Raw genomic sequence first — 144,179 nt, forward strand, 5'->3', positions numbered from 1 at the left:
GTATACACTTATTTTGATATTGTCTGTCTCCCCCCTTAGAATGGAAGCTCTATGAGGGCAGACATGCCTGTTTCTTTTGTCCCTGCTGAATCCCCAACCCCTAGAAAAATGCTTGGCGTGGAAGATGGTCAATAAATATTTTGTTGAGTAATGAAGGAGACTGCTGTGTGCTTGGCCCCATGGTTAAGTCAATCACAGCTTAATAAATAGGATCCATGAAAGAGCCCAATGTGGGCAGTTTGCCTGCTTTTCCCGGCCACCAAAGTGGAACAATCTCACAGTGATCAATTCAATTAGTTAGAAATTGCCCAAGCCTGATAAGGCAAGCAGACACAGCAATTAACATCTCAACAGCATTTCTTTTTAAAATTCTTTAATTAAAAATACACGTGGATGGTGAAAGCAAAATGTTTTCACTCTACCTAAGCTTGCCCTGTGTCTGTAGTTTAAGAAATGAACCTTGTCCCACTAATAATGGCCTTCATCATTTCGCTTGGAGAAGGAGGTTTCAAGTAAAAGGAAAATCATAATTGTGACTCTTTTTACATTAGATTAACAATAACCTGACTAAAGCAGCCCATGTTTAACTCCCTAGCTGTGCCTTTAGGGGGAATCCCATAACACCTGAAGAAAAACAGCATCAGGTCATGGCAGGAGGAGCCCACACACGTCAGGCCTCATCTGAGTATGATTCCCTTTGCCAAAAGAAAGCTCTGGCCAATGAATTGCTTAGCTGTTACAGTTTATCCTGAATCCAGACAGCGATCTTATATTCCAGAAATTGATTCAATCTTGGTATAAAAGCCATTCTTTTATTTGTTAGGTATTTACTTAGAACCTCATAGGCATGTTGAATATACCAAGTAAAACATTTGGAGACACTACAGGAGAGTGTGTTTGGGGTGGGGTGGGGGGTAACATTTGATACTGGGTGAGAGGGACTCCATGAAGACCTCACAGATAATGTGTCCTTTGGACTAGCCTGAATAAAGTGAGGAGGAAGCCATGCAGATTTAGGAAGGAGAACATTCCAGGGAGAACTCATGCAAAGGCACTGAGGTGGAAATGAGCTGGACTTACCAGGATGTAGAAGACTCTCCTTTTGGCTTCCCTCCTTTCTCCCCTTGGCTAAAATCCACAACCCTCATCCTAGCCCAGAGGCCAGCCTCCCCTACTCTGGTAGATGCAGGGCCTTCCTAGCCCTTAACCTGAATTAGACATCTCAGAGTAACCCCGCCCCCAAATCTTTTGTTGCCAGGGGCTCTAAGACTAGCTCTCCCAGGTAAACAAAAGCCCTTTGTCCACCCACAGACAGGAAGCTGCAGATTCATGGCCTTTCAACACAGCTTTTCCATTGCTGACAAACTCCATAATCAAGTAGAGGCTTTGGCAAAACTCCACCTGTCCCCGAGCAGACCCCCTTCCCCCTCAGCCCCCACACTCCCACAAAGGAGCTTGAAATGTGGAAGGTAGGGAAGAGGTGAGCTGCCTGAGGGACAGGCTGGCAGTGTGCTCACTCTGGGCCATTTCTCACAGGCCTGACACAGGCCATCATCGATGCGTGTGTCACTCCCCACACCACCACCCCCACCCTCCAGCAGTGAGGAGAAGGAGAAGGGAAATCACCTTCCTTCCTTGGAGCCAGGCTGGGGGTACAGATTACAAACACACAGTCCAGACCAGACCCTGCTCCTGAAGGTTCACTCCAACCTGTAGCAGGTCACCCCACCCTGGAGGGAAATCACGATGCATTGTGGGAGAAGAAACCTGGCGGTGGGGTTCAACAGCTTCTCCAGCCTGAGAGTGTTGGTGCTGTGAACAGCGTGCAGGCTGCAGGCTCTGCTGAAAGGGGTCCAAGCTTATGAATGTATTAATGTTTTCTGTGTCTTTCAGCCTCATTTCCAACAGTTCCCCGTTCCAGGCTTATAAGCAAGACTGGCCATTTATTTGAAAGAAATGGCATATGGAGTGAATTTGAAAGATGCTAGAAAGGCAAAGTGGGCTAAAATATCATTGAGTTATCCTTTGCCCACGCACTGCAGTCTTTTTCTACTGTGATGTCACTGTGCTAGGTACCTTCTATATGTTATTCAACTGTCACGTCAATGGCATGAGGTGGATCTTCGTGTTCCCTTGTTGCAGATGAAAGAACTGAGGCTCAGAAAGGTAGAGACAACTGCCCAAGCTCTCACAGCTATAAAAGAGTCAGAGTTGAACCCAGGTATGCATGTTTCTAGAGTCCAAGGAGACTGCTTTACTTGCAACTCCATGCAAAGACGACTGGAAGAGAAATAATTATAAGTGAATTCTTGTGGATGAGTTAAATTTTCTAACTCACCCTCTTGGAAGGAGAAAACAGGGCATGGAGATCCCATTAATTTCCTGGTCGAAGGAGTGGCAACAAGGGGAGGGAGGGTGCAGAAAAGATGCAAACCCAGAAGAGAGTGTTTATGACTTCATGTGTTCATTGGCCCCAGGCTGCCCAAGTTGGCTTTTCTTCCTAGGGATCAGGGGAGAGCCACCTGCATTAGTCAGCACCTCCACATAGACCAGCTTCCCATCCTGCCGGGCCACAGGCTAGCCTGATGCATAAACAAAGTAGCAATCCACCCAAGCAGTGTGATAGGAGGGGAGCCAACAGGCCTGCCCTTGACCATCCCCCACCCTCAAGCCTGAAACTTCCCCTCCATTCACAAATACAAACAGAGGCACAGAGAGTAGCCAAAACTGGCCCAGAAGACATCACCAGTCAGGGCAGAATCAGGATTGGAAAGAACTGAGCAGCTTACCCACAGTTCATTCATTCAGTCATCATTTGGATTCATTAAAACAGCCAAGTCCTTGCCCTCATGGAGCTGATGTTCAAGTGAGGAAGACAGACTCTAAGTGAATAAATACAATTCTGTGTAAGAAGGTGGAGAAGAAGATGAAGGAGTCAGGAAGGGCCTCCCTGGGTGACTGAGCAGAGACCCAAAGGAAGTGAGACAATCAGTGATAGGTTACTGAGAAGGGAACATACTAGGTGTGTGCGACAACAGCAGGGAGGTCAGAATACCGGGATGGGACTGAATGAGGAACAGCAGGGTGGAAGTGACGTTGAGAAGTAACTGGTGCTGGACCATAAAGCCTCACATGCTGGGGCCAGGACTTTGGTTTTCTTTTTTGTAGTGAAGCAAAACTATGGAAGAGCTGGAAAGGAAGGAGCATCGTGATCTCCTCTATGTTTTTAAAAATCGCTCTTGCTACCAGATAGAGAAGAACCCGCAGAGAAGGACAGCGAAAGATGATGGTAGCTTGAGTTAGAGTGGGAGTAACAAGGAGTGTGAGAGGGATTGGAGTCAGGAAGTGTTGAAAGATGGAGGGAAAATGATTTGCTGATACCTTACATATGGGGTGTGTGAGGAACATACGATTCGAGGATGACCACATGGTTCTCATAATGAGCATGTGGTCAAATTGCGGCACCGTTGAGCAAACTGGAGTCTTGTCAATGTCAGAATCTGTGTCAAATTTAGCTTTGTGTCTCTAGCTCCCAAAACTGTGGATCCCACATAGAAGGGGTTCAATAAAATTAAATGGTCAGATGAATGCAGTAATTAATTCATGCAGTTATACACAAACGCAAACATTTAACTACCCTGCTTCCCTGTGGTTTTTCAATTATTTTAGCTTTTTTCAAATGAAATCTTAATTGGAATATCAATATGTAAAACAGACAAATTGCAAAATTTTATTAATGAACATTTATAATGTGAGATCAGTTATGACATTTACTTATGATAAAGTCAATCAATGAGGCCCAATGGTTCTGATAAATGCAGACATTTGAAATGAAATGTTTTCGATGACAATTGCAATTTTCTGCATGCTCTAACTTCCCATTTATTTGAGTTTTGTTTGTTTGCACCTTATGAAGAAGTGGCTATAAATGGGAAAAGTTTTAAACGTGTTGTATGTCAGTTAGTTGTGCCTTGGCTGCATGTAAGAAGAGTTAAAGGTCAGAGCCTTAACCATGAGGATATTTCGTTTTGATTAACAAAAGCCAGGAATATAGAGAAGTGTATCAGTTGGAAATAGTGGCTTAGAGGACTTGAACAAGTACCCCAAAGGTAGGCAATACGGAACTAGGTCAATAATTCAACAGTGTCATAAAGGACTCAAATCTTTCCACCCTTCCTTTCTGCCATCCCTAGGCTATCCTCTCACCCCTAGGATATCACTTTCATGGTCATGAGCCATCAAAAAAACATTAAAAAGTGGAGGTAAGTGTGGCTAGAACAGAAAAAGACCTTCTCTTTGTGGACTTTTCTCTCCCTGTATCAGGGAAACATCTTTGCCAGAAGCTTCCAGCAGGGTTCTCTTATGTCTGATTAACCAGATCTGGCCACATGCCCACTCTTAGACCCTCACTAAGCTACAGGACTTAGTGCCTAATAGCTGAACAAGACCGAGGAATAATTTCTAGAAACGTTTTAATAACCAATCTGGAATCTTGAAAGACAAGTGACAAACATTTCATATGAAGTGAAATAAATAATTGTACATATATAAAGCTGGGCCATCTCCTGCTGTTCTCAGTGACAAAAGGCAATTTTGGTTGGATCTTTTCTGAGGATTTCAGAAAGTGGAAATAAATTAACACAAAAACATACTAAAGACTATATTTTCCTTTTTATTTCCTCAGAGTCCCGTTCACTATGGCCACTGCTCCCCCAGAATCTCTCTTCTCTTTCCCACAAACCCTCTTTAAGAACTTCACCCTCTCCTGACTCCTCCCCTCCCATCTCTCCTCATCCCCACCCCCTGTAGTCATCAGTCCAATCTCTTGATTTTGCCACTTGTGCTATCCCAACTCCCTTCCCGCCCCCGTTAACCCTGATGAGGGTAAAGAGTCAGGCAGACAATGTTGTTTTCCTGAAAGTGAAGAGGGAAAGAGCCATAGCACCCACGCTTAATACTTTTACCTCTGTCACATAATAATGAACTACAGTTCCCATTTCCTCTCAGATACATGAGAGTCAGATCAGAAGTGCCCCAAATTTACAATGGGGACAAAAAAGTTATTTATCCTTCAACGTTATCAATATGCAGCATAAGTTAACTTGCTAATGACTTAGCAACATGACATGAGCAGGCTCTGAGTATCTACTTCAGCATGACCCACATATACTTTAGGGCTGAACTCTTGTGTACAATTGTCTGTGATTAGTTAGATGCAGGCCTGAATTTTTTGTAAAGCCAATAGTACTTGTTTTTAAGTTAAAAAAAATATGCTGAGGAGGTGGGCCCTGTGGCCTAGTGGTTAAGTTCAGTGTGCTCCACTTTGATGGCTGGGGTTCAGTTCCCAGGCATGGACCTACACCACTCAACAGTGGCTGTGCTGTGGTGGTGACCCACATACAAAATAGAGGAAGAATGGCACAGATGTTAGCTCAGGGCAAATCTTCCTCAAGCAAAAAGAGGAAGATTGGCAACAGATATAGCTCAGGACAAATCTTCCTCAGGAAAAGAAAAATTCTCAAAGATGGTAGAAAAGCTTTATCCTGAGGCCTACATTCCCTGTACACACACACACACACACACACACACACACACACATACATACACAGAAAAACCTGACAACAAGATGATAATCTCCAGTGTTAAATTTAAAATGGAAAACATTTAGCATGGGTCTTTTTCTTTAGTCCTAGATTAACTAAAGATACATTACAAAAAGAAGACAAAACAAAAATTTTAAAAACCTCAGTTCTCCCTATGGTAGCATAAACATGAATTGTAAACAAATAATTTTCCACATTACTTTTCCAGAGACCCCTGCAAATAGGAAAATGTACTAACCAAGAAAAGCATCATATTAACATTAGCAAGAAAGTCTCCCAATAAATTCCTGACCCCACCCATGTACAAAGGTTAGAAGGAACCCAGGCCGAATTCCCTGTAGCCATTCCCTCTATGACAAACATCTTAACCCTTCCCATTGAAAGAATTTTAAAAATGCAGCAATTCAGCAAAAAATGACCCTTTGTTTGAAATGGAAAAGACCATACTCAAGCCAGTAGAAGACTCCATTCCCCACCAGGCACAAGCTATTTTGAAAAAGGTGTTTCCTGGGATTGTGGTTGTATACCTTGAGGGCAAGGACTGAGTCTCTTGTCCTCCTCCAACATAGACGGGATAACCTGGTAATAATAATCATGCCAATAAGGAGACATAAGAGTCTCATCTTCTGTTCAATTTTCAGCATCAAAAGTTCAAATTATGGAGCATCACCTCCAACAAAATTGGAAATTGAAAGACTACTTGTGATTTCAAACCAATCAGAATTGAAATTCTCTGCCTTGGAAACTCTTCAGAAATTCTTTACGCACTTTTGACTTGAAATAATGACTTCATTTCAAAATAAAGCAGCTACACATTCTGAAGTTGGCTTGCTGTTAAGGGCTGTGGGTTTTCTCAACCCAAGGCAGGAAAACTAGGCTGGATGTAGTCACTGCACCAAAGGAGGAAACCAACACCATAGCCACTGTCCCACTCCATTCTTCGAAATGGACAATTGATAGGAAAAGTCCTTTGCAATGGCAGCCCCAAATCTCAATCTGCCTGCAACCCTCAAGCCCCTCCTATACAGAAATTCTGGAGCTCTCCTCCTTGGTCCTGCCTTCTCTCAGCCTTCTTAGCTAAGTCATTTGATCTCCCTTATAAGTACAGGCCTTGCTCAAGTCTCTAAAATCCAGTGGTCTTCAGGAATGAGAAATGTATGATTATGGACTTTTTCTCAAAATCTTCAGTTGGTTTTGCTTCTCCTGCTCCCAATATTCTACTCAATTCATCTAGAGTTACCTGACTCATGAGTAGCTGTATCCTAAGACATAGCAATCTCAAGTTCAATATCAATTTTTTTCATACTTTATAAAGGTAAGTGGTTCCCCTCCTTTTAGAATCATACATTCTGATGACTAAAGTTCGTCAATAAATTTTGCCTTTGCTCATACTTTGGTTCTTAATCTAATGCCTTGTTTATTTAATTTTCTCAGTAGGAGTTATTAACACATCAAAGAGCTGCTAAAATGAAATATGGTTTTAATAGATAGCATGCTTTAGGAAGCAAATAAGAGAAAACCTAACTCAAATGATTTGAACAATGAAAAAAATTTATTAAATTCCATAACTGGAAGACTGAGTATAGATTAGGACATTATTTTTACCTCCCTCATTTCTTTGAGGGAGCTAACATTTCTCATTTTTCTTCCTTCTCTCCACTCTGCTTAATTTAGCAAGTCAGCTTGTAGCTCTCCTCATGGTCATAAGATGGCTGCAGCAGTTCCAGGTATCACAGCCTGACACTGCAACATCCAGTAGCAATGGCAGTGGGAAAGAAACTGTTACCTTGCCCCCAATCCACAGTTTCTTTTTATCAGCTAGAAAATCTTTCACAAGGACTCCAAAACTCATCCCCCATCACCTTTCACAGGCTAAAGTTGTGCCACATTCCCATATCTCAACCAATCACTGACAAAAGAGAAATGAGACCACCTAGTTACTTGAAGGTCAATCTTTATTATTTGCCCTGAGCTAAAACTATAGCATACCTTTCCTAAAAAAAGAAGAAGATGGTGACGCATATAAAAAGTGGCAAAAAAGAAAAGGGGGAAAGAGGGAGATTTGGGACAACTAAGTGTGCTAAAAGTGATATTGGGGTCCAAAATGTAAATAAAGAACATTCATCAATTAATACATCCCCAAAGCCACGATTTAATATGGTCAGAGTTACTACTCGGAACCACCTTCATAAGGGCAGAAATGTCAACAGATCCATAAGAAATTCATTTACTATTGTTCATAAACTTATTGAGTAGCATAGATAGTTCTGTATTTTAAGGTACATTACCTGAAAGGCTTCTGCAATCTAAGTGATTATTGTTCACCTGACATAAAATCAAGTCACCATAGAGGACACTAGAAGCAGTTTATCTCCATTGTAGAGAGGTCCATAAATGCATTGGTATTACGTAAAGACGAAAATAAAGAAATAAATACTCGCTACATAATTTCAATACTTATTCTACAGCTATAGTAATTAAAACGGTATGTTATTGGCATGAGAGTAAATAAGGAGATCAATGGGACTGAATAGAAAGTCTTAAAATTGATCTACACATGTATGGCTCATCGATTTTTAGCAAATGATGCAAAGTAATCAAAAGGAGAAAGAAAAGGGTTTTTTTAAGAAATGGAGCTGGAACAACTGGATAACCATAGGGAAAAAAGTGAACCTTGATCCCTACCCCACACTATACATAAAAATTAACTTGACATAGATAATAGATACACACATAAAAGAGAAAACAATAAAACTTCTGAAAGAAAACATAAGAAACTATCTTTATGATCCAGAGATAAGCAAAGATTTCTTAGACAGTACACATATTTCAAGAAAAACTTGTACAAGAATCTTGATAGCAGTTTTATTCATAAACAACTCTGAACTGGAAACAACCCAAATATCCCACAACAGAGAAATTGAAAAATAAATTATGGTATATTAATAAAATAAAAAATTAGCTACAGGTGCAGCCAACAATTTGGATAAATATCAAAAACAATGCTAAGTGAAGAACCCGGACACAAAAATATATACACTGCCTTATTCTATTTGTAAGATGCTCAAGGACAAGCAAAACTAACCTAATGTGATATAATTAAGAACAGTTGGTTTCCTCTGGAGATAGGAGGTAGGCTATTGATGGAAAGCACAAGGAAACTTGAAGTGGTGATGGAAATATTGCATGTCTTGACTGGGGTTTAAAATTACATGAATGTATACATGTATCAAAATGTATTGAATTGTACACTTAATATCTGTGCATTTTTGTTTGTAAATTACACCTCACTAAAAACAATATATAAATGCATGAATACATGAGCACTGAATCGTGAGCACATTTTTCTTTTTCTATATTTTAGGACTTCTGAAATTTTGATGTGTCTTTCAATGATGGCCTAAAGAAAATTTCTAGCCAACTGGCATTGAATTTTTTTGATGACATAGATATTTATTCAGTAAACTTTTTACTGAAGTACAAAAATATGCAGAGATCTTAAGTGTACAGTTGGATAATTTTTTATAAAATGAATATCCCCATATAACTATCGCTGAGATCAAGATATAAAACATCACCAGCATCAGGGGAGCTTCCCACTGCCCCTCATTGCTGTACGGTATCCCGTTGTATGAATGCACCACAATTGATTGAGCCTGTTATTAATGGACATTGGATTGTTACCAATTTCTGGTTATTGTAAATAAAGTTGCTGAGAACATCCTTGTACATTTTTGGTGCACATATGCATTTATTTGTGGGTCACAAGGTAGGCGTATGTTCAGCTTTCCTCAGTACTACCTAACAGTTTTCCAAAATGGTTGTACTGATTTGCATTCCCACCCAGAGTGTATAAGAATTCCAGTAGCTTCACATCCTTGCCAAAACTCAGTATTGTCAGATTTGGTTTTGGTTTTGGTTTAGTTGGTTGTTCACTTTTCATTGTGTGAGGTGGGGAGTGGGGTTGTTTTTTATTTTTGTTTTTTTACATTCTGTTGATGTCTCATTATGGTTTTAACCTGCAGTTAAATTTTAATGTAAATTTGGATACATAATTATTGCTTAAAATGTCTACAAAAAGATTACATGATGAGGTAATTTTATATGCCAAACAGCAAAGAAACAAAGTAGCAGAAAATGTGAAGATGTCACAATTCAATGTTTTCTTATAAAGCAGCAACCTAACAATTAAGTGCCATAAATGACCTGTGAAAGAGTTGATGAAGCTGCCTTTGCCACTGAAACACAGAAGGGAGAAGAAAGATGCTGGGAAAATATTGCTTGTCATCACTCCAGATAATGTGATTAAAAGCAGTAGAATTTGCCGTCTTCATGACAACACTGTGAAACAGATGTCACTATCTCTGTTTTATAGATGAGGAAACTGAGTAATGAACAAAAACCAGAATTCAAACTCAGGTGTGTCCAATTCTAATATCTGTGCTCTTTCCTTAGAAGTCAAGCAGAATATGAAAGAAGCTAAGAAAAAATCATGTCCCATACCCACGTTAATTATCATAATCTGTAACTTTCAAACCCATTATCTCAGCAGAAACACGACGACCACCAGCATTCTGAGTATCCAAGCAAGGCGGGCATAGGTCCCCACTTTACCATGAGAAAACTGAGAGGTTGATTGATCCCCATGATCACAGAGCTGGTTAGAGCAGCATAGCCACGGCCAGGATCAGAATCCCTGCTCCCCAGGACAGGTCATTACGCTTCACTATCCTGGGAGAAATTAGCCAAGCATACGTGTCTTTCTTCATCTGAATCTCCCCTCAAGCCTGACCTACAGACAGAGTATATATGGGTGAGATGCAAGGATGTCTTGGTCTCCTCTGTACCCCTTACTACATACTGCATTCTCTTTTCTCAAACAACTAGCATAAGATGATCCAAAAAAGAACATTCACTCTCAGGATTTGGTGTTTTAATTGGTTACTCCTCCCCTGAATTTATAAAAACGTATTGCTTACCCATCCACCATGCAAAGAAAGAGTCACCAAAGATGTCAAATTCTACCTAATGAGGGATGGAAGAAATATTTCAGAGGTGATAGTCTTCTAGGGGTACATAAACCAGGCTGTTGGTAAAGTCTGGAGATTAAAATGTCTAGCAGCCCAGCAGGAATTACCTTGCACTGAAAGGGCATCTCCACTCAGAGCTGAGATTCTCTTTGAACCACATCACTCATGATAAGGATAAAGACTTCCCAGTCCATTGACTAAGGAAGATAAGTGTGTAAGTGGCCTAATTACACCTGAAGTGGCAAATCACCCTTACAAGAAAGCTAATGCTTTTTTCCAACATATCAACGATCCACCTGTTCCTTTTGTCTTCACAATGATTGGGTTAACAAAGCAGGAAACACCTTTAAAATCAAGTTTGTGTAGATCTTGATTCATTGTAGCTGTCTGGAGTAGAATCTGTTTTCCCAAGCAGGGGGGAAAATGTCTTAGCAATTTGTACAGCTGGCAAAATAGAACGTCTGTTTCAGATGCACGATAAAAAATTGATAGCCAAAGATTTGTTTTCAATGGAGGATGATAATCTCTGCAAATAAATAAAGTCTCCAAGCTGCAAGCAAAACTGGGAAAATGAATAATGACGTTCTAGCTGGAGCTTGTCTGTGTTCAACAGTGGTCCTTGCTGGTGGGAAAGTCCTCCTTGACCAGCAGGGAGTCTTGGGAGGTGGCCAGTGGCAGCGTGAGAGGAGATGTGCCATTTCTAAGGCTAGATGTGCTACATCAGCCCACTGATGTTCAATGGAGTGAGCAAAGGCAATCAAGGCATCAGTCCCAACCTGAGGATAAACAGAGGTGTCTAAGAAAATACTTTTCAAGGTTAAAGTTACTAAAAGACTAATAAATGCTGCAAAACTTAGCAAAAATTATGAAACCAATGAATTTCTTTCAGTATCTCCAAATTTCTTTTTCTTTAAAATAGATTCGGAGGAATTATTCTGTAAAATAAAGAATTCTTCTGTTATATGAATAGCTCTCCTTTCATTTTTATGCTTTATGTGTTTGGATTTTCATATATTGACTTTTACATAAGGTTGCGTTTCAGGAAATGGAGTAAAAAAATCATTATATGGAAGAGAAGGAGTTAACAAAAGTCAGGGAAACTTGCATCAAATGAGTTGGAAGCACACTCTTTGATGATTCCCTTTTCAGTTGGTCAGAGACAATATTTTCTCTGTTGAATGGAGTAGAATAGAAGGTTCCTGTTGGAAAACAGTGACATTTACAGAGTGGCTTCCCAGAGAATGTGGCTCTTCCCTGCACCCTGATGGACATTCCAACCCATCCTCTAAAACGATTAGTGTGTTCTTTCACGATGGGATTCATAAAGCTGAAAGAACCTTAGTGAACTCTATTGTCGTAAGATATGCTCCTCCAAAAAAAAAAAAAAAGGACCATTTTAAAGTAAATATGGAGAAAGCTTCATTTCACTCCCTTATCAGCGAGTCAAATACACACCTGCATAATGGAGACTGTGAGACGTTCTGTAGCAGAGAAAACTTAACATTGCTTCGCATGCTGTTTCCCAAATGTTTAACCATGGAACCCTTTTTTTCTTATAACAACAAACAACTCTTTGAGTGTAACACTCTTTGGAAAATGTTGATGTAGTTAGAAAAATGTTGAAATAGTCCAACTTCCTCATTTCCTTGCTGGGGGGTGGGGGGCAACGACGTGGACCCACACACGAGAAGGGACTTCTTCAAGTTGATCCATCAACAGGACTGGGGACCCGGTCTAACTTCCAGCCAAGGTCTCGCCCCTCTAAGTGATTCTGAGGACTGTATTCCTAAAGGAAGCCTACCTGGCTTATTGTTATTGGTAAATGGTAATGTGGAAGACTATTGGGAATGTTTTCTCCTCTGGGAGGGATGCCTGTCACAAAGCTAATCTGCTGATTTATCTTCTTATATGGTGCATCTCCTCTGGAAAGATATGCTCTGGTCCCATTCCAGTGTCATCACAGTTAGGTCAGAGAAAGGGAAAGAATGGCAGGTATCTGTCTATTCTGGCCCTGTGTCAAAGAGGTGAGTTCTAGGATTGATATCTAACTCAAGAGCCAGTCGGATGTACCATGGTTTGAATGAGAGAATGGGCCCTGCACTGTCCAACTTCCTTGAAGGAAGCCCTAAGCAGCTAATGACTCCATAGTTCCACCTCCACTCACATAGCGCAACATCCTACCTGATCAGGTACTGTTCAAGTCAAGGGTCATGAGAAATCAAAAGGACATAACCCAGCTAAGAGGTTTTTAATTTCAACTGAAATTAAATTGGTGGATTAAATACAGCTAAGTATTTTCTTAGATTTAATTTAAATTGAATGTAAAACCTTTTCAAAATTTGTGCTATCTTAAATCCAAAGTAAAAGGAATTGCCCAGATTTCTAGTATGTGAGAAGAGATGTAGTATGTGATCATATAGACTAACTCCGTCATTCACAAATAAAGAAGTTAAGACTCAGATAAAATGGTCACACAACTAGTTATGAAGGCATGACACAACCTACAGACTTATAGCCCAGAATTTTTTTCTCCATAAACACTGCCCCTGAGAGTCATTTATAGTTAAAAAACACTCCAGCAAAAGGACTCATCATTAGCGATCTTGTATTTATCATCTTGCTGTCCTTTTTTGTTCCTTCTTACTATTTTTATTCCTTGATCCCTGATATGTTCACTTTTTCCTTGGAACTAAGCTTTCAAAGTTTCAGAATTTGTCTGAAAAAAAATGTTTAAACCATAATATTAAAAAATTAGGTTTGGGTTATTTCTGTTAGTGAGGTGTTTTTTGGTTTTTTTTGTTGTTGTTGTTGTTGTTGTTGTTTTTTGCTGAAGAAGATTAGCCCTGAGCTGGCATCTGTGTTAACCTTCCTCCACTGTATATGTGGGTCACTACCACAGCATGGCTGATGAGTGGTGTAGATCTGTGCCTGGGATCGGAACCCATGAACCCAGGCCACTGAAGTGGAGTGTGCTGAACTTAACTACTATGCCATAGGGTTAGCCTCTCTGTTAGTGACTATTTTTAAGAGACTCCCTGAGTTTGAAAACAAAAAATTTTGGAGACTCACAAAAATGGTACAAATGATGTTTAAAAATAGAAATTTTATGTTTGCCAAGAAGTTAAACAAAAAATGGTGTACAAGTGATTTTTCTGCTTACATAAAAGTTATTGCAGAATTCAAGTATTAACAGAGGCTGAGGTTGTTTCCCCTCCTTCACCACAGAAGAGAAGCCTCCTGGTCCAGGCCCAGAAAAGTGCCATTTTCCCTTCTGATCAGCACCTCCATCTCTCCAATCTGCTCTTAGGCCCCAAGCATTCATCATAGCCGTCAGCCAAGAGGAAGTTTAGTCCTGTTCCTCTCACTTACCCCAGTCCCACCCAGGCAGTCTGTCATTGATGGAACCTCTGACTTCCCTGATGGAAGAAGCCTGGTTGTGGTTGATCAGGAAATGAATGGGACAGGAACCTGACTGCAAATTCTGAACAAGTCCAGCACAACTGACATCATGTAGGGTCTCCGTGGAAACACATTAATCTGTCAGTGCTCTCCAAGACAGACTTCTTTTCCTGTTCCCAGAAAGCTGAGCTCATACCTTCTTTCCTATAGAGAACTGAGCACAGAGAGTAATGAGTTTTCGCCAATAGAATTTAGGACTTCCAATACCTTCATGGGCTGGGCAGCTGGGGGCCTGTGTCCTGGTGTGTCTGAGCCTGTCATTGTCGGCGTCTCTCCCTGCACATCCCCAGGCGGGGCCAGGCTGTGAGTCTCCTAGAGCAGACTCAGCCTCAAATATTCACAGGAAATTCTCAGGATAAAAATCGTGTTCTACCAAAATCCACAAGACCCGAAAATATTTTGATCTGCTGAAATCAAAGTAAAAACAATGCATTGCTAGAAATCTTATTCCCAGGTTGAGATGCTAGAGAAGAAACTGAATTCACTTCTTCATCACCCTGTGTCATGAATTAGCAAGGAAAAACCTGCTTTCTGAACCCACTAAGGGAGAGAAGTGTCAAAGCTACATCAATATTTTTGGGGGACTCCTGCAATTTTACATTTGCGATATGATTGCAGATTAAAGGCATTGTGATAACCTGTGAAAACACCTGCAAAAAGATGGCAGTCAGATTTAACGTCCCTCAGTCCTTTATGCGTCACTGTCTTCTCCCTCTTCCTTCAAATCGACTATAAAGAAAGGATGAAATATATTAATTCACACTGGAGAGTAAGTAACTGTTAAGACAATACAGCGACCCTCCCAAAAGTATCTGGGATATTTACTAATTATTGCTAGTCACAGTGGTCTCTTTTGGTAGCACTTTTGGATTTAACTAAACTTTAAACCAAATTTGGAACCAAACAGAGCTGAGATCCAGTCCAGTTTTGTAATTTACTTACCTTGTAGAATTAAGGAAGAAGGATAATTTATATTTTTAGCATTATTATTCAAAAAGAGTATTTGCTTGCCAAAACGTCTGTCGGATTGAAGGACTGTGGAATCATAGACTGATCAATCACAGCCTGGAGGAACGAGGCTATAAAATGAATCTGGAATTATGGCAATGATGTGATTTAAAATAGAGAAAGTCATTTCTAAATTCTTTTAGAATAATTTCAATGCTCAGAGACTGTAATGTTTAGATTCCCAGATAAAGTTTCTTCTGCTGCAGCCATTTAGGTAACATTTTTATTTTTATTTTAGCATAAAATTCTTGGTTGTTTTTAGGTTCCAATGGATTCTCTGTGTATAGGAAGCGTGGCATTGGAATGTCAAGGTCATTCATTACTTCAGTCTCAATGGATTTGCCTATAAATAGGGAAGGGGGACTGCTCCTTAGAAAGACAACTTCCCAGAGGGCCACCTAGTCCCAGACAAACCACAGTAGGGTGAGCGACTCTCTGCCACCTTGACTGTGAGGCTTGAGGGGTCCAGACAGCAAGACCTGCACTATTTGACCTGTGGGCCATTCGATGGAGCCCTGAACGTGGAGGTAAGCTGGTGCTGGGGAGGAGGCCAGCCTTGGAGGCTAGACTGTGGTGGGCTCTGTTTCCTAGGACAGCACTGGGGAGGTGAAAGAGCCTGTGAGCCAGGGGATGACCTAGAAAAGGTAATTTCAGAAAACTGGATTTTGCAAACTTGTTTTCTCATTTCTAATATTTTTCCTGTATGTCTCTGTTTCATTTGTAAACGAATGGTCCATTTTGAAAACTGACTTTTCTCAGTTGTGATCAAAGGAACAGAAAGAATGAGATTGATCTCTGTTCTGACTACAGCTCTAAAGAGATGCTACTTACTTCCTAGAGGGCAAGAAGAGAAGGGAACCAGTGATGAGTGAAATAGCATCCCAAAGGGAAGTTGAAACTCAGAAAGAAGAGAGCTGAGAGAAGACTCCATCTCTGAAATGCCCTTAGCGAGTGTCTTGGCTAAGGATCACTGACAGTGAGTAGAACCCATGTGTATGGGGCCTGGCCCCTGGGGAATGACACTTGGCCTGTACCACTGTCTGGGTGTAAAGTGAAGATATTTTTGTGGGAGGATCTCTGTCAATCTCTCTTAGAGGCCTCATCTATTCTGGGCCAGAGGGGCTTCTCCAACCAGCAAAGGAAGGATTTGTGGAGCCACCCTTGATGTCCCAGGGCTCTCTTGCCTATTAATTGCCTGCATCCTGGAAATGAATTAGCATAATTCGATACTGGATAAGATCTCTGCTTGGCACGAGTCTGATTTGACAATTTCATCCTGTGTGTCAACTCACAGGCCATGGACATCCTTGGGAGCTCTATAATGTGCAAAGTTTGGGATTAATTTTACCTAGATCCTGGGGGTAGAGGCCCAGGCTGGCACCTGGACTATTCTATTTGAGATGCACAGAATTGAGTAGAAACAAGATAAAAGATATGTTTTAGGGAGCTGAATCTAAGAGTTTTCCTCCAATGGAGAATTGTTTCTTCCTAGAATCCCACCATCTTTTCTTTCAAAGGGAGCTAGAAAGGCATTATTACTCTTTCTCAGACACTAAGTCAGTCCACGCCACGACCTGTGTAGTGGGTACTTTCAGTCAGCAGCAATGGGAACACAGGAAGTGTCATCACCAGATACAATTAGTGTTCACGAGTACACTGGAATCGAAGACCTAACATAGGGAAAATAAGAGAAAGTTTGACCATTTGTCCCCAGGGAAATGTCTATGCACACGCAGTCCTAAAATCCCCATCACAGTGGCTGTAACTTTTTAAATTGAGTTTTAAAGTACCTCCCACCCGTAGCAGAAAAAGTCACAAACATGTTCTCTCTCAGTCTTTGCAGCTCATGTTACTGCCTCTCCAGCCTAATAATATTTCTAAATAAAAATCTGAAATTTCTTGTGTTGAATCAAACACTGCTCAAAATGACTTGGCGGGATGAATCTCTCCACCCCACATCTGAGATAATCATCCTTGCCCCACCAGCTCATATTAATTCCAGTCTCACCAGGCTTTTTTTTTTTTTTTCTTTTTTCAAATAATCCAAATCAGATCATGACCACCAGTGACATTTTTAGAGTCAAAGGAGACAATTGGAAGGGAAGGAGTGGCTGGCAAAGAAGTAGAGGTTTTCCTGGGGCAATATGAAAGGAAATAGAGATGGAAAACCGCACAGATTTAAATTCCCAAAGAATCCGAGGGAGGGCTGATGAATATCTTCGGTTGAGAAGCTCTTCCCCAATAAAGTGAAAAATCCATTCTCTTTAACTTGATCCCAATAAGGAGACATCACTGAGGCCATTTTCAGCAGATGGAAATACTCCACCTGCCTCAAGGATGTACTACAGCATAAGTAGCTATTGTTGCTCATGTGTCTTGTTAATGTTTTCTGTACGCTAAAGTCCCATGCAATTACACAGTGTATTTCCTTCTTGGAGCTTAAGGCCCTTTATAAAGAGCTTAATACTTTAGAAAGTGCTTTCCTGTCTTCCTCCACAAAGTTTCAGTGTTGAAGGAGCTGTTATGATCTAAACTGGCCTATTCTTGTTGTCCTCTCCAGACATCTCTTGTGCCACATTCTTTTGGCCTTCGTTCTACTCCAGTCATTGATGGAAACCAGCGTCCTATGAGTGTTCATTGATGGGCCCTGCCTCAGCTGCACTGGAAAGCTCTTGCTTTCTACCAGAGGCTTCTCTGATAGGTGGTGAGGGGTGCACAATGCATGAATAACCTGAAAGTAGAAGGGAGTTAACCCCACATGATTTGACCACTGGGAGATGTGAGCCAATTGATAAATGCTCTCTGGGTGGAGCGGACCTCTGGTTCTCAAATACGGACATGCATAAGAATCACCTAAGGAGTTTGTTAACATTCAGTATCCTGGCCCCCTCCCTACCAGGCATTCTGATTCAGGAGGTCAGAGCGGGGCCCATCAATTTGCAGGTATAACACAGTCAAGGTGATGCCAATGCAGCTAGTTCTAGGGTTACACTTGGAAAACAATTCTGCCACATATTCCATTCAACCCCTTAGAGGCTCGCAGCGTAATCAAAAGCCAGCCACCCACAGAAATCACCAACTCTTAACATGCTTCTGCATTGCCTTCCCCCTTCATTTCACTCTCCCCAGTCCCTCACTCCTGTTTCCAGGGATCACTTCCCAAATATACTACCTAAAATCTACTTTCAGAGGAAACCCAGGCTAAGGAATGGACCTTTAACTTCCACTGGCCTTCAATACTCCTATGGGACCTCATCTGGCTTTGTCCCCTTGGACAATGTAGTTATGAATCTTGCCTTCCTTTTGCAGCAATAAAATGTGATCAGAACTAACAACTTGGTTCAGCTCTTCAAGCCAGTAGGGCTTCTCTGAGATCAGATATTTAATGGGAGTTTGTGTTGTTGTTTTACATATTTAAGTCAAGGGACTTGTTTTTCTAACTTCTTTTTCTGATTCCTCTATATTGTCCATAAGCTTACCAAGGCCTCTCAGAATTTTCCAAAAGATCCCTCACTGCATCGGAATATAACATACAGCTTTGCGGTTTTAACATTGCATGCCGGCTGCCTACCCAGCAGTCATTCCTCTCTTTTGACTAAATAGTACCTGTGCTCATGCAGTGTGCCCAGCCCAGGGCACAAATCACGATTGTTGAATTCAGTCATGGCTACAGTGCAGTAAACCATTGCCTCGTGCTCATTTTCCAGCCTTCCTGTTGCTGGTATGTGTGTAGGATACCTAATTCTGGCCGATCAGAAATAAAAGGAAGTTTGGGAGCACCTCTGAGAAACAATTTTGATCTCCATTGAAAGAAGGAGGAATCATCTAAGAACCTCTTCATGTTGCCTCCCTAGCTGCCCCCACTGTGTCTTGCCTTCGAATGCAGGCATAGTGCCTGAAGCAATGACAGCCGTTTTGTAGCCATGAGGTTATAAACACAAGCAGGAAAAGTCAAACTGCTAAGGATGGCAGATCTGCTGAGTAAGCCAAGGGCTGCCTGGCTCTGGACTTTTTGTTTTATCAGATACTTGATGTTGTTACTGCTTAAGTCACTACTAATCGAGTTCTGTTATTTGTGTTCAGAAGTATTCCAGGCTTATGTGTGACAAAGGATTTGTATCCAGAAAATAAGGAATTCCTACAAACCAATTATAAGGAGACGAACAACCCAATAGAAATAGGCAAAAGATTTTAACAAGCACTTCACAAAAGAAGACATACAAACAGCCAAAAAACCTATAAAAAGGTACTCAATATAATTTTTCATCAGGGAAATGCAAATTAAAATGATACTAAGATACCACTACATATCCACCAGAATGGCTAAAAATTATAATGACTGAAAATGCGAGTGTTGGCAGGGATGTAGAATAAGTGGAACGCTCATACGTTGCCAGTGGGAGTATAAAATGGTGCCACCACTTTGGAGGACCAATGGCAGCTTTTAACAAAGCTGGATACCTGCCTACACTGCAGGACAATTTTAGCCAAGCCACAGCACTTCAACCAAAACCACCCACTGCTTAGCACTGGTCACACTCAGGACTGGACAGGAGAAGCTCTGCCACTCCAGGCAAACCAGATTCTTCTACCCTCAAATCCCACCCATTCATGTGGGGCTGCCTCCTCGTGCTGCGTCTTTTATCCTTCAGCATTTCATGCGTGATATTCCCAAATAAATTCAAAGACAGAGATAGTTCTTATGTGATTTAACTATTTTTGAACCCAAAATTCGTTGTTTAGGCTGACAGGGATGGACATAGTTATGGAAATAGTGAGTAAAAGTATTTTATATCAGAACTTCTCTGGATAATCTAGGACTTGTGATAAGTACTTACATTGCTTTATAACCTCATAACTCCTTACTAAATAAATATGCATTTTATGGATTATAAATACATATCCGCTGATTTGAATTGATTTTACAGTTAAGGCTTCAGAGAATAAATACTAAGATTCATAGATAGCTCGCCCCTGCACAGATACACACACACACACCCTCTATCATTTCTTCCTTTCCATGTCAAAGCAGAAAGCCTAGCAAAAAAGGGCAGAAGTGACTCAATAGAAGGAAAATGTTGATGATGCTGGAGCAAGAGGGTATAATTGAATGAGCAATGTCTTGGAGAAGGAGTGAGGGGATGGAATCCAGTGCACATGTGAAAGGTCTGGACTAAGGCAGTGTGTAGTTAGTCCATTACCAAGGAAAGATGGCTAACTAAATGGGTGAACCATGAGTAGTTTAGTAAATTTGGTGGTAGGAGTATGAAGGGCTTCCCCTTTGCTTGCTTCTATTTTCTAAGTGAAATAAGTAGCAAGGTCATTGGCTGAGAGTAAGATTTGGGGAGGAGATGATAGAGGTTTGAAGAATGGAGAAAAGGTGAGCAAGTGGCACTTGGAAGAGTGGAATGATGAATTAATTAGGGAAATGTAGTAGGACATCTAGGTAGTTTCAGGAACCCACTTGAGGACGATGGTCTTGTATTCAATTAAAACTTTTCAGTGTGATTATTATTTGAGATTAAATATAGTTGTAACACGAAAACACAAAATAACAATGTATTAACCAAGTGTTTTAGTGTTCCATCACTGACATTACAAATTACCACAAATTTAGTGGCTTACAACAATGCAAATTTATTATCTTACAATTAGGTAGGTCAAAAGTCCCAAAATGGGTTTTGAGGGCTAAACTCTAGGTGTTGATGGGCCTGCCTCCCTCTCTGGATGCTCTAATGGAGAATCAATTTCCTTGGCTTTTCCAGCTTCTAAAGACCCTCTGCATCCCTTGTCTCATGAAGCCCTCTTCCTCCATCTTCAAAGCCAGCAACATTGTATCTCTGACCCTGCTTCCATCCTCACAACTTTCTCTCTGCCTGATTATAGCTGGGAAAGGTTCTCAGCTTTTAAAGACCCATGTGATTATATTGGGCTCATCTGGAGAATCCAGGATTATCTTACCATCTCAATGCCCTTAACTAACCACACCTGCAAAGTCCCTTTTGCCAATGTAAGGGAACATATTCATAGATTTGGGGCATTAGGGAATGGACGTCTTTGGGAGCCATTATTCCTCCTACACACAAACATAGAAGTTCGTTTCTCTCTTACGTGGAATTCAGAGACAGGGCCTCTAGACCTACATGACAGCATGATCACTAGGACCCAACGCTACAACCTTAACCTGCCGCCATATTGCCCAAGGCAGCTATTCAGGCTCCAGCACTCACATCCACGTTCCAGCCAACTGGAAGGAAAAAGGTTAAGGAAGTTCACACACATATACCCTTCCTTTAAGACCATTTCCCTAAAACTGCATAAACCACTTCTGCTTACATCTCAATGGGAAGAAGTTTTTCCCATACAGCCATGAATCCAGCTAAAATTCAGATGGGCTACTACTAAGGAAAAAAGAGAGAAATGGTTATAGAAGCAGAAAATTAATTGTTTCTATCACAGCATGATTGTGTGGTTTCATCTAGCCTGATCTCAAGCTTGCCACTGGATAGAATTAGGGTTAAGGTTTGGCCAGACAAGTAATGCAGAAGGAGGAGGATAAAGGGAGTTGACAGTGTACACAAGGGAATGAAGATAATAATAAACCATTGGATTCAAGCCCATAAAGACAATAAATGAGACATGAGAAGGGGATAGGTGGTGAGAAAGTGATAGAATTTTTACACTAGAGGTCTTGGTGGAGTCAAAAAATTGTTGGAATAGGGTGGTAGGAAGAGTGAACTGGAAAGATAATAGGCAGTAGTTGGAGAGGAGAATGCTTGAAAATGGAACACAATTATTAGTAAAATCAAGTCTAGAACATGATCACAGGAATGAGTGGCTGAGGTGGTGGAAGACAAGATCCTTGGAGGAAACAAGGGGCCAGCAGAAAAAGGATAGTCTTGGATATTGAAATCACCCAGAATATTCACAGGAAGAGGGGTGGAGATTAAGACACTGTCAAGGACTGAAATCGTCAAGGAGCAAGGGGTCTGTAGGTGACTACAACATAGTCACAGAGTCAGATGACATGATTTTCTTTGGGTCCAGAGGGTCATGGAGAAACAGGGAATGATTTGGAAGTGGTTCTAAGAAGCAAGGATCACAAGGAAGACATATACTCTCCTTCCAGGCAAAGAATGAGGAGTGTAGGAGATAAAACAGCCACTACTACAGAGAGATGCAAATAAAGAAATGTGCTTTATTTAAAACACATATTTATTTCTTTATAAAAATAAAGAAAAAAGCCCAATTTCAAAGCAAGAAGGTGAAGGGAACAATCTGAGAAGAGGATGAAGATATAAGGGATTTTTTTTTCTCTTTTTTTTTTTTTTTTTTTTTTGAGGAAGATTAGCCCTGAGCTAACATCTGCTGCCAATCCTCCTCTTTTTGCTGAGGAAGCCTGGCCCTGAGCTAACATCCGTGCCCACCTTCCTCTACTTTATATGTGGGACGCCTCCCACAGCATGGCATGCCAAGCGGTGCCATGTCCACACCCGAGATCCGAACCGGCGAACCCCAGGCCGCTGAGATGCGGAAGTGCATACTTAACTGCTGCGCCACCGGGCCAGCTCCTAAGGGATTTTGATTAGAGCTGAGATGGCTATATTATTTATTTTCCAAACTGGAACAGTTTTGAAAGTGAAGGGGGTTACTATCAATGATTATACAAGATGACAGGCATAAACTAGGACTGTCTTAGGCAAACCAAGATGTATGGTCATCCTACTTACGACTGACGCATAGTGACACCTCTGATACGACTGAAGAACACTGGATGCCCCCTTGCACATCCCCTACCACTGGCTTTAGACCTGGAGTTGCTCCCACCATTGCCTCAACTGCAATCATCAGCAATGAGTCAAAGTCTGGGCTAGGGGTGTCTGATTGATTGAGCCTCAGGCACACACCCACTCTAGCTGCGGGGGAGACCAGGGAAGGATCTGGCCTTTTCAACTGCCACCTTCTCTAGTAGAAGGATGATTCTGCTTCCTACCATGACTCATGAGGTAGGGGACTCCTCAAACATAGGAGGGGGTTTCAGACTCTAGGCAGTCAAAAAACAAATAGCAAATGTCCTCTAGAGTCACCGTCTCCTCCTCCTGGTTGAGGCCTTGAAAAGCTGCCAGCATCCTCTGGGTCCTTTTGTTTAATCTTATAAGACATTGTTAGGAGTTCAATCTAGGAATATTTGATTAATGATATAGAGTCAATCAGAGTTCATTTACTACTAATATCGCAGTAATTTCACATCGGAAGAGGTAACTGTGAGCAATAAATTCGCTTTCTAAAATGCCAATTTTACACAAATAAAATCAATTTGAAATTGATTAACTCTTAACCACTGACATTTTCTAATAAAATATGAATGATTTAAATTATTCTTAATCAGTATTATAGAAGGCTTGAAGTTTTCATGGGTTTTCCCATAAAACATTCGACGACTTCATGCCTCACTGTCCCTTTACGCCCAGTGTTGCTAAGGGTCCTCAGAACTCTGGGCGCACCCTCAGGTCAATACTCCCTGATTGGGTGCAGCTGTTCTCTTTGCTGCAAAGATACTATAAGGATATTTTCTTAAACACAGATACTCACTAACTTAAAAGCTACATGTCAAGGTTTATTTGGCACAATATTTGCAATGCAAAATTCCTTTCAAAATAACAAAATAATAATAATAATATATTCATTGTGTTCCAGACTCTATATTACGTGCTTTATATTGGCTATTTTACAATACTTCACAATTTTCAAATTAATTTTAACAATTCTTCAACCTAGTGAAACTTCTAATCCATCGAACCCATTACTATTTCACTCTCTATCACCTCCCCCCTTATCTTTCTTCCCTCTTTACCCAGCCTGAAGTCCAAACTAGAATCATTCCAAAACATCTTTAGCTCCATTGCCCTCTCTCTACTTTGTACACACCTAGAAAACCACAAGCCTTGTCAAACTGAACTATCCACATGCTCTGAACCTTCTTTCCAACAGCCAAACGTTTCTAGAAAAAGAAACACTTATTATTATGTCAAATCACCTTAACTTAATGACACAAATACCAAGTAAGCACTCAGCATTGTCCTGCAATCCTACTAAAGGTCCCTAGTACATTCCCTGGAGGCTTTTTACATCTTTTTCTCTATCTTCAAATCCCCAATGCATGCTCCCCAGTCACCAACCCCACACTCAGCACTCGATATCACCCAGAAGGCATTGAGAGACTAAAAGCAACCAGATAGAAGCAGCTGTATCTTCCCACTGTGTAATCTACCCAGCTATCTAATATCCACCCTAATTCTCTTCCTTCTTCCCTGACACAAGGAAAGAATTGTCCCTCCTCCCATCAAAGGCCAGTTCCTACACTTGTACTCATGATACCATTGCCCCTTGCTACTCACGGACTTTGTCCCTTAAATTGTCCCCTCTCTTCTTCATCATTACTTATTCCCTCTCTCCTGGCTCATTCCCACTGGCATACACATATTCTCTAGTTTAGTCTATTTTTACAAAATAAAAAGCAAATAGACACTCTCCAGGTCCTACTCCTCCAGATCTCCATTCCATTTCTCCACTGAATTTCAAGGCACAATCACTCACTTTATGAAGACCTTCTTCTGGCATTCAAACTAAGATATGATTCCTAAAGGAAAGGGAAATTCCTAACACAATACCCCAAAAATCTTCCCCACCAGCTGGCAAAAGCCAGAACTTCCACTCTGACACCTTTGCATTAAGGCTTTTGTACCTGCTAAGAACGTGGTATAAGATGCTTCTTTAATTTTTCTGTCATTTATCCCTTTGAGTAAATGAAGTATCCAATGATCGCATTCACATGGATGAGGAAGGGCGAATGCATGAGAAACACTGCAATAAAAACAAAGAAAGATTTCACCTTTCCTAATGCTGGAGTCTCTGGGACAAACACTTCCTAACTCTGCTTGATGGTAGATCAGGCTAGGAAGCATATTGGTGATTCACGTGGGCCCATCGAGGGGGAAGAGAGACAAGGAAGTGAGACCAGGGGAAAGAGATGAGCTTCTTCTGTCTCTGATAAAATCCAGGCCAGAAGACAGTAAAGAAGCCTGGGGTCTAACATGTCCTTGGGGTGTGTAGGCAGTCAGTGAGCGGTCAGAAGTAGACACTCGTATGAGCAAAACTAAAGCTATAAGTGTGGTCCAAACAGGCAGCTATCTCAGCAGGGGTGGCAGGTCTGGCTGACTATACATTGGGAAAAGACCTAGAGCAAACAGAAACCTGCTCCCCAATTCTGAGGCTCAGGTCCCCAGTGTCATCCAATCATTACCCCAAACCTGAGTCAATGGATATGGTGCTAATGAATTAGGCTTCCTGTAAAGAGTTAGGGTCCTGTGTGGGCTGACTGAGGGTTATTTACTCAGTCCTACACTCCACAGGAGCTCTATCAGAGTTCCCACCTCAGGGCCATGAGCTCACCTTTCACCAACTCACAGCTGTCTAGGGAAAGATGTCTGAGGACCATTGTGCAAGGACTTGAGTACAGTGTCAGCTCTAGTTAGCAGCATGAGAGAGGGATGGGTCCATTCTCTGGTGTTGACTGACCTCAGTCCAGGGAGTCTCTCCCCCACAGCATATGTTTCTCCCCAGGCCCAAGAGAGAAGATGCAGGTGGCTTGAGAGAAACTTCCCTTTCCATAGGTCAGTACGTTCACTCACCCTATTCATCCCTTCCTTTATCTGCTTATATCCTATTCACTTTTCAGAACTTAGCTTGAGGTCACTTCTCAAGTCTGCAGTTGATGTCTCTGCTTTGAGCTCCTTTGAATTCTGGTACTTACCATGTGGAAACTCCTATTTTACATGGCTGATTTCTATTATATCTCTTTTATCAATGAATATTTGTTGGATAAAGCCATGGCTTATTCAGATCTGCTAAGACCCTATGGAAAAAGTGGCTACACTCAAACCTCAACGTTTTTACACACCTTTAAAAAGTCCTCCAGCCCTGCCTCTTTTGACCTCTCAGAGTCTGTGGATTCCTTCCACTGCAGGGGTGTGGGTAGGCCAATTGCTCAGCATCAGCTGCCAAGAGAGAATCACCGGTCAGGAGAACAACCCCCATTATTGGAGCTGATCTTGCTCTGCCTCTTTCTATGTGAGTAAAGTGTTCCATCCAGTACTTGACAATGTTGTGTTCTCCTTGGTAACTCCAGTACTAAGATGTAGTAGGCAGAAGTATTTGGACTTCTATTCCTGGTGGATTGTGATGGTCTTTGCTAGCTTCCATGTAGTTGGAGTTCTCCCTCGACATTGGGAACCAGTGCACAGTACTCTGCTTGACAATTTCTAATCACATTTTATTGGCTAGAACATGGACACACTTAGATATAAGACAGTATGATAGAAGGTAGACTTTGGGCAGCTACTTTCCAGTGATGAATCTACATTATGGAAGAGGAGCGAGCCATCTACGTCACACGCCCAGGAAAAAAATCAGCAAGCATTTGTAGAGCGTTATTATAATTTGCAGAGCACTACATTTTATTTTCACAAAACACACACACACCACATAAAATGAGATTTGACTCCTCCTAGAGGCATTTGCAATTTAACAAAAACTGAAACCTTAAGCCAAAAATATTTCAGCCAGTGGAATTCCAGCTGTCAGGCATTTACCTGGCAGTGTACATGGTGAGTTGAGGGGCCTCTCTGCTGCTCTGAAACCCCAGTGGAGAGAGCTCTGCCAACACACAGGGTCAGCCCTGTCAGGCACTCCCCAGGTGTTTGAACACACAAAGAGAGACAATTGTGAAGGATGCAAGAAAAAAGTAATGCTAGACCATTATTCTGAGATTTGCATGCCCCCGACTTCTAAAGGTATTAGAACACTTGCTAGAACTTTCTGTAATTCAGCTTCTCATTTTCTGTAATGGAAGAATAACCCAAACCCCAGAAGAAGCATCAGCCTGGGAGTAAGTCACATTGACTCAAAGAATCCCATTGAGAGTTCTTTGTAGTCTTGAATTTCTATGTGTTTCTTGGATCCAAGAAAGTAGATGCTGGCAACTCCCTTCCCTGAGTAAGATATCTTTACTAAACCGCCGTCAGGGGAGGGCATATGCTCTGGGTCTTTTTCCCAGTATGTGGAGAGGTGCTGACGCAAGCCCCTCTTTTTGATCAAAGGAACATGTGGGACTGGAGGATGCCATTAATGAAGATTAAAGAAGCGTCATCGTCCAAAGGCAATCTGGGGTGAGGGTGCTTAATTTAGACGTGCTCCTTTGCTCTTTTGCTTTCTTGTGCCTTCCTCCCTTCTATGCCCACACCCAGTGGTTTTCTTTCATAACCTTATTTTGCATCACACGAAAAAATGAGTATGCTGGGGAGGTAAACTCAATATTCTTGATCGACTCACAAAGGAATGAAAAGTTAACTGAAGACTTTCTATATAGCACGTGGAGGGTAGTACCCAAAGCAAATGGCTAATCAAGGCCAGACCCTGCCTCCATATCCATCCTCATGCATCTCAGAAAGATTTAAGTCAAAGGTGGTGATGCTGTTTTCCATCGTGAACCATTGACCCATTCAAAAATCAATGGAAGGCCACAAACAAATAAAAAAGAAACCTAGTTCTTTATTTTCCTTGGAGAAATATAAAGTATTCAACTCACCTGCTTCCTAAATTATAAATAAGGAGACTGTGGAACAATTCAATAGAAGTATAACAGGAAAAAGAATAAAGAAAGAGACTTGCAAGACTTAGAGAAAAAGGCAGAGTCCTCTCTATTCAACATTTCCCTTCAAAGCTAATCAATTTAATACTTTTCTTGATTTTTTCGATCAACCTTAATCTTTTAGCATAGTGGTTGTTAACCAGAGGATGCACACCAGTGTCACCTAAAAAAGTAACAAAAATATGTATTCCTGTACCTACCACAAGATTTTGATTTATTAGCATTTTGTCATGTGTATTTATTTATTTATTTGAGGAAGATTAGCCCTGAGCTAACATCTGCTGCCAATCCTCCTCTTTTTGCTGAGGAAGATTGGCCCTAAGCTAACATCGGTGCCCATCCTCCTCTGTTTTATATGTGGTACACCTGCCACAGCATGAGTTGGTAAGCAGTGCCTAAGTCCGCACCCAGGATCCAAACCAGCAAACCCCAGGCCACCAAAGCAGAGCATGTGAACCTAATCATTATGCCACTTGGCCAGCCCCTCTCATGTGTGTTTTTTAAAAGCTCTGTAGGTGATTCTCATTCAGCATCCCTGCTCATAACCACACTTTTAGTTTATGTTCTCAACAAGTCAGCCCCATTAGCCAGAAAGTGATAAAGAATTATACTTCTCTACCCCATTAATATCATGTTTAGCCATGTGACTTGATTTGGCCAATGAAATGTGGGCAAAGTGATATGTGCCACTTTGGGTAAAAGAGCCAGCTCACGGTTCATTAGTTTTTCCCCTCTGCCGCCATGATTAGTAGGTCCCAGAGAGATGCCATTCCATCATCCTGGATCCCACAGTGGGAAGAAAGATGCAAATGACCCACAATAAACCTGTAGCATGAACAATAAGTAAGCCTTTGTTTTTGTAAATCACTGAGATTTTGGGATTGTTTGTTTCTGCAGTATAATCTAACCTGTCCTGACTGATACACTACTCCCCAAAATAAATAAATGTTTCTCTTTCACAGGCTGGAAGATTCCTGCCTTTACTTTAAGTAAAGGAGGGACCTAACACTTATTAAGTGACTACTACCTTGTTGATGCCTTATATACAGCGTCTTTTCAGTTTTTTAACAGCCAGATGAGGAAGAAAGTATTATCCTCATTTTACAAATAAGAAAGCTCAGAAAAGTTAAAAAGTTTGCCCAAGGAATTACCAACAAGTGACTGGTCTTGACATTGAACGCACCACCCATATCTAATTCTCAAGTTCATACTCTCCACCACAGAAAGCTATTCAAAAACACCTACTTCCATCATTCTGCCTTTTATTTTTTCTCCTGCTCTACCAGGGTTTCCATTTGCAACATTAGAAACGAAGGCTCATAACAAGAAGGAGAACTAGGAATGAATGTCTCAAGAAGTGAGAAAGAGGATATTAGCTCTGAGTCAGCCTCAGTGGGAAGCACTCACTATGGGGTCCCTGTAACGGGCCTCCTGGCATGGTTTTGAAACAGACAGCCATTGGGAGCATGTCTTACATGCCAACAAAGGTTTAATAATTGAATTAAAATGCAATCATTAATGCAAATTGCATTAAAATGTAATCTAGCTTATTTCAGAGAGAGAAAGGGTGCTGGTAGCTCATTATAAAATATACCCGAAGAGCTTTGATATCTTGCTAAAGGAGTTACATATTTATGTAACTTAAAAATAAATTGTCATGCAAGTGTCATGCTGGGCTCTGAGTCTCCATTGCTCCCAAAATAAACATGGGAGTGAAGCCCAGAGTAAGCCGCAAAGGCCCCCCAGGGGCAAAGCCTTTCTTGTGATCATACCTAAAGCAGGCCAGAGATCCACAGCTGCCCTCCCACTCTGCAGCTCGGTCTGCTTATTCCTGTCACTTATAGGCATGTGTTGTGGACAAGAGAGAGAACACACCTCCCTGAGCATAACATGACACTAAGAGCAAAAGGTCATACGGTTCTCGAGAAAACATAACACACAATACACACACCCACAGCATGTCAAATGTGATGTGCCTACAAATAAATATTTACATTGCCTTCCAGAATAAGAGTTGTAAGAGGAGTTTCTACTATATGACAACACAGAAGGACATGGATTTGTCCGGCGCCCAACACTCCTTCTCATGGCATCAGCACCAGCTCATGGTCTGTACAGTAGGCAGTTTGTCCCTGACTAACTCTTCCTCCTGTTTCTGAACTCTTTCTCCCACTCCCTTAGACACCCACCTTTCATTTCCGGTGTTTATTTCATTTCAGCCCTTTACTCACCTTATCAATCTGACCTTCCAAGGATCTAATCTCATTCATAAACACCATAACAAAAGAATTTGTCACAAAGCCCCTCTATCCAGGAACGGGCACATGAACCATTTCATAAGCATTATCTTCTTGATGCAATTTCAAGCATCTGTCAGCAGGTAAGGAGGGGTTTGAGGAGGAAGGGACCTCCATTCCTCCCAGGTGGGCCTCTGCTTTGCCAATGGAGAAGGCTAGTCCTGAAGCCTCTCTACTCCTTTCATCTCCAGTCACCAAAACCTCCTCCATTTAATAGGGCTCAGATTCCCCAGATGCAAACAGAGCTTTGATTCAGTCTTGGGGAAGCCAAAGGAGCACTGAGGAGTAAAATATCATAGGTAAATTTCCTGAAAAACAAACTCTGAAGGGAAGGAGTGGTGTGTAGACCATCCTTTGTTTTAGGTGAGCCATGCTGGTGTCTTGAGAGGAATTCTCACTCTCTCGGGCTTCCCCACTCTGTTTTCCTGCCTGCATCTTTATTTCTCTTATTAAGCACTATCTGTCTGAAAGCGTTCTCTGAAATCCAGATAGAAAGCACCTCTGTATGAAACAATCCCTGATTCCCCTCATCTCTCTATGATTCCCCCCTTTTTAGGAGCTCCTTCCACACTTCATTCTGGGTTCTGCATTTTGGTATTTAATTACACTGTCTGGTATTGTGCATTAATTGTTTCCCATTAGAATAGCACACTTCCTAGAGTGGACATGTGGAGCTATTTGATCTATACAGCATTCTTTCCCACAACAAACATCTTTTTCCCCATTCTAAAGTAATTCTGCTTGATCTTTATGGTTGGAGTGGTACCAAACACCCACCCTCCACCACCCAAGGTTGGACATAGGACCCAGATTTAGCTAATCAGTGAAATTACCCTCTCCTCAGTGAGTGGTTCTGGAATTAAGAGGACCCTAAGCCAGGATCATTTCTGGAGCCAATGTCCATGAGGGTTCAGTGTAGCCCTGGGACTGCCAGCAGCCGTGATGCTAACACATGCAGAAAGCCAGAGCAACACAAGCAGAGGTGAGATATGGGAAGAGAGAGAGAATATTGCTTGATACCCCTGGATCTAGCTATACCTGGAGCTAAATATTAGCTCCTTGAACTTAACATTTACATGAATTAATCCTTTTTTCTTCTCAGTTGACTTTCCATCACTTGTAACAGTAAGAGTCATAACTAATACACTCTCCCAATCTAGTTATAAATTCAAGTTATTAATCCATGCCTTATACTTTTTTGTATTCTCTTGCGGTGAATGAAGTGGAAATAGCCTGGACACAGATCCCCATATTTAAGGGTATAGGTATATTTGAATAGAAGAGAATAAGCAGAACTAGTGCCTCATTTTCTGAACAGCAATATGAGTGTTCCAGATATTTAGTAAGTGGAGTGGGGAAAGCCCTATAAGGCCAGTTGGGCCTAGGAATAAGTCAAATTCTCTATAACGCAATAATGCTAGGGTTTAATATTTCAAAACATGCTAGGTTAAATCCATGTTAACTCTAGGGCTCTCCATTCTTTCTGTGATAATTAGACTGTGTTATCTTTTAGATCTCTCACTTTGGTCAAATGTGTTTGCCTCCTAAGTGAACAATGAGGAAGTGGGCTGTAGTTATTGGGACCAGAACTCACTCTTCCCAATCTATTACAGCTAAGCCAAGGAGCACTCTATGAGTATCTGGCCAAAGAATGAAGCATTTTAATTTATAAGGAATGAAGGGACCAAGGATCTCACCATTGCCTCTGGGGATGGGATGGGAGGGAGAAGGCCTTTGATGAAGCTGAGGGTAGAAAGATCCAGATTGATGAATTTCAAAGGGGGGGATGCATGAAACAGGGAAGAAACAGAGAGAGAGAACATTCATGAAGTATCCTCCATTCAAAGGTCTAAACATGAACCACCCTTTGGAAGCATGGTATAGATTATTTAGTCCTGCTGGAGACAAGTCTAGTCTCTGACATTCTGACCCTCTAGGTCTCTAATTCTGAGTCCTTTGTATTTGCCCACAGCCTAGAGTATTTGATCTGGTGAAGTCTGAGGAGGTGGGAAAGGACCCTCGCCCAGTTGTCTCGGGTTGTAGAGGAACTTCAGACCTCCTCAAGCCACACAAGGCAGTAAGATCATATTTCCTGGTTGTTAAACCCTCCCTACTGGTGTTGGCAAAGACCACCCCTTAGAGAAAAAAGGAAGGACAGTGCTGGATCCAGGTCACTAATATTCAACACATGAGCACACAGTCAGAGCTGGAGCTTTATTAGTAATGTTTGTCAGAAATTCAGTTCTCTCAAAACAATGTCACTGAGTCATTTGGGATTTTCAATATAGAATATTATGATATATTTACCAGGTGAGAAAGCACGCACACAAACATACAGAGATGATATGTTTTAATAGTCAGAAAACCATTGAAAGAAAGGAGGCCCAATGGTTTGGAAAGAGAGGAGCAAGAAGGAAAACATTGGTTCAAAATATGGCATTTAGAGAAGCTATTTTCCACATCCTTTTTTGAAGAGAAAATGTACTGAAAGACACATTTTAATAACTAGGTAGAAATAACCTCTCTGGAAACAACGAAATTCATTATTTGAAACTAATTCTTGCACCATAATACTAAAAGTGACAACTCAGGAAAACGACAGCTAGCTCAAAAATCATACCCAAACAAAGTTCCAACATGGAAGCTACAGTTCTGGCATGCTCAATTTTTGGTAAATATAATGTAAAACGGATAGCACACTAAACTACAAGTGAAAAGACTTAAGATTTAGTCTTATCTCTGACACTAATTACCTCTATGACCTTGAATAAGTCATTCAATGTCTCCAGAAATCAAATATGATGATCTCCAAGGGCCTTCTAACTCTAACCCTCTATGACTAAGTGGACACTAACTTAGGTTACAGAAAAAACATCTGAAACTCAAGAAAATTTTGAGTTTGACAATACCATGTTAATTGATAAAAGTCCATTGGCATTGATTTTATTGAAATTAAAATAAAAGCTACTATTTAGTAAGCACTTATTATATGCCAAGTCCTTTACATACGTCATCTCCAATCATTAAATTTATAAAGAAATATTATCCCTATTTTATAAATCTGAAAATTGAAGCTCCAAGAATTTAGGTAAATTGCCCAAGATTTACACAATTATTAAATGTTGGAGTCAGGATTCAAACACAGGTCTTACTCAAAATGTTTTGCCTTTTTTCACTGTAGCTAGATCCCAATTCTATTACTAATTATATAAAAATTCAGAGTAGGGGGAAATTTCGAAGATCTGTGATGTGAAATTTCTGAGAAGTACATGAGAGACTGTGACAGAGATGGATAGCTGACCACCAAAACCCTGTGTCCATCTGTAGGGGGATTGTTGTTGGAAGGTAAACACAGCCAAATACCACATTTCCTAGCACAACCCCAATTCTTCCAGGTGGGGCCATGTGTCTGTCTTTCCAACAGATTATGATGGAAGTGATATTTTTCACTTCAAGCCATGGTTTTTGAGAAGTACATGATACTTTCACAAACCCCCTTTCCTCAGAAGCCTAGAGCGCAAAACTCCAAGGCCATCAAGGATGTAAGCCACAACATGGAAGGAGCCTGGGTCCCTGAATCACCGTGTGGAGGAGATCAGCCTGCTGTCCAGGAATGCCTACATGGAGCATTAGTGAGAAAAGAACTTTTACTATGTAACACATTAACATTTTAGGGTTTGTTTGTTACATCATCTAGCATTTCCCTCACTAAGACAGGGTATCAGATGAACTGTGAACTATGCAGTGACCTCCTCATCTCTTTGCCCCTACATTCCTCTTATACAGCGTTTCTTAATCTGTGTATTGGGAAAGATGAGGGAGTTGGGGTGGGAGAATGAGGAATTAGAATTCCATGCATTAAAGGACAGGGAAGAGGGGTATAGAAAGAGCGCGTCAAATTTCCCCAGTCTGTTCGCAAATGTATCTTGTCTTGGTAATTATGGCACACACATACATTTGGTAATAGTGTCTAGGTAATTATAACATGTACCAACACACACATTGAATCTACCTCATAGCACCCCAGCCACACATATCAGTTGAGAACATATGACGATTATCACATTTTTTGGTTCAGTCCTTTACTAATCTTTGAAACTAGTCCTACCCGCATGCAGAGGGTATGCAAGAAGGACCCAACCAGCACCTCAGTGGTTCCACATTAGATTAGCTTGGTTACCGTGTGTGTTTCCTAATTCGTAACAAATTATCACAAACTAGGAGGCTTAAAACAAAATAAATTTATTCTCTTACAGTTCTGGAGGCTAGAAGCCTGAAATCAAAGTGAGTTGGTTCCCTCTGAGGACGATAAGGGAGAATTGTTCCATGCCTCTTTCCGAGCTTCTGGTGGTTGCTGGTGATCCTTGGCATTCCTTAGCTGGTAGGCACATGACTCCAATCTCTGCCTCCATCTTCACATGGCCTTCTTCCCTGAGTATCTGTGTCCAAATTTCCCTTTCTTATAAGGACATCAGTCATATTGGATTTAAGGTTCACCTTAATCAATGGGGACCTTATCTTAACTTGATTACATCTATAAAGACTCTATTTCCAAATAAGGTCACATTCACAGATACCCGGGATTAATCTTCAACATATATTTTTGGGGGACACAATTCAATCCACAGCAGCTACTAAGACAGTTCTCATCGTATAGCCAGGTCCTTATAACTGGCCTACTGTAACCCAATCTCCTAAACTAAGCCATGAACAGATGATCTTGCTGGAAGAAGTTACACCCCCAGGTCTTCCCAGAGGACTCTCAGAGGTTCCCAGTTTGGTCCCAGTTTGGAACACCAGGCCTAAATATCTGGGACTTAAGAAGCTTACTCTTCCCCATTTCTTACCAGCAGGTGACTTTGGTGGCAGTACCTGATTGAGGTGGAATCACCTTCTGCCCATAAACTGTACAGAGAATGTTTGAGAGCAAAACTGGGCTAAAAAAATCTTTCTGGCCCCATTGCACCAGATCCTGCTGAGAACTCTGTACTGCTCTCTGAGATGTATTCAAAACAGAAGAGTCACCCAGATTGGGGAAAGAGGAGGCACTCGAGAAGCTGGGCTGTCATCAGACCCCATTCATTAGTGTGCCAGACCCTTAGGACAATCAGAGCAAGGAATTTTCACACTCTTGTCGCCGGGCGCCTGTCGTGTTTAATCAATCAGCGCGACAAGCTTGTTAGACTCGCCATCACAGCAGGGCCCCGAGCCGCCTGGCAAACCGTTCCTGTAAGGAGCTTCTGAAAAAGAAAAAAGGAGTGAAAGAAAACAAGAGCCAATAAGCTGTGGCGGTATGACTGGAAGCAGACTCCAAGGGACTGAGGGCAGCTTTTCAGAGGGAGGATAAAGGATCTTAGCCAAGCTTCTGCCTTGCGTCTGGCTCTGAGAGTCCCTAAGGCAACCTGTCACCTGCTCTTTAAAAAGGCGTTGGGCCCTTTGGGGGAGGGGCAGGCAGCATCTCTGAAGAAGGGCTTTTTTATGCATCTCTCTGTTTGTCATGGTTTCATCTCCCTGCATCTTGCTCCCTGTCTTTCCTCGATGGGACCAGACGCTCCCTGTTGTCAGAGCCTCTCCCTCAGCCACGGACTTTCACAAATCTCAGCATCACCAAGAGTTTTTGCATCCAATGACTTCAGTTTCTGGGAGACAAAGTTTGAAACAGGTCACTCTCCAACTCTCTGCTTATCTGACCTCATTTTTAACAAGCTTCTTTCCCAGAGATTTTGTGAAGCAGGGTATTAGGATCAGAGAATAGGCTCAAAGGGATTCTGAGAGCATCAAATCCAGCCCCAACATTTTTCAGAAGAGAAAACCAGGTAGTATAATAAAAAGTGTCAAATATATAATATATGCCAGACACATTATGCTATATCATAAAATGTTAAAGTCCGTAACTTTTGAAACATTCAGAGTAGAGATCATAAAAGTTATACAGAAGCTGGTAGTGGCTAAAAGTACCTCATATTCCTCAGCTATAAAGTGAGATAGTACATTAGTTTGCTAAGGCTGCTGGAACAAAGTCCTACAAACTGGGTGGCTCAAAACAACAGAAATTTATTCTTTCGTAGTTCTGGGGGATAGAAACTGCAACCCAAGGGGTCAGCAGGCTTAGTTTCTTCTGATGGTTCTAAGGCAGAATCTGTTCCATGCCTCTCTCCCAGCTTCTGGTGACCACTGACAATCCTTGGCATTCCTTCACCTATAGATGCTTCCCTCCACTCCTGCCTCCATTGTCACGTGGCATTCTCCCTGTGTCTCTCCCCATCCTCCCCCTCTGTGTGTGTCTGTTCTCCTCTTCTTGTAAGGACCCCAGTCATGCTAATTTAGGGACCACCCTAATCAAATATGACTTCATCTTAACTTGATTCCATCTGCAAAGACGCTGTTTCCAAATACGGTCACAGTCACACATACCAGCAGTCAGGACTTCAATACATTTTTTGGGGGGGGACACAATTCAACCCATAACAGACAGTAACATCTTTCCCATCTACTCACTCTTGAGGACAAGAGATGTTAAAGGGCTTTGAAAAATACACAGTTTTTTAAAATTTTCTGAACCAACAGTGTGTTTTTCAAAACCCCTTAATATCAATTTTCACCGAAAGAAAGGAATATAAAACATATATCCTGAGCCCTATTCCACTTCCTCCCTGCTCAGTGTTATTAGAATCCACATGGCTTCTTCCAAACCCAATCTGCGTATATGGAAAAACTAGTAATGACTTGGGAGTAGTTTTCCTCAGGCCAAGTCTGATTTCACATTCATTCATGCTTCCACTGAAGACAACTTGATGTCCACCCCACCAGTGGTCAGTGAGATCCTCCTGGGTGTGTGTGTGTGTGTGTGTAATTTGTGAAGGAGTGGAGAAGAATTTGAAGGAGACTGGAAGTAAACTTGGCTTCTTTTAAGGAATTTAAGATAGAAAAAGGCTTGCGTCTGTATCCTTGGCACTTTCCTTTCTGAATCTCAAAACCCACATTTGCCACTTCTCTTTAGCATCACAGTACCTCCTTGTGGCTTTGATGATGAGATGGTGCAAGTTTACTTGCTCAAGATTCCCCAAATATTTACTGACAAAAACCAGGACTAGGATGTAGAACACCTATTTTCCAGGTTCAGAGCTTTCTTTTACATGCTTCAGCTCTGTCGAGAACTGAGATGCTCAGAAATACAATTGGAAAGGGACGGTCTGGATGGTTTCTGGGTTTGCAGTTCAGATAAGAACACCAAAGCCTAAGGGGAAAAATTCAAAGATGGATCCTGTGAGCGTTGCAATGAGTCTAGTAACTCCAAATGAGTTTTGGCTTTAGCTTACAGCCTTAGTGCCCATTAAAATGAAACTTTTCTTAGGAGAAATGAGATTTTAAGTTCAACTCATTCTATCTTCCTCAGAGTGAACCAAAGTCTGGAGCACCAGGTTTGATTGAAAGACCAGAAGGCAATTTGGTCTTCTCCAGTTCATATGTAATTAGATGTCTGTGGGGTGACCAGCATCACTATCCCCTGAGCACTGTGCCAGAGGTGACATAAAAGCCCATGACCCTGCTTCTTCCCTCAAGGAATTTAGAATATCATGGGGAGATCTGATCTATGAATCTGAAACAAAGAATTTTAAACAATAACATAAAATAGGTGCCAAATAAAATATAATCAAGGGTCACAATGAGCAGTAGGAGCCACAGAATCCTGTACAAGGAGGAATCACTATTGTTTGGAGTTACAAGGAAGACTGAAAGTTTCTGAAAACCTTCAGCTTGCAGCTCTAGGACAATTCCATCCATTATCCCAGTTTTTCTCCACTTTTTGACCACAATGCAGAGTAATAAAAATACTTTCTATTGCAACTCAGAACTCACATACAAAAGCACCAAGAAACAGTACTGTTTGGGATTTGTTCCTTTTGCTCTTCTTGGTCCACTTTCCACCCTTCTCCAACTCATGCATGTGCCATGTCACTAGACTCTCTTGCTCTTCAGCCAAAGGTGAGTTTGGCCAATGGAGGCACCAGCAGGAGATGTGGGTGGTGGGAGGGGATTGGAATTGGGCATTTTTTATCCCAGTTCCCACCTGCCAGCCTGCTGTGGGGTGTCTCCCTTCCTCTCCTGAAGATCACAGCTCCTGTCAGGTAGCCCTCTCCTTACAGTATTCTAGAAGCTCTCTGTCTCTTTACCTCTTCAGGCCTAGGAATGATAAGGTCTCCTGCTATTCCTAAGCCCAGATTATGCACCATCTCTTGCAGCTTCTGCTTTTGCAAATAGTCTTTTTAATAAGCTCTCCTCAAGTTATTCAATTTGAATGTCATCTGTTTCCTGACAGTATCCTACTGATACAAATCCTTACCCTGACCATGTGTCATGCAATCTGATGTTCTTTATTCCATTCTTTAAAAACAAAAACAAAAACAAAAAAAAACCCACTATTGTCTCTCACTTAGTTGATTTCACAACCAACTAACGGGTAGTGACTCATAGTTTGGGAAACGCCATTTGCTTTCATCAACAATAACTGAGCTTTTTGTTCTAACATAGACCACATTCCCATCAGTGGGATGTTTGAAGTTAGTCTTATGGCCTAGATGAGTTCCTGGCCAACCAAGCATTCATTGATCTTCAGCATCTCCTCTATATCTGGTCCTCTTTTGAAGGTCTCATCCCTATAACTGGGCTTCTTTCAGTCCTGGTTATTAGTTTTACCTGGTCCCTGGTGAGCTTGTAACCTGGCTTGAGTCGGAGTCCCACAGCCTGGTGTATCAGTTTCCTAGGGCAGCTATAACAAATTACCACAAACTGGGTGGCTTAAAAACACATAAATTCATTCTCTCACAGTTCTGGAGGTAAGCAGCATCAAGTCAGGGTGTCAGCAAGGCCACATCTCCTCCAGAGTCTCTAGGAGAGATTCTGTTCTTTGTCTATTCCAGCTTCTGGTAGCTGTAGGCATCCCTGGACCTGTGGCTGCATCAGTCCAATTGCTACTTCTATCTTCACACGGCCTCCTCCTCTCTGTGTCCTTTCCTCTGTGTGTCTCTTGTAAGGACACTTGTCATTGGATTTAGGGCCTACCTGGATAATCTTGGATGATATCATCTCAAAATCATTAACTTAATTACATCTGCAAAGAGCCTTTCTCCAAAAAGGTCACTTTCATAGAGTCCACGGATTAGAACCTAGACATATCTTTGGGCCAACATTCAACCCACTATCCTTGGTAACTTGACAAATCTACCAATCTTGTCAGCATCCTTGCAGAATCTCTTCCTGTACGTTCAACTTGGGGACCTTGAAACCAAGACACTGGTAGCCATCTATCTAGAAGGATCACCACAGATCAGAGACTGTTGGGCATGACACAACCAAGTGATCAATATCTGTGGATAGCAATGCCAGGGAGATCAGGTTTCGAGCCATTATATTTTGGACTGCTGGTCACATTGCTTGGTGGCTAACTACCTAGATAGGTCAACAGCTCTGTTCCAGCAATACCCAGCCACAATTTCTTATTCTCCCAACCACCTGACCCAAGGAAGCAGGAAATATTAAACCATAGAGCAAGGAAGATGGGCCCTGAAGAAGGGAAAAGGTTTTGGAAAGTGAAAGGAAGAGTGGTAATAGATGGAAAATATACGAACAAAGACACAAGATAGCCCTATTCTTTAATCAAGCAACAAATCTGATTTGATGCTTAGCATGGCAGTAACATCTTTGAATTTCTGTGAAAGCAAAGGGAGCATCTTTCTTGCATGACTCTCAAAATGTCTAGTACTAATTTCCCTTAGATACTGAAAAAAAAAAATCCTCCCTGCAAAAATAAAAAATGTGCTACTGGTTTCTTTCAAAGATCATTTCATTAAATTGGCTGTTCATAGGAGTCTCTCCATCTTCTGTTTAGGAGCACTGGAGCATATCCATTCTCTGTGCCAGATACTGGGGTTTATAAGTCAGCTTGCTGCACTTTGCTGTTGTGGCTGACTTTGTAAAGCACAGATTGGCATACGTGGAACTCGAGATAAATGGTTGGCATTTTCATGAGCTTTTGTCCTTTATCACATTGTTTAAATCTAAGAATGAATACATGAATATAAGGTCTCATAGTTCCAATAATCTATTTTGCGTTTATTATACATCGAGCCCAGAAGCTTCTGACAACCAAGACTGGCAGTGCTGAGTAATGACAAAGGGAGATAGCTCTTAGTGGAGCCTTTTGAATGTTGGCAGTTGAAGAATGCCTTGGTTTTCATTTTGCTTGTCTCATCAGGAATGAACAAATTGGCTAAACCAGAGAAAAAAGCCTCTGCCTTTACCCTGCGGAATGGAGACTACCAAGCGCCATCCCCTGTGGGAACCACTTCATCTGGAAACTGTTAAATTAGATGAATGGGATGTACAATTTCACTGAAGAAGATTATGTCCATCTCCAGGTTTTTGAGCCATTGGCATTGACTCGGTGTAGCCCTCTGTGAAAAGTGTAAGTCACCGGGGCCTGAATTATTTCCCTTTGAAATACTTTTACCTGACTCCCCATGACTGGCCATTGGCAGCACTGTAAAGAGGTGCAGGTAGGACAAGGGAATAAAGTGGGCTTTGACATCTGAAGGTATTGACCTTATGATCTACTACCTAGTGAACCCAGGCTAGCCATTTACGAGCTCCCTGAGCCTCTATTTTCTCACTGTAATCTAGGAATAATAGTAATCCTTCACCTACAGGTTTGCTATGAGAGTTAAAAGAGAATATTCAATAAATATTTACTGAGCAATAATTATGTGCCAGGCACTGTCCTAGGCATTAGGGTACATCAGACAAAACAGACAAAAATGTTTTGTCCTCACTGAAATTACATTCTAGTGATAGAAGCTAGACAATAAATTGTTGTTTAAGTTTTTTCCTATTATTCTCTTGGATAACGTGTATTTTTATTATTAATCTGAAGGGGTTTTGAAATACATCCTAGATACGAACCTTTTACTTGTTATATGTGTTATGAAAATATTCTCCCACCCTGTGGTTTGCCTTTTGTCTCTCATTATTTGTCTTTTGATGAGCAAAAGATCTTAACTTTAATGTAGTCAAATATATCAATCCTTTATTTTATGGTTAGAGTTTTTTGAGTCTTGATTTTCCACACCCCAAGGTCTTGAAGACATTAACCTATATTACCTTATAAAAGCTTGTATGCTTTGCCATTCACACCTAGATCTGCATCTACCTGGAATTGTTTTTTATAAGTGTGAGAAAAGAGTCCTATTTCACTTTTGTCTATATGAACATCCAATTACCCCAGCATTATTTATTGCAAAGACGTTCTTTGCCTAGTAATCTATGATCACCTTTGTCACAAGTCAAATGTTCATACATATGTCAATAAATATCTGGATCATCTTCTGTTCCATTGGTCTGTTTTTCAATCCTTTTGCCAATATCACACTATCTTATTTCCTATAAATTTATAAGTCTCAATAGTGAGTAGGCCAAGTTTTCCAAAGTTTTTTTCTTCAAGAGTGTCTTGAATATTCTCAGTCTTTAATTTTAGTACAAATTTTAGAATCAGCTTGTCAGGTTCTGGAAAATATCTGGCTGGTATTTTGATGAGGATTGCATTCACTCTGTAGAGGCATTTGGAAGAACTGACATCTTTGGTACTAATCTTCCCTAATAAACCAATAGGTCTGTGGTCAATTTCTGTAAATATTCCATGTGGGCTTAAAAAATAATATGCATTCTATGATTGTTGAGTGCAGTGTTCTATATATGGGCATGAAGTAGTTTTATTAGTTGTGCTGTTCAAATCATCTATATTATTAATGTTTTGTCTGCTTCTATCAATTACTGAAAGAGATATTTTATCCTATCTCATTATGATTGCAGATTTTTCTATTTCTCTTTGTAGTTCTATCAATTTTTGATTTATATATTTTGAGTATGCTAGTGAGAGCATACAAATCAAAAATGTAGACAAAGTCTAATTTTTAAAAGTTCAGCGAGGAAATAGAAACTAAAAAAAGTAACAATAGATTTGGGAAAAAACTTAGAAATTCTAGAATTGAAAAATAGAGCAATTATTGAACTGAAAGTTAGGTTAAAAGAATCTATCCAGATTAACATGGACAGACAAAAGGATGGGAAATACAGAGGGGTAGGTAAGAGACACAATATGCAGTTAGAATATGTAACACAATTAATTGCTATTCCTGAAAGAGAAGCAAAAGCAATATTTAAGATAAGACTGAGAATTTTTCAAAACTGATTAACTTAAGAAGCCTTTGGGGCTTAAGTAGTCCAGGACCATCTTAATCCAATTTCAAGACTGGAAGCTCTTGGTCTACCCAGAGGACTGGAAATCAAGCTGTGGTGCATATGCGGGCTGTTTCATTTCTGATTAGCCCTACCTCCCAGGGTGAAATCCTTGATGGATTCTAGATTCCTACTGCTTTTCTCTCTAATCCCAGAAGACTGCCAAAGTGCAACTCAGAAGCTCAGATATTGTATCAGCTAGTGACCAATAAGAAAAAAGAAACACTCTATATATTTCTAGGAGAGAGAAATGTAGTTGTTCATAACCAGAGAATTGGTTGTAAAAATGTTGGAGGAACTGGAGAAACAAATGAAAAAGGGTAAGTCACCCAGAGATCAGGAAGCTGCTTCATGCCCTGTTTTGGAGCCTGCTAACCCACACGATTGCCACTACTGCTGCCACTGCTGTTGAAACTGACCCACTGCTTCAACCAGAGGCTCAGGAGTTAACTCCACTCATGCTGCAGCCAACACCAAAGCTGTTGGTGCCGACGGCTGCCGTCAGAGGTGTAAAAACGGCTTCTTCCTCTATTAGCTCATCAGCATAAGACCCACAGGGGCAACACTATAGTCCTACAAAGTCAGATTTATTGACCTGTTGCAGCAAGGGAAACACCAGAGGAACCATAGAGCATCTCACCAAACAACAGAAATGATAGAGTTATAGTACCGGGAGAAGGATGGAGCTTAGGTGAAATTTAAATGATTGGATAGGCTCAAAACAAAGCAGGCCTGTGAGTAAAGGGATCAACATCATGTCTGGACTGTAAAGTGGATTCAAGGTCCTGTTTCCTTAGAAACAAAAAAATTGAGATAAATGTGGCATGTTGTGTTTAGAAACCACTTAATCTGAAACTGGAAATGGATTGAAAATTGAGGTTACTTCTCTATATCAAAGTGGCTAAAATCCTTCAGGCAAAACTGAGATGCTTCATTCTTACTGATATAGGTTCAAACAACAAGTGATTTGAGAGAAAAATATTTTTCACTGGTAAGCAGTGGCCACTTAAAGAAAAAAGTCATTATGATGCTTTAGAGCTGGAGCATGTCCTTGGAGAAAGATTCTTTCCCATTAACTTTGCAGTTGGCTTTATCTGTGGCTGTGATGTCAGCCTGATGAATGCCAAGGCAGTTTTTACTTGGTCAACATGAGTTAATTTTTACACTCTCATTCCTTTCCTCTACTTTCAGTTTTCTACTAGTGTTTGCCATTCTCAGAACCTAACAGCAAGTCAGCTGGCAAGGAAGTCTGGGAAATGGAGTTGTCAGACTTTGTGCCCCCTGAGGTATGGAGCAGAGTCTGGAAATGGGCTTGAGAGCCAAAAGGAAAATCCACTTACAGAACATGTCTCTTCAAGTTCATCAAATGCCACCAAAAACAAAATGGTCTTTAACGATGATCTCATCTTTCTAGCTTCTCATCTAGACCAAGCTCTCAGTTGATAGTTCCCAACTATCTTTCTAGTTCTTTGACACTTCAAAGAAAATGATTTTTAGATTTCTCCCAGCTATTTAAGTTGCTTGACCAGAATGGTTATTTCTGTGAAATTATCCAGTTGACCATTACTTCCGGCCCCTCTACTTTTGAATGAATCTTGCACATTTCTGTCAAACTGATCTTCCTAAACTCAGTTCTGATCATGTCAAGAGGCAGGCCCCACACATGCAAATGAGAAATGATGCCAGCTGGTTTTGGACAAGAACATTTTGCCTGTTGGTAGGCCCTGATGCTGGCCTGAATAAGGGTATGTGAGCTCAGGACATGGGACGTTTGTTATTAGGCTACACTATTCAATGTCCTTGCATTCAGTGCAACCCAAAATATATTTTTCCAAGCTATGAACCATTTCAGTAAAATTGAATCCACATGCTTTTAATTCATGGACAATCGACTCGTTAACAAATTGTATGGTGAGAACAAGTTGATGTCTAAAAACTTTTTAAACCTTGCAGTGAGTCTTGTTTCTTTAGTTATTTTTCTTAGAAACATAAAGTTTATTACACACACAAAAAATTAAACACATTAACCCCAACTTCTACAGGGTCTCAATCTGCCATGCCCTAGAGGGAGCTTAGAGTGTCTGTGGGTGGGGGAAGGCAGTGTGGCCTAAAATAGCCCATGTTTCTCCCTTTGTTGGACTGGAATTCTCCACAGCCATTGATTTCCAGTCCTCACCACCAGGTCGGTGACACCAAATTTTTTATCCAATATATTTCACAGTTTACAAAGGTCTTTGTCATCCATCGCTTCACCAGATGTTCAGTAAAAGCCCATGAAGTTAGCACCTCTAGCCAGTATTTTTATTCTCATTCAGTAAAGAGAAAGATGAGGCTCAGAGAAGTTAGCTGCCTTGCGAAAAAGGTTCAGGGTATGATAGTCAGCCTCCAAGATGGTCCCCAAGGGTTCCTGCCTCTCACATTGTACCAGGATTTGGCTGTGTGACCAACAGCAATCAGCAGAAATAATGACATGTCACTTCCAAGACTAGGTGATAAAAAAACTGTGGCTTGAGTCTTGGGGATTGTCGATCTCTCTCTCATCAGTCAATCCAGAAGAAGCCATTTATCGTATCATAAAGATACTCAAGCAATCTATGAGAGGCTCATGTGGTGAGGAAATGAAGTCTCCAGCAAACAGCCAGCAAAGAATTAAGACCTGCCAAAACCCATGTGAGTGAGTTGGAAGCAGACCCCTCAGCCCCAGTCAAACCTTCAGATAACTGCAGCCCTGGCCAATAGCTTAAGTGCATTCTCGCTTGAGATCCTGAGCCAGAACCACTCAACTAAGCCATTCCTGGATTCCTCACTCTCAGTAACTGGGAGGTAACAAATGTTCATTATTTTAAACTGCAAAGTTTTAGGGTAATTTGTTACATAGCAATGGATAACTGATGCACGGGGATACGTGTGTTCCACAATGGCATGACACAGCAGTGATACTGTATACATCTCCATCATCCCCAAGGTGGTGAATCCTATATTTACTCAGAAATACAAACAGCTTTTTTTTTGGGGGGGGAGGGGGTGAGGAAGATTGGCTCTGAGCTAACATCTGTCGCCAATCTTCCTCTTTTTGCTTGAGGAAGATTGGCCCTGAGCTAACATCTGTGCCAGTCTTCCTCTATTTTGTACACAGGTCACCAAACCCATGAACTCAGGCCACCAAAGCAGAATGCACCGAACTTAACCACCACCCCACCAGGCTGGCCCCGGAAATATAAGTAGCTTTTAAACTCAAGATACACTAGAGTTTTAGGTCATGGGGAAACTTAGAGAAGAAATAAGTTTTCCATTTGGCAATACAGAACACACGTTTGCCTTTATAATGCACTTTTTCATTCTTAAAAGCTTTTTGGCAACATTCTCTATTAGATCCCAACAGAACAGTCTCAAGCTAGAACCAACTCTGCCCTTTACAGCCCACTTTCTAGGTCATAAATATGCCCACTGGCCAGCTCCCACCCGTTCCCAGGGCTTCTACTTACCTTCAAGGCTTCCTCCTTCTGAGAAGTAGGACTACAGGTACCTTTTCAGTGCTTAACTAATGAAACTTTTAAATCATCTTACCATCGGTTCATAAAGAGCCTTATCGATGGGATTCATGGCAAACTGGGCTGCTGACAGTATTTCTGAGTCAAGGTATTCTCGATCTACATCTTAGAGTCTGCCTAAGCAAGGAGCTGCTCTACCTTTCACCAACTGATGAGTCGTGCCTGGAAGGTTCTTAAATCCTGAAGGGTTGGGACTTCCGCGACTCACTCGGCAAACCCTCTACTCTCTGCTCCACAAATCTCGGTATCTGGGCTCCCTGCCTTTTTATATTCCTGAAATCTGAATGCATTCCTCACTCTTCCCTCTCCATACTTTATACGAATTCTACCAACCACTCAAGGCTCAACAGAAACCGGAAAAGATTTTCCTGACCCCAACCCCAGCCCGCAATGAGTTCTCCCTTCCTTAAAATCCAATGATCCATTTCATTTTTCCTGTATTTCACTGGATAGATGGTTATTTCGTCTCCACAATATCATTGAAGTTCTTTGAGAAGCAGCAGCCATCAATTCTGGAGCATGCGCTCTGTGATAGGCCCCTCCCAGGCATTCCACATAGATGACCGAGTACACAGATGTCATCCCTCTATGGAGGAGTTCAGTGAGTATGGGTGAGTGCTTGAATGACTAGGAGGCTCATTAGTGTCTGCCCAACCCGGATCTCACCAGTGCATTTTGATAAATGATACAAAGGTCTAGCTCACCCCCAGAACCCCTGGACTAGATTGTCCTAGGCCTCTTGTAGACGTGCCCATCCTTGTCTCACTGTTCTCATTCCCTTTTAAAGAAACTGCCCTGTCCACAGCTCCTGACCGAGTGGCTCTGAGCACCACATGACCCCTGGCCACCACTGATTGGACCAGGGATGAGCATCTGACCCAAACTGGGCCCTTTCTTAAGGCTGTGGAAGAAAGAGAGCTCTAAGGGTCGGAGGAAATTAGATCATGGGAAGTATAGAACCTTTTAGTTCAAGGTCATAGAGTTTGGTCAGCATTGGCTGGCATTATGTCACAACAACTCAGAATTATGAGGGAGCAAAGAATCCAAAATTAAGTAGAAGAAACCAGTCTGCAGAAGGAAGCAGGAAAATGGAGTAAATGCCCAAAAGAAGTGACATGAGAATCCTTGAGGTCTCCTCAGACTGGAATGGGTCAGCTAGTTCCCCTGTGGCCGGGCAGAACTTCATTTTCTATCCTGGGATGCCTTCAAGATAGTCTTTCAGTAACCTTCTTTTATATCTGGACTAGTCTGATGGGTTTCTGTTCCTTGCAATTAGCAAAGCCTGAATGAAACAATGCCCAATGTTTTTAAAGTCAAACAGGGGGAAAGAGTGAGCAATTCACATTCATATTAATTCTGAAATATTAAAGTTACCTTTAAGCCATAGAGCATCCCTGTGTTATGGATCTTAAATATCCTCTAGTAAAAGCTTCTGACTTTATAGATGAGGAAAATGATACCGAGAAAGGAGAAGGGATTTATTCTTGGTCGCACAGCAAATGGTAGAACCAAGACTAGGATGTAGGTCCCTCATTTTGTCCAGGGTTCTTCTATTACTTTGCCATCATCCAGTCTGCTCTTTCCAATGACTGTGCTCTCCAGGGTAGGCAAACAGGTCAAAATTAAAGAGAAATAGTGAAGGTCATTAGTGTCTTCCACCCCCAATGGATTTTTGGGAGATTTCACTTAGATCTCAGGCAAGCTAAAGAAAAAGATGAGAGAGATGCTGATGCTGCATTTCTTTAAAGAGCTGGGTCAGACATAGAAGAGAGAAATGAAATGAGGTTACTGGCTACCCACTTTAAAATACAATTCATATGCATCCTAAGAGGACACCAAGAAGGAAAGTTTATCAATTTTCCCATAAAAATATGAGGTCAGTCTGTTAATAAGAGAAAAATATTGCAACTTCCTGGAGCACTTGTGCTGAGTAGGCTAAATTGCATACAGAATACCCTTGTTACATGCACCCTTACTATAACATACCCACTTGGTAATTTGATGCTTAAAACACTCAAAATTGTTTTGTGTTACAATGTATTAGATTTCCAGTAAGGGAAAAAACATCTTCACTGGTACCATCTCCTCAGGCGTTTTAGAACCTTAAATATTTTGATATTATTGCAATTAAATGAAAATGTTCGCAAAGTATTTTTATTAAGATTTAAGTTATTTAAGCGTCTCAAACAAATGAAGTAAAGGCGAGTAAGGTGCGCGGCTAAAAGATGGTAATTAGCTTGATAGATGTGCCAAGAGGATGCTAAGGAAAGGGAAATGGTCCCATAATTAGCCCACTGTCAAGGATAAATAGGCCTAAACACCAGCAGGAGAGGCTCCAGGGTCACTAAGGAATGAGAAAGAAGAGGACCCTCTTTCCTACCTTTAGCTGTAAGGGCAGTCCCTACCAACATTTTTTTTTTTTTTGAGGAAGATTAGCCCAGAGCTAACATCTGCCACTAATCCTCCTCTTTTTGCTGAGGCAGACTGGCCTTGAGCTAACATCCATGCCCATCTTCCTCTACTTTATATGTCGGACGTCTGCCACAGCATGGCTTGACAAGTAGTTCATAGGTCTGCATCCAGGATCTGAACCGGTAAACCCCAGGCCCCCCAAGTGGAACGTGTGAACTTAACTGCTGCACCACCAGGCTGGCCCCCACTACCAACATCTTTTGAGCATTTACTCTGTGCTAGGCACTGTGTTAGCACTTTATATGCATTATTTCACATACTTTATTAGGTAAGTAGTGTTACTTTTATTTTCCTCATTTTTATAGATTACAAAATACAGAGCTTAGGGAAGTTCATTAACTTTGCCCAGGTCTACTGGTTAATAAAAGATAAATCTCAGATGTTTAACACTCCCAGGCCTCACTACCTCTCATATCTGGTTCACTCTGAACACCAGCTTGATTCTTCAGCCTCCTCTGTGTGTCAGGGAACATAGGCAAAAGTAGTTCTGGGGCCACATTTATGCAATTAATTTGTAGGATTTTAAATATTTTGACATTATTAACAATATCATAACAAAAGCAGTAGAAGTAGAATCCAAGAGAAAATTCTATAGTTTGCAAATGAAAAATCTCAGGGAAGACTTTGATTGGCCTGACTTGGTCCACATGCCCACCCCTGGGCTAGTCCTTAGATTCAAGAAGGTTCTGTGATTGCCCATGCCTGAGGTCACATACTCACCCCTGTGATCAATACAACAGATCTCATGGCTGGAAGCATCACCGGAATTCCACTATTGTCATAGGGACAGAAGTGGATGGATGCTGGGCAGATAAAAACAGATACCCATAGAGTTGCCTGTTGTGACAGTGATAGACCTTGGAGTGGAGAGCCCAGAGGTGTTCCAAGAAGAAGATGAAGCATGAAGAGAGGCATGAAGACATTAAATAACACAATGTGTCCAGAATTCTGTAAGTATTTTAGATACGTCTGGAGAATAGGATGTTCATGGCAAGAGAGTTGAGATCTGAAAATTAAGGTTGTGGAGAACTTTGTGCAAGACCCTAAGGAGCTGATACTTTATCCTGAAAGCAATGGGGAGTCATGGAAGGATTTTAAGCAGGGTGATAATAGAATGAGTTCTGATTATGAGAAAATCCAGTCTTAGGGTAGATATACAAGAAGGGCTGGGAGTAGAAAAATCATTGAGGAAACTGACAATCATTCAGGCAAGAGAAAATGAGTAAGCGAACAAAAGCAGTGGCAGTGAAATTGGTGATGAAAAGACAGAGAAGAGTGATGCCAAGGAAGCAGGATTTATGAAAGACAATCTGAATTCTTACTGGAAATTAGATTGTTCAAGCTGTCCACTGATGCTCATTCACCTTCATGGCTGCCCCAACAGGACTACCAATTCAGCGAAGAACCAAAAGAGTCAATGTGAACAGAACCCAAATCCTGCTGAACTCCCTGAAGCAGCAGAAGTAATAGCCGCTGCATCCCACCACCTACAAGCCTTACATCGAAGCTGCTGGTTTTTGTGATTTATAAAGGACGCTTTAAGCTTACAACCTTGAAAATGGAATTATGAGGACAGACACTTTTCCTGTAGGTCTTTTAACAGAATTTAATGGCGAGAATTCTCAAGAGGCACCATGGTACATGAAAAGAGCCGGGTCATGAGAACAGACGGATCCAGGTTTGCTTCCTGGCTCTGACACCTCCCCTGTTCCCCGGGACCAGGGCTTAACCACTCTAAGCCTCAGTTTCCTCAGGACATATCTCCCTGGTGATAACGTCATTTCTCTCCCAGGGGTTTTGTAAGGACTAAAAATAATAACACATGGGACAACAAAACGAACTTCACAGTGTGATTAGAAATGGATCTGTTTGAATCACTAATTTGTTTTGCTCAAGGTGGCATAGAAAGAAAAGCCAAAATATGGGGCATTCATGCTTTCCACTAACAAGTGAATTCTTGCCATATATATATACTCAGGTGGCAGAATAAAGTTAACTATGTCATAAACAATGAGTTAGTTGTCACAGCGTGTACATTCAAATTGAGGTAAATTAATTCGATTTCTACAACATTTTTAAATAGATTACATTTTCTTTTTGAACTTATAACAAGTAAATGAGATTTCTTACCAAAAATGTAAACTTTTGCAATAATTGCAACCATATGGTTAAGGGTTACATTCTACAGGAGATAGCAAGAAGCGTTTGTACTTAACTGGAAGACCATCACAGGAGAGTTTATCCTTTTCAGCAAATCAGATAGTAAGAAATTTAATAATTTAGAATATGTACAGATAAAATTTCAAAAGAATATTGGTCAGACCTGGCTAAAGTTCTTTCTCGTTTGCCATTTTATGGTAAGTGATTTGTAAATATTGTTCAACTTCCTCTCTTACATTTAAAACAAAGGATAATGAACTAGCCCAAGGCTTTCTAGTCCCATAGTCATTTGGGTTGAGTCTTCTTTTTTACTCCTATTTTCTTTAAATCTGTTGAGATTTGTAGCAACAGGTCAGCCACAACTGTGACCTAGTAAAATGATGAATAGAAAAATATGGCTTTTAATTTTCTTTTTCCACTTATGGAAAGTGCCTAACACAGCACTTGGCCTGAAGAAGGAGCTCAGGCACAGGTAAATCAAGGCTCCTTCTGCTCCCTGTCTGCTCTAGGGTCTCCCTCACCCTGGAAAGTCCTAGAAGAAGAGATCCAACCATTGAAGTCCTTCCTAGTGGACTCTCTGCCACGTTTACCATGTTGATGAAAATAATCCATAACAAATCGATAAATGAAAATTTGGATGAGTTTATTCTGAGCCAAAATGTGAGGACCATGGGCCAGGGCCTTCCTTCCCGAAGGAAGGAGGGGCACGAAAGAAGTGGGGTGTACACAGAGGTTATATACCCTCAAAGAGGATGTTTCACATATGATTGAAATGTCCCTTTCACAATAGTCACAAGACTGCTCTATCGACAGCGATTGATGGACACAGCAGGTAGTAGGTCTGCTGTCTCTGTGGACACAGCAGGGTGACAGGTCTGTTGTCTCAAGCCGGGTGGTCACAGGTGAGCACAGCAATCAGTTCCTAGCCTAGGGAGAGATGCTTATCCTTACAGAAATGCCAATGTGGGGGGAGTTGCACCTTTATTTTAAGGGCATTTGTTTTTGCCATAGGAAATGTTTAAAGCAGATATACAATGCATGCTCAACAGCCATGTCAGGCCCTTTTGGAAAAACAAAGTCAGGCTGAATTAGGTTTACCCCAAATGGCTTCCTCATATTCTCCAATGTATCCTATTTCTTGCCATTTCTATTTGTCAACTATTTGGCCCTTTCTAAATCTTAGCCAGGAAATAGAGGCTGGTTTGGGGCTAATATAGTCAGAAATCTTTCACAGTAAGCAATCATAAATCAGATATGTGGAACATCTACTTTCCTCCTAAAGAAAACATAAGTAATTTCTTGCAATTCCACTCGCCTGGCTCCTCTTTGCTCTCATAGACTGGCTGAGATTTATTATAATAAAAGTAGATGCACCTTGCAGAGAACTAAAAGGAAAAAAACTCCACAAAATTAGTACAGTAAACTTTCTCAAATTGCAAATATCCATCACATAATTCTAATGTAGATGAGCCTGAATTTAAACCTGCTGAACTTGTGATGCTCCCTACTTTTACACTAAAGATCAAACCCCATATTGATGACCTCTAATTTCTGCAAGCAATGCCTCAGCGTTGCAATTGGCAGGCCGATGTGCTCACCACAGCTGGCAGTAACTCAGCTAACGTCGTCTGCAGGGGCACTTAGAGTAAGTGAATCTCTTTCAAACTGCTCTACACTTTATCTTTGCCAATTTTCTTTAAACTTTTAAATTTCTTGTTCTTCACTGGTCAAAGAGAAAAGAAAATTTGATGGAATTTACAGAATGTCGAATCTACACATCACCACACCCCGAAAAGGCAAGACAATCCATTTATTTGAAAAGGGAATATGAGAGTTTAATGAATGTGAATGAGTAAAATTTCAAGTCCAGACTATCACATTCAATGCACAAACACAAGTCTGAAGTTCAAGCAAACGTGTTTGAAGACTGTGAAGAGCACCACGGGGTCGGCCCGGCGGCGCAGCGGTGAAGCACGCACGTTCTGCTTCGGTGGCCCAGGGTTGGCCTGTTCGGATCCCGGGTGCGGACATGGCACCCCTTGGCAAGCCATGCTGTGGCAGGCGTCCCACATATAAAGTAGAGGAAGATGGGCACGGATGTTAGCTCAGGGCCAGCCTTCCTCAGCAAAAAGAGAAGGATTGGCGGCAGTTAGCTCAGGGCTAATCTTTCTGGGGGCGGGGGGGGGGGGAAGCACTAAACCAAGGCAATAGGCGGTGTTTGAAAAAATGAAAAGAAATGATTTATCAGATGCAAAACCTTACACTGTGTAATGCTCTACTTCTTTGCCTAGTTGGATAGAGCAAGTCACCTTGGAAAGGGTTTTTCTTAGTGAAGGAAGAATTTTAAGGGGTCTCCCTTATCTAATAGGCACTCATTGCTCTAGAAGTGTGTATAACAGATTTTTTAATGTTCTAACAAAGTCCGGCTTTTAAAGTGTAGAACTGGTGCCAGGAAAGGGTATACCAAGTTCAGTTGATTTTTCTCGCGAGTTTTGGGAGAGAAGGAACAAAGACCCCAACATTGGCTCCCTAAAATTCAAAGTTAAGAAAGACTATTAAAGTAGACTAGGGTTGTCTGATCCAAGTTCTGCTGGCCAGAAAAGACCCCCAGGGACCTTAAAAGTAAACTCACCAATGAGACTGTGCTGGTGTCCCAGTTCCAACAGAAGAATCTGAGGGTTCTGGTCCAGGCTGGAGTAGAAGCACTTCTAGACTGGGTCATCTGACACCATGGTTCCTGCTTTGAAAACGCAGAGGATGAGCGTGCAAATACAATCAGCAACAACGACAAGGTCCTAGAGATCAAGCCTGTGGCACTCTAGGTGAGCAAAAGTATCATTCCACGGTCCAGAAGAGTCCATCGGAACATGAAAGATCAGCCTTCAAATGAGATATCATATAGCAACCGCAAAAGGGCCGGCAGGGCTGATCTCTTTCTCTAGTTATTGCACCAGAATCTGAACTGACTGGGAAATGGGAGACGGGGAAAAGTTTATAAGATGGAAATATTAACTGCCTGCTAAAAGGACATATTAGGAGTTGAACAATTAGTTTGAAAACATTATACTAAGTGAAAGAACTCAGTATAAAAGGCTATGTATTGTATGAGTCCATCTGTATGAAAGTTCAGAATAGGTAAATCTATAGAGGTAGAAAGTGTGTGAGTGGTTGCCTAGGGCTGAGGGAGCAGAGCAAATAGACAGTGACTGCTAATGAGCACAGCCTTTCTTTCTGGTATGATAAAAATGTTCTAAACTTCGATCGTGGTAATGCTTGCACAACTCTGTGAATATACTATAAATCATTAAATTGTACATTTTAAATGGGTGATTTTATGAATGGGTAAATTTTATGGTATACAAACTATATCTCACTAAAGATGCTTGAAAAAAGAAATAGACAAGGACACATTTTATTCTCTCTGGAGAAATGGAGATAATTTTTCGCCTATGTGGCCTATATAAGCTTTAAAGAATCTGCTTATCTCATTTTTCTCTAAAAATGGAGAAGCAACAAGCATGGGCTTTGGAGTCAGACTCTCTGGGTCCAAATACCAGCTGCGTTTTATACAATTGTGTTATTCTGTGCCTCAATTTCCTCATCTGCAAGATGGGGATATAGTAAAACCTACCTTATTGAGCTGTTGGAAGGATTAAATGAAAAGGTTTAGCATACTTCTTGATATGAAGTTAAGTGCAAAATGAATGTTTAGTATTCAAAAGGATTTTTTTTAATGTACATCCTCGCTTGTATATAAAATATTCTCTCTGCAGGGTCTGAGAAACTGATAAGGTTGATTGCATGGGGGAGAGAATCTGGGTGGCTGGGTGAAGAATGCAGGAGGAGGCATTTTAGACTGCATCATCTTTTTTATATTTTTAGAATTCTGAATCATGTAAGTTTATTACACATGCAATGAAAAATTAAGTTTAATTAGTTTTTTAAAAAGAAATAGGACTGTATTTGTACCCCAAACTAATCTAGCAGGCTAGATTAGTCATATTTGTATGTTCCAGGATCAGATAGAGCCAGTCCTACACCTGCAAATCAGGTAACAATCTTGGTAAAGGCATGTAGGAGTTAGAAGAATGGAATCTGTGACTAGACTCTTGGTTTGAATTCCAGGTTTGCCACTCGTGATTTTTACTCTCTCTCTGCCTCATCTTTCTCATCTGCAATATGGGGATAATATCAGAGGGCTTCTGTGAGGCTTGGATGAGGTAACCCTTACACTTGAACCTGGCACACAGTGTGTGCTATATAAACATTAGCTATTGTGATTATTATCAGACTCCCAGGGAAATTCCAAGCGCTGACACACAGGCATGGAAGAATTACCTGAAAAAGGTTAACATATTAGAAAAGCAAGCTATCATTTGAAAAGTTTTCATGTTGACAAAAAAGAAGTATTTTACAGGCAAATGTCTTAGAAATGATGCATGACCAAGAAAGAAAAATCAATAACAACTATAGAGCCATGGATTATCAACAATTAAGCTGAAATTAAAGAAAATGGAAAAAAGCGAGACAAGAGGAGGAGACAAGGTAAAGAGTATGTTGCCAAGGACAGGGTCCTTCTTATTCACTTACTCACTGAGTCTTTATTCACTATTTGAGAGTTTCAGAAGCATTCATAAATATTAAAATCAGAAATGAAAAATGTTGGGAAAGGCGACCTTAATTTTGAACACTGTTAAAAGATGGTTAGAGAATAAAGAATTTCCATGTTGCTGAAAACAGATTTCCAATGAAGATAGATCTTTTGTTCAAACTTCATTGGACGTTTATTTGAAGATTTCTTCCTATATAAGATCTTTGGGAGAAAAATATGTAAGATCTGTTATATATGTGACACATACATGGAGGGGAGAGTATAATAATAAAATGAACATGCGTGGATCTATCACCCCCTTAAGAGTTGGAATATTACCAAAAGCATTGTATCTACATCTGCTCTTTCCTAGCTCATTCATTTCTCAGCTTCCTTCTCAATATATTGTTTAGTTATTCTTGTTTTTAAGCATTTTAAAAATGGTTTCAGTCTGTATGTACTAATCTATGACAGTTTTTCTCATTGAGCATTCAAATATTCATCCATAATGACACATGAATCACATATATGATACATTTATTTTTCACAGATGTGTAATTTTCCCTTTAAAAGATACTCCAAAATTAATCATATTCTTGTGAGTGAGTATTTTGATTACTTCAGGATTTTTGCTTTTACAAACAATGTTGGTATGAACATTCGTGCATATGTCTTTTTTTCCTAGGTTTGTTGAAGTGTAATTGACAAATAAAAATTGTGTGCATGTATTCATGGTACACACCATGATGTTTTGATATACGTATACATTGTGGATGATTACCACAATAAAGCTAATTAACATATCCATTATCCCAAAAAGTTACTATTGTGTGTTTGTGAGTGTATGTGTGTGTGTGTGTGTGTGTGGTGAGAACATTTAAGATTTACTCTCAGCTTATTTCAAGTATAAAATGTGGTGTTATTAACTACAATCACCATGCTGAATTAGATCTCCAGAGCTTATTGATCCTGCATAGCTGAAAGTTTGTATCCTTTGACCAATATCTCCCCATTTCTCCCTTCCCCCAGCCCTTGGCAATCAACATTTTACTCTCTACTTCTATGAGTTTGACTTTTTTACTTATTTATTTAAGATTGGCCCAGAGCTAACATCTGTCGCCAATCTTTTTTTTCTTTTTTTCTTCTTCTCCTCAAAGCCCCCCAGTATATAGTTGTATATTCTAGTTGTATGTCCTTCTAGTTCTGCTACGTGAGACACCGCCTCAGCAAGGCGATCCGAACCAGTGAAACCCTGGGCTGCCAAAGCAGAGTGCGCGAACTTACCCACTCAGCCACGGGGCCGATTTTAGATTCCAGATATGAATAAGATCACGCAGTATTTGTCTTCCTCTGCCTGGCTTGTTTCACTTAGCATGGTGTCCTCCAGGTTCATCCATATTGTCACAAATGACAGGATTTTCTTCTTTTTTAAGGCTTAATATTATATATCTAATATACATATAAACATATAATCACATTTCTTAATGCATTCATTCATCGATGGACACAGGGTGATTGTATATATTGTCTACTGTGAATAACACTGCAACAAACATGGGAATGCAGATATCTCTTTGAGATATCGATTTCATTTCCTTTGGATATATACTCATAAGGGGGATTGTTGGATCATATGGTAGTTCCATTTTAATTTGGGGGGAAATTTCCATACTGTTTTCCGTAGTGGCTGGACAATTGCATATGTCTTAGTGTACATATTTAGAGCATTTCTTCATGACACATACAAATGAAATTGCTCAGTTGCAGAGTAATGAAATAATCAGCTTTATAAGAGAATGAAAAATTGTTTTCCAAATAATTGTACCAACTTACACTCCTATAAGGAGTACATGAGAATTCTCATAGATCCACATCCTCACTAACACTTGGTATTAACAGACTTCCTAATTTTTGAGCGCTTATGAGTACTTAATTAGTATTTTCCTGATAACAATGATGTGAATGTCTTTTCTTCTATTTGCCATTTGTGTTTCCTCTTCTGTGAAATGTCTATGATCTTTTTCTATGGACGGAATTGTTATCCAGTTATCTTTTTCATTCTGATATGTAATCCTTTGCAAATTGTATGCATTGCTGTGAGTGGCTTCTCTTTTCACATTTTTTGATGGAGGCTTTTGATTTCTTAATTTTAATGTAATCTAACTTAATCCTTTTATCTCTTAAAAATTCTTTCCCTACTCAAAGCTTCCAATGAAGTATTAAAATTTTACCTTTCACATCTAAGTCATTAATCCATTCGGGAATTGGTTTTTGTGTACAAGATAGAGAGCTAAATTCATTATTTTCCCATATGAAACACTAAATTTCCCACTACCATTTCTTGAGAATTCTATTTTCCTTTAGTGATTTGCAACACTACCTATGTCAAATATAGAATTTCCCAATATGCTTGAGGCTGCTTCTGGACTCTCATTTTTCTCTCACTGGTCATTTTATTTACCATATTAACAATACTGTTTTAATTACTATAGCTTTACAATAAAGCTTAGTATGAAAGGAGAGTCTTCCCATCCCCCCACCTTATTCTTCGGGACTATCCTGGTGATTCTTGGGCTTAGCTAGTCCATACAACATTCTGACAGATAACATTGGCCTCACGATAGGCTAGCTTTTGTTCGGGTAACAAACAACCCCCCTATCTCAATAGTTTAAACAAATGATAAAGTTGATCTCTTGCTCATGTTACACATCGTTTGTGTCAGCTTTTTCGCATGACACCCTCATTCTAGGAATCAGGACAACAGAACAGCTGCATAAAGCTCACTGCTGGGCCACAGCAGAGGGAAAGAGAGCTCCGGAGGGTAGTACACTGTCAATGCAATGCTCTCACAAGAAGTGACACACACAATTCCAAACATAATTCATTGGCCAAGACTGGTCATATGGCCCCACCAAACTCCAAGGAAGCCAGGAAGTGCAATCGACTATGAAAAAGAAAAATACAACCAATGGAACGAGATCATTGTCAATCACACAGTATCTGGAACAAAGGAATTTGACATCCAAGTGACCTACTTCATAATTTTCCTTTAATATACGCAAAGTGACTCCATTCTCTGATTTAGTAGTGCCCACTCTCAAAGAGGTGACTTATATCGTTCTGTTTCCACAGCATTTGCCAGAGGTTTATTTAACCCGTGTCTTAGTTTGAATCTAAAATTCCACAAAATAAATGACCAAGTAGGCCTTGGGCAAAATGATGAAGCGGGAATCTTCAGATTCTGAATTGGACTCTGAACCCACCACCCCGGTTTCTATCTGTACTGCTCTGTATGCTTGTTGGATCAGTGCTTAGAGTTGAGGCCATTGTTACAAAAAGTCTAAAAAAGGCAAATGCAACTTGGTAGTGTTTGAAATAGATATAATTGTAATCTCCCTGCCACAGTTGTTTACAAGTGTGAATTTTTAAAAGTGCCTCTGACTATTTCCACATCTAAATACACCACAAAGTCTCATTGTCCCATAAATGCATATAACTAGCCTAAACTGTAGCATCCATAACTACTAAGCAATAGGCTATGAGCTCCTGACTCCCACTTGTCTCCAAGAAGAAAAAGAGCTAGCCCTAAATTCAGTACATCTGGTGAAAAGATAGCTAAGCATAGACAAAAATATAAACGTGGTGCAGTGAAAAGAAGTAAGGCCTCTTAGTCAGGCTACTTGGGTTTGAGCCTCCATTCTTTCACATTTTAGCTGTGTGAACTGGGGTGATTATAATATATGCAGACTAAGAGCTTGGGTTCTGGAATTAGGTTTGTGGACTCTGTCTCTTGCTGGCTATGAGTTTTTGGGAAATTACTTAACCTCAGCCTCACTTTCCTCAAGTATAAAATGGGGATAATATTAGAACTTACCTCATAGTGTGATTGTAAGTATTACATTATATTTTTAAAGTGCTTAGCTGAGTGCCAGATGCGTAGAAAGTGCCAGGCTAGGTTAACGATTTGTTGTTAGTGCCATCAAGTCTATTCTGACTCCAAGTGACCCCATTTACAGCAGAGTGGAACCCTGCCCAATCTTATTTTTACACCATCCTATCATTTTCTGGTGCTATATCAGACAAATCTGCTGCTATTCATAGGGTTTTCATGGCCAATTTTTTCAGGAGGTGGGTGGCCAGGTCCTTCCTCCTAGTCTGTCTTAGTCTGGAAGCTCCACTGAAACTGTCCATGGTGGGTGACCCTGCTGGTATTTGAAATACAAGTGACATAGCTTTCAGAATCCAGCATCTCGCACCCACCACAGTATGACAACTGACAGACAGGTGGTGTGGTTCCCTGACCAAGAAATGAACCCAGGCCATGGGGGTGAGAGCACCAAATCTTAACCACTAGACCACCAGGGCTGGTATAGTAATATCAATATTATTATGCAAATGTACTTATATTTACTACAGGGAAAATATCATTGTGCTTGTCATTATAGATAGCCACAAGTTCACCAATGATAGATACAGATTGCCTTCATCTTCCAAAGACCACATTTTTTTTTCTACCAGCTCAGCTGGGCAACTTAAACTTTACTAGAAACACGGACCTGGGATCCTAGGAATGAAATCAGTCTCAATTTATAAATATGCACAAACATGTGGATCTGGAAGTACGACACTTATGGGAAACGCTTTAAATACACAGGGATGTAAACTTAGAGAGCAAGCAAGCCCACTGCCTGGCCGCTTGCTATACTATTTGTCTCAGGTGCTCCTATGTCAGGTGCCTGCAGGTTGCCCCAAGACCGGATCGTTCCTCAAGAACACAGCCTGGCTTCCAAGAAACCAGACACCCTGGCAGCCCTCCCGAGTTCAAAGAGAAGCCTTACATGATAAGCCGAGGAAAGAATCTTGTCCAAGTTCCCAACAGACATGCTGCCACATCTCCAATGTATAAACACTCCCACAGTCAACAGAAATTTCCCACTTCCTATCTCAATGGAACTTGGATATCCTGAGATAGAAGCTAAGGGCATCTAGGAATTTTATTTTTTTGTTAGGCATTACAGAACCTCAATACTGGCTCTTTCCTCCCAGTGCTGAGAAATAGTCGAGAGCATTTCATGGTGCTGAAGAGAATGAGATAATAACAAAATTAGTCTCTTCTAGGTCAAGGATCACAGAGATGGGTCTTTTCCATGGCAGGCTCCGTGATGAGTATAATACAGGACATTTATGACCCGCAGCCCAGCCCTATCTGTGGCTTTGCCCCAGAACAGTACAAATTGGTAACAGGTTACAACTCTTCATTTCCTTCTCATTCGCCTTCTATGTGCACCTTTGGCCTTATCCCTCACCTAGCTAATGCTCATTTGTTCTGATGACAGATTTCCCTTCCACTCTCAGAGACTAGCCTGGCTCAGCGAGCCACAACTCCCCCACTTCCTGCCCAGATGCCCTTTCATGAATAACCCCATTCATCCCACGCATGGAAGAAATTGGCTGATCCCTAAGCACTGATTAATGCAACCTCCAACGCTAGTTTCTTTCTAACAAAGTAACCTGTTTTCTTCCCAACAGACTAGCCCATGGATTCTGAGGGGTTTGTGTGTGTGGTTTAACACAGCAACAAAAAGCCAAGAGTTTCTCAATTAATTACCTATTTGGTAACTACTTATGCAACTTCTTCCCTTTCTCCCTTTCATTTGGTTGATTGATTGGATTTTTTTTCCCTTTACCGGGAGAAATTCAGGGTATAATCACTTAAGAAGATTTTACCTGATTTCTCTATCAAGAGAAAAGATAAACCATATGGTCTAGATGGGCCTGTGGGTATAGTTAACTCCCAAAGGGATCCCAGCTCCTGAAAATGTGGGAAAGACCCTCCTTCTATTTATGTAAGTGACGATGGGCCACAGTGTTGGTGATGGTCACAAACTCAGGAAGACTACAGACTATGAGCGGAATGCGTCAAATTATTGCGTACTGAAAACTTCCATTACTAGAACAAAGACCTGGCTTAACTCAAGATACTGACCAATTTCCTATCAATTTTAAGGCACTGTGTTAGTTGCTGTTGAGAAACAAACAGCAAAAATGTCCTTGTTGTTATGGGCTCACAATCTACAGTGGACAAGAAAAACATCCACAAAGAAATCCAGTTCAAGGTAGAATGACCTGAACCCCTTAAAAGCACAAAATAAAAAGAGCTGTGAGTTAACAGGGAGGGAAAGAGGCAAAAACCAAATGGGGAGCCCAAGGATGATCTCACGACGGAAGCTGGGCTTGAGCAAGACCTTGGAGGATGAGTAGGAATCAAACAGGCAGAGACCCCAGGAGCTGGTTTATTTACCTTCATGATGTCAATCAGGAGGAGACATGATGCTATACAGCCACTTGTTTATCTGTCTCTTGTCTCCCCACCTCAGTAGACTATGAGATCCTTGAGGACAGAGACTCTGTGTTGTCTTTACTGGTCCAGCACCAAGAGCAGTGACCGCCACATAATAGGCACATGATGAATATGCATCAGAAAAATGGATAAATGATTGGAGAGTCAAAGTATTCCAGGTAGAAAAAACAATATACGCAAAGGAAGATTGGGCTAGAAAACGTACATTTATTGGCTATCTATTCTGTTAGGAATTATATAAGTGCTGTCAATGTATTTGCCTAAAGCAGGGGAGGCAAACTTTTTCTGTAAAGGACCAGATGGTAAATATTATAGGCTTTGAGGGCCATTCAGTCTCTGTTACAACTGCTCGACTCTGCCATTGTAACATAAAAACAGCCAGAGACAATATGTGAAGGAATGTGTTGCTGTGTTCCTATGAAACTCTACCCAAAACAGGCAGTGGGCTGAATTTGACCTGTACACTGTAGTTTGCCAATGCCTGGCCTTTATAAATCAAAGGCAAAGAAATTATCACACTATATATTATTGATCAGTTCAGGTAAATGTGTGAGTAAAAGATACGTTATCAATATTTGCATGGTGACTTAATTACATGACTGCACACATTTTAGACCCCAGCTTATCCTAAGGAACAAAGTTTGTATTCAGTCACATTGGTTTTCCTAGGCCTGAGTAGAAAACTCCACTCTGGTCCCTCTAGAGCATTTTGAACAGTTACCAACCATGATGAGCGAGTTCCTTAAACATGTGGCAGAGACACTAGAGCAGATGTCCCCAGGAGAACTTCCTTTCATGATTCAAATATAAATTTTATTTGAAAATCTGGATGACTCAGCACCCTTCACATCAAGTGCAAATTTATATGAGATAAAATATTAAGCTCTTTCGTGGGGATTTCACATAGAAATCCCAACCATTAGCCTACCATAGTCACACTGAGATAAAGACAGCAGCAAAACAATACTAACCAGGAAAAACCACAACCCAGAATTTAGCTACTTAGGAGGTAGCTGATCCTTGACTTGAACAAGATAGAAGGAAAGTTTATACGGCACAGCTAGGGCTGAAACAATTAGGTAGAGAAATTCAGGATCTCAAGAAGTAGAATCCAAGGAAATCAGCTGAGGCATAAAAGGCCAGGCAAGTCTCAAAGGTGTAGGCAGATCAAGGACAAAATCTACTAAATTTAGCCAAGAGTGAAAGACTCAGACTTCCAGATATTTCTTGGCTCAGAGAACTCAGAAAGCAGCTGAAAGAGGAGAGGTTGCAAAGCTTATTACTGCCCCAGATGGCCATATACCAGAATAGTTCTCAGGTGAAGGCTTGCTAACCCTTCCAATTCATATAATCGTTGTGTTCACATAGGTTTCTTTGTTTTGTGATCAATACTTGTTGGTAAGAAAGACTTTTAAAAGGCACACCCAGGTTCTTTATCCAACTTCTGGTTAAATACATTGAATATATCAAGTAAAATCAAAGGTACATTTCCTATTACTTGTATCACCTCCCATTTCTACACCTCCTATGAATGAGATTGATGCTAATAAATAAAATAAATAAATATAGTTATTCAACAGACCCATCTCCCATGTGCCTGAGCATACAGATATATTACCTTTCCCAGCCTTCCCATCAGCCCTATGGTTGAGCTCTAGCCAATAGGGAGTGATATACTGCTGCTTCCAATCATGGGCCATCAAAACTTTCCGAACATGGTCTTCCATTTTCTCCTCTTTCTGCTGGCTGAAATGGAAAAGTCCCCCAGGCTGAATTGAGAGCCATGTGTATAACATGGCAAAGATTCAAGATTGAAGGAAACTGGGTTCCTGAATCACTGCGTGGAGGAGAGTCAGCAGTCCAGGGGAACTATCACTGTAGTGTGATGTGAACTTCAAGGCTCTGACATTGGGGGTATATCTACTATAGCAGTTAGCATTCCCTTAACCAATGTGAGGTAGAAGAGCACATTGTGGTACTAGAAAGTTTTTCAAATATTGCCTAACCTCACAGAACCTGTCACTGTAAAAATCAGTGTGAAAAAGGAATAAGAAGAAGTAAATGAAATCAGTTTAACATTTTCCTCAAGTAGGCAAAATTCAATCATATCTCCTGTGCACATGGAAAAGAACAAAGTGAACAAAATAGTCCTTGGGAAGTGGCATAGGATTAGAGGATCTAGACTAGTGCTAATGCCTACAGGCCACTGACGAAATGGTGAGAATACGGGGCTTCCAAAGACGGCCACATAGTGGAAAGCATCTGAGGACCACTAGCAGACACCAAGAATCATTTGCTTTTTCCTTTCCTTTTGCCTTAAAATTTTCTGTAATTTTTTCTTTCTTTTTTTTCTATTATCTGAGATATCATAGTACTTAGTGGTACCTCCTATCCAATCCTTGATTATATCTTTTCTTATTACTCAATGCATATAACTCCAATTAAATTGCAGTTCCATAGGACAGGGTCCAAGTCTTTAAAATTTTTCCTTGCATCCCTCAGAGGCCCAGAATTGACTCCATCATACTCCTTAACGCCACATCCACAATCATCATTGACCTGTGGCGAGCTCCTTGTTTGGTTTGGTTTGTTGATTTCCCCCTCTATCCTCCATCTACAATCTCAATTTCTCTTCCTCCAGCATAGGCACTCACTAGTCTAATGCATGTATTTCTATTCCGTCTTTCATACTTTTATTTAGATGTGTATTTAGCCTTGAAAAACAGGGAGCATTGTTTCCTGTGTGCATGTTACATACGTAAGTTGTATTTCACTATCAATCTCATTCTGTTCCTTACTTTTCTCATTTGGTCTTTTGTTTTTGAGATCTAACCATGTTGCTACATGTAAATCTAGCTCGTTTCTTCTGACTCATGCATAGTATTCTCTATCACGGTAATTCACTTTGAATCCATCAGCACGTTATAAAAGGAAATATAATGTAAGAACATGATGAGAAAGTTTCAAGTTGGCCACCAATTGTCTGGACTAGTCTGGGATTTTATTAAATTTAACTACTTGGTTAATGACCTACCATCAGAATTCGCAGTGTGTTCATTTCATTCACAAATGATAATAGTTTTGCAAGTAAAGAGAATTACAGGATGACACCCTATTCCTCCCCCTCCCTGCCTGCTGTCTCTGTCTTAATGACTTCTGTCTTAATCTGATTGTAAATTTGCGAGAAATTAACCACAGTAGCTTCCTGTTTTGTATAGCTTCCAGAAAACTGTGGCATGTTTGGGCAGTTCTTGGGAAGAGAGAAGCTACTCGTGATGTTTTCATTTCTCAATTTAGATATAAAGAACACCATTTTTATCGTCCCTCTACCCTACACCCTTAATCACTCTCCTTCACTCAAAAGATCTGCAGTTACAACATCCCGAAACGTGAAGCCCTGGTTCAGTGTTTCTTAAGGTCTAGCACACAGTTTCATGGGCATCAGAATGCCTTAGGCATTTGGTGAAAATGAAGATTCCAGACCCCTTCCCAGCTGAATTACAGTCTCGGGAGGGGGCGGTGAGGGGACCCAAGATCTGAGTTTTAGCAACCTCCTTTGGTGACCACTATGTACTTTAAGGCTTGAACCTCTCTGCCATAATCCTTGGTTACCTAACTCCAGAAGTTAACAATATTTAGTGAGCCCAGACAGTAATAGATTTCATGGTTACAGAAGGCTGAAATGGAAGGTGCTTGCCTGGCTTTACCTGCCTGGGCACCTGATCTTGACATTTATAGAGAGATGGGCCCACCTAGTCCAAGTATTTGTAAAAACAATATCCAAAAGGGTATTTCGCTCGAAATTTTATAAGGATGGCAGATTAGTTCAAGGTATTCTATACAGAACATCATATTCCATTTTCTAACACACTTATGGGCAAACTGAGTTTTGAACATAGTCTCCTAATTGGAGAAACGGTGACCACCTTTAAAACTAAGAAGCTGAAGCTCATCCAGTCTGCAGTCTCTTCTCCTGGGACACAGACGCTGTCTCTACTGCTAGAATTGGGTATATCCATCTGTGTGCACATTTTTGCCAACATTTGACTTAAGAAAATAGAAGGCTGCCTGTGTCTGAGTCCTTGCTTATAAAAATTGGTAAAGTTCTTTGAAACTCACTGTTACAGGCAGAGATCCTTCCTATTGAAATCAAAGAGGAAGCATTTCTTCTTGCTCAGAAAATGGAAGCCCTGCTACTGTCACTTCTTGTGCAACATGATTAAACACAACCCTAGTGATAACGAGGCTCATATTGATAATGAGGCACACATGAGGAGGAAGGGGTGTACACATCTTCGCCTCCTGCTCCAAGGGCCACCTTCGGCAGGCAATAGGGGAGGGAAGGGGCAGCTTTGTCACTGAGGCCTGGACACAGGATATCCAGGCCCAGGCCTCGTGGAAAGCTCTGGCACCCAGCCACAAAACACAGCCTGGGCATCCAGTTGCCCCTAGCTGCCACAAAACATCTGGGTACCACAAACCTAAAGGCTCACTATTCAGTGAGGTAGTTTTGAAACAGTTTGATGCAGCTGCCTTCATCAAATCAAGCTTTAGAACAGGGCATTATTTTTTGGATGGCAATCACTTCACACAAAAGATTACAGTGATGATTTCTGATTATCAACAAATTATTTGAAAATAATTAGAATGATTTGATGAATAATTTGTACCTTTAAATCACTCAATATGTTATAATACATATATGCCATACATGTACATTGACATACACATATTATATTACTTTCTGAATGTTAAATATTTTGAAAATGTTAAATATTAAAAATATTGAATATCACCTTTGAGTGCACATGTATATATGTTTGTGCATACACAAGCGTGTTTGGTGGGGGAGCGTGGTGAAGATTAGTACTTAATTTCTTTATGCCCAGTTTTGTGTAAGAGACACCGGACTTCAGATCATAAAACCAAGTCTATATTTTGGTATAGAGAGGTTCTCAACCTGATCCAAAGTAAATAGATCGACTTGGCTTCTAGTCACTTTTTTCAGTCCAAAGATGGAAAGAGTGGCGCCATTTTATTTTAGCTTTAACTCTTAGGAAAGTATCTGTTCATTCATCAGGACCCCCACATAGTCCTTATTCTTCTGGACGTCTTAACAAATGTTTGAAGACACCAAAGATTTATGTAAGATCTCAATTACCAAGAGAATGTAGATCAAGCGCCTTGACCACTAAGAGCTTCTGCAGTCAGGTTCAAATACAGTTCATCGTCCAACAATCCATCAACATGCACCTTCGCTCTGTCCGAATTAAACTTTTCTACCACCGTCTCCAAGATGTGCTTCATGCCATATGCTTTCTTACCTCTTTTCTTTGCCACCCCATATACCAATTTCCCTGACCAATTCCAAACTAAATTACCTCCCCCAATCCTTTCAGTTTTTCCAAATCCTACCCAGTCTTCAGGGTCCAAAAACTGACCCAGCTGCAAAACATATATGATCTTCCCCCAGGCCCAGCCTCCAGCAGCCTCTGCTCCATCTGACCTCTCATAGCACACACCATACACTCATTTCACGTTTAGCATACACTATCGGGATGCCTCAAACCTGTCCTGTGTTTTTATTTGCCTCTTCCATTCCTCTTAACCTTTCAGATGCATTATGCCCTCCATGCCTACACAGATTGGAAGCTCCTGAGGAGAGCGCTGTGCTTCTTCATTTTTGGAGTCGACAGCAACCCTGGGTTCAGGGCCCTGCACAGAGAAGCAGCTCCTCAAATTCTCCTGGTGGATTTTTCTTGAGAGGCTTCCTGCTGCTTCAGGCGCTCTCTGTCAGCAGGCTTTTAGGCTTCCATGAGTTGCCAGTCTTTGCCATTCATCCTTTCATACAGTGCTCAGCCTTCTCTCACGGTAAACGTCTTTCTTCTCATTCATGACTTTTTTCAGTAGACAAGTTGTGAACTACATTCCTTAAAAATATTTAAAGGGCTGGCCTGGCAGCATAGTGGTTTTAAGTTCATGCACTCCACCTCAGCAGCTTTGAGCTCACAGGTTTGGATCCTGGGCACAGACCTACACACAGCTCATCAAGCCATGCTGTGGTGGTGTCCCACATACAAAATAGAGGAAGATTGGCACGGATATTAACTTAGCTGCAATCTTCCTCAAACGAAAAGAGGAAGATTGACAATGGATGTTAGCTCAGGGCCAATCCTCCTCACAAAACATAAATAAACAAATTTAATATAGCCTTGTTTAGATGAGGAAAATAGTTAATCTTGATTAAAATATATTTGGAAAATGATTATCTGGGGTCAAAGATTCTGGATTGTGAACTCTGCTAGATATATTGAGCATTTTGAAGATAAAAGGCCCTCCCCAAAGTGATAACTTTTAATTCATGATTCTTTTTTAGACTGGTTCTCATAGGCAAGATTCAATCTGTAGCAAACGCACCTTAACTTTAAAAGGAGCAGTTTAGCAAATCACCCCCAAGGATGCTCAGATTCACTGGTGTAGTTCAGGAATTCATGACAGCTTTAATTGGCTTCAGGACATACACAGCTTTATTGGGAAATGGAGTTTCTCATTCAGATTTCTTTTAATGCAAAGAGACTCAGAACAGAATGATTGGGAATCAGTGGTTCTCCGTCTGACCCAGTGAGGATTGGTACAAGGGAAGGGAAGTTTTGCTTCATTAAAATCTAGGTCCCTGGTGTGATTTTTGCAGAACATTATATCTCTCCCAACTGTGATGGTAAGAAACTAGCACAAGTCAAACAGTTTTTCCATTCAATTCCGTTTCATCACCTCTGTAGTGAACATCTAATGTTATCCCTGCCTCATGGGGCTCTTGGGTTAATCCCAGAAGAGGTAAATATCATCAACAGCATCTGGGGAATAAGTTAATGCTTCAGTGCCTGAACTCTGCAGTTTTTGAAATCATAGTAGTTTGGAACACACTTTTCCTTGAATTACTCTATGTGTTTCTTTGAAAGTTTATGTCTCAGGAGAACTCTCCCAATGCCAATGTAAACTCTGTTCTGAGCCCCAAATTAAATCACATCCTGGTGCAATTCAGATGTCATAAAAGTAGATAAAACTAAAGCTGAATGTATAAAGGACACCAGTTCTCCTTGAAGAGAATTACAGTTTGATATATTTTGTTTTTAACTCTGAGACTTCTGAGACTCAGTTCTTATCATCTCTAAGATGTGCAGCCTAGAGATTTTCAAGAATTGAAAAAAAATAAACCTCCAAAAAAAGAGAAAATACATTTTTAAATCTTAACCATTGACTTGAGAGCCCGTGGCTGCAACGCTATCTCATCTGTTGTCTATTGCTGCATATCAAACCATTCCAAAACTTAGTGGCTTAAAAACAACAACCACTTTATTTGCTCGTGATTCTGGGTCAACAATTTGAGCTGAGCTTAGCAGGATGGTTCTTCTGTTGGTCTCACCTAGGGTCACACCATACCTGAAGGTATCTGGAGCCTCAATTGTAGCCGTTTGGTCTAATATGGCCTCACTGACATGTCTGGTGGTTGGTGTGGCTGTCGCCTGGGCCATGCACTCTAGCCAGCTAGCCTGGGCTTCTTCACAGGGCAGCTGATTACGAGGGGGTGAGAACAGAAGCCTATGCCTAGGCTTAGAACTCCCACGGTATCCCTTCTGCTGCATTCTATTGGTCAAAGCAGCCACAAGGCCAGTCCAAAACCAACAGTAGGAAAATAGAGCCCACTCTCCATGGGAGACAGTGGATCTGTGGGCAAAGGATCTGTGGCCCTTTTAAATCAATCACACCATCTAATTTCCAAAACACAGAGAAGAAGGGGACTGAATATTCTGACCTCAGCAGAGTTTTCTCTTTTCTTCTTAATTTGTTCATAGGAAAGGAACATTTATTTCGTGACACTATCAGGACCACCAGTTCTAAAAAGACTCAAGGTTAAGGTATGCTCAACATGGAATCAGAACACAAATAATGAAAATTGATTATTCATGAAGTAAAAAGTCCAATAGCTATAAAAAATATATATGCGTATGTTATGCTATATGATTCATGGTATGAATATGAACCTTAATGAGTGTCATGATTAAATCACCATGGTTCTTGACAATCAGAATAAATTTCGCAAAACGTTCATGTCCAAGCCTCACCTCAGATGTACAGAATAAGGGTTCCCTGGATTGGTATTTCTTCTTTTATTTACTAATTTATTTATTATTTTTTTAGGAAGATTAGTCCTGAGCTAACATCAGTGCCTATCTTCCTCTACTTTATATGTGGGAGACCTGCCACAGCATGGTTCAACAAGCAGTGCCTAGATCCATGCCCAGGATCTGAACCAGCAAACCCCAGGCCATCAAGTGGAGTGCGCAAACTTAAGCACTACGATACTGGGTGGCCCCCTTTTATTTTTTTAACTTTTTATAATAAAAATTTACAAAGATACACAAAAGTAGAATAATACCATGAACTCCCTTGTATCATCACCCACCTCCAACAATTAACAATATTTTGCCAATCTTATTTCATCTTTCAGTCCTCCACACCTTTTTTTATAGTATGCTGAAGCAAGTTTCAGACAATATGGTATTTTACTTGATTTCTGTATTTATTATAGACTTCCCAGGTGATTGATACATAGTGGATCCAGGATGAAGCATATGAGTCAGGTTTAGCCAATCAGAACACCACATCCTCCTGGTCACATGACCTCGTCAAAGCCAATGAGATGTAAGAACACTTTTGCCACAACTGTCAGAAGTGGGCATGCTCAGTTTTCTGCTGGAGCTACCAGGGTCTAACACGCAGACTTAAGAATTAAAACTAACAGAGGAGAGCCAAGAAGTGGAGAGAGTAAAATTCATTCTTAATGACATCATGTCAGCCGCTGAATTTATCTGTTCATGAAAACAGAAGCATTCCTGGACATTTCTATTATGGGAACTAACAAATTCCAGTTTTGTTTAAGCCAAATTGTGGGGTTTCTGTCCCTTGCATCTGGGAAAGCCTTAATTGGCGATGAGTCATATGTTACTATATAGACAGGTCTTAGACTCTCTCGCTTTCAGGAAGGAAGCTTTGGAGGTTTTGAATGCGTTAGATGGACATAGACAGTCCCTACTGCTGTCTGATACAGTGGCTGATACCATTAGACACTGCTCAAGTGATCTGAAGGGAATAAGGTTGACATTGATCACTCACCACATACTAGCCATGGAAGATGCCAGAAAAGACATGGAGAGGCAGAGGGCATACCCAGCTACATTCAAAAGCTGGGAGAAAGCTATAAAAAACCCTTAATGTCTGAATCCGGTATAGCTAATATAGGATGAAGAGACAGCCTGGAGTGAGAGAGGACCAGGGTCACCAGAGGGCCACAGACTCAGAAGGGCAGGTGGAGATTTTTGGGTGCAAACTCTCCTCTCCTAACATTATTCTACACTGCCTGGGCAGGGAGCTCCAATAGGGACCTCTGGCCAGAAAGAGCTAAGCTGAGTCCTTCTTCCATAGTCAGGGACAGAATTGTGTCTCAGGAACCTACAATCCAGGATCTTGGCAAAACAAGCTGGCTGCCTCAAGCATAACCCCCCTCAATAGCACTGCCTCAATGGAGGTTGTGCGTGGTGAGTAGGGCAACAGCAGTGCCAGCTGCCAGAGGCAGAGTAGCTCAAAATCCCAAACTAATCTCACACAAGGGATTAAGAGAGGCCCTCATATATGAGACCTTCAAATGCAAGGCACAGCCTACCTAACCCCCAGCCTTGGGGAGAAAAATACAAGCTCGGATCACAGCTTTTACTAGCACACTTAAACTGCATGTGAAGCAGAGGCAGCCAAGAGTCTCAAGGTCATATGGATAAGTTCCCAGTGAAATATCATGAGCCTGAGCACTACATAAGAAAGATAACGAATAAAATGCCCTATGCAGGGTAATTAGAATTAAACAGATTGAGAAGAAAATTAAAACCCAGCCACCATAATATTCCCAGAGAGATAAGAACGGATATTGAAAACTCAGAGCAAGAATAGATGATTGTACTAGGATGAATAATTGAATAATGGCCCCCCCAAAGAAAACCACATTCCAATCCCCAGAACCCTGTGAATATGTTATGGTACATGGCAAAGGGACTTTGCAGATATGATTAAGCCTACAGATCTTGAGATGGGGAGAGTATCCTGGATTATCCAGATGGGTCCAATCTAACCACATGCACCCTTAAAATCAGCTGAAGTCAGTGAGAGAGAGAGATGAGTCAGGACAAGGACTCAACCAACATTGCTAGCTTTAATGACACAAGGAGTCATGAGCCAAGGCATGTGAGCAGCCACTAGAACCTGCGAACTATACCCAGCTGACAGCCATCAAGGAAACAGAGACCTCAGTCCTACAATTACACGAAATTGAATTCTGTCAAGAGCTTGTATGAGGCTGGGGGTAGATTCTCCCCCACAGCCTCCCGTGAGGAACCCAGTCCTGCCCACACCTTGATTCTAACCCGGCAAGCCCTGACTCAGACTTCTGACCTACACAATGTGAGATAATAAATTTACGTCACTAAGATTGTGGTAATTTGCTATGGCAGTAATAGAATCCTAATACAGTGGCCATGAACATTTATTTGTCAAAATGAACAACTCAATGTACATAATGAAACACAGATTGGAAAAAGCCAAGTGGTACTTGCGAGCTTGGAGACAAAAAAGAAAACAAAAACAAAATCAGAAGAAATAAAGAGAGAGAAAATATGCAAACAATGTTAAGAGATAGCTCAGAAGTAGAAATGGCAATAGCAACTTAATAAAAATTACAAAAGGACAGGAAAAAGAGGCTGCAGAGGGGAAATATTTAAAGACATAATAACCAAGATATTCCCTAGTAATTAAAAATAATGATAGTACAGATCGAAAGGGATCATGGAATGCCTACCGAGGATAGATAATAATATTTTTTAATAAATATAAATAAACAACCCCACACCCAGGTATATCAGAATTTAGGAACATCAAAAACAGAAAAAAACTAAAAGTTTACAAAGGGAAAAAGCAAACTAAACAATAAGATAAATATACATCTTCTCAAAAGAATACTTCTAGTGGAAAATAAAGAATAATTTTCATATTTCCATTTACCTATGGAGGATGAAATAAAGATATTTTTGGTCACAGTAGGATTTTAAAACATTCCAGTAAGAATAAAAATTAATCTGAAAGGAAGCAATGGGATATATAAATAAATATGTTAAAAGAAAGGAAGTGTCTAAATAAACAGCTACAAAATGTATATTGATAACGACCTGGAAATAAAATCCCAGATAATACTTACAAGAGATCTGGAGCAGGAGAAGGGACCAAAAGAGCCAAAAGTTCAGTAAGGTTCTCATTCTGTCGGAGGTGAAGACATTGTTAGTGATAAGCCTAAGACATTGATAGGAGAAAATGAGCGTGTGACTGGCTCTTAGTGAGTAAAAATAACTAGCAGCAAATGTAAAAATAGCATATATGTTTCTCACCAGTAGAAAAAAGAAAAAACTAACAAAACATTTTGTTCTTTCAAATAGATGACAGCAAAATAGAAAAGTAAGTCAGCATAGAAAATAGAAAACACATACTCATGCTCATCAATGTCATAAATAAGTCTTAAAACATTGGTAACTATAATAAATAGAATAAATTAAACTCAACAAATAAAATAAGGAGATCATCTGATGTGATCTTTAAAAAGGATGCAGTGCTGTTGTCTATGGAAGACAAAGTAGGGCGAGGGAGCACAGAGAAGTTGAAAATGCTAAGATTTTTTTAAAAGATATACAAGACAAATATGAAACAAACAAACAAAAACCCTTGTGCCTTGGGTGGCACAATTTGAAGTAAAAATTCTAAAATAACTCAAAGTAAATTTTCAAATCGTAAAAGATAAAATATTATGAGATGGTATGGCAATCATAAACAGATGTCTGTCAGTAATATAATTTCATAACATATCATGCAACAATGGATAGAATTACAGAAGAAAGTAGTTCAGTTTATATACATTATATTTGAAGATTTTAACACATTCATATCCAAAAATGATAGATCAGGCAGACAAAAAACAAACATAGATATTTGAGCAATCACCTCACAAAAAAAGTGTATGATCCTTCTAGAGCAACTATGAAATATTTTTTTAAAACTGTATATTAACTGACAAAGGAAATATCAATGAATTCCAAATGATCATCATAAGACAGACTACGTTCTCAGATATTTTTCAAGAAAAATTAGAGGTAACTAATAAAAATATAGCTAGATTAGTCCATATATATGGAAATTAAAATAATTATTTTTAGATATGCCATTAGATAAAAGAGATATTGTAAAGGCGTTATAAAATACTTAGAAATTAATAACAATTAAGGCAATGTTTAATAAAGAGTAATGAAGTAAATCTAAGACAAGATTGGAAATAATAAAAACAGAGAGAGAAAAAGCATTGAAAGAAGACCAAAAAATAATGACACGGATTTAAAAAGGGATTTTTTTTCTGTGAAAAGTCTATTAACACAGACAAAACTCTAGAAGGACCAGTAAAAGATGCAAATGAACAAATTATAGGAAAAATTGGGATACAACTACAGATAAAGAAGTAATAAAGATCATAAAAGCATATATGGATAACTACATACCCATCCTTTTGCAAACCTAGATGCGAAGGTTGAATTACTAGACAAATGTAAAATATGCAGATTGGTACAAAAGGAATAGAATATTTGAAAAAGACAATAATAATTAAAAAATAGAATGAGAAATAAAGTTATTCCTCCTTGCCCCCAGTATAACAATCAGAAAACAAAGGCAAAATGAGACAACAAATATATAAACAGCCAAGCCTAGAGGGTTTTACAGGTATTTAGCATATTTTCAAGGAATATGTATGTTACATGTTATAGATATTTTATACAATTTACATGGACAACAGAAAAAGACAAGGAATTGTCCCAATTTTCCAATGAGAATCGTATTATGTTGGTACATAAACCAGTAGGACAAAACAAGAGATTTCTGCTTACTGCCAAGATGAAGTGAAAGGGACCAGATTTACCCTCCACTGGAAACAATTAAAATGAAAAAAGGATGAAATATACGAGACAACAGTTCTGGCATATTGGGCACCAGGCAACCAAGGACTGCCATCTCTGAGAGGGGAAACAAACAACGTGAGTCCCAGATTAACCCCTATCACTGCCTGGAGAGTTGCCAGACTGCTGTGTGGGGAGGAAGAACCCTGATGGTGTCCAGGGATCTCCTTGAGTGGAGGAGATAGAGCTGAGCGACCAAGGTGAGGAGAGTTCATAGGGCAAAGTACCTGATCAGACAGAGCTGCACAGATGGAAAGCTCAAGAGATTAGCAGAGGTCCCTGTCTTCTTCAGTTGGCTACAGCTTGGTGTGTGTATGTGAGGAAATTACCTAATGCTAGGGAAAGAACCATCCAAAGAAGCAGAGGGGACAGTTCTTGAAGCTCAGACAAGGCCAGAAATAGTATGTATTCCCACCAGCCAGACTGGAAACCTTTGTAATTCATGGGGCATTGAAGTAGAGTACACAGCACGCAGAATGGGACTGTTTCAGTAGTGGGCTAAAATTAACCCTAGACTGAAGGCTTTTCTAGTCCTGCCTGACAAAAGTTCAAAGAAGCCCCAAAAGGAACAAACAGTTTCCAAGCACCCGAACTGGATCCTAGAACAAAGTTCAATATATTTACAAGAATACAGCACCCGATAAGGCAAAACTCTGAATATATAGCCTCAAATAAAAACTTGCCAGGCATGCAAAGAAACAGGTAAATATGGGCCATAATATGGAATATCTATCAATGGAAACTGATTCATAAGTGAGACAGAATTATAGAATTAGTAAACAAAAATATTAAAACATGCAACTATATTCTGTACGCTCAAGAATGTAGAAGAAAGATTGAGCATGCTATGTAGGGACTTGGAAGATAGATAGATACATATATTATTGCAGTAACATTGGATTATAACATTGTGTAACTTTCAGATGTATATCATAATATATTTCGAATTCTGTGTAGATTATGTCATGTCCATCATCCAAAGACTAATTACAACCCATCACCACACATGTGTGCCTAATCACCTCTTTTGCCCTCCTCCCTCCCCTCTTCCCCTCTGGTAACCATCAATCCAATCTCTGTTGCTACGTGTTTATTTGTTGTTGTTTTTATCTTCTACCTATGAATGAGATCATACAATGTTTGACTTTCTCCCTCTGACTTATTTCACTTAGGACAATACACTCAGAGTCCATCCATGTTGTCACAAATGGCTGGATTTCATCATTTCTTATGGCTGAGTAGTATTCCATTGTGTATACACCACATCTTCTTTATCCATTCGTCCCTGGTTAGGCACCTAGGTCACTTCCAAGTCTTGGCTATTGTGAACAATGCTGCGGTGAACACAGGAGTGCATGTATCTTTATGCCTTCATGTTTTCATGTACTTTGGATAAATACCCGGTAGTGGAATAGATAGATCATATGGTAGATCTATTCTTAATTTTCTGAGGAAACTCCATACTGTTTTCCATAGTGGCTGCACCAGTTTGCACTCCCACTGGCAGTGTATGAGGGTTTTCTTCTCTCCACATCCTCTTCAATACTCGTTGTTTCCTGTCTTGTTAATTATAGCCATTCTGATGGGAGAGAGGTGATAGCTCGTTGTAGTTTTGATTTTCATTTGCCTGATAGTTAATGATGTTGAACATCTTTTCATGTGCCTATTGGCCATCTGTATATTTTCTTTGGAGAAATCTCTGTTCAGATCTTTTGCCCATTTTTTAATTGGGTTGTTGGTCTTCTTGTTGAGATGGAAGATATACTTTTTTAAAAAAAGACCAACTTAAATTTTAGAGATGAAAAATACAATGGCTGATGAAAAATAGGATGAGGTTAATAGCATTTTAGACAATAAAGAAGAAAAGATTGGTGACCTTGAAGATACAGCAATAGAAACTGTCCAAAATGAACCATAGAGGGAAAAGAGATTGAAAAGCAAAGGACCAGAGAGTCAGTGAGCACCCTGATACACATATAATTGAATTCCTTAAAGTAGAAGAAAATGTTTGAGGAAATTTTTCAAAATTTAATAAAGAAAATAAACTCATATCTAAGAAGCTAAAGAAACAAAATAAATATAATAATATGCCTATAATTTATATATATATATATATATATATATATATGATGTTTGACAATAATAGCACAATGGTCAGGAGGGGAAATGAAAATATGCTGTAATACAGTTGGTATGCCACATGTGAAGTATTATAATATTACTTGAAGGCAGACTGTGCTACGTTAAACATGTAAGCCATAAACCCTAAAGTATACCGCTAAAAAACCAAAAAAGAGGTATAGCCAATAAGACATCAGAGGAGGCAAAGTGGAACCATAAATTATACTCAGTCCAAATAAAGACAAGAAGGAAAGTAAACACAAATAACAAATAGGAAAAACAGATAGTAAATAGCAAAATGGTAGCATTAAGCCCAATCACATCAATAATAACATTCAGTGTAAATGATCTAAACACTCGAATGAAAAGACAGATTGTCATATTGGATAAAAAATTGACTCATGTCACGTGGTTAAAAACTTGTTTGCAATTACCTGAACTTCGACCTTAATGCTAACATACACAAGACACAAAGCAATTTTGCATGCTTGTCAGGAATGCAACTGCCATGTAAATCAAAGGAAGATTGTACTTTGATATTATTTCAGAACTTTAATAGGTACAAATATCTGATTACTTTATTTCTCTCTTGAGATAGCAAATGACCAGTCATTTACTGACCAGTCATATTGAAAACACATCCTTTTATGATTAATTACTTCCTTTTTACTCCTTTACTATTGTCACACTTAGGATATTATATAGATTTTTTTTTAAGATTACATGCATTGGTGGCTTATGTTATATATGAATCTTATTTCAGGACAACAAAGAACACTGAAGTTCAACCATATCAAGGAGACATTCAAAATATTTACCACTTAAAGGTGTTCCTTCTATTAGAACTGGAAATCACTGGCATAGACTAACTTCTATAAATCACAGTTGAGGCACCTGAGGCCTGGAGGGCAAAAATGACTTGTCTGAAGTCACCCAACGAAGTTCATACTCTCAGTGATCATTATACTGGATTTTCCAGGACAATCTTTAATTTAAATATTATGTCTCATTTTCCCTACAAATCATTGAAATATCTTTACTATAACTCCTAAATTAACTATTAAAACCCAAAGAACGACTGAAAATCAGAACACGTGGTAACCAGTTCTTTAAAAACTCCATAGATAACGTCTTAAGCAGTAGTTAAAACCAACAAAACTAAACACAGTAGGAGGACACATACTCTCCTCTGCGACCTTAAAAAATTGTGGTGGGTGGAGACAGTGGCGAAAGGGTTCCGTCAATTGAAAAAAGATTTTACTAATATACTATTTCCTATTTAAGAAAAGGAACTTGTTTCGAAACTGCGAAGTTTCACAAAAATATTCTAGTCAGTGAAGATAGAGAATAATAAAAAATGGAATGATTCTCAATCAGAAGTATGTCCTGCTAGAGTGAATATATCCAAAAATCAGTACAGGGTAACAATGAGATTTTTAGCTTTAAAAGGTTTTTTAGAAGTTACAGAAACACTAATATAAATTCTCTTCAGTAGTACAATTGCTGAGTGCCCAACTGCCAGCAGCAGCACCCAACTCTGTGCCCCCAATATGGTAACCATGTTCCAGGTGGCCAAGACTGCCACCTTGTGGCTGTTTGGGTACATTGAACCTTTGCTATCAAGAAGGGGAATTCTCCCCGGCACAAACACTTACTCTGGACTTACATATGCTTTGCTGCTCACTATGCTTCTGCCAACATCACCATCTTTAAACTTACTGAATGCCTATTCACCGTCAATATATCCCACAACATTGCTTCTGGCCATGGAACTAATTTATGGTAGACTTAAGATTTACTGGTCTTATATAACTCATCTCCAGAAACAACTGAACTTACGAAACAGTAGATTAGCCTGTTGAAGATACAGTTAGACCAACATCTTGGAGACAATTCCTTGCAAGGATGAGGTGCATATGCTACAGGATGAGGTGATATGGAATATGACCAGCAATCAATACATGGTGGTCTTTTTCTCATAGTAGGAAGATCAGGTTTAGAAGCCAAAAGGTGAACGTGGGAGTAGCATCTCTCTTTACTCCTACAGCTCTGATCTGCACTTCTTTAGAAGGGATAGCCCCTAGAGGGAAAATGTTGCCTCCATGGGAGATGGCAAATGGTTCCACTGAAGTGGAAGCTGGTGCTTTTCCAGTAGGAACTTTTTGCTTTCTCTCTTATTTTGGGTTGTAGGTACCTACTTTGGGAGGTAACTTTGGCTTTGAAAAGTCCAGGCAGGGACCAGAGGAATGTAAACAGACAAGCCCTTGCTGGTCTGATGGTGGAGAAACCCCATGGAGCTTCTCGAGCTCCTCTCCGTCTCTCTCCTTTCCAGGAGTTTGCCTGGCTAACTCTTGCTGCTCTGTTCTGAGCTCACTCAGATGTTTTCTCCTCAAGGAAATCTTCTATGACCATCCCCAATGCCCAGACTGCCTTTCCTTTAGATGCGTCTTCTTTCTTCCACAGTCACTCTGCATTCTGCCTCGGCATTAACCACGTTTAAATTATGCACAGTATTTGTGGCTGTGTCCCCAGTGAGCAACTTGAGGACAGGAAACCTGTCTTAGTCAACGTGGCACATAATAGGGAGTATTTGTACAAGTGAACGAGGAGCGAAGGAGTTTGGACTTTTTTTCCTTACTGTCTGTAATGAGTTTGCTCCCCCATCCCCAACAATGATTATTTTTTCTCCACACCTCTCACAATTCTGACTGATTTACCCAGCTCTTCTCATTCACAGACTCTCATTTCTCACTCCATAAGGAAACCGGAAGTCCACTAGAAGGAAATGCATGCCTCTGCTCACCACCTAGTCCCCTTGTCCGTCTGAGTCTCCCTGCATCTTCTCCTTGCTTCCTCCCATTACAATCGCTCCAGCCTCAAAAAGCCCACTCCAGCCCCATGTAATCTAGATCCCTGACCTTCCCACCTTGTTGGGAACCGTTTATATCAGTTTTGCGTCACTCCTTCAAGTATTTTCATCCTGCTTTCTAGCAGCATCCAGACAGACTCTATTTTCTCCAATTCTAAAATAAAAACAAAGATGCCAAAATTAAAACTAAAAAGCTTTCTTGACCCAGAGATAGCTCGACTTCTCTACTTCCCTGGACAGCCCAGCTCCTCAAAAGAATTGTCCACATATCCCATCTCCCATTCCTCATTTTCCCTTTATGCCTCAATTTACTCCAGCCTAGCACCTACCTCCTGCACGCTATGAAATCTGCTGCTATCAGGCTACTGCCAAAACCTCACTAACCCTCTCAGAAGCTGTGTTCTCCTTTTTGGAAAACTGTCTTCTCGTGGCTTCTGTGACTCCACTCCCCACTTTCCCAGCTTCCCTTCTGCCGTTCTGGCTATTCCTTCCCAGGCTGCTTTGCTGTCTCTTCTCCTCTATCAACGTTACTGGAGTTAATCAAAGCTGGGACCCGGGCCCTCTTCACTCCTCACTCATCATTTCCTCCCTCGGCAATCTCAAATGCTCCACAGTCCTGTATGTGCCAAAGACTCTCAGATACGTCTCTCCAGCCAAGATCTCTCCTCTGGGCTTCAGATAGGAATATCCAACCGCCTACCTGCTATCTGCTGTGAGATGCTACATCTCACGAGCATCTCAAACAATGTGTTCAAAACTGAACTCTCCATCCTCCCAGCCCCAAGCCCTCAATGGGCTCCTCCTCCAGCTGTTCTCGTCTCAGTAAATGGCCCTTTCATCTATGCAGTGGCTCCTGCCAGAAAACTGGGAGTCATCCTTGGCCCTTCCTTTCCCCCAGTGCTTATATCCAACCAATGACGAAATCCTGTAGGTTCCACTTCCAATGTAAACCTCGAGGCCATCCATCCGCACCGCCACCACCCTGGTCAGCTCTGCCCTGGATTACTAAACACTCTCCTATATGGTCTCCCTTCTCCACATAGTCTCCAGAATGTTTTTTTGTTAATAAACATTGCATCTTAACATTTCCCCACTTAAAACACTTTAATGGCTTTCTATTTTGCTTGAGATAAAATTAAAAACCTTTAACAAGACCCACAAGATGTTATATGATCTAGCCCCTGCCTAATTCACCAGACAAAACACCTGTCATCCACACCCTGCTCACAATGCCACAGGCACAATGGCCATTTTTCCTTACCTGGAAATTACTACGCCCATTCCTACTCCTGCCACTTGGTTTTCACATGCTAATCCTATATCCCTCCGCTCTTCCCCTGGCTAGTATCTGCTCACCCTTCAGGATCAGTCCGAAATGCTCCCTCACCAAAGAAGACTTCCCTCCTTTCTCAAGTTAAATATGACCTTAATTTTTTCTGGATATAAGTTCCATAATTTACGGTTGTTTATTTGTTCATGAGATTACTTGCTAATGGCTGGAAGCTCCATGAGAGCAGGAATGACATTTATGTTGTTCAGAGCTGTGTCCTAGTGCCCAACCAGTTCCTAGACTGTAATAGGCATTTACAACATACTTGTTGAAGGAATGGCTGAAGGAATTGTAGACAGTGGAAAGCCACTAGATGTTTTTGTACAAGAGGGTGACCACATGAAGACATCACTTAAGAAGCTAAATCTTGTTAGGGAGCAAAGAATAAATTGGAAAGGGAGGAGACTGGAAATTAGTGATCTGGTTAATCTGAGTTTGGGATAATTGCAAAGAGAATAGAGAAGAAAATTTGGATGCTATATTTAAGGAAAAAAATTAATTGAATAGGTTGCCTGAAAAGAGGAATATTTAAAGAAGAATACCATCAATTGACTAGTACCTAAGAAACCATTATGTGTGCTTCCTTTGTGTCACTATGCTGCTGCTAGCAGTACAGAGATAAGGATACTCTGGTCTACAGCAAAATATTATTCAGCCATAAAAACAAATGAAGTACTGGTAAATGCTACATAGAAGAATCAGATGCAAAAACCCACAAATTTTATGTCTCTATTTACTTGAAATGTTCAGAATAGGAAAATCCCTAGAGACAGAAAGACGATTAGTGGTTGTCATTGGCTGACACAGGGGTAATAGAGAGAAACTGCTAATGGGTACGGGGTTTCTTTTTGGGGTGATGAAAATATTCTGAAATTAACTAATGATGATGGTGCACAACTCTATGAATACACTAAATACCACTGAAATCTACATGCTAGAGGAGTGAATTGTACGGTATATAAATTGTATCTCAATAAAGATTCTTTAAAAAAAAAAAAGCACACTGCCCTTGCCTTGCTCTCAAAAGTTGCAGTAAAGATATTACACAGGTGCCAAGCAAATATGGTAAGTGCTTGGAGACAAGCAACCACTAAACCTCTCCAAGATGCTCTAACCCAGGGCTTAATCAGGATTATCTGGATTGCTGACGCCAGGAGGGAGTTCTGGCTAGATTTGATTGGCACTCTAGGCCTGATCCAGAGGTAAACCTTTAATGTGGAGAGAAACAAAAAAAATGCAAGATAGTGAGACATTTTCTTTCCACTCTCTCTGTTCTTCCCCTGGTCACTCTACAAATCTGGGAAAAGCCTTCCCTTAAATAGATAGATGTCCCCCTGCACATGCACATTCCAGTGAAACATCAGCTCATGAAAAAGACCCACAGCCCAGTGAAATGCCTCCAACCTCTATTTTCACCCTGAAGTGAAGACTGACATATATATCAGGGGAGGTCTGGAGACCACACAACTGCCGATACCAAACAGCCAGTAACTAAAGAGTCGTCACCTCATATCAGTCTCTGATTGCGTGATATAAAATTACGTAAGATCTTTTCCCTTCATTATAAAAGTGTCAGTCATTCTAGTCTTTTTCCATGCAAGAATTTTATTTTAATATTATCATAATTTGTATAATTTAAAATTCTGTATTTCTACATAAAATTATAGCATGAATACTTAACATGTTATTACCCACTTTCTTAAGCAATTGTGCAAGTTTATGATGTTCCATCAAAAAGATATTTAACAGTTATCTTAACTAATCCCTCATGGTAACACATTTAAGTGGCTCCCAATCTTCTGCTATTATGAAAATGCAGCAATAAACACATTTGTACATAAAGCCGTTTCCATATTTATCTTTATTTCACTAAGATAGATTCCCCAAAGTGAAATTTCTACTCAAATTTCTTTCATTTTTTTTAGTCCCCTGGCAGAGGCACATGGTTTTGCTTACGTTGGGTTATGTTGAGTCCTTTGATCAGATCTTACAACTGCCTGCTCCTCCAAGCGCAAATGCAAAAATTAAAACAGAAGGAGGAATACCCACATTTTCATGATGCATTTGATACAATTAATTGATATAAAGGGAAAGCATCCCTTTGACACTTTTATTGGACCTCCTATGTGCCAAGCACAGATTTAAGTGTTTTAAAAGTATTAATTCATTTAATCCTTTCAACAGCTCTAAGAAGTAGTCACTATCGTCATCCTTTGTTTACCAATGAGGACACCAGGCCAAGGCTGCACAGGCAGTAAGTGGTGAAGCCATGATTGTGGACCCTGGTGGTCTGGCTTCAGGATCCAGGTTCCTGACCACTATTCTGTACCCAAATTTAGGGTCAAAAGCTCTGGGTTCAGGTTAGGTCAGTAAACCGCTCCAACTAGTTTTGTCATCTCTCTTCTTTAAACATAAGCACATACGATTTTATGTAACCGCCTATGTGTTATCATGTCATCCATTTTTAATGCAGTCTTTTTTTCCTCCTTTTCAGTTTAGTTTCATTCTTCTTCTCTTCCACTCCTTCCACCCCATAGGCACTCACCCCATCCCCATATTCCATGTTAACAACCTAGTACTTATCCTTTTATGGTTTTCTCCATGCTCACATAACCATATGAATGCACCTACACCACACACAGACTCATTTTGTATAGATTGTGTTCTTTTTTTTTTGGTGAAGAAGATTGGTGCTGAGCTAACTTCTCTTGCCAATCTTCCTCTTTTTGCTTGAGGAAGATTGCCGCTGAGCTAACATCTGTGCCAATCTTCCTCTATTTTTCATATGTGGGACACTGCCACAGTGTGGCTTGATGAACAGTGTGTGAGTCTGCGCCTGGGATCCAAACCTGTGAACCCCGGGCTACCAAAGCCAGGCACACGAACTTAACCACTATGCCACCAGGACAGCCCCAAAGATTGTCATTTTTACACAGAAAGATCATATTTGTTTCAGTCAGGACCCAAAAGGAAAACAGAAACCACTCTAATAATTCAAACAGAGAGAGCAAATTTGATGAAGGATACTGGTTACACTGGAGAACTGAGAAGCCAAACAAGGAATGGTGCACCCCAAAGGTTTGCAAGAGCAGTGAACTCTACCAGCTCTAGGCTGTAGGTGCAAAGGAAGGAGATAACGTTATCCCATCCCAGCAGCTGTGGTCACTTGGTGGAAGCTGCCGCCATGGCGCAGCTGTCCAGCAGGGCCAGAGCTGCAGAGGAGAGAGGTTGCTGCCAAGGTGGAGATCCTGGCTCTTCTCTTGCTTCGCCCCCGCAGTAATCCACCAGGACTCCTAGTGGCTGAACTCACTGGAAGCCAACTGATACAGGAGCCTGGAAAACACAATCTTCAGGGGTCTGTCACTCTGCAGTCCAGAGGGGATCGGGCACAAAGGATGAATGGATCAAGGAGCAAACATTCAAAGAATCAGCATAATATTACGCATGCTTTCCCATATCTGCTTTTCTTAATCAACGTTATCTTGGGGAAATCCTTTCAAATCAACAGGTGTACCTTTCATACGTTCTTTCTAGGGGTGCTTAATTATTTATGGAACTATTCCACTACTAATGTTCATGTTCTCACACTCTTAAATGCGAATGATATTACCTTTCTTACAATTACTGTGAGCATCGTGTGAGTGAATTGATATGAAGCTACTTTATAAACTAGAAACATGAGTAGTAGAAACTAAGCTTTATTAGAATTAGTATGTCACTATAAGGTGGTATTTAGGCCAACTGCTAAAAACCTAATGAAAACACAGCCAGGCTGAGAGTTACAATCTAACCAGAGTGGACTGATAATTCTGGGCACCCACTGACGAGTACTTTCCCCCTCAGGGAAGATAGCTTCCATGACCTCCTTCTGATATCCCATCCTGCTCTGCTTCCTAAGGCACTGTTTCTTCACTTAGAATAAACAATAGCCAAAACTGAATTTATGCTTCGTAGCAGCACTGTCCTAGATCAAACTTTCTGCAATGATGGAAATGTTCTATACCCGTACTGTTGAATACAGTGGCCACTAACCACGTGTGGCTATAAGCACTTGAAATACGGCTAGTATGACTGAGGAACTGTATTTTAAACTTTATTCAATTTTAATTAATTTAAATTTAAATTGCCACCTGGGACAAGTGGCTACTGCATTCGACAGTACAGCTTTAGATCCTCACAATCATTCTCTCATGAGAGTAGTATTTGTGACATAAGAATCAACCGAAGCTTTTTCAAGATATATGTACTTAACCCCACTCCAGATTTACTGAATCAGACCCGCTGGTGCTTGGACTGGAATGGTCTGTTAAGTTCCTTGCAGCTCTAAATTCTCTACAAGAAGAAGAGATTGAGAGATGTTTCCTGCGTTGTGTTATCTTGGAGGTTTAACATTAGCTCACCTACTCATTAGTGGAGAATAAAATTTTCTGAACAAGTTTATTGCCTCTATGGTCACCTAGCTGAGAATAAAACCCTGCAGCAATAGGAAAAAAAAAAGTGGGGGGCAAGGTAGGTTTTAATAGAGCAGAAAGCAGCCAAGAAAGTCCCAAGACTTTGGCAATGCCCATTCCTTCTGGGGCTTTGTATTTGGCATCCCCGGGTAGCCCAGGGTCAGCATGAAGGCACTAGAAAGAGAAGTACACTGTCAACAAGTTTTATCTACTTAAAATGTTTTCCAGGGTCACCCTGGCAGTTCAGGGGGCAGTGCCAGGAGATCTGGAACTCAACAGGCCCACAGTATGAAAAGGGAAGGTGGACCATGCCAAGATGGATTGGTGGCTAATGAGGCAGTCAGCTGCTCTAATTGCACAATGGGATGGATAACAGTGCTGCTGAAAGACAAATGATGAGGTAAGGCACTTATGAAATATAAACACAGGGTGAAGGTGAGGTGTTAATTTTCAAGGTAATAGACAGCCGTCGAGTCCTGTCACATAATTCCATTTCACATTAAACTTATTATGGGCAATAATGTAATAATGTCAATGATTTACCTCTATTCCTCAACAGCAAGGAAATTGATGGTGAGCCAAAAAAATTTCCAGCCCTGAAGTTAGTACATGACTTGAGGGAATAAAAGTAGAATGGGGAAGATATGAAAAATTCAGAACAAATGCTTATAAAGCTATCTTGGGCACAACTGTTCAATGTTGCTAAGAAAGCATTAGTATGCCCTTCTCTACTCTGGCTTCTGCCAGCGGGGAGTGGGAAAAAGTCCTGCTCCTCATTACAAACCTTTAACAAGTGCAGGAGTGGATCAGTGGAATCTTAGACCCTCTCTCTCTTTCCCCATTCCCCTTGGAGAAATGTTACAACCTAATAAACAAATTAGGATTGACAGGAACTAAACCGGAAAGCCTGCATTTCAAAGGTGAGCTGAGGAATTTACAGCTGTCAGGTTAAAGCTTCCTAACTCACCTCTTTTATTGTGTCATAAACCTCATTTCCCCAAGTCCCAAACTGAAAACTTTGAATGTCTCCCCATTGTCTCTAAGATGAGCCTATCCTCCTTAGCCCGACATCAAAGTCTTTAGAAAATAGCCCCAACCTCACTTCCCATCTAATGCTACTGAATTATTCCCCTTTGTGAATTTTCACAGAGTAATAGCTGGGAAAGCACACTGGCTACGTGAGCAACGGCAAGTTAGCTTTTATGAAGAGCTTCCTTATCTGTAAAACGGACCAAGGATCAAGAACATAATGGAATTATTATGAACATTAAGTAAAGCACCTGGCATGGTGCCTGGCTTATGAAATGCAGGTTCCCTCACCTTCCCACCCCTGCTCAGAAGGCAAACCTGTTTTCTCATTATTTCTAAAACACACTTAGCAAATTTCGAGATCCCTTTATCTCATTCCTACACCACCTCCCCCACCATCGCCTCCATGGTCCTGCTAGACTCTACGCTGTCTCCATCTTCCAGGTCTCCACTTAGCCAATTCTATTCTCTGTTTAAGGTCCAGGGCCAAATGCCCTCTCCCATGAAGCCAGACTCAGTTTCCCCATCAGGAGAAGGGCTTAAGGCAATCTTAAAGATTCTCTCCAACTTTAACATTCCATGATGCAAAGAAAACATAAATTTGGCTTTGAAAGTAGGACAAATTAAAAACTCAACCTCTCTGAAGAATATGAAATGACTGCTCCAGTTGATGGACAGTGGAGAGAAAATAAAAGCACTTTGTAAGCTGTTTTTAAAAATCCATGCTAATGCAAATGGCAGTTATTTTAAAGTCTTTTGTAACTTTGGCTTATTGCATGCCAGATAACAAGTTCCACCATGAACAGAATCTGAATCTCCCCTACAAGGTCAGCATTATCACCCATAGTTTCAGGATGATCAGAAGACTGAGGCCCAAGGCCATTCACCTAGGAAGTGGATGACTTGAAATCTAGACCATGGATTATGAAATCACGCTTTCCACTATACTTAACTTCTACAAACCCACCCATTTATCAAGTGCCGTGGTTATATATAGGGCCTTTGGTTAGTTATTGAGAAAGATGGGCATTTATATATGTATAAGATGTACTTTCTTCTCTTAAAGAGTTTAGAATCTAGAAAGAAAAATAAGACATGGATATAAATAGAAAATAAGGAGAAGTCACAGGATGTGTCATACGGACATAGTGTTTGAGGGAAATCAAAGAACATGGGGATCCCTTTCAACTAATGTGATCAAGGAGCTGTGTCCAGTGATCTAACTTTCCAAAACTGCCTCTCTCCTGCTCTAGAGAAAAGAATAAAACTCTAAAAATTCTATAAGCTCTTCAAAAAAACCCCAGAAACCTATTTTTTATAACTCCTTCATGCTCATCCTTTGGAAATCTTCAAATCTCCTCCCCAGCAATAATTCTTCTGAGGTTTCTCATTGGAAACATGCTTAAGATAGAATATTAAATCAGAGCAATAAAGTTGGAATATGTGACATCAGATTGAGATGTAAAAGCTAATAATTCATCTTAAAATGACTGTTATATACAGGAGAAGATAAAACCTTTTCCCCAAATGGACTACGGAAATTCCTATTCATATTGAAAATTACTTTTGATCCTCTTTCTTGGCACTCAGAAACTAAGATAGTAATAATTTTCCTCAAAACCCCTGAACTGATAATCCTTCTTTTGTAAGTTTTAAGTCCATCTTTCAGGATCCAGTGCGACTTGTCAGAGTTCTATATGAGCCACATGTACACACCAGCCTTGTCCCTTTACAAAAGGCTCTGTGCAAAAATCCCCTCCATAGATCAGAATTGTCTGTTACATTAACAGAAATTTTAGATTTATTCTTCACCTTGTTGTGAAATACATCCTTAAAGCTGCTCAACAGCAAAGCATTTTGGGAGCTGAGCCCGCTTGACAGCTTCACTCACTTTGGAAAAGAATAATAAAAATGTATAACAGTAAAATAATTTACTGAGTACTCACTGGGTCCCAGGCATGTTATAAGCACTTTACATGTCTTATATTATATAATAGTATTTTACTTTATTTAATGATGTTTTACATTATTTAATCCTCACAAGTAACTCCATGATATTGGTAACATTACTTTACCCATTACGTAAATAATGATGCTGAGGCTAAGGTCACACAGAGATTAAGGGCAGAGGTAGGACTTGACCCCAGAGCCCAGCTGTTAACTGCTGGCACTAAAGCCAATGTCTGAACATGAGTGAAGAAGCTCTATCTGCTCAAACGTGTCGAACCAAAAAGTTTCCTCCCTTACCTCTCACACCTCAACCACAGAAATAATTTCATAAATCTTCCTGGCCCTGGAGATGGTAGGCAAGAGGTGCTGATCTGGGTGAGGATGAATCTTTTGGGAAGTCAGGGACTGAGAAAAGCCACGAATGAGGTAGGCATAGGAGAGAGGGAGAGTACACATAAAGTATGCACATAACAGGCCTGCAGCAACAAGAGAAACCCCAGTTCCTATCACTGGTGGAGCCTCCCTAATCTGGTCTGAATTTACTCAGGAAGTAGAGAAGTTCCAGAAAGGAAGGAGCTAAAAACCACAAGGTGCCTAGAAATTACAGCCACGTGTCCATTACTGTTGATTAGACAGATAGACGTAGATAGAATTGAGAGGAGCAGTGGAGTAAGAGCCACATTTGCCACCACTTTCTGCTGAGTTTGTTCTTGCTCAGGCTCCCAAGTGTGAGCACATGTGTTCCTTCACTGGCTCTTTTGCACCCATTTTGCTTTTCCATCTCTTTCTTGTGCTCAAGTGGTCTCTCTTTCTCCCCCATAATAAACACTCTTGCCCCTGTGTTCAATGCCTCGTCATTCAGACACTTATCAAGTGCCCGGCACTGTGGGAGATACACGGATGCAAGAGACCCAATCTCTGCTCTTAAAGAGCTTACAGTCTAGTGGTAGAGGCATCATAAACAGAATGTAGGATAATTGTGTTATGCACCATATTAGCCAGAATTCATTCCATTGCAAGTGATCGAAACCCAATTCAATGTGGCCTAAAGAAGGTAAAGAAATTTATTAAGTCACCTAGCTGGAAAAGGTATGGGGTGGTTCATGGGATAGAAGAATGAGCTGCAAGGACTAAGGTTTCAGAGACTAGCATCTAGGACTCAAAACTACCAGGATTCTATTCCTTCAATAAATATCCACTGAGCACCCACTGTGGGCCACACATTGTGCCAGGCTTAGGAAAAACAATACCAAGCAACATAGATGTTTCCCATCTTCCCTCTCTTTGGTTTGATTTTTGCAGATGGCTTTCTCTGAATGGCAGAGGAGATGGCTGCTAAAAGCTTTAGATTCCTATCCTTTGAATCAACAAACACAGCTAAAATAAAATTTCTTTCTCCAAAGATCCATAAATCAATTCCAGGGAAGATTCTAATTGGCTCACATGGGTCATATGTCCAATAACAACGAGGGAATGGGGACCTCTGACCAGCTCAGCTGAGTCACATGCCCAACCATGTCATCATTGAATGGCAGCCCCTCTAGATGGACAGAGTGTGGGAAAAGCCCCCCAAAAGTTGTGACTAGAAGGAGGAAAATTGCAAAGAGCAAAAGGCTCCACAGCTGACTGGAGTCATGCCTAGGACAAACAGTTACAGGAGTTCAGAAGAGGGGACTGCTCTTCCAACAGAGAAGATCACAAATGGCTTCATAAGAACAAGTAGCAGTTTGACAAATGTGGCATCTCTGTCCGGTGGCTTAGGTTTCCAAAAATGCAACATGGGAGGCACAATAATGGCCCCTCAAAGATGGCCATGTCCTAGTCCTGGAAGCTGTGATACGTTACACTGCAGGGCAAAAGGGACTTTGCAGGTGTAATTAAGGTTAGGACCTTAAGATCAAGAGACTATCCTGGGTGATCTAGGCTGACTTAATCTAATCACGCAAGCCCTTCAAAGCAGAGAACGTCCTCTGGCTGGAGGCACAAAGATGTGGTAGAAGAGAAAAGCAGAACAATTTCAAGCATGGGAAGGATTCAGTGTGCCATTGCTGGCTCTGAGACGTAGGTGCCCACAGGGAAGGATCAGAGAAAGGCCTCCAGGAGCTCAGAGCAGCCCTGAGCTGAGCAGCAGCAAGAAAACGGGTCCTCAGTCCTATAACCACAGTGAACTGGATTCTGCCAACAACCTGGATGAGTTTGGAAGGAGATTCTTTCCAGAGCCCTCCTATAAGAGCCCAGTAAGGCCAACAAGTTGATTTCAGCATGTGAAACCCAGAGCAGAGAAACCTGCCGAGCCAACCTGGACTTCTGACATACAGAACTGTGAGATAATAGATTGGTGTCATTTTAAACTGCTAAAGTTGTGGTAATTTATTATGGCAGCGTTAGAAAACTAATATGGGGCCAACCCCATGGCCGAGTGGTTAAGTTCATGTGCTCTGCTTCAGCAACCCAGGGTTCGCCAGGTCAGATCCTGGGGAGGGACCGACACACTGCTCATCAAGCCATGCTACGGTGGCATCCCACATAGAAGAACTAGAATGACCTGCAACTAGGATATCCAACTATGCACTGGGGCTTTGCAGAGAAAGAAAAAAAGAGGAAGACTGGCAAAAGATGTTAGCTCAGGGCCAATCTTAAAAAAAAAAAAAAAAAGTAGAAAGAAAGAAACTGTTCTGGAAGCCGGTTCTGCAGAGAAAATAAAAATAACTCCACAAATTCTACAAGCTCTCTAAGGAACTTGAATAACCGAAGACACAACCAAGCCCAAAGCAATAATAGTAACTTCAGCTCTTATCATTGGTGGGGCCTCCCTGACCTAATCTAAATTGGCTCAAGAAGAAGAGAAATTCCAGAAAGCCAGGAGCCGGTCCATGGCAATGCCTAGAGGCTATAGTCAGGTGTCCCTTGCTATTAGTTAAATCAGGAATTGGCAAACTGCAGGCCGAATTCGGCCTATCTGTTCTTGTACCTCCCAAGAGCTAAGAGTGGTTTTTACATTTTTAGTTTTTAAAAAGCAAAGGATGAATAATATTTTATGACACATGAAAACTGCATGAGATTCAAATTTCAATGCCCATAAATAAAGTTTTATTGGAACACAGCCATGCTCATTCATTTACATATTGTCTGTGGCTGCATTTGTGCGGCGATGGCAGAGTTGAGCAGTTGCAGCAGAGACTGTGTGGCCTGCAAAACTAAAATATTTACAATCTGGCCCTTTAAGAAAAAGGTTTGCCAACCCTAAGTTAGGGAATGCTAAAATGTAAATATCCCTGAAACCCTTAACACATTTCAGCCTGCGTTCCTTTTGATTAGCGGCATGGAAGGAGGTCAAGAGTTCAGGAATGTCCAGTTCCCAAGAAGAAGGCCTGGGGCAGCGCGGGTGAGGGCTCCAAGGGACGTAGAGACAGACAGCCAAAGTCTAGCTCTTCTGACTCCACAGTTGTGTCCAAGGGAGACCCAGAGACCCACATGGGGAGCAGTTCCTTCATCTCCTGCCAGGAATCCCCAGAGCTATATACAAAGCCCAGGGAGAGAGTCTTCCCTTTTGGGTGGACAGGTGGAAACTTCTGAATTTTGCCACATCATTGCTGTGCTGAACTAAGTGGGGAGTGATGAGGGGGGCAGCTTTGCAAGGCTCAGGTTGGTCCAAGGACAGTCCACAAGTAGAGGGGCAAGAATGGCACATTTAGAGGACCCTGACTGAAGGGCAGAAACATGGGGCTCAAGACCAAGGGCTGAGATGACAGAGAGACACCTCCTCTTCTGTCACCACTCAGCAGTAAGAGCTGCACTATTAAAAGGAAGCTCTGAGTGCTGTTCTGGCATGATAGACACTTTCCCAGACTGATGACTTTTCTTCCTGGAGCTGTGGTCTAGTTGGCCAGGTCAGCTCTAGAATATTCAGGTCATTCAACCCTATAATTAAGAATGCTGCCCCTATTGGAAAACAGGTTTATCTTTATCTGCATGGGGCGGGGCTCTCTGGTGTCTGTCAAATGGTGGAATTAGAACAGATATGAGGCAGGCTGCAATAAAACGACTTACCAAGTGGAGCCTATTAAATATTTTAAATGTCATGAGTAGACATTCCCTGCATTTCCATGGGGTCATATTTTTTAAACTTGGCTTCATTTTTTACTGCTTTCTCTTCAAATGTATTAGGCTTTTTTTCAATCTCTCCCAAAGTAGGAACCAAAGCTAGAATGGGACAAAATCCTTGTCAGCAAAGAAAGAAAGATTTTGTAAGGAAGCTTTTGAAGAGATTAGAGAATCTGTCAAACTCACCAATAATCGCCAAGCAGAATTGTGGTCATTCCCAGCTAACTCAGCCGCTAGTAGGTCTCAACATGGGAACTATGTGCTCTGCACCCCTAATCATCTTGTCTTCCGGTTGATGTCAATAGAATAGTTTGACTATTATAGGACACATCAGGGAAGATGGTGTCATTGAAGAACATCAGCTGGGTCAAAGAGAGTCCCACTGTCCTCTGTACTCTCTCCACGGTGCCAAACCCCATCTGAAGCACAATGACCAATTCTGGTTCTTGAGAACAGAGCATTTGGGTCTAGGAAGGGTATCATGAGAATGTTTAACCTATTGAGGAGAACACTATGGGGAGAGGTGAATGCTGCCAAATATTTTAAAAATCTGTGATGTGAAAGAGAGCCCAGAGTCACAGAAACATAGATGTGTGAGAGATGGAAAGACCACACAGTCTAACTGAGGCCTGGGAGGGACAGTTCTAACTGTCTGGGAGAATCCACGTCGCTGAATTCCCAGCCTGTGCTCTTCACACAGTGCCACAAGCTCCACTCTGGTTTCTCCCATTAAGTTTCCAACCCTGTCCTGGGGCCTTGTCCATGGAGAACAAGGCATAGCTGTTCTCTTGGCTGAATTCCCTCAGCCCCAGCCATCCATGTCAGGCTGACCCAGCAACTTGGCTTTCTGGGGCCAGCTTGGGGAGGTATTCCCCTCAGCCATTCTCTTCACCACAAACGAGAACATTACTGAACACTCACAGAACAATTTCTCAAATTAACCCACAAATTCCCACTCCCAGTACTACAGAGGGGTGAGGCAAGATGATGACAATTCCATAACTTAGTGTTAAGCATCAATGCTGCACCACACATAGAAATCAGACGGCTCCGGGGATTTTTTGCTTTTTTTTTTTTTTATAATAAGAAAGGTTACATCATCCATCCACAGCTAGTGCTAAAAAAGTAGAATTTAGGGGCTGGCCCCATGGCGCAGCCATTAAGCTCACACGTTCCGCTTCAGCGGCCTGGGGTTCATCGGCTCGGATCCCAGCTGTGGACCTACGCAGTGCTTAGCAAGCCATGCTGTGGCAGGTCTTCCATAGATAAAGTAGAGGAAGATGGGCACAGGTGTTAGCTCACGGCCAGTCTTCCTCAGCAAAAACAGGAGGATTGGCAGCAGATGTTAGCTCAGGGCTAATGTTCCTCAAAAAAAAAAAAAAAAAGTAGAATTTATTATGGGAATCATGAAAGAAGCAAAGGCCAAAAAGCGTTAGATTTGGGGAGGCAGAGTAGGGCAGTAGCAAGCGTGGAAGACTTCGAGGCAGAGAGAACTCAGTTAAAATCCTGGCTGCTCTTATTAGCAGCGTTTTTGATCCTTCTAAGCCTCTGTCCTTACCTGGAAGATGGGGATAATGCATGTACCCCAGGCTGGGAGAATTAAATGTGGCGATGTTTATACAGCACCCAGAACCCTGATCAGTGAGGACTGTCGTTTTATATCAATGTGAAGTAGGTGGGCGTAACCTGCGAAGACTAGAGACTCAGCAGGTACTAAAGGAAGCTAGTGCTGCTTGCCCCCTACACCTGCCTCAACATCGACTGCGGCAGGAGTTGGTCACTTTTGCAAGGTGCTGCCTCCTCCCTCTTGGCTCTTCTGATGTAAGAGTGATGCTGATTAGAAAGGGGACATCAGCAAAATAGACAGTGTACTAGTGAGTGAGTCAGCTGAGTTAGGCTCAACTCTGGTAGAGTTAAGTACAAATCGTTCATGGCACCCAGTGAATTACTCCAGACACAGAATCCACCCAACCGTGTAGCTGAGAGCTGCTGTGCTGGGGAGAAATCAAAGCTCTGACCCAAGACCCAAGTTGCAGAGGAAGAAATGGTGTTTTGGCATCTGAACATTTCAAGGGAAGGAAGGCTAACCAGGCTGACACAGCCTCCTGCACATTCAGACACCAGGGACAGCATGAGGCAAGAGGAGGGCGATAGGAAACCAGACACCAAGAAATGAAAGAGGGCTTGAGAAAAGCAAGCGAAAGAGCCCAAAAAGAAACTATAGCTTTGGGGGCCAAGGGTTCAAGGATTTGCGTTGCGGGTGCAGACCTACACGCCACTCATCAAGCCATGCTTTGCTGGCATCCCACATAAAATAGAGGAAGATTGGCACAGATGTTAGGTCAACAACAGTCTTCCTCAAGCAAAAAGAGGAAGATTGGCAACAAATCTTAATTCAGGGCCAATCTTCCTTAACAAAAAAAAAAAGAAAGAAAGAGAAAGAAACCATAGTCCAGTTTGTTATTCTGCTAAGGGCCCTGGCAATCATCCTTTGTAGCCCAGCATTGGTCTTAGCTATGGTTTACATTGATCTTGAACCCCAAGATGCCCTGCAGAGGCTTCAGTGAGGTCACCCACCACTGGACTGGAAATCTCACCCAATTTCAAACAAGAAGACCTAGTTTTGACTACTGTTTCCACTTCTTGCTGGTCTTGTGACGCTGAGTAAGTCATGAACCTTCCTTTGCACCTCAATGTCATCATCATTTGTAAAATGATGGTTAGACCAGGTGAACTCAAAGCTTTCTTCAGGCTCTGATTGCAAGAGTCCCTGGAGAGGGCATAAGACCAGAGAGAAACGCTTTCCTCCCACACAGAGTCTGCTGTGCTCCTTGTTTGTATTTCTCTGGGGGAGAGGACAATGGTTTTCTCTAAAATTCTCACTGAGTCAAGAGAATGATGATGGACCCAAGAGTCTTGATGGCCACTGAACTCAGGTCATGAATTCAGTCCGCAGAGACCCTATATTGTAATGGTCTCTTGAGACTCTTGGTGGAAGGGTAGGCTTGCTTCAGCTCCTTTGGGGTGTCTGTGAACGGGAGGGGGAGTCAGGAGTGAGGAAGATGGCCAACCCCACACACCCTGTCTTACAGCTCACTGCATGTGTCCCTGTGCGTCTCCAACATGCGCCCGCTCCCTGCTTGCCAATTCTCATGCCTTTCAGCACTCGTTCTTGGTTCCTGGACTGTTTCATGTCCCAGCTGGTGTTCTTTTCTCCCACAGGCTGCCTCAGAACATACAGCCCTGCTGTCTATCCACCCACCTCCCCCAAAGCTGCATTCTTTCTCCAGCAGCGCCACACCAACCAGCCCAGGGAGGCTGTGATCCCACGCAGCCAAAGAGCATGGAGTCAATTCTATGTCCGTTCCTCTCCTTTTCGTTGCATGCACACACCAGAAAATAGGCTCACATAGCCTCTATTTCTGCCTTCCCTCTTTCTTGGACACACTACTTTTCATCTGGATTCTTCTTCCAAATGAATTCAGGTTAGTTGTAAAACTAGAGGGAGAGACTAGATGTCTCTCTTCTATATAAATGGTAAGTCACTGCATTAATTCAACACAAATTTGTGATATGCCTACCATGTGTCGGGCATTGGGCTGGTTGGGATGAAGGCAGTGATGAAGCAGACATAGTCCAAAGAGCGCAGAGAGTGTCGAAGACCACACCGCTGGTGAATGAGGTGTCCAGAAACTGTTCCTGTAACAGAGTTAACCAACCCATTCAAGTTCCTCGTCTTCTCAAGAGTCTTGTCAATCACTCAGTTCTGCTCCTGTCTGAACTTCAACATGCTCTCCACAGCATTTCCACCAATGTTCCCTATTTTGCCCATCACTCTGATCACACATGGTAGGTGTGCGATGTGGATGTCAGCCTGTGGTATTATGGAGAGAGCACTGAGTACAGGTTAGGAGCTCTAGAGCTGAGCCCCACCTCTGCCACCTAACTAGCTGTGTGACCTGGGCAAGTTCCCTTGCTGTGTCCCCACATGACCTAGGGAGACACAGAGAGGTCTGGGGTAGTCAGTGACCAAGGGGACTGTGGTTCCCATGGGGAGGGATTGGAATGCAGACACAGAGCAATTAAACCCACAGAGAAATCCTGGCCGGGCAGCTTAGGTTTACATCAGAAAGGACATCGGCTTGCCCCATGAAAAGTCTAATGAGAATATGGCTTTTTGAAGATAGTAGACCTAATTATTAGAGGTGTGTGTGTGTGTTTGTGTGTGTGTGTGTGTGTGTGTGTGTGTGTGTACTTCTCCCTGACCACAAGCAAGGGCAGGCTTCCACCCCATATCCAAGCCTACACCATCCTTAGGGACCTTGTATTGATTTTTTAATCGTCCTCTGGTCTGAGCTACCTTTATTTCTTCTCCTCCAGTCTTCGTCTGTCCTCCCTCCCTTCCTTCCTTCATTTCTCTCTCTTATAAACTCACATGGTTAAGAAACAAACAAACAAAAAGACCATAAAATAGAATAAAGTAAAAAGTCTCCCTTTCTTCCCTCCCCTTCACTCCTACGCCTGTCTCTCCAGAGACAGTCACTGTTACCATTTTCTTAAACGAGCTTTCAAAGGTGTTCTCTGCACAGGCCTGCACACATATGTTTACAGTGCCTCTTCCATATAAAGGGTCTACCTCTTTATTTTCCTAAGTTTTGTTCAGCCTCAGTAGATGTGTTTATACAGTGTACATATACCCAGAAGTTGTACAAATCAAATTTTATTGTGATAGCTATAAATAGAAAAAAAATTATAAAAGTTATTTAAAAAGAAAAAAATGTTCTGTGCCTTATTAGGCAATTTAAAGCTAAGAAAAAAACTTTGTATTAATAAAAGATTTTTCTCCCCCTCTCTACCATTTAATCAGTTGTGTGTTTAGTTTGGTATTAGAGATTTCCTTAAGTTGAGCATTCTATATCTGAATTGTTCTCATGATAACAAAGAAATACATTATGACTATTTGGATGATGTGCATTTTATAGTTTTCCATAATGAGCCAACAGAGGCCATCAGTATTCAAACCCCAGCAGGACGGTGATGCCCCAGAAAAGTGCGGCGCAGGAGACCTACAGAAAGACTCAAGTTGAGACTGTATTATGTAACCGCCAGCAAGAGAGGCACAAGGAGGCAGGGAGTGGCTCCCAGATGCTCAGCACCACTTCGGCAGTGTGAGACATTCAGAAAGGGAAGGTGTTACACCTCAGGAAAAGACAAATCTTGAATCAGTTTGAAGGAAATCATAAAACAGACTGGAATTACATGCTGAAATTACGCTGGTGTCAGAGAAGGAAGGGAGAGAGGTCAGTGTGACCGGAGGAGTGGGAAAGGCTCGCTGGAGTTGCTGGAACTTCAGCGGGGCCTTGAAGGATCGATAGTGTTGGACTGAAGAAAAGGAGTGGTATGTTAGCTTTCTAGGGCTGCTGTAACAAAATGATGAAACTGGATGGCTTACAACAACAGACATTTATTCCCTCACAGTTCTGGAGGCTTCTGTCTGAAATCAAAACATGAGCACAGCCATGCTCCCTCTGAAACCCGTAGGGGAGAATCCTTTCTTGCCTCTTCCTAACATCTGGTAGTTGCCAGCAATCTTGTCATTCCCTGGCTTGTAGCTGCATCGCTCCAATCTCTGCCTCTGTCATCATGTGGCCATCTTCTTTCTCCCTGTGTGTCTCTGTGTCTCCACACGGTGTTCTCGCCTACAAGGATACCAGTCACATTGGATTAAGGGTCTGCCCTACTCCAGTATGACCTCACCTAAGGACATCTGCAGTAACCCTCTTTCCAAATAAGGTCACATTCTGAGGTCCTGAGGGTTAGGACTTCAGCATATCTTTTGGGGGACACAATTCAATCAAAAGTGGCAAGGATTTTTCACATGGCTGCATTTCCAGTCCACCTCATCTTCCACCACCACACAGGCAAAGTTATTGTACACAGAACTCAGTCTGTTCTTCTCCAAGGACTTTCACCTCTTCACCTCCTTCAGTACCCCATTCACACAGACTCACTGTGGACTTCTCATTACCCAGAACTCCTGCTCCTGCAGAATAGCAAACTCTGGGATGCTCTCCTCTGAGCCCAGTTCCCCATCCTTCTACTGTGCTTTCTCCTCCCTCCTTCCTCATTGCCCCAGTCCCTTTGTTCCTTTCCTAGTCTGCTCCTTACCTCCTGGATTCACATCCCTTTTCACCCTCTTGGACCCCACTGGTTCACCTGTGCTCTCTTCACTACTATCAATGTCCCTACCCTCCTAACTCTCCATGTGCCCAACTCTCACCACAGCTGCCTCTCCCAGCCACAGATCCACACTGCAGGAGAAAACTAGAAAAAAAGCACATGCTTATTCTTATTTACTTCTCTATAAAAAATTGTAGTTTCAGCCTTAGCTGTGACTTAGCATGTCATTCTCATTCCCATTTGATTCCTTTTCGCATTGCCCATATCAACTTCCCAAACTCTCCCCACCCTTCTCGAGACCAAACCTTGTCCCCATTTCCTCCCCTCCCTCTGGAAATGACATCGTTCTCTATTACATGGAGTGAATAGAGGCCATCAAATATAAACTTTTTTAATCTTCTCCTTCTATAGCTCAAAATGTACACTCAGCTTTACTCTCATGTCCGCCCCTTGTCTGTAGTCCCACGACATTTTTCATAAGAAGGGAATTAATATTTATTGAATCCCTCTCAAGTTCCAGGCATTATGCTAGGCGTTTTCATATATTATCTCATTTATATTTCTATGATGAGACTTATGTTGTCCTATTTTTGCTTGTTTACTCTTCTACCTGGTGCTCCAGCTACAAGCTTCTTGGACATCTCCACTCATCATGCATTATTTCATATAATCCTCTAGAACTTTATGAACTGAGTAGAGAATTGCCGTTATCTCTAAGTTACAGATGAGGAAACAGAATCTCACCGAGATTAGGCCACTTGACCCACCTTACACCACTGGGAAGTAGCAGGGTCAGGATGCAGGCACAAGTCCGCCTGACTGCAAAGCCCGTGCACTGACCACCACACTACATTGAACAGAGTGAGGGGCACGCTGCCAACCAAGGCCCGGACAGGAGAGGAAATGAGGGCCTGCTCCTGTTTGCTCCATCAGCCACCTCCCTGCTCTTTAACCAGGAATCACTCTCAGAGTCCAGGGCAAGAAAAGTCTAAGAATTATTCAAACTCAGTAGGACGCTCTTTCACTCATTGATTCAGCAGATATTTAAGAAGTGTCCTGTTTGTGTCAAACCCCATGCTAGAAGCTATGGACACAATTATGAGTAAAACAGACCAGGGCGCTGACCCGCACTCCACTCTCCATGGACTTTGCAGGCTAAGGACCTCTCCAGGAACAGCTCAACATACACACAAAACGTAGCTGTCCCCAGCCCCATGCTCAGCTGTCCACAGCCATTCCATTTAGCTCAGGACTCTGGGCCCCGTGGCAGGGATCCACTTCCTCCTTCAGGGCACTTGAGTAAATGAGGAAAGGGAAGTTGGACTCGGTTTCCTTTTCCCCTCCTAGAAGAGAAAATGGCCAGCAGGGCTATTTTCCATCACTGGATTTATGGATCACAGCTAGAGTTCAAACTACTCCTAAGGCCCCTAACTGAGGAGGCAGAATCCCACCCCAGCCCTAACTGCAGTCACTCACCTGGCCTGCTGCCCATGTATGTGAAATGTATGCTTGTCTCCTAACACGCTCTACTGATACAGGATTTCTCAACTTCAGCTACTGGCATTTGGATTGGATAATTCTTTGCCGTGTGGGACTGTCCTGTATATTATAGGATTTTTAGCAATATCCCTGGCCTCTACTTACTACATTCCGGTAGCAATGCCACCACCAGGTCGTTATAATGACCAAAAATGTCTTCAGAAATTGTTAAATGTTTCCTGGGGGGAAATCAGCACCTTGTTGAAAACCACCGCTCTAGTTTATTGAAAGTTGCTTGGATGACCTCCAAGGTACCAGCTGAGGACTTGTATCACCTGAGTGCCCCTCTGAGTCAGAGGCATCAGTGCAGGCAGGAATCTCCCTCAGAGGATGGCTGCAGAGGGGACCACTGCAGCCAGCATCCACAGCCTCAGCTCAAACACCCCCGGGCTCACCTGGAGACTCAGGAAATGCTTAACATTCAAGGTGTGAAGAGTCCCAGGATGTTAGCAGCAGGCCCACGACAGGCTAAGTTACAGGTTAATCCTCCCCAAGGTCTCTGACCTGAATGGCTCAAACACAGGCTTTATTCCCTAGTCATTTTCTACCAGCTCCCTGGTTGCCATCGCTTCTTGAAATACTTTTGTTAGAGTATTGTCTCTCTTTGTCTCATGCCCTTTTCTTTAAAACATGAAGCTCCCAAGAGAGTACAGTAACTCACTGACATTTTATCCTGAATTAGCTGACAAAGCCTTTGACCTCAAGGTCCTGTGGCAATTAGACACGTGTCAGCTTGCTTTGACTGCCAGTTTTCTACGTCTTCCGGATCTTCTCAATAGGTAGCTTTGCAGACATATCTTCTACATGCCAGGATGAAGCTGGCTGGATTCGAGTGTGTTAACTTGAGGAGAGTTTTTCTAATCCTATCATGCAACCCAATACACCCCAGAACATCTTAACTAGTGTGTGGATGCTGCACGAGAGAGGCCTCCCCTCAGGAGGGTGCTCTACAAGCACGAGGACCCCAGTGTTGAAGAAGATAAAAGCTGATGTAGCAAGGCAGAGGAGGATAGAGGAATGGGAGGTGGAGACTCTTGCCAATTTGACCTTCCCTACCAGCTTGAGAAGAAGGCTGGTGGGGACTGTGACCCCCTAAAATGGTTTCTTGAGGAGAAATCATTCAATAAGTATTTATTGACAATTGACTTTGTACCAGACCCAGTAGAACTGATTTCAACTGTCCTCTTTTGCAGGCCTTGCTATAAAGCAGAACTGGACCCAATGGCTCCCCAGGAAGGGCTCAAGCATATGCCATCGGGAGTATGTCACCGGGAAATGGGGTCCTGTATCCTACCCCAAATCAGTTCAATTCCAACTATTCATAATACATGGACATGGAGTTAAGACAAACGGGATGTAGAAAAGCCAAAGAGACTCTGACCCCCTTGGCTGCACCCTAGAATTTCTGAACCCAAGTGGACTGCAGAGAAGTTCTAGGAAACACCTGGGCCTTTTCTTCAGCAGACCTAGAGGCCAGGGCTGATGACACAGACTTGGGCCAACCCAGCCCTGGAACCCAAACCACTGGGAAAGCTAAAGTCCACCCCTCATGGGTCTCCAGGACAAGGAAATTAACCCATCTGAATTAACGGTCCACTTTCCATGGTAGATTGTCCTCTTCCTACACAGCTACAGATGCCCAGAAAGTATCTTGGCCATTGGTATAGCTACATTCCAGCATTTCTCAAAGTATGATAACTCAACCATCTGCATCAAATCATCTGTGAAGTGTTTAAAATGCATGTAAAAAAAGCAGCCCCACCCCAGACTAAATAAATCAGAATCTCAAGGGGGTAAAGACCAAATATCTGTTTTCTTTCATCACCCTTGTGGGAGATTCTTGTGCACTCTAATTTGGTGAAAAGTAAACAGACTTTGAAGTCAGATTGACCTAAGTTCAAACCCCAGCCCTGCAACTTCTGGACTGTGTGACTTTATGCAAGTTATTTGGTCTCTTCCTCATTTCTAAAATGGGGAAAATAAAACCCACCTAATGGGGTTTGGGTAAGAATCAATACAACAGTGTATAAAAGAGCTCAGTCCATTGCACGTGCTCACGTAATACATGCTCGATAATTATAGGCTGCTATTTTCGTCACCATAGTTTTGTGGAATTTAGCCAAATGATCAAACCTACTATTGCTCCTCGGACCTGCTGAATCTTTCTGGAGCCTTCTAGCCACAAGCCTGCTTCGGATTACAACAGCCCAAACTGGAAAACCCATGTTATCCAGGATCCTTGTTACCCTGCACTGGAACCTCAGAGGCAGGCTCTTGCCGGCCCCGAGGACCTAACAATTATTAACCCAACCAGAGCTCTGGGAATGAAAAGTGTGTGGATTGCTGGGGAGAAAGACCCTGCTAATCCACCCACTACTTTTTAAACACTTAAGCACCAAGACTTCTAAAGGCCCCAATCTCAGCAGCATGCACATATCACACAGAGCCAGCCTTGCCCTCAGCTTCACTGTGCCAGGGCCGGCACCCACCACGCAACTGACAGGCACGGTGTGATAAGCAAGCTATTTTCTGAGTCTGCACAAAAAAATGTTTAATATTCCAGAGCTCATACAAATGGAAGAGGCTGCTAAACAGCAGTGTTGGAAGGTTCTGCATAAGAGCATTACGCATTTCACGAGGAAATTATTTTTAAAAGCTTTTCCACTGACGGTTTCCCCAGAGAGAAACAATTGCTCCTTTCGAAAGTTCCTATGTTTTAATATAGATAAGCAGCTTAGGCCTGCTTATGGGATGCCCCTTTCTCCCTTACACTCTTATTCCTGCCCTGGATTATTCCAAGCTCTCAGTTCTTGAAGAAATCAGGTCCCCAGCCTGGGCGTTAGGCAGGACGTCTCTGGATCCCCAAGTTCTGAACTGAAAGAACAAGACTCCATTTTACAAGAGAGGTTTCTCCAGGCAAGTGTTCTTGGGACTAATCCTCCTGTGTCATAGCCCTGTCAACCATCACAGTCCTAATTCATGCAGGGCCTGTAAGTAGTAAGATCCTGCTACGGACTGAATGGTCATGTTCCCCCAAAATTCATATGTTGAAACTTAATCTCCAATGTGATGGTATTTGGAGATGGGGCCTTGGGAGGTGAGTAGATCATGAGGGTGGAGCCTTTGGGAATGGGATTAGTGTCCTCGTGAAAGAGACCCCAGAGAGCTCCCTCAGCCCTTCCATCAGGTGAGGACACAGCGAGAAGGCAGTCATCTATGAACTCGGAAGCAGGCCCTCACTAGACACCAAATCTGCTGACATCTTGAACTTTGATTTTCCAGCCTCCAGAACAGTGAGAAAAAAATTTCTGTCATTTATAAGGTATCCAGTCTATGGTATTATGTGACAGCAGCCCACACTAAGATAGGTCCTGTAAGAAGTGTGCCCAGTTGATATTTTAAAGACAGGTTAAGACTTACTGAAACGTCTTAGGAATGGTTACACAAGGGACTTCATCTGTGTCTTTGATTTTTTGTTCTTAATCTGGGTGGTAAATATATAGGCATCCATTATTTTATCCTTTATAAATTTTTTTATGTCTGAAATATTTCATTAAAAATAATGTTTCCAGATATGCAACAAATATGCCCAGGAAAATGCCTTCTCAATAGTGCCTAATCAATCTGGCTATCACTCAGCCTGTGACATGTATTCCTTCTGCTCCCTCTCCTTGATCACCCAAGCACATGTGCTATGAACCCCTACCAGACAACGTCATTGGAGAGCAGAGACCTTTGACTTCCCAGCACATTGCACAGGGATGGTCACATGGTAAGTAGTATTTATTGAATTTTTATTCATTAAATTGAGGCCTCTCCTCCTCTAAAAACCTTGCTCTTAGAACCACAGCTTTTTCCCTCTCTCTTTTCCCCAGCTGTGTCCACTACACAATGCCTGACCCATTCCAGTGCACATATATGTCTATGACAGTGTTATGGAATCTAGAGTTTCATAATATGGATCTTATACATTATATGACCTGATATTTAATTAAGTCAGCTTGCCAGGAGTTGAAAGCAAAACTAGATTTCCAAAGCTCATTCTGGTCTCTTGTCTCTCCAGGTATCCCTCTGGTTCTTTCTCTAACCTAGACCCTTGAGTTATTTTTCTTCTTTCAAGGTCACCCCACGTCCAGCTTCCATTTCAAAAGGCACTTGCACTCCGATCAGAGAAATGTCCTGCCTAGGCTTCCTCCTGTCTGTGGCCCACAGCACTCCCCCGGCTTCCCAGAGCAGCCAGTCTCACCCAGCGATTCCTGAATTCCCCTCATCTCTCCTATTCTCTCCTCCCCTCTTCTCAGCCCACGGATTCTTGAAAAGTCCAGGTTCTCTCACAGTGTCATTCCCCAGAGACACCATCCAGACTTCCCCACCCCACACTCTTCCTAGTCCCTCACCTTCCATCATCCAGAACCAGAGGCCACCTCTGGGATCTCACCTCCAGGTCACTGTTCCTCCTTGTGCTTTGCTTCATCCACCTGTGAGCGAAAATGAATTGAGCCAGGACTCTACAGGCAAGAGCCTCTTCTGGACTTCAGAGACATCCCTGCAAATGGAGCCATGATGTTCCCACTGGACTCTTTAAACTGATATGCAGTCAATGATGCTCTTGAAAATCCATCAGGACTATGCTCTTTCCTCTGACATGCTGTGTTTAAAATTGGGCGAGGTGGAGGCACAGCGGTCTTACCAGAACTCCACAGTGCGAGCAACTTCCACCATTCAACTTGTACACAGTGAGGGTCCCTGGGTCCACAGGCACTGCGAGGGTAGCTGGCAAGGATAGCTTGAATGACAGCCCACCACAACCAATCACTTTTCCTCTCTGACCCACAGGCCTTGTTGTAGGGTCTTACTCTCCAGAACAGTTTCTTCCTCTACAGTAACTTTTCTCTAGGGAACATCTTTTTTCCTTCCTTCCATCTTGCTTGGTCAATGCCCGTACTCCCTCACATCCCCATTCTTCTCTCATATACAACAGAAGGATCTGTGTGTATCTTCAGCCCAAATTTTAGATAGAGTTTATATTGTTGTGGTCTACATTGTTGTCATTGTTTACCCAGGAGGCTACTCAGTGAATGTAAACAGATACTTAGAACTAGGAAATGCCACCTAATTCTGAACCCTACTTATACCTGGGCATAGCTGAGACACCCTTATGCTAACCTTGCCCTGATTGAGAGGTGACTGCACGTTACCTCTCAATTACCACTTGATTCCCAGGACTCCAGCCAAAGCAGATAGATCCCCTGAACCAAAAGTCATCTAAGTAAATAAATGTTCTGCTAGAGTATGGGTTAAAATCACCTTCAGAAAATAATACCCTTTATCATCTAACTCTTGGTTGACCCTAGACTGGGTAGTGTTCTTCAAGGACTAGGAATCAGAACAAACAATTTTCTTGGAGATAAATTCCCCAGTAGGTTTTCCCAATTTTAAGCCAGAGTGCCTCACATTTGATCATTTTTCATCCCAAGGAGAGAAAGCAATCTCAGTAAGGGCTTAACTCAATAGCTGTGCATCCTCCTCCTCCAAGGCACTCCGGGAAGAGCCTGCACTCTTCTCAAGGCCAGATGCCCATTACTACCTACCACTGACTCCAGATGGAACACGTCCACCTCTAAGAGCAATAATCATTGTTTCCCTCCCTAAGAGCTTTGTTACCGTCAGACTGATCTTTCACTAAAGGTCACCTAGTCTTAAGAATGAGAGTCAAAATCCCGACAGAAGAAGTTCAGCATCTGAACAGACAGTAACTGCATAACTGATAAACTCTTAAAATAATTAAAACAAATTTAAACCAAGTATGCAAGGGAGAAGGAAGAAACGATAGACTTATTTCTTCATTACTAAATTCATTTGGTAACATTAAGTGGTGGATATGACCTCGGCCACATTAAATGGTGAATATTCGCCACATTGAATGGGGCACTGGCAGGCCAGTTCTGGAGTTTTCTTCTTGGGCTTTTCCTGGGCCTGGCTCTTGCAGGCTCTCCCCTGCCAAGCCCAGGCCTGCCCTTTTCCACTACCCCTTCCCTGTATCTGGGTCCACACACTCTTTGGGAAGGTGGAGCACCTGAGAAGCATAGTACGGGAGATTGACCCTCGGATCTGGCCTGATGGTCTGGGCTGAGGCTGTCCTGGAGCCACAAGAGTCGCAGAAGTAATTTTCCCAGGAAAGTCCCAATGCCTGCCTCCCTCCCAGGTTCCAGACAACCACCTTCCTGGCTCCTGCCCTGTGCCCCCACAGGCCCCATAGCCCTTTGCACCTTCACTGCTGTTCACATTAAAGCCTTTGTTGTGCACCTATTAAAAAAATGAACATTAATGATGAATATAATATTCATTGATTAAAGATATGGATTCACCAAAAGTTTTAAAGAAATTGAGAATTAGAGTTGTTTATGGTGTGAGAGGGAACAAGGCTAATATCACCAGTTACTTTAAGTAATTAGTATTTGGTGGCAAGAGAAGTGGGGGCGCTGATGTCATAGGTTCAGTGCCTAGAAGCTGAACCTGAGATGAAGATTTATTAGGAAAGTGCTCCTAGGAAAAATCAGTAAGAAAGTAGACCAGAACATTAATCAACTAAACATAGATAATTTCAAAGCTTAAAAAATGTGTCTTAGAATTTTGATACTCTAAGTGTGGTCTTTGACCAACAGCATTGGTATCACCTACAAGATTGTTAGAAATGCAGAATCTCAGGACCCACCCTAGACCCATTGAATTAGAATCTTTTTTTTTTTAAAAGACCTCCAGGCAGTTAGGATGCATGTTGAATTTTGAGAAGCATGTCCTTATAGAGAATTTTGAGAAGCATGTCCTTATAGAAAGCTGGATTACAGCTACTGTCAGGCTACAAAGAACAAGAGATGCTAATGTCTACTGCCAGGAAGATCCATTAGCCAATTTGTATATCCAAATTTTGTTTAAACTTCTATTGTGAATAATACTCTATTAAAATTTGTTTCTCCTGGTAAATGATGAACTCTGAAAAGTCAGGGACTGTATTATGTGAGATATATACATAAAATCTCCAAGCACATGGCTAAGTACACAGAGTGCAGTAAATGTACTCAAGCCTCACTTCTTGGCAGCAATATAAAATCTACAAAAATGACTATTTCAAAAATTTTAGCAATGATACTTATGGTTAACTTCTTTGACAAACACTTGTGGAATATCTACCATGTTCCAGTCATGTGCTTCTAGTGAGAAGATAGGTAAGTTTACAAAAATCTCAATATAATGTGGTAAGTTCTGTAATATGTCAAAGGAATTTGAAAGCAAATTTAAAGGACTCCAAACTCAAACTGTAATGGGAGTAAAGGTCAGAGAAGTAACGCTGAGCTCTTATGTGAAGAACACAGATATGGAGGATTAAAGGTCAAAGGGTAATGGCAAGAAGCAATTGGAGAAAGGTGTTTTAGGTGGTGGAGCAGCATGAACAAAGTTATAGAAGTCAAAAAATCCATGGCTTTATCCACAAGCCTGGAAGTATTTCAGAATAATTGGACTGTGCATATAGGAAAAGGAGTGGCAAGAGATAAGCTGGTGAGAGGAGCAGGAGCCAGACATATGGAGCCTTGTATATGGCAATGGGATCATAACTGCGATGGACCACAACAGGCCACCCCATTCCTACTCCCCATGCAGGACCAAGGCACTTATTCTAACAGCTCCTGAGAGTGTTGGCGGCTGGTAGATCACAACTGAGTTCCTCTATGAGACTGAATTAGTAGCCTTATTCAAAGGGAGTCACCGCCAAAGCCCCTCATCAGAGGCAACCCATAGCCTATGACTGGTGAATGGGTACAAAGGTTCTTCCCCTTTGCCTTAATACTGGATGACTCTGAAGGGCTTTCCCAGTTCACTGGTTTCCTGTGGATTTGGCTGAGGCCTCTGTTGTAATTGCACTGCAGTTCATCTCTTCCCACTGCCTAATCTTGCTTCCCCTTTTATGGGTATTATTCCCGAGACCACTCCCTATCTCAGAGTCTGTTTCCTGAGAAACTCAACACTGTCAGTACTAGAAAGTGGTCGTAGGAAGCAAAGTCTAAAATGAGATTTGGAAATGGATCACTCACCAGATGGCTGACAATGAGGACTCCATCACTGTTGGTAGGTTGAGTACTAATAGCCTCTGCCATGGAGTTGTGGTATAACTGCTAAAACTTTCACTGGCAGTAAACTGGGATAGGACACCAGAGGGAAGGACTGTATGAAGGGGTAGGAGGGAAACAATATCTCAGGCCCAATTCAATCTATGGGCTTGGATTTTTTTTTTTTAAACCACTTTATTGAGGTATGATTGACACAACGAAAGGCTGTACATATTTAATGTACACAACTTGATGAATTTGGAGATAAGTATACATCCACGAAACCATCACTACAATCTATACCATAAAGATATCCATCACCTCCAAAAGTTTCCTCTCACTTTCTTCTTTATATGGGCTTGAATTTTATCCTATAGACAGTAAGAAGCCATTGAAGAACCGTTTTAAAACCATCCTCTTAGTGATTGAATAAAGAATGGATTCAAAGGGAAGGCCCAAGGTTGAGAAATCCATTATGATATTATCATAATAATAGAAGGTAGAAATGAACCACTAGGGATAGAGGCCTACCCTGGGGCTAATTATAGTAAGTCTTGATTGCTACCCCAGGCCAGAAAGGGCAGTGGGGGAGGAAAAGTAACTAGAACTCAGTGACAGAGAGGGATGTGTTAAGAGGACTGCCTGACAGGTCTTCAATTGAGGGACACAACCAGCATACAGTACGCCCACAGGAAAGGAGTTATGGCAATAAATACCTCAACGTCCCTCTCTTCACTCCCTCTAATCTCCTGCTAGTGCTCACCATCGATCAAGCCCACATGAAAGCCATAGGACAAGGGAACCCATTGATATAGTCTATAGAAGCCAATCACCCAAGGCTCAGAGCAGGATGAAGAAGGATGAGGGGGGATTTTGAGAAGGAAATGGTAGATATTTAGCACTCCTAATGGAAAGTAGAGACCAAAACACACAAAAGAAAGGAACTCAGAAGAAATAGAGACAATGCCCAAGAAGAAAGAAACACCATCATTCTTGTCTTCATAGAGGTGAGAGAAGACATTGTAAAAGAAATATTCAGAGCCGACCCTGATTGCCTAGTGGGTAAAGTTCAGTGCTTACTGCTTCAGCAGCCTGGGTTTGTTTCTTGGTCACGGAACCGTACCACCCGTCTGTCAGTTGCCATGCAGAGAAGAACTAGAAGGGCTTACAACTAGGATGTACAACCATGCACTGGGGCTTTGGGGAGAAAAAAAAAAAAGAGGAAGACTAGCAATAGATGTTAGCTTGGGGCAAATCTTTCTGTGCCAAAATAAAAAAGAAATATTCAGAAAACAAAGAGCTCTTAGAAATTAAAATTCTGATGGCAAAATTAAAAATTTAGGAGGAAGTTTGAAGGATAAACTTGCCACAATCTCCAGGAAATTAGAGCAAAAAAGATGAAATGGTGGAAAGTAGGAGAGAAAAATTAAGAAAATAAAAATAAGGATTAATCCAGGAGGCCCAACACTTGAATACTTGAAGTTATGTAAGGATAGAACAGAGGAAATGGAGGGGAGAACATCGTCAATCAAATGATTCAACGAAAGTTCCCAGAACTGAAAAGTATGAGTTACCTGACCAAAAAAGGCTCAGGAAATTCCCAACACAGTGGATGAAACTAAATCGACATTAAGGCATCGGGAATGAAGAAAAGATTCTACACATTTCCAGAGAGAAAAGCAAGGTACATGCGAAGTCTAAGAGCTGAGCATGGCTTCAGACTTTTCAATGGCAACACAAGAGGCAAGACAGTGTAGCAACGCCTTCAAAATTATGAAGGAAAATTATCTACAACTTATAATTCTCTAAGCAGCTAAATTATCAATCAGATATAAAGGGGAAATAAAGACATTTAAAGACATGAAATGTCTCAAAAATTTTACTTACCATGTAAGTAAAATTCTCAAGAAGTTACTAGATAGTACCAAGAGTACCATGGAATAAGTCCAGAGAGCAGTAAATGCAACGAAGAAAGAAGTTAAGGGAATTTCCGGGAAGACAGTGAAGAGACCTCCCAGAATTACCACTGTGTACTAGACAGAGAAGACAACAAGAGCGGATTAGAGCAGAGTAACTCGAGAGACTGAAAATACAAGGATGCCCACTGCTACTGTGCTATCTTGTTAACTTAAGAACAGAATGCCTGGGTTAGTCCGGTCCAGATTCTGATGTGTACCTATCTCGACTTGACCATGTACTGGTAGAGTCCTTGCTCTCCCCATCATACCTGCTGCCTGGATCAGCTTAAGACACTCGTTTTGTTCCACAGAAATGTTGTACTTTGACCTAGAGAGCTTGAGAGCTTAAGATAGGCCACAGTGATCTTTGAAACACAGCAGCCCACTTCCCACACCTATAATCCTGCTGGACATATAGTACCTGATCCACACTAGAGCCCTGCCAAATACCCTAACTAGGGTGTGCCCTGTGTTTCCAAGAATTACTTATGACTTTACTCATTGACTTTCCCAAAAGGGGCACCATCAAGTCTTAGATTTCTTAGAAAACCTGAAACTCTGTTCAGTGCGTTTTCTGCTGAGAGCCTTCATTTGCTGCCTGTCCCTCAAACAGTTGTGTTTGCTGTTGCTATTCAATGTTTCAAAACTAAATAACGTGTTGTTTAATAATGCTTAACTAGGTGGCAAAATTATGAAGAAAAGCAAGGGAATGATTAACACAAAAATGAAGACAGTGGTTACTTCTCATTGGGGGAAGGAGGCGGGCTACAATAATAGAGGGGAGTGTCCAAGACAGTGGTAATGTTGTATTTCTTAACCTGTGTTGAATTATTTCTTAAACTGTATATATGCATTACACATTTTATATTATATCCTGTATGTATGGAACATTTCACCAAAAAGTAAAACTTTTTTAAAAAAGAAAATGCATTTGAGAAACTTTAAATAGATGAAATCAACTGTCCCATCAATTCAGGGAGCAGATGAAGGCAAAGGAGGATTCAAAAATGAAGCCAAGTTCTCTGACTTGGACAATGGGATCAATAGTGGTACCATTCACTGAAATAAAATATAAGAAGATTAGATCTGAAAAAAATAATATTATACACATGGGGACGGAAGCCTTATAGAACTTTAAGGACGAGATATCCAATTGGCAGTAGAAATATATGAGTTTGAAACTCAGAAGAGGAGCCTGGGCTAAAGAAGTGGATCTGGCAGTTTGAAGATATAGTTGGCAGTTAAAGCAATGGCACCAAATGAGATTGCTTAAGAAGCATGTCAAAAGAAAAGAGAAGGACCCCAGGGAACATCAAGATTTAAAAGCTAGTTAGAAAAAGAGTTTGACTCAAAGTTCTTAGAGTTGACAGTGAAAGTTAATGACTTACTAATTGAGCTGTCCTGCTAAGGACACTAGTTTGCATCTGTTTCTGTTTTTGTTTTGGACGGAATAATCTGCCAGTACCTTTGCCCCTTTGGGTCTTGGAAGGCTATGACAGGTTGGTATATAGGATAGAGAGAAAGAGGATAAACCAGGACCTAGACACTGTTCATAACAGTGTGATGGTTCCAAAGTTCTTGAGAAGTTCAACCAAAGGTCTACCAGTAACAAATACGTAGCAGGTGCAGGACGAAAGAAAAAGATAGGATCCGGAGGTAAGATGAGCAAGGTCAAGAAGAGAAAGCTTAGAGCAGGTATCCAAGCAGATAGGCTGGGTGAGAAGATCAACCAAAACAGGGGGTAAATCAGCATTGACTTGAAACTAAAACCAAATATAGAGACATTACAAGGAAAATCAAACTACACACCAGTAGAACTCATAAACATACGAACAAAAATCTAACAAAATACAGCAAATCAAACACTATATATGTGTGTATGTATAATATATATATATATATGTATTAAAGCATAATACACCCTGGCCAAGTAGAACTTATCAAAGGAAACAATAGTAAAGGAAAAATGTTTCCCTACTCATAACACACCTGACATCAAATGTGTGGGTTTTCCACATGAAGATATTCTTCAGTTTTCTGCAGGCATCAACCGGGTGTCCTACAATTTCATTCCATTCTGACACTAACTACTTGGAGTTAGCACAGATCCAATTTAGGGCTCAGTCCCACAAGACTGTCCCCTTCAGATGGCAATTGCAAGTATTGAATTTCCAGATTACCCACACTCTGTCCAACTTGGCTACAAACCTGGGGTTCCCACAACCCCTTCCTCAGGTTTGATAGTTTGCTATAAGAGCTCACAGAACTCAGAGAAATACTTTACTTACGTTTACCAGTGTGTATTATAAAGGATACAAACTAACAGCCAGATGAAGAGGTATATAGGGTGAGATCCAGAAGGTCCCAAACAGAAGAGCTTCTACCCCCGTGGAATTGGGGTGGGACACCCTCTGGTTATGTGGATGTGTTCACCAGCCCAGAAGCTCTCCAAACCCTGTAGTTAAGGTATTTTTATGGAGGCTTCATCACTTAGGCATGATCGATTATTAACTCACTCTTCAGCCCCTCTCCCCTCCCCAGAGGATGGAGGTTGGGGCTGAAGGTTCCAAACTTCTAATCACGGCTTGGTCTTTCTGGTGATCAGCCCGCATCTGGAAGCTATCCAGGAGGCCACCAAAGGTCACCTCATTAGAACAAAAGATAATCCTATCACTCAGGAAATTCTAAGAGTTTTAGGAGCTATGTGAATGACACTCTTATCACTCCCACCACTCAGGAAATTACAAGAGTTTTAGGAGCTCTGTGTCAGGACCCAAGGTCAAAGACCAAATATCAGGGCAAAAGATGCTCCTAGCACCTATCGCTCAGGAAATTACAAGGGTTTTAAGAGCTCTGTCAAGAACCGAAGGCAGAGACCAAATATACATCTCTTGCTATGTCACAAACGGTGATTTAACATTCAAAAATCAACTACTGAAATTCACCATATTAAGAGACTAAAGCATTTGGCAAAATTCAACACCAATTCATGATTTTTTTGAAAAAAAGAAAAAGAAAAAATCTCTCAGCAAATTAGCAACCTGACAAATGGCACCTATAAAAACATTGTACAGATAATATTCCATTTAGTGTTGAAAAGCTCAATGCTTTCCCCCAAGATAGCAAGAAAGGCAAGGATGTCCATTCTCACCACTTCTATCTGACATACAGATCTTAGGCAGTAGGACAAGGACAGAGAAAAACAAAAAAGACAAAAACATATTGGAGAGGAAGAATTAAAAGTATCTACTTGCAAACAGCATGATAATGTACATAAGAATTTCTAGCGAATTTTTTAAAAGAGCTACAAAAAGAGCTATAAGGTGAATTTAGCAAGGTCTCAGGATAAATGGTCAACATACAAAAGACAATGTATTCTATATACTAGCAATGGGCTCAAAAATTGAAATTTAAAAATAATATGATCTATAATCCAAAAATGTAAAATATTTAAGAATAAATTTAGCAAAATATGTGCAAGATCTATAGCTAAAACCGATAAAGCATCTCTGAAAGAAACTAAAAAGACTTAAATGAGTGGAGAGGTATGCCATAGTTAGGGACTGGAAGATGACAATTCTCAGATTAATGTATATGTTTCATATTATCCCAATCAAAACGTTAGTAAGCATTTCGTTGGAATTGACCATGCTGATTCTAAAATGCACAGAACCCTAAATATCAAAACAATCTTCTTAAACAAAAAATTGTAAAAAGGTTGAAGGACACATTACCCAACACCAAGACTTACTATAAGTCTATAGGACTCAAGACAGTGTGATATTGGCATAAGGTCAGATATATAGATCAATAGAGCAGAATAAATGATCCCAGAAATAGACACACACATATATGGTCACTTGATTTTCACAAAGACACCAAGGAAATTCAATGAAGGGAAAGAATAGACTTTTCAACAAATGGTGCTGAAACAATTGGATATTCATATGGATAAAAATGAACCATAATTCTTATCTCACATCCTATACAAGAGTTAATTCAAAATATGTCATAGACTTGAACATAAAAGGTAACACTTCTAGAAGAAAACATAGGAGAAATCTTCCTGACTGTGAGAGAAGCCAAGATTTCTTAGATAGGATACAAAAGGCGCAAAATGTAAAAGAAAAGAAAATTGGTAAATTGGACTTTATCAAAATTAAACACTCCTGTTTAATAAAAGACACCATTGATAAAATGAAAAGGTACGTCACAGACTGGGAGAAAATATTCACATTTCATATATATGCCAAAGGACTTATATCTAGAATATATTTTTTAAAACTCTAAAATGTAATAGTAATAAGTGAAACGATATAATTTAAAATAGTCGAAAGCCACTTTACAAAATAAATATTTGAGTGGCCATTGGGCACATGAGAAGATGCTCAATATCAATAGTCATCTGGAAATGCAAATTAAAATCACAATGAAATATCTCTGCACACCCACTAGAATGGTTAAAATTAAAAATATTAATAATACTGTGTTGCCAACAATGGGGAGCAACTGGAATTCTCATACATTGCAGGTGGAAGTGTAAAATGGGACCACCACTTTGGAAAAGTTTGGCAATTTCCTATAAATTTAAACATACACCTGTCACGTGATCTAGAAATTTCATTCCAGGGTATTTACTCAAAAGAAGTGAAAATATATTGTCCACACAAAGACTTTTATACATGTGTTTATAAGAAATTTAGTCTTAATAGCCAAACATTACTAATAGTGAACAATTAGTAATTTTAGTGATTAGTAATAGAAACGATTGACTATTTCAAATCTGAGTTTATTATTTTCACTAACCAAGAAATGCAATCAACATTTGTCCTTATAATTCTAATTCATGAGCTGAGTTCAGCTCTCCCCAGTTTCTGGTTGGATAAAGAAGCTCTTTGAAGATAGGAACTGTGCCTTATTTACTTCTGCTTGCTTAGTATCTAGTTTAATGCCTGGCACGTAGTAAATACTGAGCAAATGTTTGCTGGTTGTGATATAATTTAGCACAAGTTTAGGTCCTTCAAAGGACGTTTGACTTTACATCACAACGTCGGTAAAATCTGTAACAGACTAGTTTCTCCTTCATCCTTAGTTCGGCACTCTATCGGAGGCCCTCAGCAGCCATGTCTTCCATAGCCATTGGACAGAAGCTCTGGGAAGAGGCCCCAGGACAGAAGGGCGAAGGCACCCTTTCCTCTTGTTGTTATCCTAGGCTAACATTATGCAGCCATACCTGAGAAAAACATTAAGAACCATAATTCCAAAATCAGGAGGGTTCAAGATCAAGTCTCAAAGGGAACTGACACATCAACTCTTTCCTCTGATTTAAGGGAAATTTTACTGGTAGGTGTGAGAGCCTCGTGAAATAGAGAAAAAGACAATGAATTAGGTCCCCAGGTTCCTCAGTTTTATCATTAAAGTCAAATTCAGTGGGATTCAGTAACTAGTTTAGCTTGGGCATGATTCAAGATTAATTCCCAACCACTGTTGGGTAACCAGATAATATAAAATTAAAGTGGCAACAGGAGTTGTATTTCACCCTGAGTTTACATTATTATTTTCAAGCTCAGCTAAACTGAACAAAATCAAAATCAAACATTCCAGGAAGCTTCCAGGAAAATAATATTTAAAAAGCCCAAAACCCCTTACACATACACCAGACTGGTTCATCCCTTTGTTTCCAATCAAGAAGTGGTTTGAAATGTCAGCAGGTAAACATTTAATTGTTCCACTCATTGTGGCTAAGAGAGTTTTTTCTTCATTATTGTCACCCTTGTAAAGGTAATGAAAATGCCAAAGTTCAAAAGCATTTTAAGATAACACGCCTCCTCCAAAACTCCCTGGAAAGACTAGGGGTCATTATTAAAATGGAACTATAAGATGGGCTACGGTCTTTCCAGAGCAATCACTACATTGTTTATTCCTTTTATGTCCTAGTCTCTTTTATCATAATTGCTGTTCCTTGCCTTTGAGGAGATGTTGGTACTTGGCAAAAGAAACTCTAAAGGGCCCAGAAGTTCTTTCCTGCAGATTTTGCAAGTTTTAGACATTGGTTTCTCAAATAATTGTATCTGTTATCAAAGAAGACATAGCCATCTTAACTTTCCAAAGGTTATCTGAAAAGTTTCGGGCACACTTAATTGACGAAAGAAAATGCTTTGCCAGGAAGATGTATAGACTGGATTGTGATAGTTCAGACCCATTCCTCTTGGAGCTCTGCCCCTTACTGTGAGACTTTAGCTCAATGCCACCATCGTACAGCCTTGGTTTCCTTCTCCATAAAAATATTGTTGTTAGGACTAAATAATGATCTAGGTAAAATAATGATCTGTGACTGGCACACAGTTAACCCTTAATAAAGGTACCTATAAAAGGATGAGGAAAGTAAATTGGTCCAACAGTGGGAAAATGGAGGGAAGGTTAAGGAAGAAGAAAAAATGGACAAAAATTAGAGAAGCCAGATGAGGACGAGGGAGAAGAAAATATGGAAGAAGGTCACTCCACCCTAAACTTTTAGGAATCAACTGAACGTGCATATGATCTGCGGCCGCTCATCCAGGGGGCACTGACCTGAGGATTTCACAAATCATCCTTCGCTTTGTGAGTATTCGATAAATTGACAATGACTCATATGATCTTTGCCCTTCCCTGACCTTATATTCCTTCAGAGATATTGGAGAATTGTTATTTAATGTGATAGTCAGGGAAAATCAGTAAATATTTAGGGCTTCAAGTTTGAAAAACTATTAAATGTCCATTTCATCAATTGACAAACTGCCAGGTGTTTATTTCATTTGCATGAATGTCCTACCAATTGGACAGTGCTCCTTAATGGAAACTTTCGTCTCTGTGTCCCCAGTACCTGGTACCCAGGAACTCTCAGTAAAGATTTCTTAAAATAGGCTTAGTGCTGAAAAACAGGAAAAGTTTAAAAATAGGTCTTTGTTCTCTAGGAATCAATACTCTAGAGTTAGAAAGGAGAAGAACAGTGCAGACTGGATCAGTTGAAAAGACCACAGATTTTCTCAGCGTGGATTACCTGCAGAAGAATCCTTGTGAGGAGAGAAGAGATCCTGAGAGTCTTAGTGGAAAGTGCAATTACCTCCTAATACTGACTCAGGAGTGAGGTTCCGAATGAAGCAGATGTGCAAAAAAGCTTGAAAAACACTGACCCCGAGAATCGTAGGGTGAGCCAAATAAACCTTAAAGACTTTCTTGTCCAACCATTTTATTTTTCAGATGGGGATGTGAAGACCTGGAAAGATGAAATGATTTCCCCAAGGTCACACACTTAGTTTAGATCTCAGGACCCCTGACCTCGAGTTTTTGCAATGCTTGCTCTTCCAAGTAGTCGTTCTGTTTGTTAAGGAAAACTCCAGTAATTATCTGAATATATGCAACCCAGGCTCCCCCAGTCGATTGAGGTGCCACTGCCGATGATTTGGTAACTCCACATCCACTGTTATCTTTCCAAAATACCTTCTTTCTCTTGGCATTAGCTTTGGCACTTCCAACTATAGGAACAATGTTAATTGCATTGCCACATTAATCATTTCAGCAGAAGAATAAAGCAGAGGAATGAGTATGGCTTCTTACTTTAGAAAAACAGTGGCTTAATGTTTTGTTATGCCTCATATACCCAAATAGCAGCCCCCTGACATCCCACTGCAGCCTGCTGGCCTTCCTCTCTCTAAACTACTCATGCACTCTTATCTGTCAGTCTTTGTTCCAGCTCTTTCCTTGGCCTACAGTAGTCTTCTCTAACTCTCACCCCATCCCTTTCTTCATCTACTCAACCAACAAGGTTTCATTTTAAATCTTCCTCTTATGAAAGACTTTTCAGATTACTCAAAATTATAACAAATGGTTCTTTTCTCTGAGGTCCCCAAACCCCAGATGCACAACCTGTGCCTCTATTTAAGGTCTCAGATCCTTAACTCCGATGTTCTGATCACCCTCTAGATTGCAAACCTCTAGAAAGCAGGGATAAGATGCATCCTTTTTTTAATGTTTCACTAAACATCAGAGTAGACGTTGAGTACATTTGTTAAATGAAGAGATAAACAAAATCTCTTTTCTTATTAGGATATTTCAAAATATTTAGTATGTCTGAGGAACTATGTAAATTACAACATATTAATCATTTCATTAGTGAAGGAATATTTAAAGGGTGATAGAATCCAATTCAAAAATAAGTTTATTACTTTAGGAAATAATACTAGTGAGCTTTTTTTAAAGTAAGAAAATAAATTTTCAAGAAAGGTTAACTAGGCCAATGGATCAGCTGAAATTTGAGGTTCTCAGGCTGGGTGTCCTTGATACTATGTCGTGAAGAAGAAGAACGCAGGAAGACCACCCTGACAGCCCCGGACAGCTGTACAGTTATGAATCCACGGCACTAGGCAAGAAGGGATAGAGGCCGGGAAATGGCTATGGGAATATTTGTCTCAGGTTACATTGGTCAATACTTTGAGAATACTTTTACTCAATATTTTAATCCCCACTTATTTCCAAATAAGATTTAAGGATGCTGAAAGTAATATTACAAAGAAGTAGGGTGCATATGAGGGTAATAACACCATTTTTCAAATTCATGTCTTTGCGTATGAAGGATAAAGAAAAAAAATTGCACAATGGGCTCTTTCCATGGAAACAATTTTTTTTTCTTTTTTAAAGATTTGCCCTAAGCTAAAATCTGTTGCAAATCTTCCTCTTTTTTTTTTCCCCCTCCCCCAAAGTCCCAATGCATGGTGTATATCCTAGTTGTAAGTCCTTCTGCTGCTTCTCTGTGTGTTTCCACCACAGCATGGCAACTGACAGACAGGTGGTGTGGTTTCGTGACCGGGAAACAAACCCAGGCTGCCAAAGAAGTGAGAGCTCTAAACTTTAACCACTAGGCCATCAGGGCTGGCTCACGTGGAAACAATTTTTGCAAAGACATGAGTATTAGAGGAAAATCAATAGCATCCAAAAATAATCCCACATACCTATGATCACAGAAGATAATTAGCAGTAGCTATGAAAATGTTCCATCAGAAGTGCGGTCATCAGTATCTATGAGGGTGATGAGTACCTGGAGATTTGGGAGAAAGCTAAAGACAAATGGCCTCTCTGAAAAGCTCAGGTAATCACAAATCATTCATTTAACAAATATTTATTAAGCATCCAAAGAGTGTAAGGCCCAAAAGAAGATGAATTACTAAAATATTTGTCCTTAAAGAGCTCATAGCTTATAAGGGAAATAAAGCATTCCCACGTGTACTACATTACAACTCAACAACTATTGATTAAGCATATGCTATATCTTAGAATTCCCCCAAATACTGAAGTTGGATGTATAAAAGAAGACAGCGCCTGTCCCCAAAGTGCTTGTAATGTAGGTAGGGAGACAAGAAATGTATATGAAACAATTTGTGAACCATATAAAACATTTATAAGCAAGTATTTTAATCTGCGAGTATGGCAAATAAATGCTCCCTGAATTTTGAGAACAAAGACTTACTTATTCTCTAAGATAATCAAGAGAGGCTTAGGGGAATGGAGGAAACCAAGAAACTGAGGTAAGCCTTGAAAGATGACTTAGACTCAGGATCCATGGAAAGATGGAGTGAGGGAGTTCAGCCTCCAAAAGACAACACATAGAGAAGACAGTCATGTGATTGACTGGAGGGTAAGAAGTCTGCTCATGATTAAGTAGTAAAAGTCACACTTCAAGACAGAGTGAGGGCAGATTTTTTTAAGTGTTTGGAATACTGTTCCAGAACTATAGATTCTCAAAATGTGTTTGTCAGGCACCTGTTGGCAGGCGGCACTCTATATACTCTGTACAAAACCAGCTTCATCTACTTACTCCTTGAGGCTAGATCCTACCACCTCAGAAATGCCCACAAGCCAGGATGCATGCCAAGCCTCTCTCTGCCTAGCTAGAGTTTCACATCCCTTATCTAACTCCAGGAACCCAGGATTCCAAGGACACAATGATCAAGACAGAGCAGAGGAAGATGTAAAACGTAAACATTGCCAGGGTAGACACTGAAATCATGAGCAGCCCCATCCATGGCATGCTTAGAAGCGACTCAGTGAAACATTTTTTTCTCCCAACATTTCTTAGAGATTCTATACAGCTTTGAAAATGAGATCTTTCTGCCTCGTTTTTCACAATTTCACAATACAGAGAAGACAAACATTCAATTCTTTTGCAAACTGGAAAAGGAATATGCTTGTACTTCTTCACATTCAACAATAACTTAGAGGCAGCTAATGAGATTTTCTTTCCTCTTTGTGCTCCCAGAAACCATCCATTCTCTGCCAGGCAGGGTCTAGCCACAAAAATTTCCACCCAATTTGTGGTTTTTCAGACAGCTAGAAGAGGGATGAAAACGGTTTAGTAATGGGAGTTGCCATAAACCTTCTAATTACAGAATTTGCTACGATGAATTCCATAATGGAGTGTTTGTTTAAATCAAATATCTGTGACTCTTTTTGAAGATAAATGAGATATTCTATATCTCATTTTCCCCAAATGTACTAAGAGAGCATTTTTACACAACAGTGATTCTTATATCTTTCTTCGGCACACCAGCAGGGCTGGCTATAGCAAGTAACCTCCACTTTGCTCAGGAACCACATGCAGACATTGAGCATAGCCCAATATCTAAAACCAGCACCAGCCAGTGATGTAATCAATACATTCCCATAAGACCTTCAAGGTGAGCAGTTACCTTAGCTAACAGGGAAGCCAAGGGCATGCTAAGGAACAAAGCAATCCAGCCTGTGTGACCTTGAGATAATCCAACTATTCTTTGCCTTAGTTTTCACATCTGTAAAGTCAAGGAGTTGAATTACTGTGTCTCCACGATCAGAATCTTCTAACATTCCAGGATTCTAAATCAGAAGGAAAACTAGGATAATAATTAAGCTCACCCTTAAGTCCTTAGCCAAAGCTGGCTACACACAGTTTATCCCCTAAAGAACCTGCACCAAAGTACTTGATGGAGAATTTCATGAAGGTGACACAGGTATTTCTCTCAAAATCTCTGCTCTGCCCTCTCTTTCCCCTATTCTATTTTCTAGCTAATGGTGGGAAAAGTGCTTTAAAGCTTGAAGACACTTATGAAAAGAGTAAGAATTTTTTTTCTTCTCCTTCCTGTTGTTAACCAACTAGCAATTGTCCCTCAAGGACAAAGGGTGTTGAGAGGATTAATTAGTTATTCTTTGTGAAACACTTTGCAGAGGAGGAATGCTATGTATAGTGTTAAGAAGCATTAATACAGGACCAATTTCACACCGAAGGATAAAAGCCCCAGAATAAGAACACATTTCAAGATTTAAAATAATTGAGAGAAGTAAACAAAAGGAGTCAGAGACAGAGAGGGGTGATTCTATTTTCGTTCGTTTGGAAAGCAGGGAAACCCAACCAAGAAAGACAGGACATTCGTCAAAAAGATCCACAACAAAGCACTTGAAAGTTCATATGCTTTGAAAGAGGAAATTGGAAAGGTAAGGAGTAAGGAAGCTGAAGAATACAGATTAAAAACTACATCCTATAAACGAGAGATACTTGAGAGACCAGCTCTTTCATGAGGGCTGCACGAAAAAATAGCTTTGTGTCCCATTCTCCAAAGCCTTCTGTAAATCTCTCTTTCAAAGAGCAATCTGCTCCCACAGACCAGCAACGTTGTAACTTGCACCAAGAAATGACATTTCTACAAAGCGTTCATTACTCAAGTCTAGAGAGGAAAAATTCCAGTCCCATTAGAACCAAGAAACTCAGGCTGATTCCTTCTGCTGGGAAAAGACAACTTTTCTTTTCTTCACAGCAAGGAGTTAAAGCTTGCACAAAGTAAAGCAGAGAACTGAGGCATTTATCCTACCAAATCAGACCACAAGCAATAAAATACTAGCTTTCTTCCTGGAAATTTAGGAGAAAGTCCGGCTTGCACTGTTCCTTGGAATGGGAGATGCAGGCCCACCTTCTGCATCCCATGGATTGTCAAACACCCCTAGCACATGAGCTAAAATTCTGGTCAATGCTGCCTTTAAACTGTGGAGGACTCGGTGTTGGCAGCACACTCAGAATCACCCTTCAGAGCTGCCTCAGCTGTTCTGGACCCTTGTTTTGCAAAGGAGGTTGTAAATTTCTGCTTCTTCAATGCATCTCATCTAGCATGTGTGGATGGCCCACAAAGCGTTCCTAAGTAATCAGACACTCTAGGAATGGCTAATATCTGTCAATCAACTACATTTCTTCCATTATGAGACAAAAAATAGTCTGTGTAGGCACATCAACATGTAAGATGAGTTGGACAATTTAATGACCGACAGTCCCCTCTACAGGACACACACTGAAGGATTGTTGGTATTTGGGGTTTGGAGGAAACAGAGCATAAACTCAGGGACCCCCAGTTGACTTCTAGCTTTATAACCTTGGAGAAGTTGTTTAATCCTCCTAGACACGAGGTTCTCAACTACAAAGTGGAAATTAGCACAATAGGTACCTTATGGAGTGGTGATCAAAAGGAAGCAGGCATGAAAAGCACTTGGCTCAGTACTTGCACTCAATAAATGATCACTTTTTTTTTAAAGAATGTAATTGAAGAATTCTTTTTTTTTCCTTTTTCTCCCCAAAGCCCCCCAAGTACATAGCTGTATATTCTTAGTTGTGGGTCCTTCTAGTTGTGGCATGTGGGACGCCGCCTCAGCGTGGTTTGATGAGCAGTGCCATGTCCGCGCCCAGGATTTGAACCAACGAAACACTGGGCCACCTGCAGCGGAGCGCACGAACTTAACCACTCGGCCACGGGGCCAGCCCCAAATGTTCACTTTTATTAGTATTTGGATTTTTAATTTGTTGTTAATTTTACCTATATTAAGCAAAAAAATATTAAAATTTTGTTTCAAACTCCTTAACACAACCTGTAGAGAACCCAGCATCACCCTTCATAGCAGCCTATTTTTCCATGTTCCCTTCTAATTTTTATTCTGAAATATATGTATATTGCACACTTATAATTATACTATAGATATACCTTTTTTGTTTCACATTGTAACTTAAATTATGCCACAAACACTTTCCATCCTGTTTCATAGTCTCTGTAATTTTGGTAGGTAAGGCCTTCATGATGTTCATTAAGTTCATTCCCACCAGGAAGTGGTAATTGTGTGATAAAAAGAACAACTGAACTTGGAGTCTAAAGACCTCAATTTCCCATTTCCTCTCTCAAAGCACATATACATTCAAGTGCTTTGTTGCGGATCTTTTGTGTGTGTGTGAGGAAGATTGGCCCTTAGCTAACATCTGTTGCCAATCCTCCTCTTTTTGACTGAGGAAGATTGTCACTGAGCTAACATCTGTACCAATCTTCCTCTGTTTTATGTGGGATGCCACCAGAGTGTGGCTTTACGAGCAATGCTGGGTCCGTGCCCAGGATCCGAACCTGCAAACCCTGGGCTGTTGAAGTGGAGCACACGAACATGACCACTACGCCACCAGGCTGGCCCCTATTGTGGATATTTTTGTCTAATGTCCTATCATTCTTGATTGGGCTTCCCTGCTTTCCAAACTAAGCAAAGCTTTCTAAATTCTACCACTCATTCAAGTGTGCAAACTTTAAGAAACCACGCCATCTCTCTAACCCTGTTCCTTCATTTATAAAGTAAAGAGAAAAATAAAATCACCTTCTCCAGAGGGTTGTTGTGAAGATGAAACGAGACAATATGTGTGAAAAGGCTTTGTAAACTGTAAATTAATATACCCCTGTGTGTTAAAAAAAACTACATCAATGTATTTTATAGCTTTCTCTTTCTTTTAAAGGATTTCCTTGGTATCATTTCCCAAGAAGGAATTACTGTGTCCAAGAGTATGTCCACTTTTATGACTCATGATTTGTTAGTGGTGGTGGTGCCGTCCAGTTGATTCAGACTCCTAGCGACCCCGTGCACAGCAGAGTGGAATCCTGCCTGGTGCTTTTGTTCCATCCTCTCACCTTCCAGAGCTGTATCGGACAATGCTCCACTGCTATTCATAGGGTTTTCATGGCCAATTTTTTTGGAGGCAGGCAGCCAGATTCTTCTTCCTAGTCTGTCTTAGCCTGGAAGCTCCAGTGAAACCTGTAACTCATGATAGGTTTGGCTAAATTGCTTAAAGGAGAAGGGAGCTTGAAAACAAATGGATAAAGATGTGTTAACCCATTACTCCAGCCCTCTAACAGCTATCTCCCGAACACAGTGATGTGTGTATGCATGAAATATGCATGTACACTTTTATGTGGATATGTACACAAGTGTATGTATATACAAAAATATATTAAGGTTTTGTTTTGAGGAGCATCAAGCCTAACACTAGAAACTTGGTGATGAAAACAGTAAAGTAAATCAAACCTTGCTGTTTACTTTATTCTTATTTTGCCAGTGCTATTAATATCCACTCAAAGTCATGGCATTAAAAAAAATATGGGAAAATGAGCCTTTGCCATCCATGAAGAAAAGGCTTTGAATGCGAAGTGAATCCATACACACTTGCTCTGGCATATGTTGATCCACCCACCTGCGGGACCTCCGAGGGGAAAGGCACCCACAGGAAAGAAGGCAAAGGAGAAGCTTCCAAGGGCAGGCTTTGGAGTAAGTTCTCTTAGACAGGATGGAAATGAAGGAAAATGAGCTGTGCCAGCCAAGCCCATCTGTGGCCAGAAATACTCCTGCTAAATGCACTTCTCATTCTACACCTTTTCATCTTTTCTTAAGAATCCTTCCCTCTTAGTATACGCTCTTTCAAAAACGTTCAGTCTCCTCTCCAGGCTTGGGGAGCTAAGGGGCAACAGGACTGTGTCCTCCCTCTGTGAGGCCAGGCCAGTGGGGTCAGTGTGCCCCTAGTGGCCAGGTGTGTAATGGTGACTGCAGTTTGAAGGCATGCCATGTCCACAGGGGCACTGGCTGGGGACCAGGTGGACATCTGAGAGGACAAACATGTGAGGGCAGTGTCCCCTTTGTGTTGGGGAGTAGTAACAGACAGCACCCACATCCACAGCAAGACTGAGCTCACGGATTCTCTAAGTCTAAATCACTCTATCACACACGTACGTTAAATCACAAGGGCAGAGCACCAACACCAGACCACATGACCTCGGGCCTACAGAGCACTCTTCTCACTCTTTACCTAGATACACTCCATACTCAGTTTGTGGAGCTTAGCAGTATCTTAGGGTGTCCTCTTTATGAAGAAGAAGGTTCGTGGATCAGATAAGACTCACTTTGAATCCCAACTCCATGTGGGAAATTTAAGACAAGTTCCTTACTCTCCTGGCCCTTGGTTCCTCATTTATAAAGAGGGGCTAATTCAAACCTCCCTCTTAGATACTCCAAGTCCCCTCCAACAATCAGAGTTATGTTACCAAACACATTTTCTAAAACCAGCACTTAGAGCCCAAGAATGCAGTGCCTGTTTTATATTACCACTTAAAAGATCTGCATGCTCATATGTATTAAGTAAATAGCATAGTAACAGAATTTGGGCCTTCATTGTTCTTCCCATGAAATCCCTAATTCAATTTAATAGCATTGTGGACACAAGGAATCAAGCTCTGGTCTCAATTATTGAAATACAACTCTCAAATGGAGACAGACGACCTGAAACCTATTTGGGCTCCAGAATGCAATGGCCCAGCAGCTCATTTCACCATGTTTACAATAAAGAACAGAGAGACTATGAAGAAACTGCTCATAAATTGACATTTTTTCAGAGAATGGCTGCAGCAAAATCGCAAGAAGAGTTTTTATGACCAATTACATATCCTATACTTCAGAAGATTTCAGTTCAGTGGAGAGCTATCAAAATCCTCATCCCCCTGCTTCCTTCCTCTGAATCCCAGACATAGATGAGTATCTAAGGGAGACTCTGAGATCCATAGTTCATCTTCACAAGTTAATGTCCTTAAACTATTTGAACGTTATAAAAACTCTCTGTTCTGCTGTCTTGGTTCCTCTCATCTTATTAAAGCATCATACAAATGTCTCAGTCAAATTGTATGAGGCAAATTGTGGGTAGAAGGGAAGATTCTGGCCAATGAGATATGAGGGAAGGCTTTGGGAAGGCATTTGCATTTCCTGAAAAGTTGATGTCAATCATTCCTCCTTCCCTTTCCTCCTTTTCCTTTCTCTCTTCCTTCTTCCTTCCTTGAATGCTGACATCATGACTGGAGCTGCAGCAGCCTTCAAGTGTCCATGAGGAAAAGCCTGGAAAATTGAAGAGACACAAACCCTAACATCATAGAACTATTAAACTAAAGCTGGCAATCTCTACCTCTCAACTTCTTGTCATGTGAAAAATAAATCTTCATTTGCATAAGTCCCTGTATTTAAGTGTTCTATTATATTCAATTGGATGAAATCCAAACTAATAGACCTGATAACTTTTCTCTCCCTCAAGATGCTTTTAGAGCAGATGTTCTTTACAGCTCCATGGGACAGGCTCCTCATTACACAGGCCCCAGAGAATGACAGAAGCCACCTTTTGGGAACCCCCAGACTCCTTGGATCCTTACCATCAATGAACATGACGTAAAGACTATAAACTCACCACTCAATAGCCCAGGTCTGTTCAAGTTAGACTAGAAAAAAGTAGTCAAACAGTATCAGAAGTCTACTAGAAATAGCACTCTTTAGTTTAAAGCGTGTATCAACACTTAGAAAAGAAAGAGAGAAAGGAAAATAAGAGAGAATGACAAAGAAGTACAAAAATACCTATCAAATCTGTATCTTTATCTTCATAATTAATAGACACTGTAACTGAATACAATCATTGCTCTTTCAAAATTGATGGGAAAAGCTCAACAGAGGAAGCATTTAAAGATGTATCTTCGTAATTGCTTTTGTTTATTTCTTCACTGCATGTGTGCCACTAGGACCACCAGGACTTCCTTCTACCTCTTTTCTCTCCCTTCCTCCTCCCTCCTCTTCCTTCCTCAATCAAGGACAGACAGCAGAAGCCATCTTCCCAAACATCCCAGCTCCTTTATGATATTCGTCAACATAGAGTTCTGGGGTCTTAGAGTTGGGAGGAATTCTAGTGCTCTTCTAATCCAAACTTTAAGAATCCCTTCGAAGCCTCTTGAAATGTGGTCGCTCTGCCTTTATTGGAATAATTCCTGCCTACCACTTTCATGGCAGCCAAATTCCACCATTTTACAGCTCTCCTTCTAGAATAAGTTTCCTTGAGTCAGTCTCAAAGAGGCAGTAACTTTTAACGGCCTCCAGTCTCTCTTAATGGCCACTGTAATGACAGTGAATAAGCCTAATCATTCTGTTGCATGGCAGGCCTTCATAGGACATTCAGAAATGGTTGCTAAAAATCAAGCTTCCTTCCAATTCTGTAGTTTGTCAATATACAGCTTAAATATAGCCCTACAAATGCACATATGGCGTGATCGATGTACAACAGGAGTACTTTGTGCAAGCTCATCCTCTGTCTACGCTTTTAGCCAGGATCTGTCACTTACGTAAAATTCCAGGCTTGATTTGTCTGAAATACAGGGATAATTTTTTTCTACAGATAAGTCTATTCTTACTTTACTTACCAACTAAAACCTGTTAAGAATACATGAATCTACACATGTGATAGAATTTCATGAAAATATACTCACATACACACAAATGAGTGAATGTAAAAATTGGTGAAATATAAGCTCTGGAGAGTGTACACATGTCAACTTTCTGGTTTTAATACTGTACTGTAGTTACATAGGATGTTACCACTGAGAAATGTAGATGAGAAGGTACGTGGGACCTCTTTGTACTCTTTATGCAAATTTCTGTAAGTCTATAATTATTTCAAAATAAAAAGATTTTTTTTTTTAAATATCGAATAGTCCAGAAAGAACCTAAGACCACACTGACTTTCTTGGTATTCCTATAGTACGCCATTAACTCACACTGAGCTGCATCTTTGTTGTGGCGTTATTACGTAAATGTCTGGTATCCTAGGCCTTCTCATCTGTCCTTGTACATCTGAACTTTTAGAAAAGTACAAATCTTTGATTTATCTCCTTTAAACTTGTCTTGTTGGTTTCAAACTCATTGTTCTGGCCTGTCAAGATCTTCTTGAATCTTGATTTTGTTATTCAGGGAATTAAATATCCCATCTTGACCTTTCTTCTGTCTGAAAAAATGAGAATTGTGTCTTCTATCTTCATCAAGGCCAAGGGAATCGAGGTTGACACAGATGCATTCATCAGCACTCTTCATGGACATTCACTGAGGAAACTATAAAGACACTTTGATGTATATATTATCCAACTCTCATTGCTCCATCCTGTCCACAAGGATATCATGGCAAATTTTATAACACATGTGAATGAGTCCTTAAAAAAGGGTTTTGTGGCATTTGCCTTATCTATCAATCTAGAAACCTCATTTAGATTTTAAAAACCATGACTTCAGATGGCATAAAAGAAAAGGATAATAAATCTGACTGCATATATTTTTTTAAATCAGTGTAACAAAACAAAAAGCCATAAGCAAAGTTAGAGGAAAAAAGTTAGAGGAAAACTGGAAAAATAATTGCAACATGATGAACAAATGACAATTCTTTAATCTATAATATCGTTCAAATTAAAAATAAAAAGTTAAGCAACATATTAAAAATGAACAAAGGATATGAGGAGGAGTTCATAAAAAGAAAACATGAAGAACGAAAAGACTTTTGAAACAATGTCTAAGCTTATTAATGAATAAATGCAAATCAAAACACAAGAATATGATGAGTTCTTTTCCCTTTTAGATTGGTAATTTTTTTTAATGCTTAAACCTAGTAGTGTTAATGATGTGGAAAAACAAGCATTTTCATATCCTGCTCGTGTGAATACAAAGTGACAGAACCACATTGGAGGGCACTTTTCAATATTAAAATGCATGTACATTTTGATCAAGTAGGAATTTATCTTATGGATACAGGAATTTATCTTATGGATGTCCTTGGAAATGTATACAAGAATTTATATGTGGAATTTATCTTATGACATACTTGAAAATACATACAAAATATGTCTACAACATTCTTTATTGCATCATTGCTAGCAATAGCAAAATAAACATAAACAATAGTTATGTTTTTAAAATATCTATAGAACAGGAAAAAGTGTGAAGGAAAGCTATACAACCATTAAAAATGATGAAGTAACTCTATAGGTGTTAGCATGGAAAGAGCTCTCAGATATACAATTAGGCTTTTTTTAAATGCAAAGTGCAGAACAGTATACTTGCAGAAAGAGGGAGAGAGCAATCCTTTTATGTGTAAATTTTCTTTTTCAGAAGAATACAAGAAACCTTTAAGAAAGCCTTGATGGGTGACAGAGGAGCTCGGTTATCTTGCAGTGGGATGATGGGCCATCGTTGCTTTCTTCTTTATACTTTTCTGTATTTAGTCCTTTATAGAGAACGTCCTTTAAGAACAGAAATAAAACAGCTCAAAGTCTATTTGGTGTGTTTGGATATTAATGAACCTCTTTTGGCTCTTGACATTCAACTGCTTTCCTTGTTAAGTGTTCACACCCCAACCACCTAGTGAAGCACTCCAGACTTTTGCCAGAGATCAATGCCAAGTTAACCAAACTACAGTTTTCAAGATCCATCTTACTCTGATTTTTAAAGACTAGGAAGACTTTATTTACCAAATTGCAAGTCTCTAAGATTTCTCCGAGCACCATCGGCAGTTTTGTAACGACAGCACTCTGTTCTTTCCAGATGCTAGAGAATGAGTCTGAAGCTTTCAGGGTCTCAAAATCCTTTTGAGAATCTGAAGAAAGCCAAGGACCACCTTTCTCTACTCAACAAATGCACATTGACAAAAACATTTATGTCTTATACCAGAGGATTCACTGACCCACTGAAGTCCCTCCGTGGAGTCCAGATTATGAATTCCCAGGTATCAGAATCACCTGGATGGCGGTTAAAACACAGATTGCTGGGCCCCAGGCCCAGAGTCCTGATTCAGTAGCTCTAGAGTAGACCCAAGAATTTCCAGTTTTAAGAAATTCCCAGGGAATTCTGATGCTGCTGGTCTGGGGACCACACTTTGGGAGCCACTACTTGAGGGTACAATCCACTGGCTGTGGAGATCTGAATATATTTGAGAACTGCTAGGGGACCTCCTTACTACTTTCTCACCTCACTTGGTTTTCACTTATCTTTTAATCATACTTGTCTCTCCCTTTACAATTTGACCGCTCCTCTCCATGATAGGGCAACGTTGGATATTATAATGTCACCTGGCCCAACACCTGGCTGTCCTTGATTCTTCTTCAGGCTCCACAAATACCTCATAAGCTATTTCTCTTATTCTCAGCATTTTTTCACAAACTCTATCTTATTTTCTTCGTTACCTTTCCCGACACTTTTCCTACACAACATTCTTTTATATTTATCATTGGTGTGAATTTACCTCCATATTTTATATGTTTGGGGGTGAGACAAGTATATTTTCCATCAGAACTCACCAGAGAGCTCCCTGGTAGCCCTTTTTTATCCTCACTGGTGTAATTTTTTTAACTTGAACTGCTGCCCTTTTAGAATCTCAGGCCTTCTGTTTATTTTTGCCTTTCCTCTGAAACCCTGCTTTTCAAAAATCTAGAGCATGTGCACAGCTAATCCACAAGTCCCTAACTTAGCAGTTGCAGACTTCACGAGAACATTTTTCCCCAAAGTTTCCTGCTGTTTCACTCACTAGCAACTCTTTGCTAAAAATGAAGTCAGTGCAGCAGTTTCTTCATTGCCTTCACTCTCTTCTTAGAGATGACACTGTGCCTTATGAGGACCAGTCAAGAACTGGTTGTGGAGCACCGGGAGGAATGTCCAACAAACATGAATTCCTCATTATGCCCGTGTGTCCCTATGGTCATTTTATGATCTGCTTTAGGAAAGCATCATGAATTCTCTGGTGCCCATGTGAGGCCATCTATAAAGTGCTTCAAAGGATGCCTCCATGCAAGGCCAGACTCTCCTATATTTATGAAAAGAGGAAGTTGCAAGGAAAAGTGTCAGTCACTGGAAGAGTGTGTGGACCCAGGACCTAAGATATCAGCAGAGAGATCCTGAGCCTGTGAGGTCAGTCAGGCTAAAGACATACCCAAGGGGTCTCTCTTCATCCAGGTCTGCATTTGTTTCTATGGCTCTAGTAACAAATTACCAAAACTTTAAAGACTTAAACCAATACAAATGTATGATCTTATAATTCTGGAAGTCAGGTGTCTAAAATCAAGATGTTAGCAGGGCTGCTTTCCCTCAGTAGGCTTCAGAGGGAATTGGTTTCCTTGTGTCTTCTAGTTTCTAGAGGCCTCCTGCATTCCTTGGCTCATGGCCCCCTCCTCACATCACTCTTACCACTGCTTCCATCATCACATCTCCTTCTCTGCCTTTGGCCCTCCTGCCTCCCTCCTATACAGACGTTTATGATTACATTGGGCCCACCTGCATAATCCAGGCTACTCTCACCACCAAGATTCTTAACCTAATCACATCTGCAAAGTCTCTTTTGGCATCTAAATTAACATATTAACAGGGCCTGGGATTAGGATATGGACATCTTTGGGGAGGCCATTATTCAGCCTACCACAAGATCCTAAAGGGAAATGCTATGGCTCAGGAGATATAACTGCCCCCTTATAAGCAGGGTAAAGACTCAGGCTAAGAATAAAACAGAAAAAAATTTTTCAGCTAGAAGAGACACACATACACACACACGCATACACTCAACTGTGATTCAGAGACGTTAAATGACTTCTCTAAAATCACACAGCTAGATGATGCCAGACCTGGAAACCGCAGATCTCCTGACTGAAACAAATTGTTAAGTGTCACTTGCCCTCAGCCTGTTGTTTTGGCCATTTAACATAGGCCATGCTTTCCCGTATTCTAAAACAAGAAGCTAGACCATCTAGGCAGGACTTAGAAAGCAACTGAACAAAAACAAGCTCTGCCACAACCCAGCCCTGAAGAATTCACTGGAGGTCTGATTCCTTTAAATAAAGAATGCTGCAGTTGGTGTACTTTGTATACACATATACACACATGCATGTGTGTGTGCACAAAACACACGCATACATTCACGGGGAGAGGACCTTTAAAGAATAATCCTAGAGCTTGAGATGTGTTTCCTGGTGCTTGGAAAACATAGGGACTGGAATACAATTCAAAACCTGCAAAATCTGAAGGAGTGAGTTTGTGGACATGGTACAAACAGGGTCACACTGGGGACAACATGCCCTTTTAGAGTTTTAGACTGGGCAGCGGCATATGCATGCTCTCATGGACCACAAGTGGTCTCCTGAAGAGAAAAGTCAGACCAGGTCTTCAGAGGAGAGATTTCTCTATGGAAGTGCAAAAGGATCTCATCAGAATACTGCACCACCAAAACCCATGAGGACAGCACCTGAGGAGAAAGGAGTCAAATAGAGAAGAGCCAAAATATAGTGGCTTAAAACAGCAAACTCTATTTTCCTGCACAGTTTCTGAGGGGTAGGAATCTGGGAGAAGCTTAAATGGGTGGTTCTGGCTGTGAGTCTCTCATGAGGTTGTAGTTAAGATGTCAGCTGGACTTCAGTCTCATCTGATGGCTTGACTAGGCTGAAGGGTCCGCTTCCAAGCTCACTTATGAGGCTGTTAGAAAGAGGCCTCAGTTCCTCACTGACTGAAAGCCCAAGTTCCTCAGTATGTGGGTCTTTCCATAGAGCTCCTCACAACATGACAGCTCACTTCCTCTAGAGCTAATGATGAGAGGGGAAAACAGAAGCTACAGTGATTTTTATAACCTAATCTGGAAATTGACACCGTCACTTCTGCCGTATTCTATTGGGTACAACCAGGGTAGAATGGAGGAAAAGAGGGAGGTACTACACAAAAATGTAACATCAGGAGGTAAAGTTGTTGAAGACCATCTTGGATGCTGACCACACACATCCTATGTGAGGAAAAAATCTGTATTTGGAACCCAACATGATCAGAGGATACCAGCCTCTAACAACCACTGCACAACCTCTCCTCCCTCCAGCCCTGGAGGGGCGCAAAATGACAACTCAATGAGAGAGGAGGGGAAGGAAAAAAGGAGAAGTTGTCCACATCTTGCTTCCATACTTCATGCTTCCTGTGCTGAGACAGACTCTGGCTCGGGGAGGAAAATGTTTAAATTGGATGAGGGTTTAGAGCTTTGATCTTGCATTGACTGGGACTTTGTACAGTGACTGGAAACACTCTTGGACCTTCCCATAACGTCATCAGGGGCAGACCGGTAGAGGAAAAGGCTTGCTTTGAATGAGGCATCTTTCTGCTTGCACCCCACTAGTGGTACTCAATAAACCAATAATAGCTAGTTAAACTGAAACCCAAGTGTCCTGACTAGGTTCAGCATCCTTTCCTCTGCACTACACTGCCCTATAGAAGTTGTCCTGTGTCTTTCAGTCTGGTTGGGGGTAGGTAAAGCCTGGGAAAGTGGTGAGGAGGAAGAAACCAATCTGTTGCTGAGCTTCAAATTAAACATACACTTTCCTCAATGGAAAAGGCCACTAGGCATCCCCTTCCCTTCAAACGTTATTTCCTGTTTTGAAAATCTCTGGCTTCTGCTCCCAGGATTCCTTGGAGTTCAATGAGAGACGGCCATCAGCGCATTGAGAGCTGATGCCCGGAGGGATGCACATGCCTGAATCTGCAGAGTTGGGCCTCTGATCCTCTCAGGCTACACTGTACCTCCCCACCCAGAATCACTACAGGTTTCATTTCAAGAAAACACACATTTGTGTTCTCACAGGTGCTCTAATCATCCATTTTTCAGGAGAGCACTGATGAATGACAACTGTAAAAATAGAGACAGTATGTATAGTGCATTACTCTTTACATTGTGGATTCACATACATTATCATCCATCTCTGTGGATGTCAAAAATATTCCCATTCTGTAAGTAAGGTCAAAATCCAAAGGAGGTGACAAGTCTTACTCAGTATCAATAGGTGAGTTAGTGTCTAATGAGCAACTACTCCATGCTTAGCTCTGTGGAAGATTTTGGGAAGAGCACAGAAGATTGAGAAAACAAGTACCAGTACCAGCCTTCAAAGATCTTATAATCCAACTCTGCAGACTTATGCAGAGCCACTGATTTACTTAACAAATGTTTGTTGAGCCCTACTGTGTGCCACTCACCACCCTAGGCATTGAGGAGAATAAGAACAAGTTGCTTGACCTAAAGGAGCTCATGGTCTAGTGGAGAAGATAAGAGAGTTAAGAGAGCCACTCAATACACCTAGGTCCCTGCCTAGCACAAAGTGGATGCTCAGTAGGTATTTATGGTACAGACCTTTCTCGACTTATGATAAGGTTACATCCCAATTAACCCATTGAAAGTTGAAAATATCTTAAGTCAAAAATATATTTAATACATCTAACCTACCAAACATCATAGCGTAGCCTACCCTACCTTAAACACGCTCAGAACACTTATATTAGCCTACAGTTGGACAAAATCATCTAACACAAAGCCTACTTTATAATAAAGTGTTAAATAGCTCATGTAATTTATTGAATACTGTACTGAAAGTGAGAAACAGAATGGTCCTAAGTATATCGGTTATTTACCCCTGTGATCGCGTACCTGACTGGGAGCTGCGGCTCGCTGCCACTGCCCAGCATCATGAGAGAGTATCAGAATATCAGCATCATGAGAGAGTATCTCTAGCTCAGGAAAAGATCGAAATTCGAAGTTCGGTTCCTACTGAATGCATATGGCTTTTGCACTATCATAAAGTTGAAACTGTAGTTGAATCGTGAGTCGGGGGCCATCGGTATTATGAGCACAGTGAAGATCAGTGACAGGATAGGGATATATCAGGGCACTTAAGACGGGCTTGGGGTTCAGGAAGGCTTCCCAAAGAATATATGGCAGAAGTAATAATAACCCCCAAATCTTACAACCACAGTTATTTCTTACTCGTGTTACACGCCAGCTACTACCACAAGTTTCCATGCTCTGCTCCATATTTCTTCACATCCCAGGACCCAAGCTGAAGGAGCAGCAACTCTTTGGGACATGCTGCTCTTTCTGCAGAGCGGAAAGGGCAGGAGGCTTTTTTCGCAGAGCCATACAGTGGCTCTTGTAGCTTCTACTGGACATGACACACCTAGTGTCCACTCTCAACACATTGGTCAAGCAAATCACATGGCCAGGTCCGACAGTGAGCAGGTTCACTTCTCCCACGAGTGTAGGGACGGCATCGCAAGTCATGGGCAACAGCAAGGATGCCTATCCTCATAAAGAGAAGAGGAGAGAGAATAACGAGGACCATAACACAAGCTTCCGCCGTGTGTTAATGTGCTCAGACTACCATAACAAAAGACCACAGCCTGGGCGGCCTAAACAAGAGAACTTTGCTGTCTCAGTTCTGGAGCCTAGAAGTCTAAGATCGAGGCAAGGTTCGTTTCTCCTGAGGGCTTTCTCCTTCACGTGCAGGTGGCTGCCTTCTCACTGTGTCCTCACGTGATCTTTTCTCCATGTACACACACCCCTAGTGTCTCTTGCTGTGTCCAAATTTCCTCTTCTCATAAGGACACCAGGCAAATTGGGTTAGGGCCCACTCTAAGGACTTCACTTTAACTAATCACCTCTTTAAAGGCCCCAATCTCCAAATACAGTCACATTCTGAAGTACTGGGGGTTAGAGCTTCAATATATGAATATAGGGGGCTTATAACACACCGTAAGTGCCAGAAGTATTCGAAGGAGTGTGAGAACACTGAGCCACCAGGAAAGGCCTCAAGCAAGAGGGTCTGGAGATCAGCAGGCCAGGATGCTGGTGGTGGCAGATGAGCGGAGGGGAAGGGAGACACTGCAGAGAAGGGAAGTAACTTGACAAGAGCCCCAGAGCAGAAGGAAGCAAGATGAACTTGTGGGCTACTGAGGAAATCAAGTCTTTGAGATCAAAGAGTAAAATGTGAGGCTGAAGGGGTGGGAGGGAAACAGATCCATGAAAGCTTAGAAAACCTGACAGAAGAGTTTAGCTCTGAAGTAGCAACCCCAAGGAGAAGCGGTGAAAAATTTCGAGAAAGGGAGCATAGATGAAACTGCTCAGTCAGGAAGCTTTCCTTGGGCTGGTGCTGAGAGTGGGAGCAGCAGTTCCCAGAAAGGAGACGTGGAACAGGGGGAGATACGAACATCTTTATTGACAAAGAAATCATGACATGGAGAAACCAGACTCTGGCTCAGGGAGAAAACAAGCAACGCACAAAATTCAGAGCAGCAAAGTCCCTGAGCCCGTCAGCCCAGGCTTCCCCAAGACCATTACGGCTTCTTTCCCCTGCCTCTTGTAGATGTGAGTTCAAATTTAATGAATCTTGGTTTCCCTGGAATTTTGAAATCTTTGCAAAAATGTTGTCCAAGAGGTCCAAATTCTGTATAATATCAATATTATTGTTGTAGGTTTTTATTGAAAGAGAAAAATCAGAGGGGAGAAATACAAGGGTTAATATCTGCCCCCCAAAAAACAGAGAAACAAACAAACTATATCTTTCTGTGCCAAACACCCTGCAGCACCAACGTCCTAACCTCCTGTTGGATTAATTTAAATTGAGAGCCGACTGGGCAAAAAAAAAAAACAAAACAAAAAACACGGGTCTAATTCTGGTCTCTGGCAACACCCGCTGCTCTCCATGGCACACGATTGAAGTTAAAAATAATAATGATAATAGTAATTATTCCTGCATGTCATGCTCAGTACGGTCACACCACCATGCAGAAAGAAATAATAAGCAGACATCCAAACCCATGCTGAAATGTGCAATCATCGGAAAAGCTGCTTGGAGCCAGGAGAATGGGATCAAACATGGTCTCATGTTGCGCTGCTCAAGCCTGTGGAGCCCTGACAGGCCCTGCCAAGAATTGCTTGCTGATGGCCGTGGCAGGGAAGGGGGGTGAGAAGAAGCAGTTGTTAGGTCCCTACCCTGTGCCCCTCACAGTGGGCAACATGAACAGGTGTTAAGCGGTTATGTCACGGAAGCATTCAGGGCATCCTAGTCTCCCCAGGCAGTTTGAACAAAGCTGCCAGATGATAGCCAAAAGTTCCACCCATTCTCTCCAGGACAACTGCTATTCCAAGTGGCAGAATTTAATTCAATAGCTCCCAGGATGGCTTTGGAAGGTGATTCCTCTAAGAATGGACCATTGTTAAAGGGGCATCGGGTGGCCATGCCTTTGCATGCTAGCTCCCATTACAGGGTGAAGAAAAAGCTAGAAGAAAGCATGTATTCAGAGAAGCGGAGGTGTCAGTAAAGTGAAACTGCTGGCCTATGCCAAGAACCATAGTAAGGTCAGAGCTAGCACGCCACGATTCCTGCTGGGGGAGTATTTAAAAGCATCTCTTCAGCACGGGTCAGAGGCAGTAGCTCTGCTAAGGGCCCTCCTCCATCCTTGCTTCCTCGGAATTCCCACAACCTTCCAGGAAAGTAAGATGGCATCATGGTCAAACAGATGCTTTCTGCAGCCAGTTGGCCTCAGTTCAAATTCTTGTTTGTGGTGTGTAAACTTGAGGTTAAGACTGCATTTGTCTCAGTGGTTTGAAATCCTGAATCCACTCTTCAGTGTAGAGTTGGCAGCCACCTGAAACAGCCTTGTGAAGCTGGGCAAAGCACTTGACCTCTCTATAAGTTGATGATAATGTCGTGAGTTCTAAGTGAGATCATGCCCACAGCACACTTAGCACCGTACCGCGATAAGTCCTCAATAGGCAATAAAAATTTTATCTCTATTATGGTTCTTGTCACCTTATATTCTAATTTTAGGATATGCTTCTATTTTGCCCACTGGCGAAGCTTTAAACAAAAATGGGAGTTCCTTCCCTTACCAGGGCTACATTTTATTAATGGATACATCCGGCACCTAGCACAGTGAAACGCACTCAGCTGGCAAGAAACAGATAGTTGGTGAATTAATGAACGGTCAAAGTAATTAAGGATGATTGGCTTGGAAATGAGAAAACAAGCAGGAAATAATGTTTTGTTTCACAAATACAAAGGAAAGGCTCTTATGTGGAGGGGAGAGTCAGATAATTCTTAGATGTCCAGAGAGAAAACCAAGATTGGAGATGGAGAGTTACAAGGAAATTAACATGGGTTCTGTACAAGGAAGAATTTTCTTAGGATTAGACAGGTGGACAGAGGGAGGAGCGGCCGCCTTAGGAGGAAGGATGTGGCTTGTGTCCTGAACACCACTCATCAAGACTGGGAGTCATGCTTCCTGAGGCTGGGAGGCTGAAATGGATGCCCCAACGCTGAGGTTTAACGAGTTTATAACGGAGTAGGAGCAGTGCGGGGACGTTGGTGGTCACTGTTGAGGAGTGCGATGGAAAGAGATCGTGCGCTCTACTTTATTTAGGATTTAAAAAAGGATATCCCCCTGTGAGAAATGAGAAGCTAAGCCAAAGACAGGCCTGCGTGGGGGGGAACAGCATGAGTGTGCCAAGGCACTAGAAAGACTCTCCAAGGAGACGAGGCCTTGGGAAAGCACTGCCCTCTGTGTCTGCCAAAGCCAGTCTCTCCTGTCTGCCAAGGTGGTGCCACTCCCACGGGCTGGGGAGCCACAGAAAGCCAGCCATGAAGGACATTTGCCCAGACAGATAAGTGATAGTCCAGGAATTCTGGACACCCTCATCCAAACATTCGCCTTGCTGGCTCCAGGGGCCGTGCTCAGTGCAACCAGCCTGCGGGGCTGTGCTCTCAGAGCCAGGCAGCACAGACACTGACTTCAGAGGCCCACCTCCAGCGGAGTTTCCACGGGCTGTTTGCACCCCCCGTTCTCATGCACTGGCTCTGAGCTCGCCAGCCTCAGAGCGGGCAGCTTTCTAGGCTACCGGTGGATGCTAATTATAGCAGGCTGCTGTCACCACGCTTCCTTTCTCACAGACCAGGAGCAGAGCTGGGCTGTGTTGTCACACCTGTGCTGGTTACAGCGGTTTCCTATGACTCTGGCCTTAGATGTTAGTTAGTTAAAGGGCAAAGCCGCAGGTGCCCCTGAGCTGCCTCTGACACACAGCTCACCTCTTTCTCCCTGCCTCCTCTTTCTTTGCACTTTCTCCCGTTCTGTTTTCTTTCCCTGCCCCCACACTCTCTGTCTTCCTTCTCCTTTTCCACTCTCTAGAAGTTTCCATCTCCCTTCCCTTTGCCTCAGGTCTAGAGACATCAGATCTCCTGGTAATATTTTAACACTAGGAGGTGGCCGACCTTTACTTGAAGGATCACATTTTTGTTGAAAAAAAAATGATTATGCACCTGGTCTGTGCCAGGCACTGTGCAGTTCCATCCTGTGTGTGTGGTCTTCCCAAAATTCTGCCGGAGGGGTCCATGAATTTCACTTTCCTCAAGTCATTTTTACTCACATGCTCAGCATCTCTCAAAATGGAAATTGCTTATGTTCTCCATATTTCCAGAATAGCCTCTCAAAATATGCCACCACACCTGTGGGCTGGGTCCCGTGCCCTCTCTCCTTCTCAGGTACTTTGCTCCAGCAGTTATCCCTTCTCCCTCCTGAGTCATCAATCTCTCCCTCTTCTTGATTCTTCCTGTCAACCTACAAACATCCTTTAGGGTTTTTTCCTCACTGAGTAAAGCAAAACACCTTGGACGCCACATGCTCCTCGAGCTGTCAGCCTATGTCACTGCTACACTTCACAGAAAACTTCTTGAGAGGGTGGTCTACATGGTGCCATTTCCTCACCTCCCGTTGGCCCATCCGCCCTTTGCCTTGAGATTCTCACCCTCTCCACTTGGTTGCAACTGCCTTCACTAAATCACAAAGGACCTCCATGATGCCAATTTCAGTGGTCCCTTCTCTGTCCTCATCTTACTCAGTCACCTCAGCAGCAGTTGACGTAAATGGCCACTCCTCCTACTAGAAACTCTGTTCTCCCTTAAATTCCGTGAACCCACATGCTGGGTCACTTCTCTACCCAACCTCTAAACAGGGGAGCCTCTCACAGCTCAGTCCCAGGCTTTCTTCTCTTCTCCATCTCTTTTAAGGAGATCTCTTCTGTTCTCATGGCTTTAAGTACCTTCTATGCCAACTTTTAAATAGATGTGTACAGCTCCAATCTCTCTACTGAGCTCCATGTCAATATCCAACTGGAATCTCAAAAGTATCATATCTAGGGGCCAGCTCAGTGGCATAATGGTTAAGTTCGAACACTCTGCTTTGGCAGCCTGGGACTCATGGGTTTGGATCTTGGGCACAGAACCTATACACCACTCATCAAGCCACGCTGTGTATGAGTGTCCCACATACAAAGTAGAGGAGGATGGCACAGATGTTTGCTCAGCAACAATCTTCCTCAAATAAAAAGACAAGGATTGGCAACAGATGTTAGATTAGGGCCAATCTTCCTCACAAAAAAAAATTATCATATCTAAATAGTGCTTGTCCAAACTCCTTTCCAAGTCTCTTTGGAAGTGTCCACTCTATCGGGAAATAGCAACTCCACTCACCTTGAGGCATAAGCCTATGCCTCCCTTTCTTTCACCCCCGCCCATATCTGCCCATCATCAAGTCCTTTTGCTCAGCCTCAAAAATACAATCCAAATCTCCCCACCAGCTCCACTGCCTCCACTCTAGTCTAAGCTGCCTTCTTCTCCATCAGGACAAACGCAATACGCATTCTCTTGTTCTTCCTTGTTCTACCTTGCCAGCCTCTAAGCCATTCTTCACAGCAAAGCAGAGGGATCTTTGTAACACATTTCTCTAAGTATGTTACTCCTCTGTTTACAACTGTCCAGTGGCTTCCCACTGCTCCTAGAACAGTACCGGACACACAGTAAGAGCTCAATAAATAGTTGTTGGATGAATGAATAAATGAACGCTCAGCCAGGTTCATGTGACCAAAGCACAAGAACGGATAATTTTAAGTTGCCAAAGGGAGTTGCTTTTGTTGTTCTTTGCGCATTATTCAGGTTTGATAATTACTTGGTGGATAAATAACAGCTGCGATTTCTTAAACAAGTTCAGTACTAAACTGTGAAATTGAGTCTATCCTCTCCCTTATTTACAGGACAACACAGCTAGTGAGTGCCAGAGTTGGGATTTAAGAACAAGACTATCAGACACCAAAGCTCGTATTCTCTCCACTCAGTTCAGTCAAACTCATTCAACAAAAGTTTATGGAGAAACGATTATCCCAGGCACTCGACAGGGCACCGGGCAATGAGAGAGCTGTGGTCCTCGTCTTCAGGGGGCTTATATTTTGAGGACTATCCTCTCCCCCAAAAGGAAATGGATAAATGAATGAACGAAAGAACTAAGTTAAAGTTTCTAACTGGCCTACTACATGCCAAGTGCCATGGAAGGCGCCAGATATGGTGATTACACCAGGGACTCCCTGCCCTCGAGTGTTTCTACTGAAACCAACCACTGCCTACGTTTCCCTTGACCTACCCATTTCTGACTAACCATACAGTTTCTACTCCTCCTCTTTCCCTCCATCACACCTTCAAATTATAAATAACACCAATATTATTCAATCCTTATGTTGTTCACGTAAACTGTCTAAACTTCAGATACCTAATGAAAATACGTGTCACCTCTGCCCAGGTCAGTATTGGTCACCATGGCTTATAATGAGGCCGTATCTTAAATCCTAAGACGCTCTGGAGCAATCAGAACGTGCTTGTATTTCCAGGTGAGGCTTCAAGGGGTGGCATTTGATCTGGGCCTTAGTAAATGGACCAAGTTCAAATACAAATGTGGAGTGACATTATTCCAGGTGACAGGCAGCGTGAACTATGATCTTTTTTGGCTATTGAGGAGGAGCAGTGAGGAAAAAGTTGTAAAGGGTGTGTAAGATGTTGGACCTAAGGCTCTTTGTAAACTAGAAAGTTCTGTACCAATCTGAGGGATTATTGTCATTTGCTTAAACTACAGCCTGAACGTCACCCCTGTGGGTTAAAGTTTTGTTTCTTCAATGACCCAAAACCCTCCCCAAAAGCAATTCTATTAGGAGGAAGAGAACTTCACCTGCTGGCTCCCAACAGCGTGCTTCCTGAAGGAGTTATTTGTTTTGGTTTTTAATTCAAGTAAAATTCACATACCATAAAATTGACTATTTTATGTTAATACATTCACACTGTTCTGCAACCACCACCTCTATGCAGTTCCAAAATATTTTTATCACTTCAAATAAAACATGGTGCACACTAAGCAGTTACTCTCCATTTATTGCTCCCCTAGCCCTTGGCAGCCACCAATCTGCTTTCTATCTTCATAGATTTACCTATTCTAGATATTTCATGTAAATGGAATCATACAATATTTGACTTTTTGGATCTAGCTTCTTTAATTTAGCATGATGCTTTTGAGGCTCATCCATGTTATAACATTTATCAGCACTTCATTCCATTTCATGGCTGAATGACAGTCCATTGTATGGATTCACCACAATTTGTCTAATCATGCATCCATTGATGAATATTTGGGTTATTTTTATTTTCTACCTTTTAGCTGTTGTATATAGTGCCACTATGAACATTCATGTATAGGTATCTGTTTGAGTCCCTGTTTTCAATTCTTTTGGGTACAGGCCTAGGAATGGGATTGCTGGACCACATGGTAAATCTATGTTTAAATTTTGAGCACCTGGAGGTGTTTACTGATCCTTTAGCAGAGAGTAACACAGGGCCCAGGATCAGGTTCCTATGATGAATGAGGGGAAGCAACGAGCCATGAAGTCCTGGAAAGGATGGAAGGAGGTGCTGTCCTGAGGGGAGCCCCAAGGTGTGGAGAAAAGGAGGGAGGTATCCTGAAGGCCCCTAAGGAGAGGGAACCAAAGCAAAGTGTGCGTGCAAAGCACACAGGAGATGTTCAACATGAACGTGAATGAATGGAAACTCCATAGAGAGGAGGGAGGGAGCAAGATCCACCCCAGCTCCCTCACAAGCTTTCCATGAGCTGCAATGAGCTCTTTCAAGTTAAGACTCTAATCCTATTAGTTCAGAGCTGTTTAAGTCGCTCAGGCCCAACTGCATGCCACTGAATAGAGTTTCACATATCCGTAACTTCATACTGCTAATTCTCACATAGTCGTTAAATTGGTCATGTATGTTTGCCTTATCTTCCCATCCCTTTCTTAATTTTTTAAAGACCTGAGACCCTGACTATTTATTTGTTTATATATTTACTTATTTATTAATTACCTTCTATCCTGTCTAATAGAGTGCCTCAGAAGAGCGAGTCCCTAATAAATGCAAGTTGCTTGCTTGCTTGCTTGATTTTTAAAATCCTATAAATAATGTGTATGTGTTTACTACACAGCCTACAACACTACTGCCAGATTCAGTTTTCTGCCACTTAACTGACTTGCCCTCAATGTTTTTGCTAAGAGCTGCAAGATTGTTCCTTCAAACCTTTGTCAAGAGCCTTCATCCCTAATGTTGGCAGTCTGTTGTCAATGCTTTTCCCCAGGTAGTCAGAGGGAGAATGGAGATAACAATTGAGAGACCAAACTTCAGTTATCTTTTATTTCATATGCATGAGATTTGTCCCTGAAAACTGCAACTTTCTGCCTTTGTCTTCCACTTACACGTATGTGTGGACCTGAGCGGCATGGATTTAAGTTTGAAGTCCTTGTAACATGTCCAAATAATCATATGCTATGCACTTTTTCTTATCCCATGAAAAAGACAATATTTGTAAACTATTATTGAGGTGGTAGACTGATTAAATAGGCCCCACACACTTCAAGATTAAAAATTTAGGACAAATGAGACTTAGAGCAATCATTTCCCCAGCAAGTGGCACAAGGTGAAAATATGAAAAAAAAAATCAGAGAAAGTTGAAGACTTCATCAACGATCCATTCACTGTGAATTATTAAGAGTCCCATTTAGTAGTTGTATGTGGGACACTCCTAATCTTTG

The 144,179-nt window shown here is 41.3% G+C and overlaps 1 long non-coding RNA gene across 1 annotated transcript; it reads right to left on the minus strand.

The window, feature by feature from the left end:
- Positions 1-34,332: 34,332 nt before the first annotated feature.
- On the minus strand, positions 34,333-72,950 carry LOC124245003 (uncharacterized). Its single transcript, XR_006890161.1, has 3 exons — positions 72,833-72,950; positions 53,213-53,320; positions 34,333-35,346 (listed from the first exon to the last, which is right to left on the minus strand). It is a non-coding gene; the product is annotated as an uncharacterized LOC124245003 (long non-coding RNA).
- Between the last annotated feature and the right edge of the window lie 71,229 nt (positions 72,951-144,179).

Source organism: Equus quagga, chromosome 9 (genome assembly GCF_021613505.1).
Source record: "Equus quagga isolate Etosha38 chromosome 9, UCLA_HA_Equagga_1.0, whole genome shotgun sequence".
Lineage (NCBI taxonomy): Eukaryota > Metazoa > Chordata > Mammalia > Perissodactyla > Equidae > Equus > Equus quagga.